Source organism: Agelaius phoeniceus, chromosome 1 (assembly GCF_051311805.1).
Source record: "Agelaius phoeniceus isolate bAgePho1 chromosome 1, bAgePho1.hap1, whole genome shotgun sequence".
Taxonomy (NCBI): Eukaryota; Metazoa; Chordata; class Aves; order Passeriformes; family Icteridae; genus Agelaius; species Agelaius phoeniceus.
The window spans coordinates 137,540,479-137,684,657 of NC_135265.1; the positions used below are offsets into that span (position 1 = coordinate 137,540,479).

Consider the following 144,179-nt stretch of genomic DNA (forward strand, 5'->3'; position numbering starts at 1 on the left):
CACTATAGTAATGGTGGCCAACCCCCTGATCTTGAATTACAAATGCTGCATCTACAACCCAGGTCATGTCACAGCTTGGACCAACAGCTTCTTGCTGGCACAGTAGATGGTGGGTAGTCAAAATTCCTGACTGTGCTTCAAAGGCTGATCTTGGTGTATCACCTGCAAATCCATGTGTATTTTCAACCCCTACCCTGCAGTGGGACCCTTGGAAGTCATCGGTCTGTAAGCCTTGTTCTCTAGGGTAAGCCTCTGTTCTCTAGGGTATATTGACTGTGTTTGTTGCTTATGTTTGTTGGCTACTGTCACCTATGGATTAGTGTTAACATCTGGGAGTGTGTAATCATCATATTATTTTTTATTTAATCTTCATAACCCTCATTCCTAATGCAGCATCTCTTGTCAGGCCTTTATAGTCAGGTTTCAACACTGGATTTTCTGTAGCAGGTAAGAGCAGCCTTGAAATTTATCGTGTTCCCTTCTCTATGGATTTTACTAACTTGGTCCCTAGTTACAATTTGTGAGTTACTGTTTGATTTAAGAAATTTGTACATCTTGTTCAGGACGTAGACTTTGACTTCACTTGTATGTATTGTGCAAGACTAGGAACTTCAAAATAAGGTGGAGTTGTAATTGTGTTAGATTAAAGAGATGTTGTTTGGGATAGGGCATAAGGGATTGTCTTTGGAACAAGAAAATCAGTAGAAGAGAGGGATTGAAAGGTGTAGAGAGCAATGTCTTAGTGATAAGACAGGTAGATAAGGAGCCATGGTGTCAGCCCTCAAGCCAGGGAACAGGATCTTGGCTGATGCTGCTAATGCTCTGTTCTTCCCTGTGGCTCTTTGCTGGCCTTATCCAGGGCTTGGAGTGCCCTGCATGATGGCCAAAGTGATAAAGCTGTGAGCTATCTCAGCTAGTTCTAGCTCGCTCTCTCAGAGGAGAGCTGCAGCCCATGCAGAGTCTTCTCATGTTGATCAGGGAGAACTAAGCCTTAGTTTACAATCTTTATGATTCTTCACACATCCAAACTTTTTCTCCTCATATACATTTATCCCTGGCTACAGTTTATGGCCATTTCTTTTCCATTCTAAATCCCCATGGCAGACACCCTCACAGAGGTGGATCCTGCTGGTGCAGGTTTGTAAAGCTGTGATATTTTATAACTGCTTGTGGCCTGGTATACTGTGGTTAACAGAGCCCAGGACAAGAGGATTAATATTTTGACAGATAATTTTTAGAAGCTCTGGGTCTGATGACTTTTCAGAGGGAAGACATGTTTTTGTTTTAACTGAGGATAAAGGATACTGTAACATCCCCACTGTGGGCAAAGTCTACTGGAAATAAAAAACATTTAATGGCAGGAGAAACATTGTTTAACAGAAGTGGTAAAGCTTTGGAGTTTGAACAAAGCTTTTATGTAGCTGTAATACTGCAAATGAAGGGTTAAGAACAAGAAAATATGCCAAAGCAAAGTCAGAGATACAAGACCACATAATCCATTCAGATTGCAGATGGAGTAACTCCAGCCATGCCTAGAAGGTAACTGGACAAAGTATGTTTTTTCCATTAGCTCAGCTCACACTATTATGCTGGTACAGGATTACATATTTCTGCACAGTTCTGGCCACATAAGCTATTTCTTCATGCTCAGATCTGCTTGCTGGAGGTGAAACTGAGCCGGGTCATTGGAGCTGCAGAGAAACTCATAATGAAACAAAATCGCATGAGGTTGTGCTTTGCAGGGGGTGGATGGCTGGATTAGGCAGCACACTAAGTAGTCCCCCGGGATATTTTTCAACTGCAACGCAAGCTCAGTGATCAAATATGGAACAGATTAACAGGAGGAGGGGTTGTATATTTCTTGTAAGTCACAATCTTCTTTTATTCATGGCTATCTGCAGTGCAATTTTTTTGAAGCACTGGTTTTTATGGTTGATTTTAGTGCTGTAATACCCATGGCATATCAAGCTGCCAATATAATTTTCTGATGAATTTATTTGCATTAATACTGTTTAAAATGAGTGCAGTAAGTGCAGAGATTAAAAGAAGTTATGTTTAAAAGGTCTTTGTTTCTGTCTGGCTTATCTGTAAACACAGCTTTTAAAAATAGGATCTTAATGTTAGCTCCATATATATCCATATATAGTTGCTCAATGTGTGGCCTGATTTAATTATATTGCTACTCCCTCTGATTGCATGAGATCAAGAGATGTTCAGATTTCTGATTCTGAGGAGAACAGCTGCTTTAAAGCTGAGCTTGCACAATCTTTTCTCCTATGTGTTCTGAATATTGAAAAATAATTAATATTTTTTATCCATTTCATTAAACCTTAGCTACACATGAAAGCATGAGCCTATGCCCCTTATAGTGAGTACTCTCCTCAATGCATTTGTTGTAAAATCAAATTCCTGAATACTGATATCCGAACCCAGTGTACCGGGGAAGTTACCACTTCTGTTTTCATTACTTTAGATGTTTTGCATGATCAAAATAGGACCTTGGTGTCTGAAATGTTTTACTTGTAGCTATACCTGTGCAAGTGCAGCCCTGCCCTGATCTAAGCAACTTGTGCCTTGCTGCTGCCTAAAGCCGAGTCCAGAAAGCAGATCCAATGTCTCTGATCACAGCTCACTGAGGGTATGCTGCAGGGAGAGGCTCTTTGATATTATCACAAGGGCATGTAGTGATAGGGCAAGGAGAAATGGCTTCAAACTGAAAGAGGGCAGGTGCAGATTGGATATTAGGAAGGAATTTCTCATTAGGTGAGTTTTAAAGTCCCTTCTGACCTAAACCATTCTATGATTCTGTGAAAATGAAGTGATGGCCACAGCCTGTAAAAGAGTGGTAGTGGCACTGCACAGGTCACCTTTTAGGGATGCTAAATAACTCCTTATACATACACATTTCAAAATTATGTGGGTTTGGGTAGAAATCCATTCCCAAAGCCTTTCAGGACAGGCAATGGCTTCCGCTTCCATCAGTGTGTGTCCCTCTGCCCCAGGTCACTGCTCCTGCTTGAACTGAGGTAGTTAATTCTGAGGAAGCAGAACCTAAAGCAATACCCACTGCTCCCCATGACACTGAGGGACAGCAGCATCTGTTTTGCTAAATAGCCTGAATGTGTTTATACAGAGTGAGAGTTGCCTAAGATTTATTTTAATTGAGTATGACTCAAAAGTGAGTAGCTGTATGACCGAGAATGTTGTGGTGTTAAACTGATGTCAAGATTGACCAAAATATTTTTAGAGTGCAATGAATATATTGGGAAATGCTAAATCTTGCCAGTTCCTGCAAGCCATGCTGAATTGAGACTAATTGTGCTTGTCTCCAAATACAGGTATATATTAACTCTGTCAATGTGGAGAAATAATTTAGTTTATAATGTAGACATGTCTTTATTCAACAGAACACTTGTAACAGTAAGTTTAAGCCCCTCTGCTGTAGATTCGTTTTCATGGTGTAACAAATAATGAAAAGTGATAAGCTAAAATCAAAGAAAAAAAAGGAAAATTAGATTTAAGTGACATGGGGTTAAAAGGCTGTCAATGGCATGGCAGGCTGCACATTAGCTTCTAAGGCAAGTGAGATGCATCTTTTTTCCCATGGAATTCAAGCAAGTATAGGGAGCACAGTGTTGGGAACAGCCTGCTATGTATGAGGCGGAGATCTGTGTATTTGCTAGTTTGTTTCTTCTTCTCTGGTACTTTTTTGCTCCCTTTGCTCAGATATTTTGTGTTTAGATATTGCAGAATATATGTATATGTTAATTTCCTTGCATTCATTACTTGTAGTACTCTAACTGGATTTGTATCTAAAATTCTTTGAAATTTTAATATTCCTCAAAAACTTGAAATCTGTCTGTTTCTGTGTTCTCTGTGCATTATCAGGTGCTCTGTGCTGTCTTTCCAACAGACACCCTGTTTCATTTATGACAGGACCTATGCAATAGCTCCTCAAAGCTTTGATTTTTATCCTCCTTCTCAATGTTCCCTCTCTTGAAAGACTTATTTTGAAGGAAGGGGCTGTAGGGAACAGGGAGGATAGTTGGGGAGAATTCACAGTGGGGTTTGGGGTTTTTTGAGGGGTGGGCTGAGATTTATTTCAGCACAAGAAATTTGCTTTCCCAGCATGCTCAACACCACACTTTTTATGGGAGAGAGGCAGGCTGTGTGTGCAACTGTGCTGAGGGAGTGGTGTATGAAAGACAGCCATGACCACACTCCTGGACCTGGCTGGGACTGTGAGCACCTTTTAAAACTCCTTTCCTTTGAAATAAACCTGCTGTTTTAATTCACAAATTTTATTGTGACCCATGGTAAGTGAGGGCCTCAAAGTCACCCAGAGAAGATGCTCCCCAGAGAGCTCAACCATTGAGTGTGAGCAAGTTGCACACAGTGCTCAGCATACACATAAATCTCTTAAAGATCTGTAACTTGACAAAATTTGTATGGAATTTGGTAGCAATGAATGAATGTATTCATTTGACAAAGGCCATTCTTCCCTGGTCCCCAAAATCTGGTCTGTTGCTCCAGGGTATGTAAGCTTGAGATCTGTTTATGGACAGAGCAGATAATTTTGGTTAACATTTGTATAGAAAAGAACACATGCTTTGTTTTAATCTCAAAAATGTTCAGTGTATTTTGCTGCAAACTAAAAATAGATTAAAAACTCCCAACTCCTTTCAGCACAAAATATCAGTGCAAATATAAATTTGTCAGAGCAATAAACAGCAAAAATCAAGGTCCTATAAAGGAAAATTTGGCTAACGTGAGAGTCACACTGCTATTAACTTTCCCTGTAACCTGATAAATAATCACTCTGAGGGCCCATCACTTCACCTGCAGCATTCACTGCCATATCCCAAGATAAAGGTGATAAATTCTGTCTTCACGCCTACACCTCCAGCCCAGCTGGCACGATATTTGGACTTCATGCATACTGTGTATTGACAGCCACTATTTCATACCCATTCAAGTAAGAAGCCTTCAAAATACTTAAAAATCATATTAAATTAAACAATTTAAAAATACATTTATTCATAATAAATTTATTTAATAAAATTTAATAAATTTGATTTAATAAAAGCCACTCCAATACATTAAAAACCCAAGGCCCTGCTGTTGTTATCTGGATGCACAAATTTAAAATTATATGTACTCTAGCAAAGGCGGCCTGAGCTTGGATGTCTTTGGAAGTGCTAGTCAGTGGAGGCTGGCTCAAGGCATGGGATTGGAAATTGGGGTGCTCTGCTTTTGGGGTGCCTGTAGTTAAATTTCTAAAAGCAGAAAAGGAGCTCCAGATAGCAGATCCTGGTGAAGGACTTTGCAAAGTGAAGAAAGGAATCTTATCCATTGCTGAATAGCTCTATTAAATGATGAGAAAAAGCTCAGCACCACCTTGTTATCTGCACATGACCTCTTCTGAGGCATCTGTGGCACAAAATAAAATAGGAAAAAAGAAGGACAGATTAAGCAAGAGCCCGAGAGTTCTGCATTTGAAAGCAGAGCTTCAGGACAGGGACACTTTCCAAAGAACCATTTCAGGCAAAGGTCACATGTACGCATATAAAATCATTCCTGAAAGCAGCGCCTTTGTCCCCCAGCTATCTCCCAATGGAGCCATTGTCCTGCCGGGGCAGCTGGCACCCTGACTTCAGCCCCGCCGCAGCGGGGCCGGGCCGCGGGGCACCCCCGGAGCCGGCCCGGCCCGGGGCAGCCGCGACCTCCCCGGGACGCTCCCGGCCCCGCGCGTCTGCCGGAGCCGCTGCGGAGCCAGCGCCGAGCGCAGCTTCCACGCCGAGCTTCTGACATGGAGAGAAAAGACCCGCTGGTACGGTAGGAGCATCTGCACTCCCCTTCTGCCCTGCGTGTTTTCCTGGCTTGCCAAAGTAGCCTTAAATAAATATCATTACAAGCAAAGTCAGCTAATGAAGTAGCATGAATGTGGTTTTGCAGAATGTAACTCGGATTGGGATTTGGCAAGTAGGAAGTCCTTCCAAAATGCATTCAGGGGTGATGTTGAAAGTCCCCTGGTTCATAACAAAAGAGAAAATATTATTTAATGCCCAGAGAAGAAAATGTATTTTGGAAACCATAGTAGTTCTTGTATAGCTTGTTTTGCCTCCTGAAGAGATCTCCTCTCTTAACATATTTAATATAAACTGCTCTTCATATATATTCTTATATATTCTTACCTTATAGCAATATCAAAATTGGCATCCAGCACAGACATGAGCAAAGTATCTTGTGTTTTGTTTATATTTACCTCCTACAGTATTAATATTATGCAAGTACATAAATATGAGTTTAGAACTCCTACATCACTTGGCTTTTGATTTATATTAAAATTTCCAGTGTCTGGAGCTTCACTGGTAAAGTTCTGGTCTTGAAGGCAATCTTTCTCAACAAAGTTCCTGTTAGGGGTACCTCTCCCTAAGCCTTTTTCTCCAGGGGAGCTATATGGATTCCTTAAAGCAGGGTAGTAACACTTCAGGTGTCTGTATTTTTTTCCCATAACTCCCTATACCACAACTGTAAAGTGCTGATTAGAGACACAAATTGGATAAGGAGCAATGAAACACTGCATGCCTCATAGTTCTTCTACTCATAATGGACTCATGATGATTTTGATTATTCTGATTTTGAAGGATTAGTCTTGGGTCCTTCTTTCAAGGTTATTTGCTTCTGATTTGCTTACATTTTGATTGTGATTTGCTTCTAATTTCTGTTGGTCTATGCAAGCTTCCTGTCAGCATGTGTCAATGCTGTGCACACTGTTCCTTATTCCCACCACATCTGTGATGGAAACTCTGCAAGTGGAATTGGGACACTGACTTGTCCATGAAAAACAAAACAGGGAATTAGGGCATTTCAAGGGTGTCGGTTCTACCTGAAGTTTACAGGAATTCTCCAGCTCCCCACTGGACCTGTGGGGAGCTGGGTAGGAGCTGGCAGAGAGCAGTGGCTGTGCCTGGTGGATAGGGAGAGATACTGGGGGGGTGCCTGTGCCTAAAAAAAAGCCAAGGTGACTGTGCCACTAAGATTGGCTGCCCACAGAAGACCTGTTGTACCTTTTCAGGGACAGATAGAAACATTTGTAGATTAAGAGCTTCTCATGAAGTGCAAGGCGGGGAAATGTTTCCTCCTAGGAGGCTGGCCTGTATAAGATGTTAAGAAAACAAAATAGTGCTCCATTTGTGTAGTAATATTTATTCTACAAAATCTTATTTCAGAGGTTGTAATATGAAGGTTAAACTATAAGTTTAATGTGACTGCGGCAAGGAGGTTTCCAATTATTCATCAAAGATGCCAGCTGAGTTTGAATGCCAGACAGCTGAAGATATGTTAGCTTCATTCTTGGAAGCTGGAGCTGCTCATAGCGGTGCCTGCACTGCAGCCTTTACCAATGGATGCCAAATGAATCCTTTGACATTAGCTGAACTGGAAGTGGAGGTAATGAATATTTGTGAGAGATGAATGAAGTGGTGCATGAGACTGCTCCTGGCAGTGCTGGGGCTAGCAGCAGCTCGTCCAAATGCCCGTGTGCTATTTGTGCTCATTTATGGCACTTCCCCAGATTAATGGACCACTTATGGAAACACATCAAACCTCATATTGCTGACACACCAGTAACACAAACTGTTTTTCAGGTGCTTACAAATCTGACAGCATCCTTGACCTATGCCACATCTTGCTGGATGAGGGGTTTTGAGCCTCCCAGCACAGGTCTCCCCATGCCACCCACACCAGCCCAGCTGGGATGCACCCTCCCCTGTGCTCACCACTGGGAGAGATGACAACTGTGTTTGTAGGGAGCCAGACCAAATGATCTCACAGGCTTTCTTTGTCTCAAAACCCAGGAAACTCTGTGTGCTCCACATAGTTAGAATAAAAGAGAACTGTTGCCTTGGTACACAAAAAACCCCATAAATATAGAAATAAATACATATTGGCTCTATCACTTTTGGTGAAATATTTTCCTATTGTGTACAGTTGTTTAAATTCCATGAGATTCGTGGTAAATGGTCTTTTGTTTTAGAAGGCTTCATGTTTCAAAACACTGAAGTAATGAATTGTTTAGAAGTTCTAGTGGATAGTGCTGTATGTGAAAAATTGGATAAAAAGAGATTAAAAATACAAGATAATAGCAGGTATGCTCAGCTCCTGTCCTCTTGCCCTAAGCCAGACAGAACTTTTCTCCTATTGCAGCTGGATTGCATCCATGACTGGGAGATTGTGTCCAGACACCTGCTCTTCTCCAGCTCTTAGCCAGCCGTTTTCTTTTCATTTCTTTGTGGGGCTTCATGCCCTCCTTCCATACTGTTTTTCTTGTGAAGTAACTCAGAAGTCTTGTCCAAAAGCTTTCCCCTTTGTTTATCTAACTTTGTCATTTCTTGTAGAGTTTTTTTACTAGGAAGCTGTTTTGGGTTGGCCTTGTCTGGCTGCCAGATGCCCTCTCTCATTCCCCCTCCTCAACAGGGCAGGGGGAGAAAACAGGATGGAAAAGCACATGGACTGAGATAAAGATAGGGAGATCACTTACCCCATTAGTGTCTTGGGCAAAACAGACTCAACTTGGTAAAAATGAATTCAATTTGTTGCCATCTAAAATAGATTTAGGTGGGAAGCAAATTAAAAAATTGAAACAGCACCTTTCTTTCCCCTTTTCCCAGTGCTTCATTCCTGGTTTCTCCACCTCTCCCCACCATCCCAGGCAGCACTGGGGGGATGACCAGTCCACAAGAGCCCCTCTCTGCTGCTCCCTCCTGCTCACACATCTCCCTGCCCCGCTCTGGGGCCTTTCCATGGGCCAGGGTCATCAGGACAAACCTGCTTCTCTAAGGTATTTTCTGGTGGCTGCAGGGGAATCCCTGCTCTGGTCTGGAGCACCTCCTCCCCTCCTTCCTCAGTGACCTTGGTGCCTGCAGAGCTGTTTCTCTTACTTTCCTCTCACTCAGCACTACCTGCACAGCGCTTTTTACCCCCTTCTCTTTTGTTCTTCCCGAGGCGCCGCCATCTTGGCCTCGTGAGGGGCTGGTGAGGGCCTGAGCCCGGCCTGTGGTGGGACAGGCTGTGTCTGCTCCATGGCAGCCCCAGCCTCTCCACATAATGCACTACTGCACATGTTTCTGCATTCTCACCCTCTGTTCTTCTGTTTCCATGTATTTTTTAGGTTAGTTAAAGATTTTAACCTGAAAGCCTTCTAGTTTTGAAGACCTCTCTGGGCTTTGCTGTCACTTGGCTCTTCACCATCCTTGTCCATAACCTAAGTTTTTCTTCCCATGTCATCTGATGTAGAAATCTGCAGAAACACCACTGTTGGGACATGGCCAGGGTTGTTCCTGAAGTCCTCCCTCCCACAGCACCCACCTCCCATCCCCCTCACTGAAATGTCACATTTTATTCCCTTCACAGATTTTTGTTCCCTGCTGCTCGCTGTAAATGGCGTGTTCAGCTGAGGCCCTGCCTCTCATACCTGTGGTGCTCAAAGAACTTGGGATATATGGATTGTCCTGGGTAATAATGCTTTGTTCATGCAGGCTTCTTGATCTATGCCAAGTTTCAAGCTCTATATTGGCACATGTGGCAGTGGAGGTGGCTGCTGGGACATGGCAGGACGAGCTGCTGAGGCTGCCAGGCCACACATGCACTCAGCCAGCACCAGCCCACTGGTTCCCAGACACATCCATCAGGGAATCGCTCCCGGTTTTACAGAGAGCCCTGTGCAAACCTGGGACAGGATTGGAACATTTCCCTCACCTATTTTGCAAACAGCATAACAAAGCAGAGGGTAGGAATACAGCCCAGGGACACCTCATCCCACACCCTGAATTTTCAATTAGTTGACTACAGCAGCTGGGGTCTGCAGAATTGCCCCAGATTGTCTAATTTAGTCCTTGAGGCAGGAGATTTTGGTGCAGCAGGATGCACCAGCACCCATGACAAATAGCAGTAAAAAGGGCAAAGACACTGAAGTGAATTCCAAGATAGGAGTTACTATCCACAGGACATTTGTGGATTTGAACCTATTGCTGTGTATCTTACCCTGCTGAAAAATATTTTAAGTAGCATTAGCTTTATGTCCCTGGTGCTGTTGATGAATGTGACAGCTTGAAAACCTTTTCTGGACAGGAGAAAGGGAGAATGGAGCAAGGGTTTTTGGAGCTGCAACAGGATGGTGGTGAGGAACCTGTGTTGTGGCAGCAGCAAAGGGGGACCAGCCCTGCACCTGCTCCTGTTGGAGCTACCAAAGGGGACAGGGAAACTGATTGCAACTGCAAGGAGTGTAACAGTTGAGTGCCCCTCCAGCTGCACCAGCCCATGGTTTGGTGTGTCAGCCTTGGTCTCAGGTGTGAGTGGGATGGTGGGAACTGGCACTCATCTGTATCAGGACCACTGAAGGATGGTCAGTGCAATACTTAAAGACTTTACAGGCTGTATAAAGAGAAAATATGGTTTGGTTCAGCCATCTTTGGAGAAAGAGGAGTATGAGTTTGTGGCTGCAATCTGGTACCTGCACCAGGTGACACTAGAATTGAGGTACAGCTTCCTCAGTCGTTTCAGGCATTCTTCAAAGGCTCTTTGCACACCCTCAATGAATTTTGGCTGGGACAATCATCAACATCCATAAACATGAACATGAACATAAACATGTCTATAAACTGGATATCCAGGGGATGAAAATATGGTAATTATGGGGTAAGAGAAAATGTACTGATGAAACAATATTTTGTAAATAATTCAGTTGCCATCACCCATAAATTCCTGTTTTTATTTCTTTCCATGCTGAGGCTGAGCAGCTAAAATGGCAGTGAAGACAGTAGGCAAACCCCAGAAAAGGTCACCCCTCCAGCTTGGAGAGAGGGCATGCTGCAAGATGGGGTGAAATTCCCTTGGAGCTGATGACCCTTCATCTGGAAGAAATGTAAGAAGCCCTTAAGTGCTTTTGGGATCTCCAGAATAACAGGATTCCTTTTCCTGCTCAGGGGAACAGTATTTCTTTGTATATTCCTTGTAAATGACAGGATTGTACCAGAGAATCTAAGTCTCTGCTTACAGGAAACAACCTGAAGGGTCCCAGTCTCAGCTGGCTGCAAGTCCAAAAGCACTGGCCCAGGTCATTTGTGCTTGACTACATAAATTCAGTGCACCTAAAGACACTCCACTGCTTTGACATTCTCTAAAATATAATGGACTTGTGCAGAAGAGTACAACTGAAAGAGCATTAGCAACAGGGCAGAGATCACAAGGATTTTTTCCTCCTTCCAATCCTCACAACAGCAGAAACAAGAAGGAGATTCCCTTTTGGAGTCTCCAAAACTCTGTTCTCCTAATATATGTCATCTCCTTTCACCCTCAACACTAAGATGTCTTTTTCTGCCCTCCAACTGCCCTGCCAAGCCAGCCCAGCATTCCCCACAGATGGCAGGAGCTGGCTGTGACAGTGGTGGGTTATTGGGTACCCTTCATTTACTGTGCTGTCCTAGCAGTTGCTGTTGGCAGCATTGAGCCTGGTTTGTGTGTTGAATCTGCCACTTCTCCAAAAGTTTCCTGTGCCTCTCCCCTGTGCCTTCTGTCCTGCAGTCTGACTGTACTTCCACCTGCACTTACACAATGGAGTTTGGAGTTTGCCTTATTTGTTTTACTCATAATGCATCAGAGTAGGAAGCAACAAAACTTTTCCTAGTGTTGCTTTATTTTTACTTCAGTACCTTCCAAAACTATGCTGGGATTATCTGCAGAATCAAGCAGATGCTTCAGCAGGCTTAGACTCCCAGCAAGCAGGAGTATGAACATGAGGTTATAGTCCCACACCCATTTTCAAACCAACTTTTACAGCTTAAGCTACCAGAGAGGCAGTTTGTGCTTCTGTTCTGTATCAGTGCAAGGGGAACTCAGTTAACACAGGGGTAGGGGTGCTCCTCCTCTGATGATTTCAGCTGTCACCTGAACATATTGCTGCTCCTTGCCTCTTTCCATCATCCATCCTGGCTTCTTTGCCCAAAGTGTATTGGGATTTTTTGTTTGTTTGTTTTAAAGGTGATTTAATCATAGTATTCCTCCTCTCCCAAAAGACTGAAATGTTGAGCTTGCACATCTGAGCAGGGACAGCAGGCACTGGAGGCCCTCCCTGCAGCTGGTGAAGGAGATGTCCCTGCTTTCTTCACCACAACAGTAGTTTACTCAAGTCTTTTTTACATGGTTTAGAACACTTTGATGGTGTTGCCATCAAAGTTGTTTGGTTTCAGTGTCTTGGAGAAGGGTTAGCCATGGACAGTGAAAAAATAATAAATTAAATAGTTTTGCAGGCTCTCTGTGGATGCCCAGGAACATCTGTCTCTACCATGGAAATCTTCAACAACTATAATTTTAAGCTGGTTTCAGTCTTGTCTGCTGTGAAAAGGACATTTACCAGGGCAGGGAGCCTTCTCTGAAGGTTGAGCAGAGCAGAGCTGCTGTTGGTCTACAGCAGTCAGCAATCACTAAACCAATGAATTGTGTCTTTCTGAAAGTTTTGTTTTGCTAAATAAAAAGCCAAAATATGAGTTAAACAAAGCTTAACTCAGTAAGATTATTTGCTTTAAAATAATGAAGAAATCTATTAATATTTAAGTGACCTGAGTTTCCCTGCAGTTTATTTGTTTAATCCGTTAGAAAAAATACTTTACTCCTTTCCAAAGTTTTATGCTGAGAAAGTGAAAAAAGTATTTGCCTAAAACCCCCTGATAATCCTTATGCAAACCAATGCAGAGTAGCATATTTTTGATTACTAGCATTTTTCTTCATTATTTTTATATTGCATTCCTGCAGACTTTGAAATTTTTTCAGTTACACATTAGGATATGGGTTTTTAAAACAATCATTCAGCAATGGATCACATTGTTTAGTTGTTGAAATGTTGCCTATACTTTTCTCACCCGTAGAAAACAGGGAGTACTGTTCCAACAGGATGTTTTTCCCTTTGTACTTACATTTGTCATCTTTGCACTCAGCTGAAATCAGAAAAAAAAATGTGACCTTCAACTGAACTTGCGGTGACATGTTTCAACTTAGGAAAATTTGTGATGCTTGGAAAGTGGCCCATCTGTCCGAAATGACCCAAAAGCCAGATGTGATTGTTTTACCCTTTTGTGCTTTGCCATTACAGCGGGCAGCAGCAGATGCCTAGTAAGAAATGCAGGGTGTTTAGTGAATGCTGAGGTGACGGCGCTCCCCTGGGAGCAGAGGGAATGGGGGACAGCAGAGCTCGTCCCTGCCCCCTCCCCACTCCCCTGCCCACGGATGCTCCTCAGTTACCGGCAGCAGTAGCAGCAGTTTGCAGCTCACTGTGCCTCACTGCTGCCAGGGCTGAGGACCAGGGCAGGAGACTCATCCAACTGTCAAAGGAAGGGAGGTTTTAACCTGTTTTGATTTGCAGTGTATCTCTAGAAATGGTTGGGGTGAGAGGATGGAAGAGATAGCAAGGATTTGCCAGTCTGCTAGGCCTGGTGGTAGACATTAGGTATCTGGATTCTATTTGCTGTGTTTATTTCTGTTCTGAAGGAAAAGGCCAGAAAAGCCAGTTATTTCCAAAGTGTGGAAATATCTCACCCCTCTCAACAGATAGGGAAGCTTTAAAAGATGTGTCTTTCAACTATGAGATAAATGAGATAAATAAATGAGTACATCCAAAAAAGGGCTGCAGATGGGATTAAGTTTATTAACATGTTAGCTGTGTCCCCATTTTATGCAATTTTCCATGAACAAAAGCCTGGACAGTTCCTGTTGTATCTTCTGCCACATAAATATTCATGTGGCCAGTGAATCAGATCAGGCTGTTTAGGCAGCATTTAATAATTGTTTTTCTCTTTAAGAGGACACCTCTTCTTCATCAGCTGTCCTAATTTCTTCAGGATTTCCTTCTCTTTATGTTGGACTGATTGCATTTAGTGGTGTAGACCTGCGGTTCTTATGCAAATAAAATAGATTTGCTTGAGTCAGGCTGATGCTCATGTGGAGTAGGTTAAAGCCCCAGAAGGCCCACAGCTTTTTTTTTTTTTTTTTTTTTTTAATTATTATTGTCTTTACTGCAGCACTGCCAAGGTCTGTTCTATGTTCATGCATTTATTTTCCATGCCAAAAAAAAGCTTTAGGTGGAAACACACATCACCATAACAGCAGACAATTCTTCAACCTCAGATGCCTCTTATGCATAGAACCAGGAGGAAAATGTGCCCATCTGAAGGTATGTCTCCATTTGTGTGGGAATCCTCTGTTTCCAGCCTGACCCCACTTTGATCTTTCTGAAGTACTGATGCTGCAAAAAAAGTCTCAGCTGCAAGCAAGTTAAGAACAATATTCCTAGTGACATATCTCTTTAAACTGAAAGCAAATAGGATTCTGCTGTTTTGAAAATATCAGTTTTTTTTTATTAACTAGTAGAAAGCTATTAATTAAAATATTTCTTTTTTGATCCAAGTGCTGAAAACATGAAAAAAAGTATTTCAAACAAACAGAAACTCTTGTTTGCAAAGAAAACAAAGTAAACAGTATTAATTATATCCACATTTTACTTGTAGGGGATAGACTAGCACTTGGAAATTTTTAATCATATCCAAACCTTGACCTTGAAAATGTGCCAAAATGGAGTTTGAGCTGAGGGTAAATGTAATCAGAGTCAGAGAGATATGTTACAGGGTTATTGTAGAAGTCCTCACAAGAAGTTTTATATACCCAGGAGATTCAAAGCTAGTATTCTACTGAGAAAGGTTTGAAAATGGTAAAGGATGTACATAGAAATTAGAAAAAGAAACTGGAAAGATTATTTGAAGTCTAGAAAACCTGCTTTTTACATCTTTAAGTAGCTTTCCCATCCTTGTGGGGGTTTTTTTTGGTCTCTGTTTAGCTTTTTTCACTGTTGTTTGTTTTTGTTTTGGTTGGATTTTTTCCTCATTTAGCTTTAATTCATTATTTTAAAGAGTCTATGGTTTTTGTAGGATGTAATAGGTTGTATCGCTTGTAAAATTCAAATAAATTAACAACAATTGTGTGTGGCATATGCAAGGTACCATGCAAGGCCCTTGAAAGCTCCAGACTGCTGTCCGGGGGGTAGGTGGGTGGATTTCACACCACTGAAATCTACAGCTCTTTGAAAAAGACCGATGTAAAGCTGTTAATGGGCACCTGTGACACCCATAGCAAGCACTGGAAAACAAGAGTGAGGACTTGAATACACAGCTTTTATGGGCTGTGCTAAAAACACATATGGGCCCTGTGGCTCCATGTTTCACTCCTTCATATTCTCCCTGAAGATTTTTCATCACTGAACAGCTTTTATTCTGCAGTTGCTAGAATTTTTATATATGACTGTCATAAGAAATACAATTCTAAGTGCATTTTAGTGAAGTGCTTGAGCTGCTTCATAATAGTGTTATTGTCCAGAAACTGAATTGGGCATATGTTAGTTTCTTTAAAGATGGCACAGATATGGAACTGCTGTTAACGCTGTTACTGTCGTGTGTGGCTCTCAGTGAGAGGTGAAATACCCTGCCTTGGAGTGGGTGGTGTATTAGCTGTGGTACTGCTGGGAGAGAGACAAGCACCCAAAGCTTTCTCAGGTCACTGAAAACTCCTCTTCTCTTTCCAGCTGACCTAGGTCTCCTGCTAAAAGACATAACCTGGCATATAAACCTTGTTCTGCTTGTGCCACCACAAATGGTGATTGTGTGTGGAGGGGGCACTTGGGCTGAGACCTCTCCACAGGCAGCTTCTGGAGCTGCAGTGCTGTCACCAAATCCACAACCCTCACTGAACCACTGAAGCTGTTGTATCTGATCTGGGGTGTGAGAAAATTTATTTCTCTACTGCATTATGTCCTCCTTTTTCTCACCAGCCTGCTCACCAGCGTTTCAGTCATCCCAGTGAGTATAAAAACACTTTACATAAATAAAGCAGAGACAGGGACTTGGGTCCTCCCCTGGCCAGTGGTTCCTCTTCTGTCTCTGGGTAGGCAGAACCCAGATTCAGCCAGGCATGAACTCACTGTCCCTGTGTTTTGAGCAGGACACGTACATGAGGGTGAGGTGAGGTGAGGAGGGGTGCAACGTGCTGTGCTGGTGGTACTCAGTGAGTTTTGGCTGTATCTGAGTGCTCTTCCTCCAGCCCTATGAACCCTGCAGGCATTATATAAAATGCTCAGAAATGCTGATGGGCCTATATGTGCCTAAGGCACTTGGTGCTTCAGGGGCTGGGCTGCAGCAAACTGCAATTTTGAAGACTTTAATTTGTCCATGATTGTCCCTGAGGGTCTGGCACTGCTTTATGGGTCTTTTTGGCCAAGAAAGTCATCCTCAGCACAGCCCTCCAGGGCACCAGGCACTATGATTTGCATACCATTCCCCTCGGGGCAGTGATGAGCAGACAGATAATTGAAGACTGGTGGTGTTTTGAGAAACTGCGGTGAGGAGGGTGTACTTTCATGTGAGCACAGCCTGGTTTGTGGGTCTCCCCAGGCTCATGGGGTAGCAGAGGGCATAGCTCCTCAGCAGTCAGTCCTGTGCCTTCCGAAGTTCCATCTGAATGTGAGGAAGAACTTATTTACTGTGAGAGTGACTGGAGCAAGCTGGAACAAGCTGCCCAGAGAGGCTGTGGAGTCTCCTTCTCTGGATATATTCACCATTGTTAGAAGTCTGCCCTAGGGAATCCTGTTTGATTAGGGAGGTTGGACTAGATGACCTCCAGTGGTCCCTTCCAACTTTAACCATTCTCTGAGTCTGTAATTAAAACGTGGTTTAAAGTTCTTTATACACAGAAATCAGCTCTATTTGATATGTTGTGCCTCTCTGACTTTGTTAAGACTCAGGGTGTCTTCAGCAAGGTACTCAACTCTTCCCATGGTCACTCTGACTGTTGGAAGTTCATTTGGTTTCCCAGCGCTTATACCTGAGTACGACTGATGTGGATACAACTTGAATTTCTATGGTTTGTCCAAAGGTTTTGTTCCTTGAAATTGCTATTTTGTGCAGTCAACTGACTGTTTTTCTTGGCCACAACTATATGTGGATGCTGTGTTTAGGTGGATGAGAGTTCTGAGGCTATAAAGAAGTCCTTCACCTTTCTGTCTTTCATGTTGCTGTCAACCCTACTGGAGGCTTTCACCTGGTCCCCCAGTCACCCCATACATCCAGCATCCAGTGCAAAGTTGACACGAGTAGCTAAAAAGGCTCATTTTATTGCAGTCCACTCCATCCCCAACCTCTGACTCAGCCAGCATACTTGATTTCTCTGCATTCCTTTTCTCATTAGAAAAACTGCAAAAGAAAAATGAGTTTATGTAAGACTGTAAGTACTGCTTTGCTTATATTAACTCTATGGAATAGCCTTTGATACCACTTCCCATAGCATTCTTCTGGAGAAATTGGTTATTCATGAGCTGGATGGGTGCCCTCTTCACTGGATTAAAAAACTGCCTGGATGGCCGGGCCCAGAGAGTGGTGATAGAGTTAAATCCAGTTGGTGTCCAGTCTCCAAGGCTCAGTAGTGGGGTCAGTAATGTTTAATATCTTTAATGATGACCTGGACAAGGGGGTTGAGGGCACCCTCAGTCAGTTTGTTGCCCAGCAGAAAAGGAGCTGGGAGAGCTCATCAGCAGTGGCTGAACATGAGCCAGTGTGTGCCCAGGTGGCCAAGGCAGCCAACAGCATCCTGGTCTGGATCAGAAACAGTGTGGCCAGCAGGGCAGTGACCTGGCACTGGGGAGGCTGCACCTTGAATCCTGGGTTCACCTTGGAGCCCCTCACTTTAAAAAGGACATTGAGGAGCTGGAGCATGTCCAGAGGAGGGAAACAGAGCTGGAGGAGGGTTTGGAGCCCATGATGAGGAGAAACTGAGGGAGTTGGAGCTGTTTAGCCTGAAGAAAAGGAGTCTCAGGGAAGACCTTATCACTATTTACAGCTGCCTGAGAGGAGGCTGCAGCCAGGTGGAGTTTGTTCTCTTCTTCCAAGCAAACGTAACAGGATGAGACAAAATGGCCTCAGGTTGTAGCAAGGGAGGTTTAGACTGGATATTAGGAAAAAATTCTTCACAGAAATTGTTGTCAAACTGCCTAGGGAAGCTGGTGGAGTCACTATCCCTGGAGGTATTTAAAAGACGTTTTGGTGTGGCACTTAAGGACGTGGTTTAGTGGTGGACATGGGTTTGGACTCTGTGATCTTAATGCTTTTTTCCAACCTAAATGTTTCTGCGACTCTGTGAATGTTTGTAACTGGAAATGGAACAGCACGAACCTCTCCTGTGAGGCGCCATCTGGTGCCTCCTTGTAAGCTTTGCAACCCGTGTTAAACAATCAGGCTTGTAATCATACAAGCCTGAAAAGCCAAAGGACAATTTTTATACACAAAAAGTGAGGAAGAGGCATTACATATTCTGATGATCTTGTTAAAATTCCTTTTTAACGTGTTTCATTTAAGCCTTAAAACTTCCACTGAATTGCTGAATTTGTGGGCCAGGAATACATTATTTCAGCTTTAGTCCTTTCTTTTCTGATTAGTAAAATGGCAATTAGTTGCTGAAAAATTAGTTGCCAGTAATCCAACAGTGAAATTTTTCCTGAACAAAATCATTAGACCTTGTTTATGCTAATAAGTTCCTTTTGAATCTGTGGGATAGCTTCAGGCACAATCCTTGTGACAAAAAGAACATTGTGCATCTGACTGTGTTCAGTTCAGAGCTACTAGAAAATGTCTTACATAACACAGATGAGAAAGATTAGCCATTTCAGAGTCATCATCTATAGTTCTAAAGGACATTACAAATGAGCTTAATTAATTTAATATACTTGTAGCATGGACTAGGAAACATAAAATAAGCTCTTCCATTTATGTCACATTGTGAAGTTTACAAGCTCCAGAGATGTTACATGAATGGAAGAATGAAATATGTATGTTTAAATTGGTATAAGTCATTCATAAAGCTGTATTTTTTGGTTTTCTTTGTTAAGGGTTTTTTTTCTGAATGACCATTTTTAACATATGTAGGAGCTCTCCAAAAAAACTGAGGACCTGTGTGTTAGGAAGATATGCAGGAACGGCAAAGGCTGTGAAATTGAGGGCATCTCAGAGACTTCATGTATTGGTTTGAGCACACAAAATTGGCCACCTGATTTGAAAAGTCCGTTGTGTTTTGCCTGAGTCCCTTGGTGATCCGAAGGTCCTAGCCTGGAGGAGAGCTTGGAGCTGCTGATTCCCGTATTTTGCTCTGAAACCATGAGCTCCATTAGTTAAGATACATAGGCAACACTGTTAGCAGTTTCATTTGGGACACTTCAGGTTTCCCTTCTGCTGTGCACACACTGCTGCACTTAACCTAGTGTTTGGGCATGAAGTTGTTTGACCACAGGATATACCAGAGGCTAAGGGCAAAGAATTTTATAGTAAAGCCTTTGATGATTACTTTTCTTTAGACCTCAACACAACAGCTTTTTGCTAGAAAAGTAGTGCCTATTGCAACTTTTTTCTTTTTTTTTTCAGCCCAGATAGTGATAAAGTGAACATTAGAAGATGGGTCTTGAATACATAGTCTCAGTTTGTGCAAGGAAAACGAATACAATGTCCTTGTGTAGGAATTTTCAAGCTAATTACATTGCCTTGAGCCTTGCAATGCAAAGTTGCAGCTGCACAATGGAGCCACTTTTGGTTAAGAGACTGCATAAAAAAGGATCAGGTCCTAGCAAAGGCTGGCAGGCTGACACTTGGGCAGCAAAGAGAAGGGATTTTTAGACTCTGTCTTGTAAAGCTACACGGTGGGGGAGTTATTTCAGCAGGTAAAAGTTGCCTCTAAACAAAGTTCAAAATTGTATGTGTTTAATACTGCAAAATATTTTAAAGAAAACTGTACTGTGTCTTTCAATGCCAGTATAGAATATGGGACAGGTCCCAAGGGAAGCTCAGTCCACCCGAGGGCTTACAAACCTTGACTCTGTCCCTTTAAATGTAATTGTTAGTAAACACTTTCATGAAAGAAGCTTTCATCAGAGAAAAAAAAGTGGCAAACTACAGTGGTAAATAATTTGCCTTGGCAAATAACATTTAATCCACTGATTTGAACTGTAATTCTGTTCAGCATTATCATTTGCTTTGTAAATAAAAGTGCTTATCCAAACAGCCAAGTTTTCTGTTGTTGATGAAAATGGGGAAATGTGGGGCAGAGGGAACGTGTCACTTCCCTTCCTTTCTGGAAGTCTGGGGTTTCCAGCTATTCAGATGAAACTGCTTGTGTTTCCATCGATACGAGCCTTGCCCTGCCACAGCAGCCCGGGCGAACACGGTTGAAAAATGCCCCCCTGCCCCCGCTCTGAAGGTGTCTCCAGTTTCGAGAGGCCCCTGCTCGGCAGCGCAGTGCGGAACTCGGGGGGCAGCCGCGGAGAGCGAGCCCCAAACCCGCCCGGCCGTGCCAGGGCAGCGGGGCGGGCGCGCCCCGGGTCGAGCCCCTGGGGCTGCCACACCTGACACCGGCCGGGCCACTTTTGGGGGTGGCAGCGGCAGATCTGCAGTGCGCAGCCCCCAGCCAGCTTCCCCCCTCTTCTTCTCAGAGCCAGATGGAGCCGCATTTGGTTTCTCTTTTAAGCATGTTACTTTTGTGAGGAGAATAAAACGAGCAGGAACAGCTCTTGGCCGCAGCGGCACAAGCGAGCCCTGCTCTGCCAGAGGAAACCACATAAAAGCGCGCGGGTGTGCGTTTGGGGGGAGGGCGTAGCGAGCGATGATGCCTGGAGCTTCTTGCACTCGGAGCTGCGATTTGTGAGTGAAACATGATGAAATCACCCCCTGGACAAATCACACGAGCCTGTCAACCTCACCAGGTGGGATTACTCGTAGCTAATAGCCTCAACTCCCCGAGCAAACAGAGCTCTGCGCTCACTATAAAAAAAGGCGACAGTGCGGCGGCGCAGGCTTTTCAAGAATTCCCTGGTATGGCTAAGCAGGGCTGCGTCCACTCGCACCAGGTAGGAGAGGAGAGGAGCGGAGCGTGTTTGCTTTTAGAGGAGGAGTAGCCCGTCTCTCATTCCGAATAAGTTCCTACAAAAAGGAGCGTTTCAGCTCCAGAAAGAGATGTTTTATTCATAAACCCCTTCTGGTCTGTGTTACTCTCCAACGGTGACGCTGTCAGCTGCTGCTCCAGTGATGGGAACTGCAGTGCTAGGGAGCTCCAATGTACTGAGGACCATCTCCGCCCTTTATGCATAATGCTCTTAGTGCAAAAGTCCTGCTTCTTGCACGGTTTGCTTACTTTGCTGTTTTACTTTTGCAGGTTATATCCTTATTTGCTTTTGCCTTTGGAGTAAATGTCTGCATGGGATTTACAGCAAATCGATTTAGGAGATCTGAAGAATGGGATGAGGGCCCGGTCTCAGGTACAGTAACAGACATAAATTGTACATCCCCATATACCCTTATGTTATAGACTGCGGTTAGAAACCATTCCTACTCTGTAACAGTAGTTTGCTTGTTCCTTTTCCCTGTAGGATATAGAGAAGAATAAATAACTCACTGAGCCCGAGTCAGTTGACCTTTGGGACTCACCTATAGGTCTCCTATTTACTTAAACTTTTGCTCTGTGTGCATGTGACTATGGAAAATTTAGCTTATTTTAGGACTAAGCACTGTCAGTCTCACAGAGACTGGTCTCCTCAGCTCGTGAAGTGTTTGCTGTGTTTTGTACTCTGCACAGCTTCTTTCTAGCGCTAAGAGAAACTCCCTGATGGCTTTAAGGGTGGTGGATTTATTTTGGTAGCACTGAAGCGGTTTCTAGAAACTTGATTAGTGCTTTCAAGAGGCACTGGTGAGAAAAGCTTTTGGGATTTCTGTGGCTCCTGAGGTCATGCTGGTTTGTGAACAGTAGACGGCAGACATCTGACGGCGGAGAGGGCTGGGAGAGGAGAGCAGGTGTTCGTGCAGATGTGCTGTCACCGAGTCCTCTGCTTTTCTTACGCCTGCTACTTTTACTCTTCGGAAGACAGCAAGAACATGCTGCAGGAGGAGCTGTTATTTGTGTTGTGGGGCAGTATAGGGTTCTGTGAGCTCAAGCATAGTCCAAATGGAAAAATGTATAAACCAGACAACTAGTCTTTTTTTATTCAAGAAAAAGCAGGCTTGAGTTGTGTCTCTGTTCCTTTGGCAGGAGAAGGGAAACTCGCGGTCATTGACTTAGAGCTGGTTAATGTAACTGAAGTGAAAGGGTTTCATTTGCAGTGCCTGTCTGTAATGATAGCGTGTGAAGTTTAATTATAAAATTGCTTGCTGTGGCCAGAGTTTCTTGTGTTCCTGGTAATGTATCTGTGTCCTCCTGTCCTCCCTCTTTGAGGAATTGGTGTCTAATCACAGCCACTGTCAGGGCTGCTGGTCACTGAGTAGAGGCATTTTAGGTAATCAAGAAGATAGTGGCTGTTGCTTTTGATCTTTTTAGCAGTAAAAGAAAAATTGCTTGAAAAATAATTTCTAAAAATCTTCTAGGATGTTAACTGTAGAACAGATGTGTAGTGTCTGTAATAGGGATGGGAAGGATTTGCATTTCAAGTGCTCAATACCTGAGTGGCAGTTGCTTTGCTTTCACTGGTGACTGTCTAGGGTAGAGCTCAGCTGGTTTTTTCCTAAAGACCCAGAGGTCTGATATTGGGGTCCCATGGCAGCTGATCAGTGCCAACCCTGCTGAGCCAGCCAGCAGTGTTCAACACCTCCAGGGCTGGGAACAGTCGCTGTGTGCTCCTTCCAATAGCAGGAGGATTAGCTCAGCATTCCAGAAAAGTAGGAAGAAACACAGGATCTCTTGAAAAGGGCGGGAGATTGGGTACTTTTGGAAATATATTGAAAATTTGTTTACAGGTGGGACTGACCCAGCACCTGACATTGAAGTCGTCCAGTCAAGGGTGCAATAATGAGAGACAAAGTAATGGAGGATTTTGTCCATTCTGTGTTTATATAGCTTGGTTACTTTTATTGCAGGAGAAATAAATTATAGCAAAACATAAAGGTGTAGAGTCACAGTAAAATATAAACAGTAAAAAGTTACACTGGAGATGTACAGGGTTTTAGCAAACTGAAAGCACTGTGATCAAAGAACCTTAGTCACTCTTAACTGCATGAGTTCCAATTATACTTATTAGAAGAGAAGTCCAGTGAAATATCCAGAAAAAATGAGTATAAATTCTTTTTCAACATCACTATTCTTTAGCTAATTTGCTCCCAAGTGTCTTGACGTTGAGAATTAATTATTTTATGTTGGCAAAACACTTTCTTTACCAAATATTATTGTAGAAATCAGTTTGTTATTTCTCCAGAGGTATGCCATGATTGTAAGCAAATTTTCATTTTTATCTAGCATGGAACTCTGCTGTGAGCCAAAATTTTCATGGTTTTTTCCTAGTCCCTTGCAAATTCACTCCAAAGTACCACCACAGTGGCTAAACCACGCCTTCTTGTTCTCTTTTTAGAGTGTGCAGATGTATGTCTTTATACACTTAACATGTTGAATATTTGTACCCAACAAATTATTTAATTTTAATTAAATTTTTTACTCAAAATAAATTTTTTACTCAAAATTTTAAGATACAGTAAAGAACCAAAGCTCACACCTTTCCTTAACTTTGTCTTTGTAAGTTACTTGCTTTATGAATTTTCTTAGCCATCTTTTAAAGCAATTCAGGAAAAATGGCCTTAGTAATCTCTTGAAGAATGGAAAATGGCCTTAGTAATCTCTTGAAGCATGGTTCTTGATCACAGTAGGATAACTTAATGCTTTAGCAGGAGAAACATTGTGGATTTTCTCTCTTCTCACTGTAGTTTTAAGCATGCAATTAAGAATGGAGTAATGCTTTTCTTCTGTTGGAACACTTGTATTTTTCCCTTACCTGACTTCCCTTACAACCATGGTACAGTTGGATTTAACTCATTGTAAAGATGAAAAGCAAGTTCATAATAGGCGTATTATCTAGCAGAACTAGCACTCCAGATGTTTTGTTAAGTATTTGGTTGTTCCATATGGGATCCAAAATGGCAAGTTTTTACTAGGTAGTCTCCTTTTTATAATGACTCTGTAAGCATGTCTATATTGTGTAATCATGTTTTAAACACTACTGCAAATAAATTGATTTCATTATTTTTAAACCTTTTAATCAGAATCAAAAGAAATAGTTCGATATGGCACTTTCTAAGATAATATAACACCTTTAAAATGGAAATGTAACAGCTTTCTTGAACTGAATCACAAAGGCACTATTGCCCTATTCAGCTTTGCTCTCTAACCTATGACATAGAAGACAATTAGATGGCTGTTTTGAACTTAGTGGCAATAAAAGGAATGGATGGAAAACAGTGTGAGAATCTTTATGTATGAAATACTGAAGGAAGGGTCTTCAGGCTGAGGTCCCAGTGCCTGCTGCACTGTCTGGCTGCAGGAGCTGTGGAGGGATGCAGGAATTTTGAAAAGGATTTTTAAACTGTCTAAGTTTGTTCTATACAAGGGTTTTTGTTAGTTTGAAAGTGCTCACCAGGGAGAGAGCTCCTGATGACATATTTTCAAACTATTCTGCATGCAGCAGTACCTGTGCCATGGCTTTGTGCACGACCTGAAAATCATGGTCTGCCTGCAAAGGCAAGGTCAAGCATGAGAAACAAAGGAGTGATCTTAATGTATTTGGAGAAATTCAGCAAGTTCTCTTTCATGCTGCCATATGGAAAGTGTCCTACATTGACTTAGGACGTGTGACTTGAATTTGGGAAGTGATTTGGGATAATTTGCTACATCACTAATGAGGTGGTTGTCAAGAGATGTGAAAAAATTAGACAAGGTAGGTAGGCTAAACCTTTCTTACATTATATGGAAACCCTTCTTGCAGTAGGAGATGGAGCTAGAAGGGATTCTGAACAGCCGTGTAGACCTCCATATCCCAAGACCTGGTCAGTTGTTACAGAAGTACTTCTGACAGATCTTCTAGATCCCTAGCTCTTCTTCAAAATCTTCAAGCTCTGAGATTGCACAGCTTCTCTGTGGGTGGTTTTTGGTGCAAATGAGCTGTTCTTTACAACAGGTAGGCATTCCTAGAATGCAGTTAATTGTCTCTTACATAATCTGCAGTCAGATTTACACCTTCTCTTTCCTAAACACATGTTGATGTGTTGGTTTTGGGGGTTTTTTTGGCCCTTTGAAAAGGTCTCCCTCTCTGCCCTTTGAAATTAAAAGGATAATGTCCAGGTAAAGGTTTGGTTTATATGCTGGTATGTAGTACCTTCAAGTTTCTAATACCTTTGATTTGCAGCTTACTGGATCTGTGATTAGATATTACCTTCCAAAAAAGAAAGTAGCGGAAGAGATTCAATAACATGAAAATATTTTTTGATAGTAGATTTTCAGAAGCATTTGATAGGAAAGAGCTGTCATCAAAAATAAGGACCACAGCTTCATAACTCTGGAAATTTGAGTGTTAACATGATTTGAAACAATTCTCATGTGATTGATTTCTAGCATAGATTTGTCACCTACTTATGTAAGCAAAGAAAATACTGATCTGTGTATTGCCAGCATAGATGCACACTCTATCTCCTTGGAATTTCAGATGGCCAGAATCCTAATGGCTCACTAAGAGCATGCCTGCAGGGTATGTACCTGTAGAGTGAAACTTCACTGTGTGTATGATGTTTCTCACCCTGAGCACTGCTGACCTGATTGAAATAAAACCCCACAAAACCAGAAAGATGGAATTGTCTGCTACTACCTTTTCCAGCAGTTATAGGGGTGTGCCTTGAACCTGCTATGAGCCACAACTGCAACCATGGTACATTTGGGTTTCTTACCTATGATCTTGCTGCAGCACTGATTTTCTGACAGGTTTACTCCCTGAGGTGGTTTGTGCTAATGTCCAGTCAGTGCCACTCCAAGGCAAATGGTGGAGCAGTAGTGCATGGGATGAGAGCTGGTGACACATCAGCTGCTACAGTGTCACCTCCAAACTCCCCCTTCATCATCTTTTCCATCCATTTCCACAGTGTTCACTTAATGCCATCTTATTTGGGAAGAGATTTCCCTTCAGTTTATGTGGAAACTAAACTCTCAGCTATGTAAAAGTGTAGGGGGAAAAATACATAAGAAAATATCAGAGCAAGTATTTCCCAAAAGTGCCATTGCGTCAGTCCTCTAAAAGTCATACTCCTAATCATGGTGAGGTTTGCCAAACCCAAAACCAAACTATGGCCTAAAAGAAAACAAAACAGAAGACAATTTCAAATACTTAATTTTAATAGGTCTCTCAAGGAACAAAAGGCATTGTGAAATTTTCCTTGGAACACCTCTATATTTAAAGGAAAACATACATTCCTTACTTTATTTCATAAAATACAATTAAGCCTAGAGAACAGCACACAATTTTCCTGCTTCATATAAGCTGTTATGTAGGATTCTCCTACAAGAAAAACTTTTAAAATATATGAAGTGTATAAAATAGTAAGTTTTGAGAAAAGAGCTGACATATATCAGCTTTGACATTAAGGACCCTTACTAATAAATAGATTATTGAAGTCTAATACATTATTCATGATTTGCAGACTGGCAGCCCTCCATTTACTTATATATGTAATAGTTATTGATTTCTTAAATACTTCTGTATTTTTAAAAGTTTTTATAATTTAGTGCTTTGCAAAAGCCCATCAAGAAGTCTTACTTTATTTCTCCATTAATTTATAAAGCATTTTAAAGTTTTCTTTCACACTTCACATTGATTTGACACCTTCCAGTGTAGCAGACCAAGTCCTGCTGTCTGCATGTAGATTAATTGGAGTCCTTTCCTATGTAAACTGTCCAGCCAGCCATGAAAATGTCACTTGGTTTCTGAAAACAAAGGCTTGCTTCTGTGGAATAGCTACAGCTCCTGGAATGGGGCCTTGGAGACTTCAATACATTTCTGCTAATGATCTCTTGATTGTTACAGAGGTAAAGCCAGGGCTGTTTCTTTGCAGGATGTTATCACAGCATGCTGCTTCCTCTTATTTTCCCCAAAAGAACAACTTTTTTTGAATTTGTTCTTTTTTTGTTTCGTTTCTTTGAGCAATTCTTCTGCATTCCCTTCCCTTTCCCAGAGCAAGCATCCGAGGTCTTGCTCATTGGAGTGGCTCAGGGCTGAGCTGCCTGTCCCATCGCTTGCCAGCCTGACAGATGTTGCCCTGTTTCTTGTTCCGCACAGTCCTGTCAGATTCCCCCTGGATCAATACCTCTGGCTCCTGCAAAAACAGATGCTTTGAACTTCAAGAGGCAGAGCCTCCTGGCTGCCGCTGTGACAACCTGTGCAAGAGCTACAACAGCTGCTGCTTCGACTTTGATGAGCTGTGCTTAAAGACAGGTATGATGGGTCTCCTTCCCTGCACTGCTAGGCCCTGCTGACACCTGGGTTCTGCCAGTGGTCAGGACCTGCTTGATAAACCAGCACTCCTTGGCATAACCTGCATCTCTTCCTCACCTTGCTTTGGCTGGGCAGGTTCAGCTCAGCCCAAAATGCAGCCCAGGTTTCCTTGCAAGGAGCAGCAGGACTGTGCACCTATTGCTCCTTACTGTGAGGAGCAGAAAAAGCATGGTACTCTTCATACCACACTGAAAAGCAGATCTTCTGACACAAAATTAAAAGCAATAATCAGTGTTCAGGCACCCATCTGACCTCTAGTTTACAATCAAAAGCCATGGTAAAAACTGGATATTGGTCATTTTGTGTCAGCCATCCTTTTTCATCCCGGAAGCTAACTTAATAGTGGAGCAATTCCAGCTCACTTGAGAGAGTGCCTTGGAAGCTGGGGTCGTTAAGGGGTACGGGTCCTCTTGGAGCAGGGGACAGTCAGGTTTTGCTACCCATGCCCCAGATCCTGATTTCCAGGTGTTAGGATGCATATTACTGCGCTGGTGGAATCATTTGACTTCAATTCGTTGGACCCTGGGGGATGGAAATATAGCAATAGGTTCATTTTCTGGTTTGGGCTTTTTTTTTTTTTTTTTCCATGAGTCATAGGCAAGGAAAACTTCAAAGAGGGACATGAGTTGTATTTTACTTCTTAGCATGGTGCATTTAAATTATTAGTTGTATCCATCTCCTTCAGTGTTTGCACAGTGGTCAGAGTTGACACAGGTGCCTTTTATTTTTGCCATTGAACTTGTTCTTGCTTTATTGAAGTAATATACTTAATAAGCAGCCAGAAGAAAAGTGTAATGATTAAAAATATCAGTGCCCATGGATGGGCCATGCTTGAAAGTCCTGACTTCCTCAGTTCTGTTTATGATTATATAATTTTCATAGATTGGTACCAAGAAAGAGTGAGCTAATCTAGTATGAAAACCAATTTTGGTTCCAGGCCAAAAATTTCTGAATTTTAGGCTGATGCTCTTCTGCCCCTGCTGTAAATGGCTGCAGAATAAGAGGCTCTTTTTGAGGACTTTCAGCACGATGTCTGCTACCAAAGGGCACAATTTCAGTTCCTTACCCTCCTGTCCACAGCAGACACATATGTTCATATATGCACATGGATACTGTATAGCCCCTGGGGCTGTTGTGCTAGCGATCATATATTCCCACAGGCAATTAGTTATTCCGGCAATTATCACATGTGTGATCTGTAAATATTACACACTTATAGGAAAAAGCCCCAAATGAAGCAGAAAAGGGGATAAAAGACGTTACTCTGATGTGTGTTACTGGGTGCATGTTGTCTAAAGTGATTTTTATAGTTTCTTGTGTAGGCCTTATTGTGGAAAACCATATGTTTAAAACCATAGGCCCTGTTCCAAAGCAATGTACTACCCTTGAGAGAGCATCTATTTTACACAGGCCAGATCTTAAATTCATTTGCAAAAGAAGAGAAGATGGAGTTCTCACAGCAGCCATGCCATGCTTTTCCTTGAAGAACAGCTCTTGCTTTTTCATATCCTTGAAGTTGGTGCTGGATCTGCCCTATGGGTGAGGAACTGATGGTGGGAGTAAGGCATCACTTTGCATCGATGTAGTCTCTTTTCTACTTTCTTATTTCCTAGGGATTGAACAGAGGACTGTAGTAATTGTGAGGAAAAGCAAACGTTACCCAAGAAACACCGGAATTCTTAGTTTGTGCTTTAGGTTCCACCATTTATCTGTGAAGATCCTTTTTTGTCTTTTCTTTTCCACATTTTTTCTGGCATTCAGATTGTACAAAGCCTGGAGTACAACACCTGAGGGTAGCAGAAATACTCACACACGTGTTTGTGGAGGAGCCCTCCTGCACTTGCAAGTGATGAGGGTGCTTTTATTTCTGGCTGACAGTACCTACTTTAACGACTAGAGCGTTTTCCTTATAGCGTGAATGAATACTTTTTGTTTTGATTGCAATCTCTCATTCTTGCTTACACTGAATATTTTAGCTCGGGGCTGGGAGTGTACCAAAGATCGCTGTGGAGAAACCAGGAATGATGACAATGCTTGTCACTGCTCTGAAGACTGCTTAAGTAGAGGAGATTGTTGTACTAATTACCAAGTCGTTTGCAAAGGTAGGTCTTTGGTCTTTCTATCTCTTATCTTTCCAAGCCCAATAGAAGGCAGGGTAAAGAGTTTTCATCTAAAAGAGGAACTCTCCTTGTTTTGCTTTGATTTTTTCTTTTTTTTTTTTTTTTTTTTTTTTTTTTAGGAGGTGGGGGAAGTGGGGAATCGCATTTGTAAATTTCTGGGCACTAGCAGAGGTAAATAATAGGTTGAAGGATGTTATCTTTGCCTGTAGAGGTAATGGTAGGAAGAGAAGAGGTGGAGGTGGGTGAAGAAGAGTTTAAAGCAAAGCTCTAAAGTGTTCAGATGCGTTTTTCTGCATCACAGGGAGTGCAGGGGTATCTAATGATCCGAGAAGGAACGGAGCATTCCTAGATATGTTATCTCTGTCCCAAAGACCTCTCTCCGCCCCCACCACAAAAGCTCCTGCTCAAACCACTTGGCCTAATATCTGCAGGCTCTGTTTCTTGTGGAAGAGGAGTTGCAAGGGCTATTGCTGGGCTTCAGGTGACCATGACACACCATGGCTGCAGAACAGCTGCAGAACAGCCCGCATTGCCTGGTGGGTGGATGGGCTTTGAGGACTTTATTTCCATCCACTGCTCTGCTCTTTTAGAGCGTGGATGCCTGTCTATTGTGTCTGCCATGGACAGCAGGCCTTCTGGTCCTTGGTAATGAGTTCTACTGGTTTTTGCTTTTGTATTTTACCTAGTTCTTAGGTTTTTTCATTCATTAACTTTGCAGGGGCAAGGGTTACAGTTTGAAATTGTTTCACCATTTTTGGACAAATGCATGTGTTCACAAAATTGTAATTGTCCAGATCCATCCATACACTGAAAATGGGTCTTTTTGTTTACTTGGGTTTTGCTGTTGGGAATCCAAATGGAGTGTGTAATTTTCAACAAATCCCTGTAGATTGTCCTTCCCTTTCCCAAATAAACCAGAAGCTGAGACCACTTAAATACTGGTATAGATTTAGGTATAGATTGTAGGTATAAATTGGTATACATATAGGCAGTTTAAATTGGTATAGATATAGGTATAAATTGGTATAGATATAGGCAGTTCCTGCCTTTTTCGTGAGCTTCCTCTCACAGGGGTCAAAACAGAGCTTTAATGTACATAATCTTCATTTAATTGGGTAATAACAAACTATCTCATCAACCCTGGAACTCTGACATGACTAAGCTTTATGTGAGAGCAGTGTTTCCTCTTTATTTGTGCCTTTGCCCATCTGAGGATAGTGTGTTGGGTTTTTTTTCCCCTTGGAAATTGTCCATCCACCTCCTGTCATGGTCAGTTGGAATTACTGCAGCACACGTTTCCAGCATGTCTTTTCTATGATGTTTTTTGTTTCATTCTTTTAATTGAATTGCAGTTCCTATAATAGTGCGAGGTTCAGAAAGTAGGGTTGTTAGTTAATAATTTGTTTTTTTTCAACTGATCTGTAAAAATGCAAGTCATGACCCACTCTATAGACAGCATTCATCAGTGAAAACCTTAAGAAAATAGTTGATTACACAAAGTAATTTTAACTAATGTAGCTCTGAAAGAGTATTTAATGCTTTTTTTAGCTTGAGTCTCACCTGATCCATGAGCTGATCCCCTCTCTAAGCCAGCTGGAAACTATTTAGAGTTGTTTTTCTTCCACAGAATGAATTTTGTTCTATGCCTTTAGCCAGCTGAATCAGCTCATGAAGCCATGAGAACTGATGGTAGGAGGGTGGGAATTCACAGACAGAAGCAGCACTACCTGTTTTTGACGGATCAAAAATAAAAAAAATTAAATAGATGACCACTGTGCCTAAAGCATTACCACTGTCTCCTGCGGTCAAAAGGACACTTTTAACTCCAGTTTTAAGAGCTTCTTGTAGAAGTGCTAGTTTGGATATTTTTGTTGAATAGAATATAACCAGGTCACTTGTTCAGCTTTGTGAAAAGACATTCTCATTACTCATGGGAAGTATGACAAGTCAGTCCATTAACTGGAGCTAGACTTTATTTTTTTACATATATTTTCTGTGAAACCTGTAGCTGTATCCACAAATTTTGTATTTTTTTGTTTTTGAAACTCCAATGTGACTTTTCTGGTAGGAGAAACCCACTGGGTGGATGATGACTGTGAAGAGATAAAGGCTCCTGAATGTCCAGCAGGGTAAGTGCTTGTTTTGCTTGCATCTGGAAAGGCAAATGCAGCAAAGCCAGTGGTCCCCAGCTCTGCCTTGGACCTCTGCCCATCACATTTCTGCACTGGCTCTGTCATGCAGGCTGAATAACTGTGGGTTGGATGCTTTCCTGGGCTTCACTATTTCTAAAGTTAGGCTCATAATACTGTAATGTATTTGCCTTTATTTAAGCTCATAATATTGTCATGCATTTCCCTTTGTGCTGCTGGATGAGTAGTGGTGGATGATATTGAACTCTTGGTCTTCAATCACCTGCTGCTGGGTTTGCCTGCCTCACTTACATGCAGAGGGAAGGTAGCCAGACTCCTCTGAAGTCAGTGGAAAGGCCCAGGCTGTTCTGCTTTCAGTAAAATTCAGGTTAAGCCATACGTGAGCACAGTTCATGCTGTTCTTTTTTTTTTTTTTTTTTAAGTATAATTTTGTACTTTTAGCATTATGCTCTTAAATGAAAGGATTTCTAAACTGCAGTGGGGTACAGACTTAGTGAGGAACTTGAGCATATGAGTAATATGGAGAAAGTAAGTAACTTTTGAAACCATTTGTCTCACTATTATCCCCAAAGGAAAGCATCTGCTCTGGTGCTGTGTTGGGTTGCAGCTCAGCCTGTGCTGTTGGGAGGGTAGTTTGGAGATGCTTCTCCTAGTGACAGTGACAGCTGCTAATCCCTGCAGCAGATGACATTAGAAGTCCAGGTGTGTCCATCCATGGCGTGTATCTGCCTGCTTGGACTTGACTTTCAGTGGCAGTAGTAAATTCAAAAAGTAATAAAGTGATAAGAAATACTGTCATCTCTAGTATGTTAGAATGAACTGTGCCTCACAGAGCATGCTCCAAATGCCCCATGGACTTCTGTTTGAGAAAGAAGACCAACAATCATGAGACGTGGTTTTTAACTAGAGATTGTGTGCTGGACTCAGTACTTGTGCATGGTAAATTTCCTTCTCCATCACCTTCTATAAGCATTTGCCTTTATGGGTTATATCTTTTCAGCTCAGGGAAGATGTCTTTTATGTTGGATATCAGCCCTTTCACTGGCTGTGAGTGAGCACTGGCTGTTACTAAGTGTGAGGATTATCAGTTTCTCATGATCTGTTAAGTGTGTAAAAGACTGTAGGTATATAGTTTATACAATAACTGAACTTCTGGATTTCCTAGAGGCTCAGTGAGCAAGTGGAAATTAAAAAAACTAAAATTTTGAAATGCTGCTTTATATTCCTGCTGTTTTTGTCTTTAGCTTTGTTCGTCCTCCTTTGATCATCTTTTCTGTGGATGGTTTCCGTGCATCATATATGAAGAAGGGGAACAAGGTCATGCCCAATATTGAAAAACTGAGTGAGTACCTGTATTTTCTGTCAATAAATGAAAGACAGTCTCCTGCAGCTCAATTGCTTTCTTTGTTTGTTGAGCAACAGAAGGTTCAGCGTGGAGATGAAATGGCAGAAGTCCCCTTTAAATTAGGTGGTATCTACTGGTGACTTGAAAGCACCCTGAATAATGCAGCACATTATCCCCAGCTGCTGCTTTGGGAAAGGCTGCTCAGAATCAGCGACCTTTATGTGGTTCTGTCAGCAAAGAAGTTCATCTTTAGTACATGATACATATACATGCTTACAGGCTAGTTGGTAGGTGCCCACAAAATTTTCCACTTGGTTCAGAAATGTCAGAAGTATGGATAAGTGGCTGCAGAAGCTGTACTTGGATGCCTGGTAACTGGCTGAAAACATGTCCTGCACTCATCCTCCTGGCAATGGGCATCCCCTTGGGTTTGTGGAGGACTGGGTGCACTGAATATTTGAGCCTCTCTGTACAGCATGGTGGTTTGTGTGTGCCTGTACCCTTGAAATGTGTTTGGTTTTTTTCCCCTGTGTAGCCAACTATGGTTGGTTCAATGATCTTGAAAGTCTTTTCCAGCCTAAATGATTCTATGATGGGGGGCGGTGCTGAGGCCACAAAGCCCAGTGTGAAACTGCAGCTTTGGTGTATTTATTACTTAAAATAAACCTGTGTTTTCTCATGTTGTTTTACTTAAAAAGACACTTCCAATGACTCCAGATGGAGACTAGCTCAGGAAAAAAAACAATCTATGGGAATATAGCTGGTTCTGTAGTCATCTGGAGGCATTATTTCAGTTGTCAGTTGTGAAGTACAAAGAGTGCATGAATAGATTTACTACTGCCCTTACTGCTGACTGCTGTTAAGCAGCAGAAAGTTCATTCAAATTAGTTAAAATTTAACTAGTTTCTGCATCATTTTGAGTCACAGAAATTACTTTCTCTTGTTTGGTTTTCCATGTCTAAGAGCTTTGCTTCCTCACATTTGCATTTGATTTTTCAGGATCTTGTGGTACACATTCTCCTTATATGCGACCTGTTTACCCTACAAAAACATTCCCCAACTTGTACACCCTTGCTACTGTAAGTCCCTGGGAAGGATTTTTTTATGATAAAATGTTGCACTGTAGTAGAAATATGTGTTATGGGAAGCAAGGTTTAAAAAAAAAAAAAACATATATATATATATTGTGTGTAACTGTTACATTGTCCATGCTTTTTGGTATTTATTTATGTTAAGTATTTTCTTCATTTTGAAGAAAAAGTATTTAAGTATTTTCTTTTATTTTGAAGTGGTGAAATGGATTGTATCTCCCCACTATACACTGTCAACTCACAGCTTTCCTATGCTTTCTTATGCCTGCTTTTGCAGTTATTTGTACTGCTGCATAATTACAGGTCAAAGTTTTCCTAGGGGGAAAAACCCACCCCTGCAATGCTGCCCTGAACACAACCAGCAGTTGTTTCTCTGCTGGAGCAGTCGGAGTCAGGGGGGCAGTGTGCAGCTGCTGAGTGTGTCTGGCCCTGCAGAGAGAGGAGCCTTCGCTGTGCTGTGGTGGCAGGGCTGGCAGCCAGGCTGTCCCCACACCTGTGTGACACTGATAGTGCTCCAAAAGCTGCCATAGGGGACTCTCCACCTGCAGCTGAAATTTTTTTCCTTTTTTTTTTTTTTTTTTTTTTTTTTTTTTTTTTTTTTTTTTTTTGTGCAGCCACTGCACAAATGTTTAAATGGATGAGACAGGAGCATATGGAGAAAGAATAGGTTGGGAGGGGAGAGGGCCCAGAGAAAGGAATTTTCTGCTCTTCTCTCTGAATTGCTTTTACTGTGGGACAAATTATAGTATAAAGCCATGGCTTTGGGTGATCTACCTCAATTTTTTTTCTTGGAAATAATTTATCTAACAGAAGCAGTCATGAAGATAAAAATAGTATAAAATGGAAATGCTAAGTGTTACTCTTGCAACCAAAGAATGAATTACTGTGTTCAGAAAGGGCATTCATAAGGAAGAACTGAAAGTACAAATAGATCTTGTTTTTATACATATCTACTTTTTCTTTGATGACCTCAAACTAACTTTTAAACAGTGTGAAAAACTTGAAAGTATTGAGTAACAGGAGTTTTTTATTTTTTTTAGCACAATTCAATCATCTCTTACTGCTTTCATTACTACAGCCAGATTTAAATCTACTTATCTGAAAGTAAAAATATTTTCCATTATGTAGTTACAAAGATACTTATTTTAAAATAATTTAGTGGTACTTTCAGATAGCTAGGAAGCACTGCACTTGTGTGCATTAGAGTTTTACTAATTAATCTACTTCTGCACAAAGGGACTCTATCCTGAATCACATGGGATTGTTGGCAATTCGATGTATGACCCAGTGTTTGATGCCAGCTTCAGTCTTCGAGGGCGAGAGAAATTCAATCACAGATGGTGGGGAGGTCAACCAGTAAGTTTCAAATTCCCTCCTACTTTTTTCTTCCTCCCTTTTCTCCCCTCCCCCTGTGCTGTGGAACATAGCCAATAATAATAATTAAAAAAAACATATGTGAACAATTTGTACCTAATCCCTACCCCCTCCCCCCTGGCTCGGCCCTCTGTCTATGAGTTTAATGTAATGTTTTGAGTTGGCTTTTGCTTTTCAGAATAATAAATCCATTGACTATGGAAAGGTCCTTGCACTGATAAGTATAAATTAGACATAGCTAGGACAAAACCCTCACTTGAGGCAGCAGTGTAACACTGTGATTTTGTTACTATGGCAAAAGGTTTCCTTTTCGTTATGGGTTTCCTAGGTTTTTGTCCTAGTAATGTTCTTGAGAAGTTTTAGTGTAAATATTTTGTCAGCATAGCATGGCATAATTTCATAATTATTATTAAAGTCCACAAGTAATCACTGTTACCTGATTCCTGTTGCACTGTTCCAGAGGCTGTGGAAACTTGAGAATTAATTTCTGCCTTGAGCACAGCAGCAGAGGCTGGTCCAGTCTCTTAGATTAGTGTTGGACTTGGTTTGTCTAGGTCTGAACCCTTATTCTAGGCAAGGAGATGGAGTCCTTCCAAGTATTCTGTGTTACTACAGCAAAGACAGCCCCTTTGCCTCTGCTGCACTTTCCCCATTGGTGCATGCTGTGTGGCTTGCTTTGTAAGTAAACAAACCAGTAAGTTTTAAGTGCAGGAAGCCAAGGTGCATGCACATTTCATTGCACTGATTGCTTAGGGAACTATGGTTCAAAATGCTCTCTGATGAATTAACCTCACAAAAGAATGAGATGGTAAAGGTGAGGAAATCAGAAGGGGTTTGGGAGCACCATAATCTGTCATTTCTGTTTGCTGAATTGATCGATATCATCCCTCAAATCTCTTAAAACAGAAATATCCCAAGAGGCTAAAGGGAGTTATTCTGACAGTTGTAGGCTTAGCAAGTGTCTGTGTTGTCTGCAAGTCATTTGGTCCTCAACAAATGTGAGACAAGGCAATTTAGAGCGACAGGCAGATGTGTCTGGCTGTAGCTGAGGCAGAATGAGGTATTTGTGCTGTTGTAAAGCCTGCCAGTGAGTGTGGGCACTCCCTTGGCTAGCTATGACCTGGGTTAGCTTTTGGCATGGGTGGTGAGGAGCAGACAGGGTGAGGAACATAGCTATTACCTTTCCAGATGGAAGCAAGGAATCAGGATCAAAACTAGGAGCAGCAAAAGAGCAGCAGTGTGTAACCTCTTTATCTCAGCTACAGCCAGAGCCACACTGTTAAAATCTGCTCCAGTCTGGAGTTGAGCTCATGGATAATCCTGTGGCTCAACTGCTGTGTGACAACTCATTAAGCAGTTGGAATTTAATTTTGCATTGCAAATTTAATTCTGCATCTTACCTTAATCATGGTTAGGTAGGAGTTAGTGGAGAACTAATTGTTGGGGCTTGTACAAATGTGTGTACTTTTAAAATACGATATTTTAGAAGTACAATATAAGTCTATGAAGACTTCATCACCTCCTGTGTTGTGTGGGGAGCATTGTTAATTCCACACCTATGCTACTCCAGGGAATAAAAGATTTTCTGGATGAAAAATTTCATCTGAGAAGAGTTCAAGAAAGTTATGCAATAGTGGGTGACCTTATGCTGGATGAAATCCTCAGAGGATGGGGTGTGTGTGTGTGTGGGGGTGTTGCATGCCCAAGGAGGGATAATAAAATAAACCAGTTGTTCTGAAAAATTGTTAAAAAGGAAACACACAAATCATGTAATAAACTGGACATGTCTTAGGAAAATTGGAAGCAAATGCACAGAGGAAGGACTATAATTCAATCCCCATACACAATAATATGAGGGAAACACATAAATTGGGCAAATCTGATAGAGTGGCCACAATAGCTGGATAAGGAGGTGATACATCTCTTGCAGAAATATGGTATAAATTATACTCTCTCTGCATGTGCAAGAATTGCACATTTGATAAGAGAACTGCAGATTTTTATAAGAGAGGAAGTTATCTCTGTCTATATATTGGTTAGATACAGTCAGCTTCTAACACCTTTTTATAATTTTCTTTAAATATGACATTGACATAGACTGCCCAAAATAGCTGAGTATTGAATGATGAGACAGTTCAATTCAGGGGGTAGAAAGGGATGCCTGGTCTATGTATCAAAGGAATCCTGTCTGTCATATCACACATTCAGCTGGCTCTTTTTATGTCCTGGGTTTCAAACTGAAGTATTCAAAACCTGCAGAGTGGAATATGGTTTGCACAGGATTGGAAATTACTATTTTTCTGTGCAAGAAGGCAGAAAAAGTGTCTGAGATTCCCAGCTTTGTATTATGGCTAAAATGCCTAGAAGAGAATGTAATTTAACGTTGATAATTTCTGAAATATTTTCTTGCTCCTGGAAACTGGCCTACTGTATATCGTTCTATGAAAATGTAGAGGGGTTTGGTGGTCTTTCCTTCTTTCTTTCTTTAGTTGTTCTAATACTCAGTCTTTTGCTGAAAAACAGCCAGATTACCCCAGACATCAGTGGGATTTGGCAGATGAATATCTGGATGCTTTTACTTCATGAATTATGAGAAATTAATAGCATTAGGAAAGGGAGAAGGGGGAGAAAGTAGCTTGGAAGTGTTTCAGGGTACTCTAACTGGTTTTGGGACTTCCTGATTTAGTATACAATGTTGATTTATTATATAAGCTTAAAACAACCTTGTTTTCAAAACAAAAGTGTTTCATAGGAAACAGCCATAAAACCACTCCTCATACTGCAACAGCATCTCACAGAAATGGTGAGCATCAGGGCCCATGGGGGAAACTAAGTTTACTGCTCATTTTTCATGACACTGACATTCTTGTTTTCATCCCAAGTAACTTCAGGAACTAAATTTAGGCCCCAGCTGTCTTTGGCTTCTGTTAAGCACTAGTTTTCCATGTCTTGGTTTGATGTAGTGAGTTTAAACTTACACTACACATATTGGGGTTTTTTAAAGTGATCTTTCATGATCTTTAGAAATAACCCATTAGCCTCTCCGAGGTCAGAAGAGGCAAGGTATACAACTGCTGGTTAACAGGGACAGAGAGGCTCCTTCACAAGGTAACTAGGCTTGCATTTGAATTTGGGTCCAAAAGATGTCCTTCACTTCAGAAATATCATCATTATAAAAGTATTGATGGATGTTTAGGGTGCCTTGTATGTAGCTTTAAATTCACTATCAACCTTTTAAAGACTACAACCTCAAAAAAGGCCTATCTTGAGATGTTAATCCTTAAACATGGCCATGACATTCCTAGGTATCAGACAGCATGTTGTGAAACTATCTTGGTAGTTTTCAAGGTATGCCTGTGGACATTAGCTATCATCACCCTGCATCTTAACTTGATATTCCTGATTCATCCAAATTTATATATCAGTATTTAGAATAAAACCATTATTGGAATTTTGTTGATTTTGTCTGTCTAATAATTACAGACAGAGCTTCAGAATGCTGTCATGTGCCTTTCCATCCTGAACAGGTCTTGCAATCACTTTGTTGATTGGTAGAGGAAGCAGAAGGAGAGATGTCTGTAATTCTGTTTTATAGGTACTTCTTTTTATCCAGCTTGAGCCATGAACAAGCAACAGGACTCTGTCTATTTAATAGACTTCTTGTACCAAAAATCTTCTGTCTGGGCAAGAAGGCAATGCTTAGTTGCCAAGTCTGGGAGAACATTTCTGTCACGTAAGAAGTGTGGAAGGGGCTACTCCATATTTTACATTGTTGGCAGAACAAATTGCAAATGATGCAGGAATGTTATTAATTCTACATGCTTGTACCAGTCTTGTACACATTTCTTTACTAGGAAATGCTGTGATTTCCTCCTTCCCACCTCTGCCTAGATCTGGGAGGGATTTCTCATTGCTATATCAGCCTTTGATTCATCTGACACATCAAATATGTGTCAGCCTTTGTGAAGTTGTGGGCTCTTGTTTACTCATGGAAGATTAAAACCAGGGAGGTGTCCTACTTTCGGTGCAGGTTTTCAAAGAAAATTCCACAGCTATCTTGAATAACTCTGGATTAAATGCTTGCACACCTGTGTGCAAGTGTGTCTAGCAGTAAGAAGAAGGGAAAACCTGGGACTTCCATGTTCCATATGACATCTGACTTATTGCTTAGCCTTGTCTACTTTCATCCATAAGTAATGGAGAAGAATTGTAGTCATTCAACACAAAGGATATAAAAATAAAAGTAATTCAACTTACAGGATATGTTTAATATATATCTAGGAAAGCATGTATACTACTTTTTGGGACACATGCCAGTGTACTAGGTTTGAATTTGTGATTGCATATTTTAATAGATCTTTCTATATTGGAAAAGCTGGATATTGTTGGTTTGATGGTAGGAAGGTAGAGTGGTTGATCTCATTATTTTTCAAATATTTATTCCCCGTCTCTCTGCTTAAGCAAATTAATTCAGAAATATGTCCTTTATGAAGTTTGCAATACAATTAAGCTTTTCCCTTCTGCAAGCCAGAAGAGGACATTTGATGTGGTTAAACAGCTGACTATAAAATTCTAACATATTAACAGTTAAACCCAACAAAATTATGTATGGCAAATGAATTGCATAAGCTCACAAATGGTACTGACCTTGCAGAACAATAACCCGTATTTACTTCCTAATTTCAGATGGTTTGAATGGACAAGGTAGAGAGGCCATCTGGCAACCTTTTTCTATCCCACCCTCCTGCATAACTTGTAGACTGCCTTGAAAGACAATGAATTTAACTTAGACAGTGAGAGGTGTTCACTGGTGGTAATACTACAGTAAGAGTTTGCTGCCAACAATTCTACTGAAGTTATTATCCTGTAACCAAAGTACTAAATAAACTTGTGTGCTCCCATCAGTTGCTCCAGTCCGTTGCCTAATTTTGCCTATCCACTAAGGGGTCTGAGTAACAAAGGTATCTCTAGTAGAAACAGCTACTGCTAGATGCATCAGCAGTGTCTCAACTCCAAAACATGATGAGTATTTTATTTAGAGCTTGATCAATGCAAATAGAAACTCTTCCACCTCGATATGGCTGCTTCTCTGCATGCTGAAGGACATCCACAAACATATTGCTGAGTAGCAGTTTTAGGTACTGTGGTGCTAGTGTTGAATTTTCTTAATCTGGATTTAAATAAATCAAGGGCTGGCTGGTTTGGTTTTTGGTTTTTTTTGGGGGGGTTTTTTTTTTTTTTTTTGCTTTTTGTTTTGGGTTTTTTTTTGGTTTTTTTTTTTGTTTGTTTGTTTGTTTTTCCCCTTTCTCTTAAAAAACAAAGGAGAGCAGAGGTCCAGTAGTGATTTGATGTAAGCTTGAGTTGAATCAGGATCTGCCTGCCAAAGTCAGGATGGTGTCTGTTGAGACTCACTCAGATGTTGTAGACAGATAGGGGCCCTTTGATTTGCTGATCTTTGACTTCAACAGATCCTTGTCTTAGCTATTCATCTTATTTCAAGTGCAGCAGACACATGTACTCATCTAAACTGCTAATGCCAATGTAAATGGCTGCATTCCTGAGGTGAAATACTGGCAGGTGCAGCTCTTCCCTCTCTGAAGCCTTTAGGCTGAATGCCTTTAGGCTGCACTTACTGCTTTTAGAACTGCACAACTGGGAGCATCTCCATTTATGTGCATTACCCCAGTGCATGCTGTTTTCAGGTGATGTTCATGAAGAACACTCTATGCTCAATGAGAATAAAAATATAGCAACCTTTCTCACAGATGTGCTGGCTACTTGGCGAGATACCAACGATCCAGTTATTCATCTGTCAGCATGACAAGTGTTTTACTTGCCTGGCTGGAGAGTGTCTTTTGGCACGTGTTTAAAATCTCTGCCTAAAACACACAGGGTCAGAGGGGAATTCAGCTGTGTAAGGAGCAGCACAGGATGTCTTCAGCTGCTGAGGGTTGAAATTGGCTGGTCTCATTTAGACAGCCAGGCAGACTGGACAGATTGGGCCTGTGTGGACCAAAGTACTAGGAATTCAAACTAGAGTTTGCAGATGGTAAAATCCAAACACAGAATTCTCTGGACTTAGCTTGTTGGTACCTTCCCAAAGATATCTGCAAAATTATTTAGAATATGCAAAATTATTTAGAATATTTAGAATATGCAAAATTATTTAGAATATGCAGGAACACAAACATTTTCAAAGAAAAATCTGTTGTGGGGAAAATGGTTCTCCAAGTAGAGCAAGACAGAGCATAACAACAGTAGGAGCTGGCACACATTTCATGCTGAATGTGTCTTTGACCACCTTTCTCTGCCAGGACTGGGCTTTTCTCTATGAATAAATCTGCAATGCAAAGGAAATTGCTTTAAGTGTGGGCCCTTTTTCACCTGTGAATACCATGAATCACTAATGAATATGGAATGAATAACTGCCTTTAATTAGACAGTATCTAGGCTGGTTATATACCCTGATGTGCTGACTTATGTGGCACAAACAAGCATCCTTGCATTGCAATCATACTTCTGACTGCAGTGTGTGGGCTGAGTGACATGGCCACTGGGTTGTAGGCACGCTTCCTTTCCTGCTCCCTTGCATCCTTCTGTCCCATCCCATCAGAGCTAGTATCCTGTGATATTCAAACTTCAGTATCCTGAGATACTGAAAACAATATTCAACTATAACCCCCAAATTCCAACATAAATTCAAAACATTTTTTTTTGGTAGTTACTGTGCAGCCACATCATTTTGTGATCGTTGTCACTATGCAACATGTGCTGCTGGCGCAAGGCTGGGGCTGCAGAGGCTGGGGGAGATGTTTTGGGGACTCGCTGTTTGGTGGCAGCTTTTGAGTGTTTGTAAATATGAACCGAGCCTGAAGTCAGATCCTTCAGGAGAAGCACCTGAAAACAAAGAGTGGGCTCCAAACCTGTGGCCATTCTGCTTCTGATCTTGTTGCACATATTTAGTAAAACATCCTTTCTATAGTGTTACTCTGGATGTAGTTTTCACTGGAAAAGAGGTTTCTAGCATTACTAAAAAGTTAGAACAAAATGAAAACAAATGACCTTTTATAGATGTAATCTTAATTTAATTGGACTAAGTCCAGTCAGATTTGATGGAGTAGAAGATGAGAGGTAAAGGTTGTGTCCAGGGCAATGGAAATGCAAATATGACCAATTTTCCCATAAATAACAGTACAATATCCAAATGTAATTGCTTTTAACTGTAGCCTCATTGTGCAAATGATCTTTCATTACTGTGTCAAATCAATTTCAATTAAGACTGATTTGTGAATAATTCAAGCATGACATTTGAATGATGCATGTCCAGATGACAGTTTATAACTGCCTCTTTGAGCAAGGTACAGGGACTTTATATTTTCAGAGTTAATTTAAAGTAAACAAAAACTGCAATTATTACATAAGTGAGCTACATTTTGTCTTAAAGCTTCATTAAGTGTATACATTGCAGTATGCATAAGTAATGGGAGGAAATAATCTAGCTCTATACACACTGCCACTTTTGAAATTAGTTTTGAGATAATTTGGATAGTTCCTTGCAAGAGAAATTTAGTTCTGTAGAGCTATAAACCATGTTTGCTTTCCTTGATTGTGAACTTTTCTGATTTTGTAACATTCTCATTCCCCTGCCTTGTGTAGAGTCATAGGATAGAAGAGAGAAAGAGGGTGGTAAGGATAACTAGGAGTATGTGGTATAGCTTTCATTAGAGAAAGATCAAACAAACCTGTGTTTAAAAAGGAATGAATAGAGGGGAATATCATGAATGTTGTATAGAAGTGGAAGACAAAAGATTAATTACCTGTTTTGGAGTATGAGAATGGTACCCTAACCCCACTGAAAACCAGCAGGTTTTAAACCAAGCAAAATTAAAAATGCACTCACGGAGTGTGTGACTACATTGAAGAACTTTCTACTGCAAACTGATTTATAGCTAGAAAAATGCAAGGGACTTGAAGGATTGGAAAAAGGGTTTGAAAATTTCATGGAGATTTTTTGGCCATTCCTAGCAATCACCCCATCGGGTGAGCTCAAGAAGTTCTTCAACATCTGCGTAGGAAGGTGTCCCTCCCTGCAGTCTTAACACCTCTGTGTCACTCTCTGTGGCCTTTTTTGTGTGCTCTCTTCTAACACGTCTTCTGCTGATGGTTACTGATTGTAGGATACTGAGAAGAGGGACATTTATGCAGACGCTGATTAGTGTTAAGGTATGTTCCTTTCTGAGTATCCTCCAAAACCTGAATGCTAAAAGGGTCAGAGGAGTAGTGCTGGGTTTTGAAAACAAAATTAAATACTGGAGGAATTCCTGACCATGAAACTTAGTGCTTTTAATTAGAGCAACATAGAGATTTAGGGGTGAAAGTCCACAGCACAGCAGCTAACCCACTGCTGCAGAGTTTGCATAGGTTTGTCACTCCTCGTTTTCAAATTAGGGCTGAGCTGAAAACTGCAATTTTCACTTCTAGGCTCAGGGTAGAAGAATGTGTCCTGAAAACATTTTCTTTTGATTTCAGAAAGTCATTAGAGATCTGAACACATTCTAATCCTCTTATATTTTCCTCATTAGATTTGGATTACTGCAGCCAAGCAAGGGGTGAAAGCTGGCACGTTCTTCTGGTCTATGTAAGTACCTTCTGTTTTCTGGAGGTTTTAAACTAATAATTCAGAATTAATTCAATATAAGTATTTATTAAGTTGTTTTCCTTTCTCTAATAATTTGGTAGGTTGGAGACTTTATTTGTAACCCTCTATTTGTGCAATGTTTCTGATAACCAAAGCTGATGCTACGGTTTGCTGCTTTAGATTCATGCACTGACTTTTAAGAGTTGCATAAAGAAAAGATGTGTGCCTATGTGAAAAATTGCTGTCTTTCATTTCAAAGTGTGGTTTTTTGCTTCCTCAGTATTGCTAGCAATGTTTCTTAGTCCTCTGAGTGTGGAAGACTCTTGTTGTCCTCTTATGTTTTTGACATCACCAGTCTAATTTATTTAAAGGTCTGATTCATTCATTTTACAATACAGTCTGGTCCTTTGAGCAAGATACCCAATTTCCCTTTCCTAAGAGGCAGCCTTAAGGATCTCTGCTGTTTGTTCTCTTGTTCAATGATGTCAACTTATTTTCCCTTATTCCCACTAAAATGTAGCTTTACAACCAAAAATGAATGAATTTTGATAATTTTTGAGGAATTCATGTAGATCAGCTATTACAGCTTCTGGCAGGATTGCAGGAGCAAAGACAATGTTTAAGCTACAAGACTGAAGTAATAAGGGGATTTGACTATTTTTCCTTTGTGATTCCTTTAGAAATAATATGGTTTACTGTTCTAAATATCATAAAGCATGTGGAGGGAATAATAAAACACACCACAAGCTGATGATAGGTTTAGGCTTGCAAGATGAAATCTGACAGAGTTCCACTCTGGTGCTCTACAAACTAAACTATAGCTAAATAGTCTACATAAACACACTGGCTAATGCATGCTTGGGATACAAAATGTAAAAAAGGTGGCTAAGGATAGGTTGTATGAATGGTACTAGGAAGGGAGTGAGGCAGCCAATTTATGTGTGATTGAAATATATATGTCTTAAAGCTGTATTATTTCATTTGGTGCACAGAATATTTTTGGGAGAATTTTCAGGCAGACTTTTTCAGGAAAACAGAATTTTCAATATATTTTAGTCAGAAATTAGTTAATCGAACTAATGGATTTTCTTTTTTTCATATTGCACAAGTAATAAGAACATAAAAGTTGGACAGTATCCAAAATCATTATTCCAGTTTAAGATTTTGCCTTATTTGCAAATTTTAGAACAAATTCTTATTTTTATGGTTTTTTATAACCTGAAGTTCTCCATGTAGCTGGAGACTGAGGACTACTGTTTGTCTACATGGCATTAAAAATGAAGGCATTTGCAAATGGCTGCTGCCATCTCTATTTCTCTTGCCAGAGGTTTCCAAAGAGTGCTGAATTCAGTTCATTATGGTGACTGATGGTGGTGTCTGATTCCTGCCTTGGGATTCTGCTCCTCAGCTAAGGGATTCTGGACTGACTGTGCCATTGTATTAAAATGACTGTGTGGTCACTGACCTGCAGAGCTTTCCTAAGATGAGATATTTGGAACTTTAACAGTTTCTAGGGTTAGTCATTCTCATAGCATGAACTTGGCCTCAGCAGCCAAGTGAGAATGGCAAGCACTGTACAAACAGTAAAGTGAGATGGGTCTGTTCTGCAGAGTGAGGAGCTGTCAGGGTCCAAGTCCCTGTGCTGCTGGCCTGGTGTTTCAGATGGCTCTGTTCTGATTCACACCAGCCTAGCCCTCAGTGGCTACTGTTAAGGCAATGAAATTTTTCCAGTGTCTGTAAACAGGAAAAAGGAATACTACCAGAGCAGGGTGGTTTTTTAAACCTGTACTGATGTGAGCAATATAGTAGATTTTACCCATGCCAGCTATCCAATGGAAGCATACATAAAGGTTCATCTGGGTTAAAGCCACCAGAGTGGATCTTTTATTCACTCCTGCTTAGAAGAGGTAGATTTACTGCTTTGAGTTCTGACTTCATTTGAAAACTTTTATTCATCTTCTTTTGGAGTATGCAAACATTCAGGAGATCTGAAGTGATTCTGCTTGCAAATTAAGAATCAGTATTAAGCAACAAAGAAGCAAATTATGCTGTTATGATACATTATATTAATATTAAATTCAGTTCATAGCAAGCATTTTGTTGATGCTTTTTGTATTCTATGATAACAAGGTATATCTTTGTATTTTGTGGTCCAGTGTCATCCCCCATGAGCGCAGAATATTAACAATACTTCAGTGGTTAACCCTTCCAGACAATGAAAGGTAATTCACTTGTTATCTGCTGTTGGATAACTGCTAGTTTGCCTTCTCTTTATAAGTAACTGGAAGAGCAAGCAAAAATTTAATTCTGAAATTTATGTTTGTCTGTTACAAGCCATCACTGATCTAAGGATTTGTTTGGCTTTTGTGTTTAGTGTGAGTTCTTTGGGATTTGGGGTTTTTTTGTTTGTTGGTTTGGGTTTTTTGGGGTTTTTTCATAGCAGCTTTTAACCATCAGCAGTTTGATTCTTCCAAATAAATGTATGATATGAATTTATTTCTTATCAAGAAGCATGTAATTACATGGATTAACTTGCATTGTTCTTATCCTACTGAGCCTAATATGGTTTTAAAACCTTACAGGCAATGGCAGTTGTAGAACTGGACACCAAGCTCTAGGAAAATGTTAAGATTTTAATTATGAGTGGGTTTTACTGCACAAGTTCCCACATGCTGCTGCAAGGCTTAGGCAAGCTGCTGTTGGGATTTCTCCTCCAAGATTTAGAATGAGCATGTGTCCTCAGATGGTACCCCATGTGCCTCCTTGCATGTGTTCTTGGGTTTAACAAAGCTGCAAAACAACTAATCATGCCATGGAAACAGAAAACTGCTAAATAATTGTAGGATTCTGTGATTGAGAAACAGTTCCTTTTCCATAGAGCTAAGTCTCATTGGAAAGCTGACTCGGTTTGACTTGACCTGGCTAGCCTGTGTTTTTGTGGTGTTGTCAAAGGAAAGCTAACCTGAACAAGACCTTTCTTTCTTTCAGGCCTTATGTTTATGCTTTCTACTCTGAGCAACCAGATGCTGCTGGCCACAGATATGGTCCTTTCAACTCAGAGGTTAGCACAGATTTTTTTTCTACAGAAAAAGCAGGTGTCTCTAATACTTTTTTTCCCCTCCCAAAATATTGATGCTGCTCAGGAGTAACATTTTTAGTGAGTTTGTTTTCACCTGTTTCTGCAGTATGCTTCCCCTCTGCCAGAGAAAACAAAGTTGTCTTCTAAAGGATTTATCATGTAAAATTCACTTCTGGGAGAAGGAACTGCCTCTGCCTTTCAGGAGGATATTTCTTGATGTGATACAATAATGCAAATGGAAAGATTTATTTGGTGAAGACAGGAGTATATTTGTGTGCAACAACATAATTTAACTTTCCTCTAACAGTTTATCCTTCTGAAAAGTAATTAAAATATAATACAGAAAATATTGAGATAAAATGTAGAGAAGAAAAAAGCTTTCTTTAAAGCTGACAGCCAGCAGTAGCCAAAGTAATAATTCCAGTCTGTCAGGAAATATAAAAAGCTGCTAGTTCCAGTTTCATATAGGCCCCACAGGGGTTCAGAAAGCTTTTCCAATAATGTTCCCTCAGGACCATACTGTTGAGTTTGGAAAAACTTTTAAAGCACCATAAGGCATTTTAATGAAAAGTTATGTGCAACATTCTGCAGTAGTTTAACCTCTTCTTTGACTTTGTGTAGCTGGCTGGGACTGATGGGCATTGTTTCCCCTGACAACACTGTCCAGGTGACAAGGACTTGGAGATAATGTACTTGTCTGGAATATGTAGGGAGGGAAAGTAAATGCTCTACCCAAATATCCTGCTTTGAGTGGCTGGGATCTGGCATTTCCAATGATGTCTGACATCTTGCAAAGGTCCCCTGGTTTCAGTGCAAATGCATGCCTGCAGATACCCATCACAAGACTGCAGGAGTTTATATGTAAGATTTTCAAAGGGTAAACAAATGTGTGCCATCTTCAAAAAGTGAGGAGTGTATCAGATGCCTACCCTCTGGAAGGCAATGCCAATCTCCTTGAGCAGCCAGGTACCCAGCAGTAGTTTCTTATTTGTTTGGCAACATCTGCTGGCTGTTCTTGACAGTAGAAGAGAGCAAAGAGAAGCATCATTAATATTTTGTAGTATAGTTATTTGGGCTGTTTAAACAGTTTGCAGAGGTTATGAAGTTGCTGTGAGTAGCAGCCCTGTTGGAGCAGTTGGAGCCATGGTGCTAAAGCAGTGGGTGTGAGGAATTATTCCAAATCAGCACTGGAGCACCATGTTGGATAGACAGAAGCAGTCCTTTTTCTGGATAAGCAGGGGTTAAGATCTACCCACACTTTCTAAATTGACAGACATGGATATGTGTCCATGTTGTCCTTTGGCTCAGGAGTTGTGTTTGATTCAGTCAGGCAAGGTACTGGTAATGAGAGCTCTCTGATTTAATGATGTAGTTCTTAATAATGCTTTATAGTTCCTCTTAGTGAAATGTTACAATTACTATATGTGCCTTATGATTGAAAACTAATTTTATTTATCTGGATACAGCCACTTCGAACAGAATGATGGAGCTTTTTCCATGGACTTAAAAGGGGAATATTAAGATGATGGCATTGTAAATGTTCTTTCAATTGGTGGTGTTTAACAAATCTGCTTAGCATCCAATGTGGCAATCTAGTTTCAGGTTAATTATAAGAGTCTAAAAAGTGAAGTGTAGCAAAGCGTTCATCAAAGGAAAAGTCATTATAAAAGCAAAAAGCCGCCAAAGGCTCTTCCTGTAGGGGGGCTCTTGTGGATGGTTATCTGAGGGTTGATCTCTAATTGCAAGGCAAAGCTTCAGCTCTTGATAAGTGTGAATTAATAGCTTATGAAAGTTCTGCAAATAGATAGTTTCATGTCATTTGTATTAAACACAAGAAGACCATGAAATTGATTTTTAGCAAATTGAGAACAGATGAGTTAGCAGAAGAGCATGTATGGGTTTGCAGTTCAAACAGTGGACCAAACTTTGTGAATGGAAACTTGAGTAAATGAATACAGCTGTGTAAGTACACAGATGCTGAGCTTTGCTAGGGGCCTGGTTTTGGGATAGAAGAGCTAGAGGAAGCATTTTATATTGTTTCTCTTAACACTGGTTTCAGTATTTAGAAGCTATGAAATTTACATCATCTGGAAGAAAGTCCTCAAAAGGATCCCCTCTAGCTAATTCCTTGATACCAAGAGCATGACTTCCCTGTGAAATCGTTTTTTTCTCGTACATGACTGGCAGCAGTTAGACATTTGGAGCATTACTGACCATTTTTTTCTTCATGCAAAGGCAGATCAACCAAACAATAAAGTTTGAAAACAAGCTTGTAACAACTCTGTGTTATATTTACAATGGGCTTCTTAATTCTTCTTTTGAAGAGTGAATACTTCATGCTGATTTTTCTTACTGCAATTAGTAGTTTGAGGAATAGTTATTTAGTTATTTACCTTGAAAACCTCCAAATCTTTATTAGAATGAAGGGAATTTTTATTTGAGCTTATTATACCAAATAATGTTCCAAATTTATTTTAAATAAATTTAAATCTTTAATGGCAAAGGTTTAATGGCATCCAGATGGCTCTTAGATCTTCCCAGCACATGCACAGCAGCCTATGTGCAGAGTGTCTTAAAGCAAGAAGCAAAGGGACTTAGATACACTTAAAATTTATTGGTGAATTGCCAGTGTTTTTTATATAAATGGAATTGATATTATAACCAGTCTCCACAAGTGTAACTTTGCATATCCACTAACATGAATTTCAGTGTAAATGGGTTGGTTGTCTGGGTTTTGGGGTTTGGTGGAGTTTTTTTTGTTTTGTTTTGGTTTTTTTGCTTTGGGGTGGGAGCATTTTACAGGTTTTTTTCTTTAAAAATAATTTAGGGGGTATTTCAGTGGGTTCTATTACATTTTCAGGAGCAGTTGTGGGAGTTATAAAATAATATGCTTGCTTTTGATTTACTTCTGCCTTTTTTTTTTCTTTCCCTCTGTGCTTCTGCAGTTGAACTCTGGTAGGTTGGTCCATCCAGGTCAAGAAGCAAAGCTTTGGCTGGCTGGTTACCCTTGTGATGTTACAGTTTCCTTCTGTAAGCGGGGAGGGATTCAGTTCCCTCCTCCATAACTCTGTTCTGACTCTTCTCAAGCAAGACTAAGAATTGGCTGGTTAATAAGAACTTGGCTTTTTTTATTTTTTTCCTAGCTAATTTTTTTTTTTTACATAAAATATTCTGGAAATATACTACCATAAGAGCTCTGAAATACATCAAAATCTGGCAGTGCTAAGCCATTTCTGCTGCTCCTCTAACATGCTGTCTTGAGACAGTCACCTCAGTGTTGAGACCGCGGTCTCCCGCGCTCGCGTGTTTCTGGCATTGTGGAGCTCTCTCTGAGCCAATTCAGAGACAGTGAAATGAGAGTCCTTTCTTTCCCTGCCGCTCCTCTCATCAGGACTGCACAAAGCTTGAAGTGTTTTAGAAACAGAAAACTCTGGTGCTGCTTTATTAAAATGCCTTTCTGGAGAAAGACGAATGAGACTGGACTAGAATCTCCTTTCCAGCTGCTTGCGTTGGAAGCACTGAAACAGCATGGCAGATGGTAACATCCCCTTCTTCCCCTTCCCTGTTTATGGAGCTCTGTAACCCAACAACTGGGAGAAGCTGCCTAAGTGCATAGAACTTAAATAGCATCATAAATCTCCAACTCTCCCCAGCCCACTCAGCATGCTCCATTGCAGATTGTGGTTTATCTCCTTGTAGGTGTCACCTGTCAGCTCTTCTCACACCATCTCGAGCAGTGCCAAGAGCCTGCGAGTTGTGTCAGCAAGAGTGGGACAGTTTAAGATTACAAGCAAGTTGATTAATGGGAGAGTAGTTTATTCTAGCTAGATCTTAGTTTTTTCCTTCTATGTTTTTTATTTTTCCTCCCATAAGTCTGTCCTAGGTAATTGTGCATTTAGGAATAATACCATTACCCAATCAGATGCCACTCTGAAACAGCTAGGAAATTAAATTCTCAAAATGCGCATAAAGCTGGTAATAAGGGAGGTAGCAGCACACATTTCTCATGCACTGCCACTAATCTGCCCCACCCAGCTAATTTGAAGCTCCATGTTAATTGAGTCTCACCTGCATAGTTCTGATTTGCAGACCCCAAATAGCGGCAAATGGGGTTCTGGTGACTTCAGTGAGGTGCAGGGCGTGGCACACAGTAGTGGTATCTGCTAGTGCTATAGATGAAGAGTACTTGATTTCACTAATTCAGCCAAAACATTGGTGTGGGAAACCTTGCAGAAGTCATTGAGACTGGACAGCCTCTAATACTCACACCTGAACTGTTGTTCAAGTGAAATGTTGCATTTCCATCAGTACTCAACCCTGGACACTCATTAAGTTTTGTGCAGTGAATTTTGCTGTAATTGAAATTAACTTAAATCTCAGTAATGGATTAATATTTGATAACTAATACCCCCTATGTCTTTTCAAACACAGAAGCCCCACCTATCTTTAGAAACATCAATTTAATTTGCTTTTATGCTGTCTGCTCTTGTAACTGCTGTTCTGCTTTCAGTACAATTTGGTGAATTCCTCCTTAAAAAGGGGTAGATCCTAAATTGTCCAAAAGCCTAAATATTTGATAAGGCTGTAGCATTTATGCTTCGGGATTACCTGGCACAGGTAGCTTTACTATCTGATGTGAGTTGAGACAGGCTTTTTTTCTGAGTCCAGACATCTCTCCCTGCCAGTACAGGAGAGTAGTTATGGCTCCCCTCTTACTCCGCCTAAGAGACCTAAGAGAAAGCTTCCTCCTAAGAGGAGACAGGAAAGACCAGTTGCAGCTCCAAAGAAAAGAAGAAAAGTACATAGAGTGGATCAATATTCTACGGAAACTCGTCGGAAGAAAGTAAGTTCCAAAAATTTATGATGGAAGTGCCTCTTTTTAGGCACTAAGCTGTCTTTATTTTTTTCAATTTGGGAGTTTTCTCCATGCTTCAGGTTGGGATTTTGCAGCCAAAACTTTTATAATTTCACTGAAGGACCCAAAGGAGAGCAGCCAAACCAGACCAAGCCTTCTGGGAGCTGTGTTTTTCTTGTTTCAGACTGTTTGCATTAGGGAAAGTTATCTTTATAATCTTTATTTTTTAAAACCCAGCCTTCAGCTGGAGGCAATGTCAGAAAAATCTGGGAAGACACTACTACTGCTGCTAAACTTTCTGAACTATTATGAGTTCTGCAATATGTTGTAGCCTCCCTAACTCCCAGCTCTTGGGAGCCTGGTGATTATTTGAGGTTTTGTGTCTAGTTATGTTTCCACAACATCATGGTTGTGGAAATATCCTGAAAATGTGACTAATAAAAGCTGAAAGGAAAAGAACATTTGTTTTAAAAATACACATTTTAAAGTCATTTTGTGACTTCGGAGGGTAGGGAATTTTTCTTGCAGGATTTCTGAATGGTGTATTTGCAAGAGGTGGTGTGTAAGTCTGTTTTCACAAGGAAAACATCAAATAGAAATTGCTTTATTAGGAAAAAGTGCAAGTGGATGAAAAGAGTATTCCTTAGTGTACTGTCTTTATCCACCTGGCACTAACAATCTACATATTTCTCCTTTAAGCTAGAAACAAAAGCCTTTACACTCCACAGTATCCTACAAGAGGCTATAAACATTCTTCTCAAGAGATTTTTTGTGGGAATGTTTTTTGACTTGTTGCACAATTTATCTTTAAAGAGTTATTTTGAGACACATTATTTAGGTGTAAAAACATGGCAGACAGGGACATGCAAAAAAAAATCACATAGAACCCCAGGAATTTTCCAGAGAACTTTTAAAATTTTAAGGTTTATTTGAGAGGAGAACTAATAACTACTATGGATGATGTTGCTATTACTCACTAATTTGCCATTCCAAGTGATACCCTTCTGACATGAAATAGAGTAGAAATAATATTCCTAGTGACGTGAACATATGTTGCTCTTTTTTTGCCTTTCTTTCTCTGAATGGAAAGGTCATCCAAACTTACCCCTTTTTCTTAAGAACTTTTTCTTAAGAACTTTTTCTTAAGAACTTTTTCTTAAAAGTCAGCTGTGAAAATTTGACACCATTTGACACCATTTCAGAAAAAAACTCCCTACTATTATGTAGTAGTGGCCATCATATCTACAAGTTAATCTTTTGATGCTGTTTGACAGCAATGAAATGCCATACAGAATGGATCCTATCAATTATTTAAAAAAATTAAAAGTAAGATTCTTTCTTTCTTTCTTCCTTCTGATCAGACTTTCGCTATGGGGAAACTTGTGAGAATCCAGCTGGATTTTTTATGTTTCAGGTACCACACCCAGCACTTTCACAATGCTACAAAACTCTTTACTGTAGCACCATCCTAGAAATCCATGTATCTTTAAAGATAAAATGGTTCTGTACAGTCTTCCAAAGTCTTGATAATAGGTGAAGAAAGATTTATGCAACAGCTTTGTTAGCCAGTAAATCTTTGAAATCTACATCTGGGAGGAGCTCTAAGAGGAGTTCAGATTGCTGAAGGAAGAGGGTAGCTAAACAGAACTATGACTTGAAATCTTTGAATTATTGTTGCTGTTTATCATCATTATTAATTTTGAAAAGAAGACTCAAGCTTGTTGACAAAAGAAAACATTACTGGGAAATCTATCTGGATTTCCAGCTTTCTTGAGTACATTTTGGATTCTGAGTAAAAGTTGTATTTCTTTATATGATTGACACAATATAAATAGACTTTCATAAAAATGGAATTTCCATTTGTAGAAGAAACTCCTTGTATTGGAGAGTGAAAGAATGCTGAAACAGAAAATTTTCTTTTTTTCTGAACTTGAAGGTTTCAAAGTTTTAACTTTAATGACTACTTAGGCTTTTCTGAATTAAAATATTTCAAAATTTCACCCCTTGTCTGAACCACTTCCATATGTTGCAGAAATTGTTCCTCCTGTTCCCCACTGTGATTCCTTCTCCTGTAAGTCCCTTCTCTGTATTTATAGTGCCACATGGGAGTTGATGTTTCCTGTCTCGTAACCTAGCAGACTCATTTAACATCTCTCCCTTAATGATTCACGCTGAGGGAGAATTTCTGAACCATCTCTTTCTGGGTCACACTAACATGGTGTTTATTTTAGAAAATTCTGCTGAAATCTAATTTTTTTCTCATCCAGAATTTATCATTCTCTTTGTCATTGGAAGGATTTTTTATTGTGAATACTTGTGAATACTTGTGAATACAGCCAAATCAAACAGACAAGTCAGGAAGAAGTTGCCATATAGTGACAACAAATGTTTTGTTCTCAAAATCAAAACAAAATGAGTCTTCTGCCTAAAATCTTACTTTTCCCCTCTCTGTCATGTGGTAAAAAATTTTTCATTTTCTTAAGGCTGAAAACATAGTCCTGTGTCTTGCTTTTTTCAGTTTTTTGGGGGGCTTTGGGTTGGTTTTTTTTTGTTTGTTTGTTTTGTTTCTTTTTTTTTTAATATAAAAAAGAAACTTTTAATGAAGAAATCACAGTTCAGTATCTGTCCTCTGGGGCCTGCTGACAATTTTGCCAGGACTGTCATTTGAGCTGTTGGAAACTCTTGGCTTTGAAGCTGAAGAACACTCACTCTGAGCCCCATGTGCTACTCAAGTGACATGCATCTTGTCATCCTGGTGTCAGATGTCCTTTGAAGTGAACTTCATTAAGTGCCTTGGCATGTGAATCCCAAGTCTAAAGCTTCATTTCATGCTCATTTTTTGACTAAACTATTCACATGAAATACTGTTTTCTTTTAAAAGCACTGCTTTCTATCTACAAGAAACGAACTGAACCCCAAAGTCACATGTGTTTTTCTGCTGTCTACACATTGTTTTACCAACTGTACACATGTTCATGGGAGGCCTAGGATCAGCCATAAAGACCCTTTGCTGTCTTGTCAGCATCTCAGCAAGGCTTTCTCACAATGAAATCTTGGTGTGGATATACAAAAGGAAATGGTACAATAATTGTAGGAGTAACAGCTCAGCCAAGGCTTTGCCTCTTGACCTGGATGATTTTCCCATCAGAGTTTTGCCAAAGGAGCCCCATTTGTAGAAGTAGAAATATTACAATGACAGAATTAATTTTTTTTCCATCTGAATATTTATACAGATGATGGTGAATCCCCTGAGAGACATTGACAAGACAGTAGGACAGCTAATGGATGGACTGAAACAGTTGAAACTACATCGATGTGTCAATGTCATATTTGTTGGTGATCATGGTAAATTTTAAACCATAATATTTATGAGAAGATAAATGCTTAAGCAATGTAGCTGTAAATATAATAGGTAACCTAATTCAAAGTTCCATTTAAGATATTTTTGCGCTGATATTGTTTTCTGCTAGGTTAACTCTCCCCAAAAAAGCCAGTTGGTGTGGATGGGCCACTCGGCTCACCTGTTAATTGTCATCGAGAGACACTTGTCTTTCATAACAGTGATCTGGGTATTTACTTCTTTACTCAGAGCTTTTCAAATCTTGGTGTTTCTGATATCACATCCAAATGTAGCTCCTCATGCATGTATTGGAAGGCTATAATTTGCCTAGAGTAATCTTCTTGTCAGTTTTTATGGAATGAAAAATTTAATAGCCTTGTTCTCCTGTACATGATAAGAATAGGACTTTAGATTGGGGTACTTCCATGGCAATTAGTAGGTCAAATTATCCTATTAGAAGAAAGACTGGAATATCTTTCTTATATCTGTGGAATATAAGACTGTGCCCCACTTAGATTGAAAAGTAATCAAAATAATGGAGGAAGGAGGTAAAAAGATATTTCATGGTCAGATGTCATCACGTAAAAGCACAGATGCTATTTGGTTGGTCTTATTCCTTCAAACATTAGAATAGACTTTGCAATATATGAAATAGTAAATATTAGCAAAGATAAAAAGAAAGTTTTATTAAAGGAAAACCTGGGTTTGCATAACTTTTTTAGTGATGCCACCAAAGGTCCTCTTCTTTTTAGGTCTTTATTCCTGACAGTCTCACATGAACTGCTACATCAACAATAAAATGGCATATGCCTCGTCTCTGGATGTGGGTAGAGGAGGGTAAGGGTCAGGAAGGATTTCCAGGGGTGGCAGTTCTGTGCTGAGAACCTCCTGTGGCTGGCAGTACATTCCTCCCCACCACAAATATCTGCAAGAGAAAATTGTTTATCTGCGGCTGCCTCAGAACAGACCACCAACAGACAATACCTTTTGTGTGCTATGCCTCTTAAAATCATTTGTTTAAAAAGAAATAATCCCCAAAGCAGAACATTAAACTAGAAACAGACTTTGATTTTTCCATGAGTTTAGTTTGGAGTTGAGTCAGTGCACACATGTTGTATGTTCCTACAATGCCTAGGCTGGTATTTCTCTTGCATAGGCACTCCTAGTTGGAGTCCCACCAGTGTATTATGTTGCAATTAGATGGCTGTAAAGAACAAGTTTAGTCATCCAGAAGGAAATAATACATAGGGTGTTTGGGGTCTCCTTTTTTTGCTGTTCTGGAAAATGTGTTTATTTTCAGGGTGGATTAATTTTGCATTTCCTTTCTGCAGGGATGGAAGACACAACTTGTGAAAGAACTGAATTTTTAAGCAACTATCTGACTAATGTGGATGATATAATTTTGCTGCCTGGATCTTTAGGGCGAATTCGCCCTAGGTCTAGCAATAACCTAAAGTGTAAGTTAGTTTAATTGTCCCTTTTACATCCTGAGAACTAGACTCTATTCCTTCCTTGAAATGATGCTGTCCACAGAGTATAAATTTGTAGGATGTTGGCAGGAAGTTCAGAGGGAATCCCACTGAAGACAGCAGCTCGCTCCCTTTCCATTTTGTACTTCACAGACCCCACAGTGGTAGAACTGTTCCAGGGAGTGCTTAAAAGTTTTGGGTTAAACACCACTCTTTTATATCATGGAGGAATGGGAGCTCCAAGCCAGTTTCACATGCCAGCTTACGTGTCATTGTGAGTTTATTCATGCACTTTTCTCCTCCTTTTTTCCTCCAACTAAAGCTGTATTTGGGTGATCTCAGCACTGCACAGCTTGGATGTAAAAAAAGAAAAGCATCTGGTACATTTTATGAGCTAATAGGAAATAAATGACTTGTTAATTTTGAATTCAGTAGTTTTATCATACTTTTGGCATAGATGAGGATCATGTGGGTTTCTAAACAGCAACAGACTGGAGATGTTGAAGGATATAAAGAAGATTAGCACATGCATCCAGGGCCAATGTTGTCAGTAAAACTTGTTGTTATTTTGAACCATGCTTTTAGAAGTTTACCCTGACTTAGTGTTTGAGATGAACTCATCTTTGACAATAGGCTCAGGGCTCAGGCAGGAGTCCTCTGGTGAAACTAACTCTGTAATTTCAAGCATTTCAGACCAGCTGCCCTCCTTTTGCCTCCAGGGCAGCAGTACTAGGACAGGGCTTTGTGCCAGCACCCTGACTACTCTGGTTCAGCGTACAAGGGCAAACCTGGCTTTGCCAGCAGTTTACCATGCTACCTAGCTACCAGGCAAACTGTGTAACTCATAAATAACCCATAAGTACCTGTGTTTTTTGCACCATATATTTCCAAGAGTGACAACTTTTGATAGAGGGGAAGATCTGACATCTGGGATAGCCAAATTTTCCCTCACAACACTTCAAATATGCTCTGGGTGAGGACAAATTTCATAGAAAGATCCATCTTTGAAGATTAAATACTTCCAGAATAATAGCAAAAATCTTAAGAATGTGGTAAAACATCCATAATACTGTTTTTTTTCCTTTTTTTTACTATAAATTTTTTGCCAGGTAAAAATAAGTTTATAGCAAAATAAATGCATATACAAATCAATATTTGGGTATTTCTGCTCAAGGAATATATGATGAGTGTGTAAAGATTTGTTGAAAATAGTGCACATGTTATTCAAATTTTGTAGACTAGCATGAGACTGAATTCCTACATTACACAGTCTACTGAGAACAAATTTCAGTTCTGAGAAGTCTTTTTTTTTTTTAAAGATCTTTCAATCCTTGTCTTTCCAAATTGCTGAGAAAAATAAGTTTTCCTTAGAGAATGAATGGCAATATGTTTCAAAAAGATCAGCTTGTCTGTGTGACCTCTGAGTCATACCACTGGTTTTCCCACAATAACATTTTCCTCTTTTGGCCTCTGTGTGCAGCTTCCTAGTTTGAATATTTGCAATTGCTTATAAATCAGCAGTTTGAATGTTTGAATGTAGAACAAAGAAGCATGTTTCCTACCTTTAGAACTGGGGTTTATCTCCTTAAATGGCAAATTACCAAATTCTTTATTCTTTATTGTTCCATAATACTGTCTCAATACTGCAAACACACCTTTGCAATGCAAAAACGTGCAGCTTGTGTTTTGAGATGCAATAGAGCCCATTTCAAGCTCAGCAAGATCATGCCTTAAGCAACCAAAATGATAGCATTTGAACAAGAGATTTTCACTTCCCAAAATGTTGTTCTAGCCTATTTTTCCTCTCATAACTGAAAAATGTTTCCCCCAACCCCCAGAAGAGCACAGTTAGTATGGACTGTTACTGGGTTGGGGCTTTCTACCTCTTGCATGTCCCTTTAATAACTCAAAATCAAATGCAGAATATTTTACTGTTTCTTTTCACTTTCTCAGCAGTAGCCTGTGAAACTGGTCAAATGTTAAAAGTGATCAAAAAATGCTATATATTTATCTTACTCCTTCTAACAGACTGCACTGTTGCATTCAAGTATGCTTTCAAAATTTTTTGAAGGAAAGTCATTGTGTTTGGGGATATTTTTTTATTCTAAAGTAAATTAAAACAGACAAAAATTTTGAAAGTATGTGTTTGCAGAAAACAAAATAAGTATTATCTAAGGCCCAGATTATAAAACAGTGAGAACACTACCTAAGCAAGTACATGTCAGCAAGCCATCACACATCACATGCAGGACAGCCAGGGAATCAGGCCCATCCAGCATGGGTTTAGGAAAATCAGGTCCTGCTTGACCAACATGGTCTCCTATGGCAAGGTGACCTGCTTCTGTGGATAATGTTTATCTAGAGTTTTGTAGAGTCTTTGATATTGTCTCCTACATCATTCTCTTTTTGAAACTGTGGCTTGGACTGTTGCACCCTTCAGTGGGTAAAAACTCTCTAGATGGCTGGGCCCAGTATTCCCCAGGGCTCTGTATCAGGGCCAGTTGTGTTTAGTAACTTTATTGATGTTCTGAATGAGAGGATCAAGGACACCCTGAATCAGTTTGCAGACAACACCAAGCTGGGCATGAGTGTTGATCTGCTGGAGGGTAGGAGAGCTCTGCAGAAGGATCTGGACAGGCTGGATCAGCAGCCCAAAGCCAGTGCTGTGAGATTCAACAAGGCCAAGTGCTGGGTCTTGCACTTGAGTCACAGCAACCCCCTGCAGCCCTGCAGGCTGGGGAACAGTGGCTGGAAAGCTGCCCTTGGGAAAGCACCTGGGGGTGCTGGTCAGCAGTGACTGAACATGAGCCAGTGTGGGCCCAGGTGGCCAAGAGGGTCAATGGCATCCTGGCCTGGATCAGAAACAGTGTGGCCAGCAGGACCAGGGCAGTGACTGTCCTGGTCCTGTAATTGTCTGTATTTGTCACTGGTGAGGCTGCACCTCAAATCTTGGGTTCATGTTTGGGCCCCTCACTCAAAAAAGGACATTGAGGGGGTGGGGTTTGTCCAGAGAAGGGCAATGGAGCTGGGGAAGGGTCTGGAGCACAAGTCTGAGAGGAACAGGTGAGGGAGCTGGGGGTGTTTGTCTCCTCAAGAAAAGGAGGCTCAGGGGAGACCCTGTCACTCTCTCCAGCTCCCTGAAAGGAGGCTGTAGCCAGGTGGGGGTCGGTGTCTTCCCCCAGGTAACAAAAGACAGGACAAGAGGAAAAGTCCTTGCACCAGGAGAAGTTCAGATTGGATATTAGGAAAAGTTTCTTTATGAAAAAGATGGTCAAGCACTGGAATAGGCCACCCAGGGAAGCGTTTAATAGGCCATCCCTGGAGGTGTTTAAAAGATGGAGCACTTGTCAACATGGTTTAGTGATAGACTTGGCAGTGATGGATTAAGGGTTGGACTTGATCTTAAAGGTCTTTTCCAACCCAAATCATTCTGTGATTCTATGATAAATAGAAAGCACTTTTAGTAAAGGTCAGGGAAATATTAGGAAGTATGCTTACGTAAACCTTGTGTTTTCTTTCGGAAATTTTTAATATTTTCTATTTTTTTTACCTTTGTTTGCAGATGATCCTAAAATGATTGTTGCCAACCTTACAGTAAGTATTTAGGACTGGGAGGTATCTATCTACTTCACTGTTCACTTCTTGATTTGTGGTATTATTCAGAATAGGTTTTTTTTCTCACTCTTTGAGAGAAAAATCAACCAACCATTATTAAAAATAAAGAATGTTAAATGCTGCCCTTCATGAGCACAGATTAATATTAGTCATGTTTTCCACTGTTTGCTGCTCTAGTAGCTTTTATAACCTTTCTGGGCAGTACAGAGACAGAATCTCCTGGACTGTCTTTACTGCCTGAATTGAGTCTATTTATTCATTGCTTCAGAATTGGAAAGTAATCTTTTAGGGTAAACATTTTACTAGCACTTTGAAGATGGTGAAAAAGTGCTTTTGATAGCCTTCAACTCTAATCTTGCCATTAATGGAAGAAAAATTGAAAATGTTTAAAATTAAAAAACCAAAAAACAGAATCCCCCAAGTTTTGTAACCAGATGGCTTTAAATATATCTGCAGATGAGGTGTATTTTTGAGCATTCAGGTTTCCGCTGGAACTTAAACTTCGGTCCAGTTCTAATAAAATTATTCATCTGTGAATTAAGTACGTGTAATATTTTGTTTGATAGTTTCATAAAGACTGTCACGAGAATGAAACTTTCCAAATATATATTCAAATGGCTCCCTGGGCCTTGGCTGCATGTAAATACTGCACAGAAATGACTGGACTAAATACTCTAGGTATACTCTTTGTTTTCCAGACACCATCAGTGATGACCTTAACAGCTTGATTTCTGTAGTCAAAGCTTTTGTGTGCATCTTAAGCTAACTGACAGCGTGCTATTTGTAACCATTTATTTTTCAGTGTAGAAAGCCTGACCAGCACTTCAAGCCTTACCTGAAACAGCACCTGCCTAAACGCTTGCACTATGCTAACAACCGAAGAATTGAGGATGTCCATTTACTGGTGGATCGCAAATGGCACGTGGCAAGGTAAACCCTTGCGTTTGCTGCCATCCTGAGTTCCAGTCTTTTCTTCTGAGGAAATGGGACACTTAGGATTGCCCTGTCTGATAACATCCTGCTCCTCTACCCTGTGAGAAAGAGGAGTTTTGGGAACACAAAATATTTTTAAGTGTGGGAAAAGCAGTTGATGGATAAAAAGTAGAAACCCAGACTGATTTGCTCAAGCAGCTTGGTGGCTTTGACTGATTAGCTCAAATGTGGAAGCTGATAAATTTTTCTAATGAGGTGCAAGCTTAGTCCAACAGAGCAGGGAATATGGGAGGAAGGGGTAGGCTTATGTGGTGAAGGAATGTTAGGGAACAAGAGTTTGAGTGGATGCAGTAGGTGAATGGAAAGAAAACGGAGATATTGGCAGAGTGGGTGAATGTCTGAGAACATGTGGAAGGATGTCACAGGGTGGCCATCAAAGTGCTGTGCTGGCAGTGTATTGCATTTAAAAAGAAATCCACAGAAATCCAGGATGGTTTAGCTCAGGCAAAAACTCTGGTTTGGGTTGCTCTTAGCCACGACTCTGAATTTTTGGTTATAGAATATGGGCAGTGTTTATTAGTTAGCTAAAAATTGAATGAGGAAAAACCAGTTGGCACATACACATATAGAGTGAACAGGAGAGGAGTAGTCTTTGTTTATGGGTGGTGCACAGCTTTCTGTTTGAATATGCTTTGCCATGTGTTGTGTGTTACAGTATAAGAATGGTGGGCACTTTTTGCATGAATCTGACTCAGTGCTTCTTGGAAGATGACACAGCTTTTGGCTCATGGTAGACTGTTAGGAGCTTTAGATTATGGTAGGATTCTTTGCCCATATAGCTGCCAGGCAAACACAAAGTGTGTTATAAATGCCTTTTGACATCTGTGCTTATCTTTCCATGAATTATGCAAGGATCACTCTGCCGAAGCAGTGAATGAGAAACCCCGTTTTCTTTCTTGCGTAACTCCACTGGCTGCTGGCAGGCTGCCCCGTGGTTGGGGTTGTGTGTATTTCAAAGAATCAGACACTGAATTTTAGGTCTATAAAAGCTTAAGTGTTAAGAATTGTACTGGAATGGATGGGATCAACTGCCCAGGTTGATTTAGATTTAGTAATTTCTTATTAATTACATCAGTCTTTCTTTGGCTTATTTATTAATTTTCAGAGATCTCATTCACCAGTAATTCATTCATTAGTGTAACTATAATTGGTAGTTACAGGAAAGTGGTAGTTACAGCCTTAATTGCTGCAACTCTAGTAATTTATAAGGCCAAAATCAAACTTTGACTGAGCATTATTTTGTTTCAGATGAAGAAATTAATTTGTAGAATAATGTGGTCCTCTGCATGTATTGTCTGCACGTGGCTCTATAAAACTGTATAGAGGTACTCTGGAATAAGCTGGTGATTATAATTCCTGTGACACAATACTTATTTTCCCACATATTTTGTAAAAAACCCCATCTCAATAACGAGCTGATAATTAGCATTCCTGTGGTATAGGACTTATTATCCCAGCTATTTGTCTTCATGAAGATCTTTCTTTTTTCTGCTTTTTTCTGCTACCCATTTTTGTTTATTGGGCTGAAGGCAAACAGGTGAACAGGTGAAACAGGTGAAAGCACTTTTTATCATTGTATGACATTTGCAGCATTGTAACATCACAGAAGTGCTTTCTGAGCAGCCTCTGTGCAGGAGATTATGTGATATGAGGAAATCTGAGAAAATAATAGATACTGACATTTTATCAATAATAAGAGTTGTTTCTTAGAGGGAGAGTAGAGGGAGAAACCCTGGGGATGCTGTATAAGCCTACAAGTCCCTACTACTGCTGCTCATGAAAGATATTACAATGCATTGCCCTGTAACCTTATCCTACCTGCCCAGAAGAATATTGTCACATCAGCCACCTTTGATGAAAATTTCTAATACTTTTTCAATTTAGGAAAGCCATGGATGTTTACAAGAAACCAACAGGAAAATGTTTCTTTCATGGAGACCATGGCTATGACAACAAGATAAACAGCATGCAGGTATGAGCAATGTCTGGGAGAGTCATTGAAGGTCTCTGAAATGTAAACAGTCAGTGAAAACCCCCTAAATTTTAATGCTCTTCTTTCAAATTCTTTCTTTCTTTTTTTTTAAGACTGTCTTTATAGGTTATGGCCCTACCTTCAAGTACAAGACCAAAGTGCCTCCTTTTGAAAACATTGAACTTTACAACGTCATGTGTGGTAAGCTGCCTGCTTGAGAAATTGCAAAAGCAGTAATTTATTTTAATAGGGCTTCATTTAGGCACCCATGAGCTCATTCCCTGACTTCTTCTCAGTGTTTTTTTTTTCCTAGTCCCCCTTTCCCAAGCACTTCTCAGGGGTCTCAGTTTGCTCTGGAGCTAGCTGGTCAATAAAGGGGGTTACTATAGTTTTGATCTTTGCAGCTTGTCAGAGATCAAATGGACACCTCTACAATGTGTGGTGTCCACATCTCAGCTGTCTAGGAAGGAGATTTCTGTTCAGAGACTGCTTCTGCATCTGCAGGTCTCATGCAGCAGTTCAGGTTGATCACTTAGTTTTCTATGGCATTTCCTTGTATGATTATGTTTCCTGAATTTGTACTGAAGCTGTGAAAAAGAATCTGATGATGTAGACAGATGTTCATTAGGGTCTTTTCTTTAGTATTGATTTTCTAGAACAGTGAAACTTTCAAGGTGTAATTCACAATAAAACTTTAAAATTTTTCAAAGATGTAATTCACCTTTTTTCCCCAAACATGAGAAGTTTAACTAGCTAAGGGGTAGTTAGCCCTTATTTAGAAATCACTGTGTTGCAATGTTTAGAACAAGGTCAGCATGTGGACTGTAGGCTTGCACTGGAAGCTGAAGGAGTAGTTATAATAAAATAGTATATAATAACTTTTTACAGTTTAAACTTTTCCAGTGTCTTGATGCAAATTAACATTTTGTCATAAAGTCAAAGATACTATTAGTGCGACATTTACAATTTTATGATTTGGACAAAAAAAATCAGTGTTTTTATTACATTTAAAGCTTTCACTAACATGCTGTGGGATGTAAACAGTATTACTAAGAAACGTGTTGGCTCAATAGAGTTGCTGCTTGAATATATGTTTGTAGTGTAACCACCATTCATTGTTCCTTGGTATTTTCATAGATCTGCTTGGATTAAAGCCTGCTCCCAATAATGGCACCCACGGAAGTTTAAATCACCTGCTGAGAGCCAATGTTTATAAACCAACTGTGCCAGATGAAGTTGCTAAACCACTGTATCCTGTGGCTATACCTTCTGCATCAGATTTCGATATAGGATGTACATGTGATGATAAGGTAGGTGTGTAGGATCTGTGGAAGCCTCCACTATTAGTGGTAGTTTTGGTAAAGTTGTAGCCACTTTATTTATTTTGAGAGGGTTTGATCTGTAAGAATTTCCCAGGTCCCCCTGTGAAATCTTTATGCCCCCTTGGAAAAATTACTGTTTTTTGTAAAAGCAGAGACAGGAAAATCCTCACTGTCTTATAGCACTAGTTTTGTTTTGTTAGATGCTAGTAAAACAAGATGTTGGAGTGCTCCAGTGGTCCTAATCTGATTCCTTTTTTTCTGTTCTTGAGAAGAACAAGCTGGATGAGCTCAACAAGCGCTTTCATATCAAGGGAACAGAAGGTAAGAGCCTGGTGCCTCAGTTAATGAAAGCTGATTTAATTTTCTTTTGTAAATTACTTTGCATCATTAATACCAGAGCACCTCCTGATGTGGTTTAGGTAATGTGTAGTAAACTCTCTTTTCAAGTACTTGCCAAGGTAGCCACAGACACACGTGAGATTTGTGGGCAAGGTGAAGTGCTGCTCCCTTGAGAAGGTACACAGTAGCTTTTGCTGAACCAGGGCTGAAGTTTTGTTCAAAGCAATGCAAGTTTCCATTCCATCACCTCGAGAAGTTTTACGCCCATATGTGAAGGCAGAGACAAGAGGAAAGGAGAGGGTGCATGAGGCAGTACTCTGTTCAGCTACAGGCTGTAAATGGGGAAGAAACCAGACTGTGTTTGTGGGCTGGGTTTTACCATAGTTATCCAGGCTTAGGTTTCACCTAGAAAGGATGCTACAGCTGCTTTGACTATCCCTGAGTGAGTCTTATTGCTTGGCTCTTAGGATGCAGGTTACACAGTGAAAGAAGTGCTCTGCTAGTTCAGGCTGCTCAGTGCCATTCTGTTCCTCTTCAGTGTTCAAGTCAATGTTACTCCCAGGAGAAAGCATTCCCAGTTCTCCTGGCCACTAGTTCCTGCTCTGTGCCAGCACTGACTTCTGTGGCTGCACTCTCAGCTGCATCAGGGCTGTGGTCCAGGTTTAAGTGGGGCAAGAGGAGCAGAGGAAAGGGGATGGGAGCTGCTTTTCTGAGCAACTCTACTGACTGAAAGGCTCCCCAAAGCTGAGTTTTCCTTCTCACAGTGGTGGTCGAGTACAGCATAACAATTCACAGCATTTCTCTTACCATACCAATTGTCCAAATTAGCAAATTCTGAAGCTTTCAGTTTAGGCATAGATTTTTTGAGGTTCCTCAAATGACATTGTTAAGATGATAAGGAGATTTGTTTTAATTCCCTTATGAAGGTATTTTCAATTTCTCTGTTGTAAAAGGGCAATGCAGCCTTCCTTTAGTTTCAAAAGGTGACCGTAGTCTTTTTGTTTGTGAGTTAAATTGCCTTTCTGCTGCTTTCATCTTGTAATACTGATTTTCCCAATTAATGAAGAGCTACTGCTCACTGTGGCAATTTATGGCATCAGGAAAAAACACCCTCACTGTTGTAATTCGAATCTCAACATCTTTATTTTAGTTTCTGGTTTTCATCCTTCTTCACTGCAGTAATATAAAAATAGTATTTTTGGTCTATTTTAAGATGTAAGCATTTAAACCAGTTGCATTTGCTCATTTGTCAATTCTCTGTTAAATGGCATGATGTGTCCTTATTTAAACAAGCAGTTCTGCTTCATGCAAGTTTTGTTTTCCTTCATGGTGCACTTTACATCATGGTGCACCATGTTGATATTCACAGGCAGAAGAAAAAGATGACTTCAGCTTCTCTTGAATAAAGCAAGTTTATCATCTTTGTCCTTAGACTAGGCATTTCCTACTTTTTTCCTTGTGCCCTATAAAAACATCTTCTGTTTGTACTCAAGCACTAATAAAACATGCCCTTTTCTTTCAGGTTAAATGCCTATCTGGGAACTGTGTTAGGCCACTTTCCTTGTTTCTATGTTTTACTTTCCAAAAGCATGCCAAGTGTGTTTGCCAAAAGGTTATCAAATTCAATGGACTGTACAGGACAATGCAAGATTATCCAGGAAATTTATTTTTCTTCTATCCCTTTCAATTTTTTTTTCTTTTTGTAGGCAAGCTTGTCAGAGTTATCTAAGGACATTTAACCATAATATATTACCAAGAAAGAAGGGCTGTTTTTACAGAGCTGAAGGTGTCTTTTTGTAGCCAAAGTTAGAAACAGGTTTTTTTTTAGTTTGTTTCTTTGATATTATGGACAAAAAATAGCACATCAGTCTTCAGAACAAATCTGTATCAGCCAAGTGGGAAAAACTACTCTTTGAGTGAGTGACCACTTTTGCCCCACTTTTGAGACCAAAAAAAAAAAAAAATCAAACATAGGAAGGAGAGAAAGTCCACTGAAGAGTGGCAGGACTGATAGGCTGGGACTGATTTAAAGTGATGAAAAGAAAGTCCTTATCACCTCATGTGTGACTGGCAGGTGGGCACAAAGATCGTTAAAGAGTCTCCAGTTTTTGGAAAAAACATCCTCTCTCCACCCTGTGACACAAACAAGCTTTGAAGTGTAGAAGGGATTTTTAATCCCTAAGGGTGTTTGTGAACCTGGAGTGGGGTTCACCAGAACAGCTTAAAACTTTTTGTTCTCTCTCTGCCAAAAGATTTCCTTAGTAGTTACTTGGGGTCAGTATCCCATTAATGATCACTGAAAAATTCAACATCTGATGGAAAGCCACCCCCCCCCTTTTTTTTTAATCCTTAAGATTTTCAGTAATAAACATAAATGTAATTTCTTTTGATTTTTAGAGAAGCATCTTTTATATGGACGCCCTGCCGTACTGTACCGCACAAAATACAATATCTTGCATCACCACGACTTTGAAAGTGGCTACAGTGAAACATTCCTGATGCCTCTGTGGACATCCTACACTATTTCCAAACAGGTTAGTGTTCTCTCTACTCTTGAAATGTGCTTTAAAAATCTTGGAAAAAATTTCTTTGGTATCTTTGTTCTTGAAGTCCTAAAATTTCCCTTCCCCAGGAAATTTTTCTGATGGGAAATCTTCCTACCAGAAATTACATCAAAGTACCATTGTAAACCATGCCCAAATTCTTTTATTTCCTTAATGAGAGAACAGTTTTAAGGGGAAGGGTTGTGTATTTCTTCTCCTGTTTTATTTTTAAGTTTTGTTCAATGGGGGTTTGTTTTTTTATGAGCGACTTCATTTGAATTTTCTCCTGTGGGGATTTCTGCTCCCTGAAGAAGGGGCTGTGCAGCAATGCAGGAGCAGGATTGGGTGGTACAGCCAAGTGCTTTATTTTACAGCATGCAAGGCCTTCTGTGTAGTCTGTCAGCAGTATGACCTAGTTTCCTTTTATCTGTAAAAGCTGAAAGTACATTTTTTGTTGTCTCCATGTTCCTCCATGCAGGCAGAGGTGTCAGGTGTCCCAGAGCACCTGGCCAGCTGTGTGAGGCCTGACCTCCGCATTTCTCCAGGAAACAGCCAGAGCTGCGCCGCCTACAGAGGCGACAAACAGCTCTCCTATGGATTCCTTTTTCCTCCTCGTAAGTTTACATAGATTTTTAGTACCTAGGGATTTTGTAGTTTTCTTGTTTTGTAGGGAAAACCTTTGGTGTGAACATAACTTCAGGCAAACCCCACCAGATATAAACAGACTAATTTTGATTTCAAACACCAGTAAATAAACGTATTTTTAATTTATAAATCCGAATTAGTCTCTTGCATACTGTAAAAGTTTCTACTATCCTATAGAAACAGTGATAGTAGAAAACCTGTGTAAAACAAGCATTCTCAATTCTCCTGATGTGCTTGCTTTGCTTCAGTATTGGATCCATGATCTTCTGGAATTAGTAAATGTTGAAGGGGCACAACTGTCTCACAGTTTTGAACTTCATTGCTCCATCTTCCTCACTCAGTGGCTGTAATATTTTATGCTTGATTTCTGAAATGGAATTACAGGTGCAGAGGCTTGCTCAGAACTAGAAGATAATCCCACACTCCTCTACCAAGAAATTCTTGGCATCTTTTATAAAAGACTGCAGAGCTCTCTGCATTTTAAGATAGCAAAAATAGATAAGCTATATGAAAATATTTTGAACTGATTGACAGTTGAAGTAAAGATAAAATTCTTTCTTTCCATGTACAGCTGTCACATTAAAGACAAATTTTGTGTATGTAGTGTGCACTTCTGAATATAACACTCAGATTGCTGTTTAGATTATGGTATTTCCTTTGGTTAATATCTGAAGCCATTTTCAAAAGATTTCTATATTCTCTGAAATCCTTATCTTTCATCTTATTAATATTTTTCTGTTTCCCTGTTTTCAGAATTAAGTTCCTCTGCAGAAGCAAAATACGACGCTTTTCTAATAACAAATATCATTCCAATGTATCCTGCCTTCAAAAGTAAGTGCTCTTTCCAAGACTATACTTCTCTTTACCAGCAAGCTTTTTTTTCTAACTTTGTGTTGGATTATGGAATGAATTGATAGGACAAGTTTAGTACATTAAATTCAGTTACCTGTAGCCAGCAGCTAGTACCTGTGGACACCTGTACAGTGCTTGATATGGGCAGGCAAAATGCCACAAGAAAGACTTAAGTTTTAAGAAAGGTTTATTTTCCTTGGTGCTGGGTTAAAGTAAGGGCACATCCATGCTGTAGGTCTGCAGCTGTGCTTTGTGCCACAGTAATTCACTTCCTGTAAGACAATTCAGATTTTCTTGTCTGTAGCCCAAGCTAGTGCAGAACATACTTAGGCAACAACTGGAGCCTGAGAGTGTGCACAAGCCTGGGAGTGTGCCCTTGGTATTTTGTAGTTCAGGGACAAGTGGTTACATTTCATTTTTCTATCCATACCCTTGGAGGGAGACTGAACATATTTATTACCTATTAAAAAAAAAAAAAAAAGAAGAGAAAACCAATTTATGGAAAATAAGGGATGATTTAAACCTGTCTGAGACTTTCAGTGCTGCAGGGTTATATTACTAACATTTCTTTTGTCTGCACATCCCTTTTCTCTCTAGTCTTGCCAAGAGGTAGGAAAACCATCAGGCTATTCTGGTGGCATTTTTGGCTTGGCAGGGATTGACAAGCCTTGGAAGAATCTCAAGAGCCTGTTGTGAGATTTCCAATTCAGATTTTAGGCAAGAGAGGTTTGGATAAACATCAAAGCCTATGGAGACTTCTCCTTTTTAACCAGAAAAGAGTGTTTTTAACTGAAAAACCTCTGTGTAGGACCAAGTGGTGATGTTTGCTGGAAATCTGAGCAAAAGCACTTGACTGATTAAAGAGTGAAAAATTATTGGGGATTTCCCACTCCTGAATCACTTCATAAAAATGCTCTTAATGTTAATGTTAATCTAAGTATTTGGTTGAAATGCTAATCACAGGAGAACAGCCCACCTCTAGCAGCTCATTTTATCTAGCGGCCTTCTTCCTCACATGTGGGTCACAGATTCCTTACAGAAAAATTCTGGTACTAATGTCATTGCTGGGAAATTACAAACCACTCCATGTGTACAGGTTGCAGTGCTGAGAGCCAAGTATAAGCTCATTATATGGATCTTTTTCCATGACAGGTCAAATAGGATGTGGCAGTGCTATGCTGTGCTGGCTATGGTGGTAGTGCTGCCTGCAGAGGCCACCTCCTCTGCTTCGTGTTTATAATTCACTGTCCCGTCCCATTCCCACTGGCAATAATTCTGTGTCCACTTTTTCCATAATGAGACTGGCTTAAGCAGTTCCTGCTTTGTTGGAGCTCCAAAAATGATACCCCTGGGCTGCCCCCTCATTGCCCTGGCATTGCTCTCTATGTGGTTGCAGTGGGAAGTGGAGCTGCCATCTTATTTAGATACAAAACTCGAGGCAGTTGGACAAGGGAGATTCTTTTGTTTTTGGACTGTTTTTCTTGATAAAGCACATGCAAAGGAGGAGTGAGCAGCTGCAGGAGTGGTATTGCCAAGTGATTAGGCTGAGGTTCTTGTTAGACAAGTACAGGTGGGGCCTTGGGCATCAGCCCCAGCTGGAACTGCATGTGGCACTGAGCAGTGTTAGAACAAGGTGTTCAGGGGGGCTTTCTAAGGCTGTCATTGCCACCAGCTCCAGGGAACCATGGACTTAATGGTCTGAGCTGGCAAGACAAGAGTTAAACTCTTGCAAGTGTGAGAAGTTTTGTTTACCCACTCTTCTGTTAGTTAAAATAAAAAGGAAGAGAAGAAAAGAATGATATCACTGGAGGTTCCAGTGTGTTTCCCATCTCTGCAAGAATCTTAACTTTTTGAGGAGGACATGGTGGGAGAAAGTGTATCATGCTCTTCCCAAATGTTGCTGCAAGGACATGACTTTGGTCACCCTTGATGGGACCTAGTTTAAAAGTTAAACATTTTGTATCAAAGGAATATTTTACTGAATGAATTTGTATTTCTCTCTCTTTTAAAATGTTTGGTTTTAGCTTTTAATTACGGTACTGTATCCTTTTTAAGATTAATAAAAACACCCTAAACAAACCACCCCAGCAGTGTTCCCTGTAAGCAGATAACAAAGGCAAAGGCAGTGTTTAAAGAGATATCAAAAACCTGTGAATAGCTGTTTCTGCAGCTTGGTGAAGGAGCAGCAGAATCTCTGTGCAAGGCCTATGGCAATGCTGTCCTGGGAGTGGTAGCATGTATTTCCTTCATCACTGGTTGGGGGAAAAGATAACAGAGAACAAAGTCTGAATAGACTTTATTGGCAAAACTGAATGAAGCTGCAGTAACTCTGTAATGCTTAGTCTTTCATTTCCCCTACTGTCATGTGAATAATATCCTTTAGATTTTTCTCTTGAGGAAGAAAAAACTTTATAATCTTACCATATTTTGACTTATCCAAATGTTGGTGTGTTGTGGGGTTTTTGTTTGGTTGGGTTTTTTTCTGTTTGTTTTGGGTTTTGGGGTTTTTTAATTTATTTTGATTGATTGGTTGGTTTGGGTTGTTTTTTTCCCCACAGAGGTATGGAACTATTTCCAAAGGGTTTTGGTGAAGAGATATGCCACTGAACGAAATGGAGTCAATGTTATAAGTGGACCAATCTTTGACTATGACTATGATGGTTTACATGACACACCTGACAAAATAAAACAGTAAGTGTTTGTCTTTGAATTGCTTTGCTGTTGCTTCTCTTAATGATGGCTTTATCTTAAACAATTAATTAACTGCACATTATTTAATTTTTTGTGAGGAGACATAATTTTCTAGCTCTTTCTAAAGTTATTGGGACTGAATCCCCATGTAGGTAGGACAGTGGTTAAAACAAGCAAATGACAATTCAGCACTTAACTATTCACCTTGACTTTGAAATTGTTTTCATCCTCCAGATGAAGTTCAGTTTGGTTCCACATAGTCTATTGTCTCTAAAATTCTCCTTATTTAAGGACCACTTAAGAGCTGTGCTATTGAGTTACATACTCAAGTCTTTGTTAATTCAGCAATGCATTCTCTCTGTGTCTCTGAACTGAAGAAGCCTTTCAGCACTGCATGAGGTATGTCAGTAGCACAGTGTGAGCTAATTGGATGCTCACCTTCAATAGTGTTATGGAATCAAATAGTGTTCAGGAATCAAACAGTGTTCAGGAATCAAACACATTTCAACAACGTATGAGTGTCCTCACACGTAGGAGAGGAAAGACCATGTTGTTTGTGTAACCTTCTTCCAAACAAGTTCATCATTTGTGGATAAATATTTGCTTTATTCCTCCAGGTTTGTGGAAGGCAGTGCAATCCCTGTTCCAACGCATTACTATGCCATCATAACCAGCTGCTTAGATTTCACTCAGCCAGCTGACAAGTGTGATGGACCACTCTCTGTTCTCTCATACATCCTTCCCCATCGGCCTGACAACGACGAGAGCTGCAATGTAAGTTCAGCTGCACTGCTGCAGCCCTGTGGTAAATGTGTCCCTGAGACATGTGAAAGCCCATTACTATTAGAAGCAAGTGTTCACTAATGTCTTGGATGAGAGAACAGTTGTGCCTCTGTTGAAGTGTCATTAGCTCATTAGACAAGAGCACTCCTCCATGATAGCAGCGAAAGTAAGGAACTATTACTGCACCTAAAATTGTCTGGAAGAACTGACATACAGAAGGTTGGCAGTATTGCTTTTGTCTGTAGGATTCTATATTTTGTCAGTGTAACTTCAGAGCAGACTTGGGGGAGGCTGTATGCATAAACATACTGTGCTGGCACCCAGCCTGATGTTTTTACAGAGGTCAGTTTCCATTTGCAGATACAGTGCAATCTGTCTGCTATAGCAGTCTGGGTGCATCAGTCAGCATGATTACATCCAACCCAGACAGTGTTAAAAGTATATGCTGTAACCTGCCAAGGGTAGAGTGCCAATTCTTGCTGCTTCCAGAACACCTTAATTCAAGAGAAAAGTTTGGCTTCTTATTACAAAGATGGCCAAATACCCTCCTGGTTTCTCTTCTATCTTCCATTAGGATGCAAGATTCTTTACTGTAAGAATCTTGATGAAGGCTTTGGTCTGGCCAGCACTGCAGAAAGTGCACACTTGGCATCTGATTGTGTGGCAGGAGGGTGTTGGGTCCCCCGTGGGCTCTGGCACCCCGTGAGGACAGCAGAGCTCCCAGGCAGCTGTATTTAGCCTTGTCCTTCCGCCTGAACTCGTTCTCCCATTACACAGCTGGGTGGATTCCTGCACACAGACACTTCACTATGGGCTGCCAGGAGACTGTTTCCTGAATGAACGCATTAATGTTATGAATTTTGTATTGGCAAAAAAGTTAAGACTCCTATTCCAGCTACAGGCAGAAATAGTCATTTCAACTCTGTACACAATTCACCTGGAACACTGTTTCTTTCTCACTCATCAAACAACCATTTCCTGAATGAATGCATTAATGCTATAAATTTTGTATTGGCAAAAAAAGCTAAGACTCCTATTCCAGCTACAAGCAGAAATAGTCATTCCAACTCTGAACACAATTGACCTTGAACACTGTTTCTTTTTCATTCATCAAACATTGCTTGCTTTCAGGGCCCATGCTTTTGGAGCAATATCCCTCTCTCTTGAGCAGGTCTGGCCCTATTTGGATCTCAACTGTTTTGGGCAGAGATGTCTTTCACCAGAAGTCTCTGGAAGTCCTACATATATTGCATTGTGGCTTTTCCCTGGACTGCTTTTCTCTGAATCAAGATCCAGTTAGTGATCTGGAAATTACTATTTTGGTAGTTATTAGTGTCTCTGCCCTGTAACTCTGCCAATATATAATTTTATGACAAAGTAACTTATTTTTTCCTCCTTATATTGTGTGTCATAGCTCTCTTAAACTGCTGAAATCTTTTTAATGAGCTCTTTACAATAATGGTCTCTTTTAATCCTTGATTTCTTACATTTCAAACCAGGCTTCTTTTCTCTGTAGATCATGCTACTTGTAAATGCATATGGTGTATGTATTTACAGTTTGAAAGAATCTTCAGTGCTTCTGCAAGGTCATTAGCAGACATTGGTCCATGCCTTTTATATAGCAAAGAACGACTCCAAAATATTTAAATGTTGCTCTTGAATGAAAATACAGTTAGGCAAATTTTTGCCACTGAAATCCATCATTGATTGGATTCAGCCTTACTTTTGCACACTTATTTATTCAAAGAAGTGATTGCATAAAACCTCACCATACTTCATGGATGAAATGCATGGGATAATGTAGGAATTTTGCCTTAACCTCTCCACCGTTTTCTTTCAAGATTTGAAGAAATATTAGCTTTCCCTCTGCTCTGCTCTAGCTGTACACACATTCTCTTCACACAGCTGTTGAAGAACACCACCACTCTTCTCATCTGAATTTGTTCCTTTTCTAAACTGTGTTTATTCATGGTGAGGTTATGCCCATTTATTCTTGTGTCAACATTTTTCTACGTCTTAAATAGCCTTCTCTGGGTTTTACCCTTGAGATGATTTATGATGATTCTCAAGGCAAATAACTTCTCTCTATTCATGGATGACCCAGGATCTTTTTTGCTCTTTTAAGAGAGGATGAGACTGTTGATAGAATAGACTTCCAATGCATCCTATCCAGTCCAATCTTTTTTTTCACCTGGATCATGAATGAGATTAAGTACTGCAGCTTAGATCTCAAAATGGAAATGTTTTTCTTTCCACTGGACACAACTCCTCTGATACTGCCTATAATTTGCTTTTTCCATAGCTGTGTTATAATGGTAGTTCACACCCATGCACAGCTCAGGTCCTTCTCTTCTGCCTGTCACTTTGGATAACCCAATTTCATTCTGTCCTGGGAGCTCCTGCATCTGCATCCTCCACTGTGCTATTCCACCTTCCTCTGCACTGACAGGAGTTCTCAACTGTTGGGGGTTTTGCTAGCAACTGATGACCTTGGCACAAGAAGCGAGTGTGAAAACATTACAAAAAATCCTTTCTAAGACCAAAGCTGAAGGAACCCTAAAGACTACTAGAAAATTCCTCCAGGTCACTGTTTTCTCTTTCAGCAAAACATTTAAATTACTTTTCTTAAGTCAGTTCCTCACCCACCTGTCTATATGCATCATGTTCAGCTTTCCAATTGATATCCAGAGAGATTCTTCTGCAGAATATCTGGTATTTTTTACACTGGGTTTTGTGCTAGCCTCCTAATCAATCACCTCTTCCTATTTATCTCCATGTTTTCAATTGTTACTTTTTCCTTCTAAAATTTTCCTTATTTTTGAGGTGGAACTAAGCACTAAAGCTGGAGAAAACCGTCATTTTAAATGTATACACTTCATTCATTGTTACATGGTAATACTGTATTAGTTGATCACTATTTAAAATCCTTACTGCTGGGCCTGAGGCTTCATGGGCCAGTTGTGGACTGGAAAAAATAAAACATAGATCAGTTGATTGATTTTCTGGAGTCATGCAAATGCTGTCTTGCTGGACTAGGTTAAACAAGCCTCCCCATCCTGTGATTTATGCATGTTGCAGATCTTTTGCAAACTGCTTGTATTCAAGAAAAGTGAGCTTTGTAGCTCGCTCATAACTTCCTTTTGAGCTCTGCAGATTTCCTGCTCAGAAGAAAGGTTTGAAGAAAGCAAAAATGTCACAGTGGCTGCCTTTGCACTGGCAGCCCTGCTGAGGCCTGTTTGCAGACCCCTGGTTGTGGCTGAAGGCTGAGCAGGGGCTTCTGCGGCCACGTGCTGCCAGGAGCATCCCTGGAGCACGGCACTGCAGGCAAAGGGGAGTTAGCAGGACACACTCCCTCCTCTTCCCTCTTAATTTGCATCTCTCTTTTCTTGTTCCAGACCTGATTTTGGTCCTCAGGTTGTTAGTGGTAGGACAGGAAAGCTGTTTTGGGGCTGAGAGCTTTGAACCAAACAGGTGTTGACTGGGTCATGGACGTTTGCTTTAGAGCAGCCAGCTGTGATCTGTCTGGGACTTCGTGTCCTCCCTGTGCAAACGATCACCTCACCCTCCTGCCTCTTGTTGGGTGACCCACTTCCTAGTCTGTGGCTCAGCTACTGCACTGGATAGGTCCTGGCATTGTTGGAGTTTAGTCTTGATCCATGAGAGGATCATTTGGTAGGAGGACATTGCTGACTGAGGCAGTCAGGAAAGGGTTCATTTCCAGGAACAGCCACACACATGAAGTCTAAATACCTGAGATATAACCCACTTCCCTAGCAGCGGTGTACAGGTACCAGCCAGAGGGGCCAAAGGGGGAAAAGTCCTGTTTGCTTTGTCCTTTTCCCATGTCTGGGCCCCGTTGTGCTGTCCCTAGGCCTGGGTGCAATGCTCGTGGCACATGTTGCTGGGCTGGTTAAGGCACACAAACAGCAGTGTTTTGCAGGGCTGATTTTCTAATGTGTTTGTGAGTTACCTTAGTTTGTGGATGACTCCAACATGTGCTGGTGCTGGCACAAGGCATGAGGTAGCAGCTATCTCCTAAGAGAACACAACCTGACCTCAAACACTCTGGCAGCATAACCTTCCTGATTATTTTTTTTCTTTGTATCAGGAAATGCTTGGTTAAATCTTTTTTCTATCAGTGAATAATATGCATGTTCCAATCACAAGAGTTTTTTTTTTTAGATACCTACATAAACCATTGTCCCAACTGTGTAATGAATTGTAAAGGTCCCCTAAAAACTAAAATGGAAATATTAAAATATTACTGTGTTAGATGATGTGATGGTCAATTGAGAATAATGTGTAGGTGTAGAATTCAAAGCCAAACAGCCTAGAGTTTGGCCTTTGGTAAATCAAAAGCGATTAATATGGAGTTCTTTCTGTGAGATAGAAAAATATGGAGTGATCAGTGGATCTTCCAAAAACCTACAGCTGTTCTGAAACACTTGTAGCTTGAGGCTAGCTTTTTCTGGATGATTATAGTCATTGTGTCAACCCCATCATAAAATGGGTACTGAAATAAAACTGCAGGATTCATCTTACATCTTAAGTGTCAAATTTATTTTCTTGGAATTCATTTATCTTATTCATTCTTGAATAAAGCACAGAGATTCTTCTTCAAATCTGGAACAAATATGTAGACAAGTTGCATTTGCTTTTGGAGATGATTTTTGACAAGACTTGTGATAAAAATATATATATGTTTTTTTCCCCCCAGAGCTCAGAGGATGAGTCAAAGTGGGTTGAAGATCTTCTTAAGATGCACACTGCGCGTGTCCGTGACATCGAGCAGCTCACTAGCTTGGACTTCTTCCGAAAGACCAGTCGCTCCTACACAGAAATCCTCTCCCTAAAGACATACCTGCATACGTTTGAAAGTGAAATTTAGCTTTCTAACCTTACTCAGTGCATCCTTTTATCAACTGGTGTATATTTTTATATTGTTTTTATATTTATTAATTTGAAGCCAGGACATTAAAAATATTAGTATTTTAATCCTGTATCAAATCTTAAACATTAAACCTTTGTGTCATTTGTTTTGTTTCTCTAATGTTTAATATAGGTATGTCTCTTGGTTGATTTAGTAGTGCTTGTAATACTGCATTTTGAGTCCTTACTCTGAGCTTTTAAGTGGTGCTGCAAGGTTTGATGCGTGCATCAAGGAAATATTAATTTCTCATGCTCCTTTACCACACTTGTAGTCCTGTACTGTGTATCAAAATACTGAACATGTAAAATTACACTCATTTACTGATAACTGTGTGACAGAGATATTTAAACACTATAGACAAATAGCATCTTAAATATAATAAACCACACATTCAGTTTTTTTAATGTGTTTTGATTTCCTTTCATAGGGATGTTCAGAGGGGCTTGTGGATAGCTGAGTGCTGACAGATCTCTTACTGGGTAGAGCCCTGCTCAAGAGCTTAGGTTTGCTGGTAAGAGGACTGCCAGGGGCCCAGATGCCCTGCCCTCATACTCAGCAATGAAACCAAAAAATAGACACCCAGAGCAGTCATTACTGGTTAGGTTTTGCCATAGGGTGAGAGCTGGGATGGGAGAATGCTTGCTGTCATGAGCTAGCAGGGATACCCCATGCCTGATGACACTTGGCCCTGCTCCAGAACTGTGGAAAGGATTTTTTTAAGGAAAACATGTTATGGAGCATAAGTGTTAGTGTACCTAGATGATGGAAAAGAGGAATTATTGTTTTGAGTGCCTTTGACCCTGAACCCACTAATGACACTATTGTAAAGCCTTTATTTGGGCTTACACATTTCCCTCTCTCTATGAAAGTTGTGTCTATTTTCTCCTTGAGGACTGCAACTGCTGAAGGGAAGAGGGAAGGGCTGGAAAGCATCTCAGCCATGTACACAGATGAGTAGCCAGGGTCTCCTAAGTAAAATTATTCTAGTACAACATCAACTTGCATCCCTGTAGTATATCCATCTAAGAGAAAATAGTAAATTGGAATTAATCATGTTAACATAGATAATAAAGCTCTCATGACCAGACAAAAATTTATTATTCTGTCTGCCTAATTCTGTTTAATTTAGTAAAGCACAAAGCTTGAATACTTTATAATAACTCCAAAATATTAGGATGGAAATTCTAATAACTGCACAAAGCTATGGGAAACATCCTATTCTTGCAACTTAAAAATTTTCTCTTGTGGTTGTCTGGTAGCACAGAAATATTTTCCTGTAAGCTTTTAGCAGGGCTTCTTGCCATGATAAACTTAATGTTCTTACATGTACTACAAAGGGTATTTCCTTTGGATTTAAAAGAACTTTCTCTTAAGACCTAATTCCTTCAACATGAACTTTAGTGATGATTTAATGTGGCGGTTCATAAACTAAAGACCATTACTGTTTTGCTGTTTTGCTTTGACATTAATCTGTTGCTCTGTTTGTTAGGGTTTTTAATCAAATTGAACAAATTCTGTAATTCTTTTATTTTCTCCCAAAATAACATGAAATTTATACCAAAGGAACATTTAAGCTCTGAAAAATAATATTGTGTTCAAAGAAGTTTGCTTCTGTAATGTCATTAGTGATTGAAAATGGTTGGGAGAGACAATTTAACTCTTGCTTTCATTAAACAGTGGTGATTAGTGTACAGGGAAACAAATTTTTTGACTAAGTTTGTTACTGTGACAGTAAATACTAGTAATTTACTTCTGTCCTACCTACTTCTCTTCAGCCTTTGATTCCACTTTCCTGCATGGTATTGCTGTTTTATTTTACTGCAGTAGCAGAAATAACTCTGCTGAGAAATATTTGTGGTGTGGTGACTTCTGCACATGGCATGGAGTACTTTTCCCATTGAAAGATGCCTTATCAACACAAAAGCTCTAATGCAAAGCTAAGGCCCTGTAAATCCCTCTGAGCAACATGAGCTCTGCAGGAACAACAGGTATTTTAAAGGAAACTTGTAATTTGCCTCCAGTAGTCTTCAGGGTGAATGTTAGCTTAGGGCAGAGGGAAGGAACCCTTCTGCCTTCCAATCCTGTCAGACCATTTTGAAAGGATTAAATACCTCTTGTTTCTGTTACATATTGCCTTTTCTTGATATTTCTCTGGCTTCAGCAAGAGGTCCATTGAGGAGAACAAGCACTGAATTTTTCTGTGGAGCAAACGCTATTTTTGAGGATTTGGGTAATAATTGTTTGCACTTGGTGATGTAAATTTGAGGCATGTTCAATGGGTTAGAGGCAGTTCAGTTGAGCAACTGCCACAATGACAAAAGCTGTGGTGTCCTGCACACCTGGCAAAGTCCTTTTGCTCTGGGAAAAATCCTTCAGATGTAGTTGTGCAACTAGAATAACCCTGCTACAGGAAACTGTTACGTTTTTTAACCCCTTTTTTCACAGTCACATATCCTTAACAGATAAGCACTGGAAGCAGGTCAAGTAACCTGACCAACAGAATGGTCATGATGGAGAAATTATAGCAAAAGTCCCCATCCTGTTCTGACAGTACCAGAGTACTTAATGACTTCTGATTATGTTCTGTCCTGGTCAGCTAACAGCTTGATTAGAGACTTTCTGCTTGCTGTTTCCCTCTTCTCCATGTCCAGCCTTTAGCCTCTTTTATGGAGTTAGGTACAATATTCAACAGTTTCTGCACTTTTTTGAATGTTGGTTCTGGTTTGCTAACAGCACATCAGTTTGCATTGTGTTATAAATCAATTTCATCTCTAGATGAGCAAGAAAATGAAAATATTTAATTGTCAGGTCTGTGCCATCTTGTGAAGGATTTTCCAGAATTCACATGGATTTAGTGTGAGTAATAACCATGTGTAATTAGGCCAATCTTGCTGTGTCCCTGGAGGCTGCTCCATAGCAGCCCTGCCATGATCCCTTGCTGCTCAGTGCTTTGTGTGCAAACAGTTGGTCAGCTGAACATGTGAAGATTCTGAGACTTCACAAAATAAAATACACACACATGGCGGGTTTATGAAGTCCCTATTTCCCTTGCATTTGGTTTCCTCCTATCCATCACTCTGTCAGGTACAAGAGGTGAAATAGCTTTCTAATTCCTGCACACAGCCAGGAAGCAAAAACCTTTTCTAGAAAGCTGAAGGAGGTTCCCTCTGAAGGTGTTGCTAGTTGTAGGAGAGAACAGGAACTCGGGCAGTGTCCGTCTTGGAGAGTGAGGACAGAGTGCAGGACCTGACTGAAGGAAAAAAATTTGTACCAGCAGGAACTGATGTTCCAGCAATCCTTCCCTTCAGTCTCACATCCACATCAAACATCTTTAACTACCTTTACATTTGTATGACACTTCTGTGCAGATTACCTTGGCTCCTTTCTGCAGGAGACAGAGGAGATACTCCTTGCAGTGCAATCGAGAAAATTCCCCCTTAATATATTATTTTTTAGAAAACCTGCAAGGCCTTACCAACAGAGGGGCAAATTCACTTGTTCTGCCTTGTGAGAGAGGGATACAGCTGGGCTTTCCCAGAGCAGGAGAGGGTGTGGGTGTTGCAGAGCTGCCGCTTCCTCTCTGCTCCAGTATGGTGCTCTTCCAATGAGTTTGACACTTATTCTGCTGGTTTGGCACAGAGAGACAAATGAAACTTCAAAACACATCTGGGAGGCTGCTGTTACCACAGGCATGGATGAAACTGTGGCATGGAGAAGTTGGATAGTCTGTTTAAGAGCATGCATATAGTATGGCCTGTAAACCTGGTCACAGCACTCCTCTACAGGGCTAGTATGTGATATTTTGAAATAATTTTTGGTAGTGCTATCACTGACAGGAGAGCACAAGGTATGTTTTGTAAACCAAAAGCTTCAGAATCATGTGGCTGAAATAAAATTTGAATACAGGGCAAGAGAAGGAAAACTCCCTTTCTTTGAGGGCAATAAATAATGCTGAATTGGTTTTCTATCAATCCTATGCATCAAAATGCTTTTGGAGGCCTGGTTCCTTACCAGAGTCCTTCTGTATCCCAGAGAGATGCCACAGTACTTGTCTGTCCATCCTGTATATGGTCCTAGTCGAGGTCAGTTTTTGACTGGTTTCAATTTCCCTTACTGCAGTCTCAGACCACTGTTGCACTTGACCTAAGAGAAGTGGTACAGTCATGAAAATATAAGTTTGGCCTGACCAGGATAGACCTGCCAGTAAATGATTAATACCACGTTAACTGTACATCTTCCAAATGAAGGAAATGTGTTTGAAATGTTTAAAGTTCAGCCCTTGTTCAAGAGAGGAGAAAAAAGGTTTTTTAAACATTGTGGAAAAATACCTAATCTCGTTTCTTTGCACTTGTTGTGTAAATACAAGATAAGAGCAGTATTCCCAAGGTTACTGCAAACAGCCTGTCACTACAGAGTACAAACTAACATTTACTAAAATGTATGTTGACATAAAAAGCAGCATTGCTTTAACAGTCAGCTGCAGTAAAAAAACCCACCAGTTTCTTTCCCTTTACAAATCAAAAGTTTGGGACGTAATTTATCCAGATCTGCCCTCCCAAAGGAAAATCCCTGCCCTGCTTACAGCATCCCTGGTATGTGCACAGTTGTTGTGGAGCCTTACCTTACTGCATTACCTTATCTGTTGTTTTCTAAACACAGGAGGGAAAGGCAGAGGGAGGTCACCCAGGCTTCATCTGCAGGTTTCACCATGGAGACACCAGCAGGCAAAGAAGTTAGTAACTGTGGATTAGCACAGCTGTAACTGATTGACCCTAAAACTGGAATTTACTAGAAAAGAGGTGGGATTATTTGACATCATAAACCCTCAACAGAAAAGGATTAAATCCTTTTCAGGGGATATTTTCATCAATGTTTTTTTTTTCCTGGCTGAGTGCAGTAAATAGGGAATTATTTCTTCTTTTCTACAGGGAGGACTGATATATCAGAAGAGGCTGGATAAGAGAGAACAGGAACTTTGCACACCCCCCCAAATAAATCTCCAGCCCCAATCCCCTTCTGACAGCATCTCCTGGACCTTCAACATGTTCAACCTCTTCTGTCTCCTGAAATGGGAAACTTCTCTTATCTCCTTACACAGCAATTTTTTTTCTGCTGACCTCCCTGTTTTATTTTAGCTTTGATCTGTTAATCATCTGCAAATAGCTTTAGTGTTAGCCTACCAGCTTTTAGCTCTGTCAAGTTTTACACACTTAATCTGAAGAGGATGTGGAAGAGCCTGGTATATTCCCATTTTCTTTTCCAGTGCAGTTAAAACCCAGGGCCAGTTTTTCAGATAAAAACCCTCTTCAGAGTATTTAATCTGGTGGCCTTTACCCAGGTAGGTGTCTTTGTCTGAAGGCATTTAATGTCCCTGAGGGTAGAATGCCAAAGCTCTGATGAATCAACCAGAACTTCTCCTCACAGGCCATGACCAGCTAGACTATTGCTAACAACAGAGAAAATTAGCTGTTCCTAATGTCAGTGTTTCATTTCTGGGGCTAGAAAGTTCAGACCCAATCCAGATGAGCCAGAGTTCAGGTTCTATTGACTGTGACAGATCACCTCTGTTCACTGGCCTGTTTTCACCCAACACTTCTCTAGGACATTGCTGATGGCTGTGGTTTCACCTGCTCTCTGCTGGATGCACGTTGTCATTTGTACTTGCAGTCTTTTCCATGTTTCTAGTTGGCTTTTGGGATGTGTTTTGGGTGCATGGTCACGGTCTTCTGGGTTGACTGACAGTAACTACATCCTCCTCTTCCTCCTCCATTGTAGTGCCACATGGACAGTTGTCCCTGGTTCCCCATGGCCACAGGCCCCTTGCTGTACTCAGGATTGTAGTACACTTAGTGCATACCTCTGCAGAGTCTAGAGGCAAAGACAGTAGGAAGCAGGTCACAGATGCTGTGATACCTTCTCCTGCTTCTCCTGGGCTGTATCTAACCTGTGTGGCTGCAGAGCTGGGGCAGATCTAATCAGTCTTTTCCCATGTGATAAACACTGAATCCCCAAACATTTTTGTTTGGGGAAAAAAAATAAATTCTAAGATTCTCCTTATTGGTAACACCAGAATAAACACTGATGTTTGAGGATCTAACAACTGACATCATTATGATGATCCTCTTAAAGCAATAGAGAAAAAAGAAGTCTGCAGAAAAATTGTTCTTTTTGTTTCTCTCCCTTGTTTAAAAAAACCCCACATTATATGCAGCATGCTCAGCTGGGCTTGTAGACCTCCACATGGAACTAAGAGTGCACCTCCATGGCTTTCACTTTCTGTGCCACATCTAGTTCTAGCCTTTCTCAAAAGGCTTCCATATGCATTCATGAAACCTTGGAGCCCTCCTGTGGTCAAAATCACGAGCTATTCTTCCAGTTGTAACCCAAAATCTGATGCAGTCAATTCCATTTTAAACTTTATCTTTGGAATATTCCTTAAGAAAGCTTCAATCAGTTAAGGAAGAAAAAAGTTAAGATAGTTTCCTGAGCTTTTGCGTGGGTCAATCTCATTCCATCTCACTCCCCTTGGCCATTATCTGATGCTGTCCACATCTCTTTTCCAAGGTTGAGGTATTGCCTGACAATCTGCCCATTACTTCATCTTTCTTCCCTCCATATTCCTTCTCCCTGTTTGCTGTCCTTTGTGGGCTTCTCCATTTCTGGTTTGATCTAATCAGGCTCTCATCATCAGTCTGTCTCAGAACCCTCCAACTGTCCATTAAATAATGTCATCAACACAAATTTCAAGTTTACTGTCTTCCTTGCTGGAGAAGTATGTGATTCTGAGGGCTTTGGTGTGCTCATTTTTAACGTTGAGCTGAAGTTGTAGAAAAGGTTTTACATTTCCTTCATTTTTTGGCCTTTGTAGAGCCCCTCAGGAAAATTCTGTTTCCACGTGGGAAATTGCTTCTTTTTCAACAGCATTTCATTGTGCATGAGAAGAAAAGGTGTCAGCAATCTTGAACAGGTTTATGAGGGAGTAGGAAAGGGTGAGGTAAAAATGAGGAAGGGAAGGAGGAGGAATGGCCCCTTTGCTTTTGTCTGTATGGGGCAAACGCTGAGTGTTTCTTTCCTGCTGTGTAACTAAAGGGGAGCACCCCAGCTGTGCTATCTCACACCATTCACCGTGGCTGCTCCTGGGCTGCATTGCAGATCCCAGCGTGGTCCACTGGAGATGCTGGATTTGCTACCCAGAGTGGCTGACAGAGAAGGGCTGAGAGCCTCAGCTCTTCCCTCTCTGGCCAGGAATTTGTAAAGGCAGTTGGATATTCATGAGGGTAAATACTTAAAGGCTTGTCATTTGTAAGATAACACAGCACATACCACAGGGGCTTGAAAAGGATTTGAAGTTTCTAGGCTGCACTACTGTTACAACATTTGAAGATACAGATGTTCATGGAAAATCCCACCCAAAATTTCAGCATCAAGTATGCACTGTGTAATTCACCCAAGGGATGGGGCTTTTTGAGCTTTGTTTTTATCATAATAATTACCTGACAGAAAAATAAGTATCCTAAACTCCATACTCTTAGAGGTTGCATTTGTGAATTTCACTCAAAAGAGTAGTGAGTTTTTGAGATCACAGCAGGTCTAGGAAACCTCCAGTAAGAACTGCAATAAGCAGTTGGGGTTAAGCTGTTGACCTCTCTGCTCCAAGTGAAAGCTAAATCCAGAACTGTAATGATAAAAAATGGCAAGTCTTAATGTGTTCATGGTCAGATTATATCTTCTTATCCTTCTTATCCCTTTTGTGTCAACATCATTCTTATCCTAACAAGCTTGCCTTCCTCACTGGTATTTAAATAATCCACCCACTCCTTTCCAAAATATTTTTTTTAGTTGGTTGGGGTTTTTTTGATTTTTGGGTTGTTTTGGTTTTTTTCTTTAACCTGCAAGCACTTTTCTTCTGAATAAGAAAAGAAGCTGTTGCAACTGATTCCTGAAAAAGAGGCTCAATTAATATATGTATTTATCTTACAGATTTATATTTATGTGAGCAAATGCCTACATTTATGTCTTGCTTAATTCTAGTTTCATAATATGGATGCCATAGAGAGGACTGTATTTTCCACTCTCATAATTAAACCTACACTACATATTGTGCAAATAAAGTGTGCACAAAGATAATAATTCTTCAGCAGCTACTGAGTCAATCCCCACATAATTTAGTGTTAGTTTTTGCCTAAGGATACAGTCCTAGAGTGGTTTAACAAGCCACCATCTCCAGCCCAAGGTTCAATTTCTTGGTGTGGCAGAGGCAGATCGTGTGACATTCCTGGGCTTTGGACACAGGCTCTCAGCTGCACTGAGCTGGCTGAAGAAGGCATTGTCTCCTCTCCTGGCAAGGGTTATTGTTTCCTCAGTGCCCACAGAATGGCTTCCCTCTAATCCATTCCAGGAGGAGGAGGAGCAGTTTATTTCACTAAAGGGTTAAAAAGCTAGAGTTCTATTCTTGTGGCTCATTTACTTGGAAATGGGTTAGGAAGTAACACAGAATATGCCTGGTTAGAAAACAAAAAAGAGGGGCAATTAGTGATAGAGTGACTGAGATGATCTAGTGGGGACTAAAGATATTTTCATTTGAGACAGATGGAATTAGTTGAGGTGATCCTTCACAGACTTTAACTGTTAAGTCACAAAGAAGCCTGATTGTTTTAGATTACCTTTACTAATGCTTCAAAGGAATTCAGTCACCCATATTGGTGCAGACTTGCCCTGTGGTGCTATGTGGCAGCTGAGTCTATTAAAGGATTCTATGATTCTATGATTCTAAGTCTTGCTTAAGAGAGCTTCAGTCCAAAGCAAGAGGACTTTGCATGTGTTGAAATAATAATTTTAAGGCAGTGGCCTAAATACCTAATTGCTCAATTAACAACATGACTGGATTTTTAATGGTGCTGACTGTTTCTCTGACTCCAATAAAATTCCTTACTTGCTTGTAGGCCTGAAAGTAATGTCCTGACACTGCACAGCTCTATTCAGCAAAGCATTTCAGCAGCTCCTTAAATCCAGATATTTGTTTAATGCAACTGCTGGCAATGCTCTGTGTGTGAAAAATACACTCTTCTCAGGAATGACAGATATTCCTGACCCAATGATGTGATTGTGTAATTTGTTTGATCTCCTACCTTCAACAACCTTTGTCTCCATAGACTTATTTCAACTCATATAATCATTGGGTAAAAATCTGGGCCCAACTGGTGCAATAAATAGAAGTGATGTTCTGCCCAGTGTTCTCTTTTGGAGGGGACTTGCACAGAGGCATCAATCGACCTGCTGGTCAGGAGAAAGCAGAAGATGCAAATGGTGGGTGTATATATTGACATCTCTAAGTTTTTGTAAGTCCTATATGTGCCACTTCTGTGAAAGGAAACAACCACCAGCCTTGAGGAGATGTGGGCCTAATAGAAATGCAGTTTCTGCGTCTTCCATCACATGAGACACTATTAAGGGAAAATCCTTGTTAGATGATCTTATTCTTGCCTTTGCAAATGTCCCCAATTCTCACTTCCCTTTGAGCCAAGAGCTGGTTTAACCACTTCTCTGACAGTTTGTTCCCCTTTCCCAAAGGCCTCCTTCTTGGAACTTTGTTTCTGCATCAAACATTTTCTTTGCTACTTCACACCTCGCTTCCAGCTGAAGAGCCTCTCATTGAATCCTCACAAGCCCATTTTGGTCAATGCCATTTTTTCTGTTCATTTTTTTTGCTTTTTCAGTGGGTATATATTCAAGGCTGAAAGAACAGAAGAAGCTATTTTTGCAGCACTTCACTGCAAGTGTCAGTGAATGCAGGATATCTTCTTCAAAATGTTTTTAACATTTGAATGAAAAGGCTCCTGCTATTATCTGATTCATCTGTGTTTTCTTTGATGCCCTCTATTTGCAATGTAAAATGTGGTATTTCCCTCTGAAAGGTGCTTAATCTCTTCCTGCCTTTCATCCTGGTCTTATGCTGAATCATCTCTAGATCATGACTTTCCACTGTGACTTATTTTTTTTGTCCTTCCTGTCTAGGTAGAATATTGTCAAGCCATTTATGAACAAATGTATTGAGGGGAAAAGATTAGTTTTACACTGGGTCCTACTTGTGGTTTAAACTTGGCATTGTCCTGGTTACCCAAGCTGTACAAATTAGTACATTTATAAGTGTAAAACAGTCCCAAGAAGTTCCTTTCAAACCAAAAGGAATTTCAGTGCTCCAGACCTTTCTAGGAAAGATGAGTATTTAATGTCACAGTATAATTTTTTTGCAAGGATACATGATCTCTGACTGTGACAGCAAAACAGATGGAATCATATTAAATAACAGTTTGTTCTTTCTGGCCTGGCCAGTTAGTCAAACTCTAAAGCCTCCAAGGCTGGTTGAATAAAGAAGAACCAGTAATGTTATTCATCTGATACTTCCAATTTCCAGGAAAGTCTCCTGGAATGAGCCTGGCGTTTGAGAAGATGGGTGCAGTGGGACACAGACTGGCTGTGGCACACCCGGTGACTCTGAACAGCCGAACCACCCGGGACATGCCAGGTCAGGGGATGAGCACGGCACATCTGCCACCTGCTGGGACCCAGAGCCTCTGAAAGACAGGGCTGAGGGGCAGCAGAGAACCAGTCTGTAGTATGGAAGCTTTCTGGACAAATTTCTCAGCTGAAAATAGAGGAAACATGACCTTAAGTAGTTCTAATTATAGTGAAATTAAAAAGTGTTTTTCTAGATAAAGCCGGATGCTAGAAAAGGAGAAAGGCCTTCTCATCATCTCTGCTCTTTCCTAAATCTTTTTTATAGACATGTAACCCTTCACAGAACTAGTCCTTGGCAAAATACTGGGGTATTGCACAATGGATATGTTGTACCAACAGCCTTGGCTTTCAACATGTTCCAGTAATTGGAATGTAGGTTCAATCAGTCATATCAAATTTGTGTGTGTGTGTTATCCAACAGGATACTTAAATATGTGTTTAGCTCACATCTCTATACTTAAATCCCTTTGATTTTTGAGGGCACTTGATCATGTGTTAAAATGTGCAAAGTATTTTCCAACATTGGGTTTTCCTTTGGGGGAGAAATGTACTGGGGTGTAGGAAAAAGTATTTACAAACTGTGAATCCTTTCATATCTTTTGGGCTGCCTGCTGTGTCCTACCACAGCTTCACAGTAGGTCCCAGACCTGACTGAAGTCTAAGATAATTCCTGTTACTCTGGTAATAGGAGGCTTTGTATTAAAATCTGTTTGATCTCTTACACCATGGATTATAAAACTGAACTCTTCTGCACAGCGACACCGGCTGTGACTATAAACTACATGTTCCCTTTGGAAAGAAATCACTGCTTCCCATTTTCCAAGTCTGTCTAACCATGTCCTTGGCAAATCACTTAATCATTACTCCAGTTCCTAACCTGTGCTAAAAATAATGTAGATTGATTTTCCAGGAATGGTAATATATAGTTGAAAATAACCTTGATCTTTGTACTTAAGTATTATGTCTGTCATCTATGAATTATACGTATAAAGGTACTTGCTCATTGCATTTCTGTGTAACTTCTGCTTGCTGGAATAGTAATTCTTTGCTCCATTAACTTATTTCAAAATGCATGAGTTTGGGGGTTTCTTGTTTGTTTATTTTGTTCTTTAAGTATGCTCACCTGCAATACATGATTATCCAAAACAGCATATAAAAGGAAATGAGAAAACAAAGATGGATCTCTAGGAGTGCCTGCAAAGTAGTAGGGACTAATATTCAGTGAACTCAGTAGTTCAGGATCTACCAGGTAGTAGGCTTTCAGTAAGAAACAAACAAAGTAAGCAATCTTTGTCTCTTGATGGGATCCTTGGTATTACAAATTATTGAACAATATAAAAATGGACTTTTATTTTGGTTAGATAAACTGCTTTGGTCTGAGGTCCCAGAGTTTGAAAAAAATGTTTCTGCAAGATAAGGAGGGAGAGTCAAAAGGGGCAAAATAGATTTTGGCATTTTAATTCTTATCTTCATATGGGACATTGACTGTCCTGTAGTGTTTTTGCTGGCACTGGTTTAACTCACAAATTTCAAAGAACCTCTTTATCTCTTCTAAACCCACACACTTTACTGGCAAGTGCTTTACAAAATATGGTTTTACCCTGTATTTTAAGTGGTACCTTCATCTCAACTGATTTCTTAGTATAAATGAAACTTTACATGTTGAACCTTGGAAGATTTTTAAGCACTTAACACTTAAAACAGTTCTTAAATAATCTTTAAATGTTGAATTAAAATCTCTCTTTTCAATGAGGTAAAAGTTAAAATACATATATAAGAGGTATTAAAGTTGTAAAATGTTAAGTAGCATCTAGGCCAAAGATATAAATATTAAACTGACATCCTTTCATATACCTGTTAATTTGTTTTGCATGTACAGCTCAGCCTATTTTTGTCCTGTTGTGTTCAAGAGTACCAGTAAACAGAATGTGTTGGGAAAACAAGATGACCTCACAATATGAAAAATCAAGCAACAGCTCATGGGATTTTTTTTCTTAATGCAGAGGCTCAAATCAAGTCATTTTGTTTCTCACCTTAGAAAATTAATTGAGGACATTAAAATCCATATTTTTTTCTAAAATTTTTAGTAGAAAAAGTCTTACAGCTAAAATTTTATTAAGCAATGCAAGGTATATTTTAAAGTACTAAGTTTTCATAAGTACTGTTCCTTGAAATAATTCTCAGAGTGAGAAGTAACTGTCGGCCTAGATAGAATTTAAACCTGGAAGTGTGTCTGAACACCCACATATCTTTGTCTTTCTCAGGGAAATGTTGTTGCAGCCACCTTAGCAGACCACAAGGCTGAGATGAGAGAGCTCACAAGAGACCAGTCCTAAGAAGGGAAGAAAATCCCAAGAGGCCAGGGAAGCCCCTGCAGTGGAGCCCACCAGAAGCGTGACTCCTTCAGCAACACAGTGGCTGCAAATAAAAGCTCAGTGAGCTTGCTCTCCAGTCTCCATTTCTGTGTAGAAATTTATAAAAATAGGTCTGTATACCCAGACCCTCTTGTTTGCAGGGCTTGCACACCCCTCTGAGACCTTTGCCCGACTGCTTTCCAAGGGTGGCAGCAGCAGGAGCAGCCCCTGGGCCAGAGGGGCAGAAAGGCAGGGAGGAGTTGGGTACATGTTTGCCAATTGTCTCTACAGATGCTCTACCAAAATTTGGGAAACCCATCTTGTAGACAAAAGGTAAAAAGGACCTTGCACCCAGCCTGTACGAAATCCACAGTTCCAGGCCGCTGTTGGCTGAGGGAGTGAAGGGCCAGGGAAAGGGCCTCAGCCAGATACAGCCTCAGCTTTGTGGGGTCATACAGTCAATGAATTATTTAGGTTGGAAAAGACCTTTAAAGTCAGTGTGTCAAACACAATGGTCATTTCCCACTATTTCCCCTCTGGGCTGTCCTTTAAGTGTGGCAGAAACAGGCAGCAAAACCCTGATTTGCAGAAATGCTTCTATGGTTGCATTTCTTCCTTTTCTAGCCAGCACCTATCTTAATGTCCTTTGGTGGTTAATTTTTGGGGGGTTTTTTGATCCTGAGGAGGATGTGCCAGAAAAATACTATTTTAAGGCTTCTCACAGATGGAATTTCTTTGTTTCTTTATCTATGAGTAGTATTCAATGCAAAAAAAACTTATCTGGAGAGGGTGGAATTGTAGCAATGGGTGAAAAGGCCTTGGTCTGGTTTTTTGAGCCTTGTCTTGAGGTGATGTTGGCTGTCAGAAGAGTGGATTATATAGAGTGCTCTTGGAAGATCTGTGCTTTTTTCTGAAAATAAGTGCATCCAGATGCCAGAGGAGCTTGTGAACTCCATGGCCAGGCTTTACTGGAAGATAAATCATGACAAGAAAGTTTCAAGGAAATTTCAGATTAAATTTAAAAAGTCTGTAAACAAATCTCACTCCTGCTCATTGTGTCCTTATGGATAGGTCCTTTCCTTCAAGCCTAGGCTTAATCCTGCCATGCTGTACCAGCTTCTCCAGGTGCATCCAGCCTTGCCAGTCTGCTCTTGGCACCTGGAGGAAGCACCTGGCTGCATGCTCCTCCTTCTGCTCTGTTGAAGGGCTCCTGCTCTGCCAGAGGAGGATGTTCCCTTTGCTCACCATATACCTGCCTACAGGTTTTTCCCTTTCTCAGGATTTTCAGGGAAAATCTCACCTGCCCTCTGCCGTCCCCACAAATGGCTCTGCCTGATCCACAGCACAGCAGAGGTGTTTGCCAGGACCAGGCTGACTGGTAGCATTTCTCCCAGTTGTTCAGCCAAATCCTTTCAAATGGATGTAACATATTCACATTCAACCTGCTGTGAGCCAAGCTCATAGCATCTGTCCCAGCAATTGAAACCACTGCTCTCATGGCCTGACTTCTTGGAAATCATCATAAATGCATTGATCAAGTTACCATAGAAGTCTGGGCTTTGGAGTCATTTTAAAGATGCCTCTTGTAGGGCAGCAGCACTGTTGGCAATAGTCTGTCAAGGGTGGGGTATCAGGCTGCACTAGAGGCAAAATGAACTGGCAGAAAGCCTGCAAAACCCAAGGGTGTCTGTGTAAGGTCCCAGGTCCTGCCAAGTTGGGGAGATAGACATGAAGGGTGAAAGGCACTTCATGGTGGCCCCATGTATGCTGTCCACCTCTGCCTGATCCACTGCTACCCAGGCACTGGCTTGCAGTCCAGAGGCCTGTGCTCATTGGTCAACACATATGGCCCTCCTTAGGTCATACTTGTGTTGATTTTTGGGCTCCTGAGGTGCCCAGGGGTGCTTTGTAACTAAGTCTGTGCTGCTGTGTGTATGGTGCATAGAGGCTGGCAAATCTGTGACATGGGACAGGGATCTCCTACAGAGCATCTCCACCACCTTGCACAGCTGGCAATGTGGCCCTTTCCTCCCCACATGTGTGCTCTGAGACCCTGGGAGCACTCTGTGTCTGACTTGGGGTCTGTGCTTTGGACAGGGCTGTGCATGCAGCCAGGAAAGGTCCAGTTTAGGCCTTCCCTGACCTGCCCTGTCCCCTGGGCCCTGCTGCCTGCCTCAGAGGCACTGCAGTGTTCCTTTGGGTCAGCATTTCTAAACATGTTTCATGTACAACACATTGAATTTCTATTGTTGCATTACTTTTCCCCCGTTCTCCAGTTCTAAATCAAAATGTCCTTATAGAAATTTAAGAACACAGTGAAAATATTCTGACCTTTATCAAAACCAAAACTTCCTAGAACTATGATTCGTCCGTTTTTTACCATCCGACAGTGAATAATTACAACTCTTGGGAGGCCTTTTTCTTCTGATATGCTTAGGAAAAAAATTATCCTCCCTGCTATCATTTCAATGGCCAACCCCCTCCCTCCCCCTCCTTTTGTGTTCCATTGTTTCCTTTCATCTGCCTTTGCTGGTATCTGATACACAGTTGTTATCAGCAGTTCCTTCCTTATTAATGATGATATATGTGGGGTTTGTTTGTTTAATATTTTGTTGCTGGGTGAATTGTGAAGGGGGATTGTTTGTGGAGTTTTTCACAAAAGCTGATTTAATTTCCTCTCAAAGCCAGCTTGTGCTTTTGTTTTGTTTTGCTTTGCTTTTGTTTTTAACTCCATTTGACCTCTTTTGTGCAATGTGAGAATGTTCCTTTTGGGGCACTTAGTAAATTGTGTTTAAATAGTTCCCAATTATCACTCACATTTTTCCTGTTTAAATTCTTTCCCTGCAATAATTTGGCTCATAATTGTTTTCAGCTTTGTGTAATTTGACTTCTTGAAAGCACTAAGTACATAGACTTGCTGGTGTGGATTTCATCCTGTCTGCATGCAATTAAAGCAAACCAGCTTCTCCAATTCCTTCCTTTGTAACTGTCAGGACAACCCCAGTGCTGGTACTGCCTCCAGCTGGGTCTGTATTTTTATGTAAGAGTTTCTGCAGGTGTTGTTCCATGTCTGTTCCTGTAGGAGCTGGGTGCTCTCTACTCCTCCATGTTGTATTTTCCTTCTTGTCTGGGGGGATTCCCTTCCTTGCTTCTCAAGCTGAAGGTGTTCCTTGATGCTCCCTACCATAATTGAGTGGCCTGCCTTTTTTCCATTACTAGTAAAGAGTATTGAGAGAAGAGTGGAAGATCTATGTTGAAAGCCAAATTAATATTTGTCATGGTTTATGGCAAATTTGGGAACAAACTTCCAAAGGGGTCCCTCTAGAAAGCAGATTCAAGAGGCTCCTCCCCCTACTGGTTAGGGAAAAGATTTTCTTGCAGAAAAGTGCTAACAAACTGTTTATTTAACGAGCAAAGTATTCACAGGTATTAAAAAGAGAATAATATTAAACAATAAAAGCTCTTGCTGTTGGAAGAGATGGCAAACTCAGAAAGTCCTTTTCATGGGATGTAGCTCAGCTCACTCAGTCTCTTACCAATCCCTCCTGTGCTGGAAATGCCATGGCCTGGGCCTCAGTGGGCCACAGGTGTGAGCTCCCAGTGGTTTTTGTGTTTTCAGTCCAGAGCAAGGCCAATCAGCTCCAAGAAAAAGAAAAGCTACAGTCTGGGGAACTGCTCTGTCTCATCTAGCTAAAAAAAAAAACCTAAATAAAAAGGAAAGGAGAGCTCTCTCCTGCAGACAACACAGTTTGGGAGGAGGATGCAGGGGAGCAAGTGAAGTTTCTGAAAACAAACTCTGAGCTTCTTCTCCTCCCTTTGCTCTCAGAACCAGTCTTAAAAGTGTAGAACTTAACATCCAACATAAACAGAGCAGATGACTGGGATACAAGCATCACAAAGTCAATGTTTCTCCTTGCCTAATTGTGGACAAAGTAGAGGAAAAACTGTGAAACTGTGACTTGTTGCTTTTCAAAAGAGAGCTCCAGCTTTTCTCAGCCTTTTGGTGCAGGAGAGCAGGACCTGCCATGAGACTCACCAAGGTGATTATTATCACTGTGCTTTAATGCATTAACTTGGTTTGATTTTGATTTTCTTCCTACCCCCTCTTGATCACGAAGAAGAACCAGAGGATGTGTGGTCTGGAAGGACAGACCCAGCAGGAGGCAGGAAAGGGGTCAGTATGGGAGCCTGTCCCTGTGAGCTGGGGGTGGAGATAGCTGTAGATGTCAAAAAGACCCACATTCGGTTCACTCTTCCATTTGAGGAGGTCTGCTATTCCTCTGTGCCTCTCTCCAGGCACATCCAACACCTCTCATGGTATGAGCAGACCAGTCTGGAACATCTCCTGTACTCCTGATGATGTTGGTACCCTCTGCAGGAATCCTATGGGAATCCTACAGGATTCCTACAGTGACAGGAAGCAATAAGCATTCCACAGCTTAGTAGTTGTGTCTACGTGTCTTGGGTTCCAGATGTAGTGAATGCTTCAGTAAAATAAATTGACATGTTTTTAAAGAAGAAACCCCAATCTAGAGCTCCATGTGGTTTCCTCTGAGTTAGAAGAGAATTTAAATTTGCTCTCCTGGGTCTGTTGTGAGCTTATGCCTGTGATATTCCTGAAAGCTAGCACAACATAACATTTATCCAGCTACAAAGTATCTATTTGCTTTTTCTTTTTGCCAAGGGACTTGGTTGTTTCTTGTGTGCTTTCAGACTTCTTTCCTCAGTCATATTTCACTGTCAAGCATCCAGGATTTTAATTAATTAATCTTAATTTGATCCATAAAATCTGCATGTTTCATGGGAGAAAAGTTTTATTCCAGAAGAGTTACTAATGAACGTTTCTAACAGCCTTGCACAATGAAAGGAGGCACGTGGGCAAAAAGCCCCTTTACAACCTTATCAGGATGTTTCCTTCTGTTTGGCTTAAGGCTCTACTGTATGGTGTCTCTAGTTCTACACTCTCTAATTTTCCCTCCTCTGGGAAGGCATTGATCAGTATTGTTACCTGGGTCACAATTTTGGATCTCAAGCACTGCTGCTGTTTACTCCTTCCCCAGAATGCTCACTTTGGTTTATTTACACTTTATCAGTAATCCCTGAGGTTTGTCTATTTTTTCCAAAGAGTATGATGAAAGTAATTTTCACTCATCTTGCAGTACGAAGTCTACAATATCTTCAAAAGCACAGCTGCTGAAACTATGTATCCTACATTTCCAAATATTATTTTGTATGGTTTAAACATCATTGCACAGCAAGGGCAATTGTTGTTAGAGTTGCAAGCTGATCTCTCTTGAAGTTTGTTCTTGAATCCAAATTTCTGAACGCAGCTCCCTATGACAAATTTAACAAAATCATTTGTGCGTATGATAGAGAAACCTTCAGTGCTTGCTACACACTGGTATAAGCGGCAGTAGCTTCTTAGAAAGTGGGGTAAAAAAAACCCAACTAAACAACTAAAATGAACCACAACAAACTGTGAAAAAAATCAGTCTTGGTTATGACTCTCTCTGTTTCAGGAAAAACCCTTGGTCCCCAGGTGTCCCCACATCCTGATAGGGTTGGTGCAGGTAGGCAAAATTGGCTCTGAACTATGAATTTCTTTTGCCCATTTGCTCTGGTTTCAGGCAGGGTGAACTGAGCCAATGAAACCCACGATTTCAAGCACATTTTCCTGTGTAAGTAAGAAGATGGTTTAACCACAGCAGCTGCAGGGGTTGAATTGTGGCTCTTGAGTCCCCGACTGCTGACCAAGCCACCTTGGCAGTATCAATGCTGCTGAACTTTTCTCCTGGCATGGAGAGGCAGGCCACCACTGCTATTTCTGGGAAAGATGTGGAATGCTGGGTCAAGGTCCTCCCTGCTGCCTTGGACTGCCTCACACTCGAGGGGAGGACAAGCACGAGGGATGGGGTGGATCCAGTGCCCTGGGGCTGCTGCCCACAGCTTTGTTTGGTGGGCTCAGCCCCAGAGATGTTGGCTCCCTGAGGTGGTCCTTCAGTTGCAGCACCTCTTGGGGTTCAAGGTTATTTATGCAGTTTAAGACACAGGAGGAGCTCAGTGTAAGCATGGTAATACCTCAGCAAAGTGTTTTAACCTCCCAGAGTCAGGGACAGGAGATGTATCTGAAGATCCTGCCTACATTGATGTGGACAGTAAGTCCCTCAGAAGCACTTTAAAATAAGAATTCCCTTTAAGGTCTCTGGTGGAGTGAAAACTAAATGGAGCTTGGGAGTTCATTCCATTGCTTCTATTGTAAAAATTTGTGGCAGGCCTCAGAGGAACTGTTTGTGGGGGAGAAAGTGTGGGGAGATCCCACCAAATACCAAATCAGCTGCTGGGACAAGTTGGAAGAAAGAAACATGCACCCAAAACCTGCCCTGAAACAGCACAAAAACTAGTTTGTAAGTCTGCTTATCTGGGGGGTCATGATGGGCATAGTCAGAGATGGAAGGAGGTTGGGAGGAGTAAATAAGGAGAAGAATGCAAGGGGATAGAGGTGAACTAAATATGAGCCACTTAGGGTCCTAGAGACTGATTTATGTAGCTCAATGAGTCCTAAGATACCTGAGGAAATATCATCAGTAAACAGTGCAGTTGACAAATGTGTTTAGGGGCAACCCAAATAAAGCTGGATTTCTTTGCTTCCATGTTTTTCTCTTTTCTTTCTCTATTTTTGGTTTTTCACAGGCTCTCTGAATTTCTCAAGAGCTTCCAAGATGAAATAAAATTAGGTTAGGTCCGGTCTTCTTTCTGTACTTCCTCCAAGCAGGACCTGAGGTATCATGAGTGAAACAGACTTCATACAAAAGCTCCCAGATTCCAAAACCAATCTGTGAAAAAGATTTTTTTAAAAACATATAAATGCTTGTGCACACACACAGCCCTGTCAAGAACATAAAAGCTGGCTCTTTCCTCTCAGAGAGCTGCAAGGCTGCAGAAGGACACGGAGCCATTGCCTCCTGATGTGCCAGCCCAGCTGTGGGAGCTGCTGTGAGCAGTGAGGAACACACTCCTGTGCCCATTGAGGTGAGCAGTGAGGAACACACTCCTGTGCCCATTGAGGTGAGCAGTGAGGAACACACTCCTGTGCTCATTGAGGTGAGCAGTGAGGAACACACTCCTGTGCCAGGGGAGGTGTGCAGTGAGGAACACACTCCTGTGCCCATTGAGGTGAGCAGTGAGGAACACACTCCTGTGCCAGGGGAGGTGTGCAGTGAGGAACACACTCCTGTGCCCATTGAGGAACACACTCCTGTGCCCCTTGAGGTGTGCAGTGAGGAACACACTCCTGTGCCAGGGGAGGTGTGCAGTGAGGAACACACTCCTGTGCCCCTTGAGGTGTGCAGTGAGGAACACACTCCTGTGCCCATTGAGGAACACACTCCTGTGCATGCCATGTGTGTAAGGGAGCTCAGTGTCTGCCCTGCAGCTTCCTGCAGGCTGGCCCTGAGCATGGGAGGGGGCTGTGAGTGCCTCTGGCATCACTGGGCTCACATGTGCTTTGAAGCACTGGAAGCAAAAGAAGAGAGTTGAGAGTTGTTTTTTTTTTCTTTTCCCCTGGAGGGCCTTATGTAGGAAAGACATTCTGTGCTGTTCTTGTGAGCCAGCAAAGGCCTCCTGAAGATAAAGGAAAACCCTGTATCTCTCCTGAGGAAGACACCAAGGTTGTCACCATGGAGACGTGATGAAGGAGATAAAGTTAAGAGATACAGACTCTAGAGATAGAGATCCTTATCTAGAGATAAGGACTCTAGCTGGCTCACAGAAGGATGTGGCTCCTTGGTCACCCACTGAGAACTTTGTTTCTCTCTTACAACCAATGGGCAGTGAATGTGTATGTTGAGTGAATGTAAATATCTTGAAAAAGTATAACAGCAACATGTGGCTATAGTAAATCTCTCTTGCACCCTTCTGATGGAGTCGTGGTGCTTTGTGCTGTGTCGAGCTCTATAACAACAGACTTAGGGCTGTTTAATCAGATGTCCCATTCATTTCTCACAGAGACTGAGCAGTGTTGGAACAGCACATTGTGGGGAGTGCCATGGGCAAGCATTAGCATCAGCTTAGTGTTTGTGTAAACCAAGAATATCTACATGATCTTCCTTGAATAAAACACATCCATGGCTCTTCTATTTCATGAAGCCATGTGCTACTGGTATATTTTTCTTACCAGAGTACAGCTTTGCTCAGGTCTATTTTTTTTCCCAATAAAAGGTCAAAGATAAGAATAAGAAAAAATTATGCTACAATACAGCAAATTTGCGTTGGTTTATTGGCTCAAATCCATTCTTGAAATAACTTAGTCTTTTCACTTCACTAATGTTGCACAAGAGATACATTTGTCTCCACAGGCTTGGCCTGGGAGTACTGCTGCTGTTTCCATGTGTCAGTTTTTTAGGGGTGGTATGCAACATCTTCTTCTCTGCAATCTCTTTTCCAAAGTTTTTAATCTTACTCTTCCTTGCTCCCTCCCTCTCTGCGTTTGCCTAAGTGAGCTGCCTTTTGCAGCACTGGGATGGAGGCGTAGGGTCAAGGGAACAGAACATGTAATCATCACTCCTTGCCTTGGTTTTTGGCCCTGCCACTGATTTTCTGTGCAATTTAGAGCAACTGACCCAACCTTTCTGTATCCAAACAATAACATGCTGTTTGCTTCCCAAGCAGCTACAAATGCTGTCCAAAGGGCCTTTCCAAATTGGAAAGTGCCAAAGATTAATTTCACATGCAATTTCTTCTGAACTTTTAAATGCATTTGCAAGGGTTCACCTTAGGGATGGTCAAGAAGTCCCAAAGTGGCCCACTTACTCCTTCTGGCAGCTAGGATCCTGCTTTCTTGCCTCTTTGATCTTTACATGTTCTAAGCCTGTTGCCGCCTTGAGGACTCTCCTGGCATTTATTTGCCTGTCCACTAGAGAGTAAGGACAGAATGAGAATTTTCCTTTGCAAGGGCACCAAGGAAACCTGAAGTGTGTTAGTACTAAAGAATATGTCACTTACAATATGCCTACACTACTTCATGGGGTCATGGCTACACTATTTGTACTAACTGAGTAAACTTGTTTAGAGACAACTTGGGCTTCTCTACCTTGTGGTATCCACCTACACCTTGAACGAAAATGTTGGCTTTTAAGGTGCACTGGGCTTCTGAGCATAGCTCTGTGCAGTGCTTTGTAGCCCTCAGCAAGGTCATCTATAGATAGTTAAGGCATTTCTGCACAGCACCTCACTGTGTCCTGCAGATAAACCCTCTGTGTATGTGAGGACGTGTGTGTACATGTATTACAGCAGGTTAAACAAGTATCTGCTATTCAGTGTGTAATTAGAGTTTGGATGAACCTGGAAACATAAACCAAGAATTCAAGGATGCCCAAAACATATAAGAAAACTGTATTTGGGCAAGACTCGGAGTAGTCATTTGTGGCTAGAGATCTCTGGTTTGCACTGCTCCACCTCCTGTCAGTGAGGACGAGAACCAGGACTTTAAATACAGACTCAAAAGACTCAGACACTTTAAAAAAACCAGCCTGGCCCATAACTAGTTAAATAATGAAGCAAACAAGAAGGGGAGCAATTAAACCTTTTTATGAGTAGCAGCAGAACCATTGATTGCGAAATTTACTGGTAGCCAAGTTCTCCTCCCTTCCCTACCACTTATAATTATGCCTTAATTGTAGCTACTGGCTGTGGCACAAAGCTCATACATATAAACAAATCCCAGGATATCCTGCAAAAAATACACTGTATGGGAGACATTAGCAAGAAGACAATCAGGAACTGGAAGAGTGTTCCCACATGGAAAGCTGCGGGTGGTATAAAGAGTTCTGCATCCATATGGTTACTTATGCATAATATCTTTGTAATGACATTAGTACCTCTCCATTGCTTTTTCTGGCACATGCCTGGTCTTGAGTCAGTTGGACTGATAATTACAAAATTGTGGTTTGCAGACCACTGGTGGTCCACAATCTTATGGTAAGTGGTCCACAGATGGGCCGCAGAACCAAGCTGAACAGCTTTCAGTTGTGTTTTCAATTAAAAGTTTGATGATGCAGGGTACATGGTGGTCCACAAAAGGGTCTTAGCATTAATGGTGGTCCCATTACTCTGAAAGTTGGAAAACACTGACTTAAACAATTATGAAGATCAACAGTCCATTTGTGTTATGTTGTTTGAAGTTAAATGTTACAGCATGTCCCTTCCTTTCATGTGTTGGGGGCTGTGTTGCCTGCTATGCTTGTCAGTTTTAAAAATAAGAGTATTATGAAGTATTACAAATGTTTCTTCGTGGTCTTGTCTTCCCAGTTTATGATTTATTTAGCTCATCATTTCATATGCACTACTGTATTCACATATCAGAAGTTTTTGTCCAAAACCCTGTAGCATTTTGGGAGGAAAAGAAGAGGGATATTTTTCACATTTTGTTCGGTTAAGTGGGAGTTGGGCAGATGCAGGGTATAGGGCTGGCTCTCTCCCCATACCTTCGTGATTACAACAGCATCTGTCATTCTGTCATTCAAAACCATGGCTCCCCTCAAACTGCAGCTTTTTAGGGACCAGCTCTAGACTGCTCTGGACTGTGCAAACTGCATTGTTCTTGGGAAAACTGCAGGAAAACTGCAGCATTCCTTGCAGGAGAGGAAGAACACAAACAGTGTTCTTTCAGTTCAGGGCAGAGGGCATCTAGCTGGCAAGAAGTGGCCTGGACTCTCCTCTTTACTTTCAAAGCTGTCCTCATATTTCATCCAATGCCTGGTAACATGACAGAGCAGGGACAGGAGCAGGAGCAGCAGGGATGGTTCCATCTGTCCAGAGACTTCTGACCTCCTCTTGCTTTACTTATTCCCCACTGAACATGGAACAGGGTGAGTTCCCAACAGGTGCTGATATAGTGCTCCCCAGACAAATGTTTTTGTTGCTAAGATAAAACACATGAGAGAGCAGCACCCCAACCCTTGTCCCCTGAAGGAAAGCAGAATTGTTACTGTGTGTAGAGGTGTCAGAATGGCCTGTCTGGTGGTCCCACACCAAAATTGGCACCTCTGAAATAGTTTAGGAGGTGCAAATCCCAGTTTTGGCATCCCAGTTAATTTTGGGTATCAGTGAAGTCTCCAGCTGCTTCCTTTGATAAGACTGTGCACAGCCAGGACACTCCAATGCCTAGGTCTGTAAAGTAACCCAACTTTAAATTCAATTTAAATGCTGTGCAACTTGGCACTGCAGTAAAACAGAAGGTTCAGAGGTCTTTAACAAGCACTGTCCTAGAAACAAGTTTGGTTTGGCGCTTTTCCCCTTCCTACTGGAATATACTGCTTTCTCCATTAGGAACTCTTTTGTAAACTTTCAGCCTAAACTTCATTGCCAGCCTGTGCCCACATGCTCTTGAATGAGCTTTTCTACCTCTTTGTGTTTATAGAGAGTAATCATAGCTTTTTCTCCATGAGTGTTTTCTCCAGGCTGACAGATGCTTCTCATATTGTCTTGTAAGGCAGGCATTCCTGTTGCCTGTTTCCTTCTTAGCTCCTCTAGCTGTAAAGTCATCCTTAATGAAAATGGATTTGTAAGAAAAAACGCATATAAAATCATGGTCCTCCAAACAAAAATCCTTTACCAGTACTGATTAAAACCTGGAATATCAGTTTTATTTTGTACCCACAGAAATGTTTATCCTTCTGTATTCCACATGTATGCCTGGCTGACTCACTGTAGCTGCAATATATGGCAGTCGTTTTCCTCTTCTGGTGTTCTCAAATCACAATATCATGTTTCTGTCATATACCCTTGATCCCCAAGATGCATAGCTTTGCATCACAGACCATAAAGTTTCAGCCTGTTTCTCCAGTGCCCAGGCAACCCAAGTCTCCCTTGGTTCTGCTTTGCTCTCCCTGTGGGCTGATCAGGACTGGTGTGTCTGAGGCTCCCCCTGTGCTATGCAAGGGCCAGGCTCACTGAGCATCTGCACTTCCTGCAAGAAAAACAGTGGCATGTCCTAGCATTTAGGGACAGTAAAGCAAGGCTGTATGAACACACTTTGTATGGACTCCCCATGCAAACCAAGACCTTGTTTTAATTTGCCCCAAAACAGAATGCTCTTTGGTTCACCCAAACACAGTGGTTTTCTTGCTGAATCTGAATGGCTTTGCAACTCCCAACCTCTGGGACACTGGGCAGTCTCAGCTGCTGTTTGCTAGGCAGGAGTGCTATTCCAGTTACAAGAGAGCTGGGTGTTTGTGTGGAGGCTAATTCCACACTGGATCTATTATTATTATATTTCATCACAATCTATATTGCACCAGAGCTGTAAGTGCAAGCACCATCCTGCTAAGCACATGCAATCAGGTTGCTTTCCAAGTGGTGATAAAAGTATTTTATAAACACCTGGAAAAAGTTTATGCTGAGATTTTTACCTTTCTCTCAGTCAGAAACCATTTGCTCTAAGCCTTACAATTTCTGTTTTAGGTAAGCACCTGTTTTGTGTGTGCCACCTGATACTTCTTGACTCTCTACCTGAAACAGTAAAATTCAGAACTGAAACAGAATAACTTAGAGCCAAAATTGTTCAAACTTCAGAAGTGTCTGCAACATGGTCTTGTTAGGGGCAATTTTCTTCTGGTGGCAATGTCATTGCAGCCTGTGAGATGCTGTGCAACTTTTTTTGGCTATGTATTACAGGTATAATTTAAGAGAACACAGATTTTTTTTTTCATGCTATTGTCTTTATCACAATTAAAATAGTGAGATTTTCACTTTTTTTTTTTTTTTTTTTTTTGTAAAATTGGCTTTTATTCAGAGCTCTCAAGACCTACAGGAAGCAGATCAAAAGCACAAAAGCAGTACCACTCTGCAGAGAGATTGTAAGAGGCAGTGACAGGACTGTGCTCAGATTGGCTCACTGCCACAGTACAGTGAGGGCATCAGGAATCAGGTTTTACATTTCCTTCTGATGTAGGTCAGGCTGAACAACACAGTCTTTTGAGCCTTGGCCTGGGCTGCATCACAGTGGAGGTGATTTCACAATCCTGATTCCTATTTGTGTATTCAGTACAATTCTGGGACTTGGGAGGTGGACAGAAGGACTGCCTGGAAAAATAAGGTCCATTAAAACACATCTTGATACAATTATCCTGTAATGATTTTCTGGATGCAAATTTGAAACAACTTCAAAACCTTCAAACAGTGGAACAGAGACCTGCAAATGACAGAAAACAGAGAAAACCCTGGAGGCTGGAGGACTGGTCCTTACTGCCTGTATGTCAGCTGCCAAAGTCATTTATGAGAATTGTCCCCTGTGCAGAGCTCCATTATGCATACAGAACAATTTATGAAGATTTCCATGATATTTGACATCTTTTCTGCTGTGTCATGACACAGATAACTTACTAATAAATTTCTATCACTTCTGGCTTCCCGGTCTCCTAATCTTGTATTATTGCATTTCTATTGTCTTATTGTATTATCTTGTCTTATTGTACTCTGATACTTGTTTTTTTTCCTAGAAGTGAAGTGTAAATGAAATTTTTATCTGAAATATAGAAACAGCTAAAAATGACTTTGTGAAAGCAAAGGCTCCAGGCAGCTTCTATGACAGCTCATGTCTAAAACAAGAGAGTAAAAAGAGGGTCTGAGGGATCATAGAAGCTAATACATGGCTGATGTTACAAAAAAAAGAAAGCAGTTCCTGTGACACAAGTTGGTGGATTGCAGTTCACATAACCACTGCCTATTTTAATGATTATTAATCATTGAAAGTAATTTTGGCTATTTAAATGCAAGTAAACTGCCTGAAGTTACTTCACTCATTCATTTTTTTTCCCAAAGGGACAAATTCAAGCCCTAATTTATACTCCCATGAGAGGACACAAGTCTCAAAGCTGTATAAACTAGAAGTGCTTTGAACCAGGTAAGGTCTGAGTTCAAGGATGTTGTGTTGAGGATAATGAAAAGAACTTTGTAAATGAGTTAGTTACTCACTGGCTTCTTTTAGCCTTTCCTCCAAGGGTTAATAGGAAATCAAGACACTGGAGGTGCAAACTGTGGATCTGGCAGAGAGAAATGCCTAGAGGTTGGTGTTCCTGTGATGCTCCAAGGCAGCTGTAGCACCCACTGACTTTTCCATATGTGGTCTGAAGTCAAGAAGCAAATCTCCACTAGAGCAATTCCACTCCTGCCTGGCTGATTTCATCTTATTTCAGAGTAAGCATAGATTGTTTGGCTCATACATTTTAGTTCCCTGTCTGTCTGCAAGGGGAAATCAGCTCCCATTGCCTTGGCCCTGTCATTTTTGTTTGCCATCGTGGAGCCTCCTCCAACTGCTGTACCCAGTGCACCCATCCTCTTCAGAGGTGGGCTCTTGGGTTACACAGCACTTGCTTTGACCACAGATCCCAGGTAAGATGTGATGTCCTGGTTACTTTCTTCTGTGGGGATTGGAACAACGAGGTTAATAATATAATTCATAATTCATGATATCAAGACACCTTCTAATGGAAGGTTGTTAGAGCCAGATGATCTTTAAGAGCAAACACAAACCTTTTTATGATGATAATGATTCAACTCTTAAGCAGATAAACAGTGAGTCTGATAAGGGAATATGTTTGAATCACACCTCACACAGACAGCTTAATTGGTGACATTTCTAGGCTGGGAAGGATTGAATTTGCAAAAATGTTAAATTTTCTCTTTTAAATGGATTTAGTTTTTAATTCAGATATTTCCTTTCGTGGCAGTCATTTTTGCAGGCTGGTTGCCTGATCTCCTGGCATTGGAGAGGCTCTGTTGACTTTCTTCCCTGTGTAGTGAATGTGCATTGGGCTAAATCCCAGTGTTGTGCCAGGATCTAGCTCACTGTTATCCCATGTTCCCAAATGCCAAGTGCATTCCCATTACCTTAGGCTACAGCTCTCTTTTCCCACAGGCTTCCTGCAAATTCCCCTCTCTGTGGTCAGGTACACCTCCATCAGAACCCAGGGTGGATGCAGAAGGGTTGTTTCATGGTAACATGGGAGATGACTGTGCATGATGGGATGAGACCTTGCAAGCAGCACTAGAGATCTGCACCAGGGTCTCAGAATTTCTCCCAAGGTTTATTTTCTATGAAATTGAGTTTGCCCCAGGCCATAAGACACCATGTGTAAACTGCAGGGATCACAGGAGGCCAAAAATGTGCATTGTCTGGGGCTGGCTCTGCTGCAGATGGTGTCCTGTGACCATGGGGATGAGGACACCTTTTCAGTGCTGGCATTTTACAAAGGTTGCACAGTTGTTCTCTATCATCACTGCCAGATGAAATGGTCCCAGTTCTCTGTGGCTCAGCAGAGTGCTCCTACAGCTACATCTTGAGCAACTCATGGTCACTAATATCTGGAAAAGCAGAGGGCAGCAGCTCAGCAGGGTTCTGAGGGATCACAGCCCCTCTCCAGCCCTGTTAGTGCTGTGCTGTGCAATGTGGCCTCGGGCTCCTGGGACATGGCACTGCTGTGTGGTCTCCCCTCACCACATCTGGGCACACTGACCTCCTGCAATTAAGAAATGCCACATCTTCTAGCAATCACTTAATCCACTGTCCATAGACAGAGGCTGGGCTGAAAGTCATCCTTCCTTGCCAGGAATCCTAGCAACTCAAAAATATGTGATGCTGAACATCTAGAAACTAGCATTTTGACAGTGGTTACCCCCCTTGACATGGTGGTATGTGAGCAGCCCTGCTCTGGGCTTTGCAGCATTGCTCTGTGCAGCAGCCCTGTTGCAATCCTTGGCTCTTTCTGCCATGGAAACTGAGGCAAACAAAGGCTGAGTAAGTAGAGCAGTGCTACACAGCAAGCCTGTGGCAGAGCTGGGAACCAAACACAGACTTTCTGACTCCCAGTCCTGGACTTCAGCAACCCACTGAGCTCTGACGTGCGACGAAGTGAATCTCACTAGAGACATCAGATAACCACAGTTTAATTTGGTTTCTCTGTGCTCTGTACCCTGGGGAGATAGCAGACCTCTGGCCACAAAAGGCAAGTTATTGAGAGATTTGCTGTTAATTCCCCCTTATGAGGTCCATCTTGTTATGTTTGGAGTTGCCATAGCTTTCTGTTTGTTTTGCCTGGTTTTTTGCATGTGGGGCTTGTGTATTTTATTAAGCCCTTGGCTAGTATCTTGTGCATGTTTAAGATTTTATAAGGGCTTCTTTCGAGGTTATTCATTATAGCTTTCAAAGGTGGCCTATTCTGAAGGCTTGCTATTGAATACCAATCTTTGATAGATTCATGACTCACACAGGGGAAAAGACCCATTTCTCACAGGCTCATAATTAGTGTTCCCAAAGGGTTCCCCAGCTGCTTTTCATAGCTCTTGGCTCATGTTGACCTTGGACATCAAATTCTTCATGGCTGTTGAAGTACAGTCATCAGAGAAAATGAGGGAGAAACCTCCTTTTATTTTCATCACTTCAACAAGAAAAGTCATCCAAGAGACACATTACTAGTCCCTTGTATTTCAGATCTGCCACTGATCTGCTGGAGACCTGACCTTTCTGTGCCTCATCTGGCTTTCTTCTCTGGCTTGTCTGGTCATGCTGTGTGCAGTGGAAGGCTTTTTGATGACCTTAGTTATCACTTAAAGATTTTTCATGTTCTTAGCTTTTGATAGATATGTCCTTAAAAACCCTGTTTAAAACACACAGGAAATTAATTAGTTTGAGGAAAGGATTTGGAGTGTGTTGAATATTCTATTAGAAAGAGAAAACAGCTTCTTTTTCAGCACAAGTATGAATTGTGTAATTCAATGTGAAGTGTAAGATGTGAAATTTAGAAAGATTTTTGTATCTACTTCATATAAATCATGCAGTATGTGTTTGTGGGATCATTTAAGTTCTGGAGAAGTAATTTCTATTCTTTCACTTTCTATATAAAAGCAAAAGCATCATTTCCATTTGCACATATCGTTCCTCTGGGAAATGCTGAATTTTATCTTAACTGCAGTTAATAAGATTTTAAAAACCCACTTTACTTAGAAGTATATGAATTGATAATAGACATTAAAAAGTTAATATTTTCCTTAAGGTTGAAAACAGATTTGCTTGCACTCTTTTTGTGGATGTCCCAGTTTTTTTCATTAAAAAATGAGTTCTAAGAACAGATGACTCATAATTTTTCAGCTGCCTCCCCCTCGTGGTAAATCTGGAAAACCTCTAGAAAACTTCTTTTCATGGAAATGGCAAAAAGCTGGGTAAAGTTCAGCACTTGCATTTCAAGAGATGTTTCTTCTTTTTTAGTTGGGGAGAGGATTTAAAATGCTGAACAAATGTGAATTAAAGCAAGAACATACTAGTTCTTTCCATGAACCAAAAGCACAAATAAGCTTAAATAGAAGAACACAGATAACCTCAAAGAACTTTGTGTAACAGCGGCACAGCTGCCTTGAGGCTTTTCCTGCTTCTCCAAACAATTTCTGCCCCTTCCCTCTCCCTTTCCACCTTTCCACTTCTGACAGGCCTGAAGGTTACAGCAGAAACCTTTTTCTTTTTCTTTTTCTTTTTCTTTTTCTTTTTCTTTTTCTTTTTCTTTTTCTTTTTCTTTTTCTTTTTCGTTTTTTTGTGTGTGCCAAGGGCCTGGGAGGCAGGGCATGGACTCACTGCCAAGCCCTGGGGCTCCTGGTCTTCCTTGTCTCTTGATGGAGTTGGAATACTGTCATTCTGCATGGGCTGCAAACACTGATCCCTTTGTGCTTTTTTTTCACTCTGATATGGAAAATAAAATGTTCACTACAGCTTGAAAGAGGAAAGATTTGGCAGTGACACTGAATAATGGTTAGTGCAGGTGAAGGATGAGATGCAAAGCCATGTTCTACCAGGCATTCCATAACCCAAACCAAGGTGGTTTGTAATCAACTGAAGCAGGACTCTCCTAAGTACATCTGCATCATACACAGAGAGCAAATTCTTCTCTGTGAGCAAATAATCATCATTCCTGAGACCATCACTTCCCTGGGCTCATTGTCCTTCTATTTTCTAAAAGCCTCTCTTTTGTGGGGCCTGAGACCCCTCCCATTCTCTGAAAAGCATTTTTCTCCATTTCCTCTGAAGGGAGTGGACTTGAAAGGGTGAAGCTGAGAGGAGCATGAGGAGGAGCAGGAGGAGAGCCTTTGTGGTTCAGGTTGTAGAGGGTGACTTAAGAGAAATTTTGGCTCATTTCCTGGGCTTACCACAAATTGTGTGTGGTGGAGAGGAAGCTGCTCATACAGTCTGAGCTTTTAGTGCCTTGTGTGCTGACCAGAGAAAACGGCCTCCCTTCATCCTTTGTGTCTTTCCCACTTCACTGGAAAGCCTGGGATGAGAAACTTTCAAATCTACTCAAGCAGAGAAGATCCTGGAGGAGGCTGGGCTCCGCCGTTATGCTAACAAAAATTTAGATACATTTAAAAATTGGGCTTCTGGCCTCCCCCGCTGTTGTTGACTCCCTAACCAGTGGCAGTTTTCATCAGCAGCACCAGCTGGCCTCATCCCTGGGGATGCCTCCCAGCTTTCAGCAGCTCACCCGAGGGCTGTCCTTGATAAATCCAAAAGAGCCGCAGCCACAAGGTGTCCCCCTTCTCCAGGGTTTGCAGGAGAACTGAGCCAGGCCGCTGAAACACATCTTTCATTGAAAATTTGAAGAGAAATACTGCTTGTAATCCTGGCCCCAGGTGATGGGCTCTTGGACCTTTCCTCTAAGCAATGCAGAGGTGGCCAAGGCAGCCCTTAGCATGGTCCTGTTATGAGAATGACAGAGTTTCATGTACAATTGCAAACTCACAGCCCACAGAGAAGGAACATAAGCTGCAGAAAGCTAAATACTTTATGCAGAATACTTTCATTGTCTTAAAATTCGGATCCTTTTCCCAAAAGAGGTGCATTTTATTGCTGAGGTAGGCAGCACAACATGTTACAGGCTGAAAATACAGTGTTTGCAAGGTGGTGAGGGTCCAACTTTCCAAGCATTTCAATGATTTTACTTGTATATAAAGGCAATTCAAAGAACTTAATTCTGTCTCAATCTGTGTAAAGATTTCTGGGATTTGCCTCTTTGCACAAACTCCCAACTTCATATTAAAGTGCAATTCTTTAATTAAAAACAGAGAAGGAAAAAAAGCCAAAATAACCCAAATAAGGACTAACCTCCCACAGGGTCTAACATTATTACTCTTCTGTCCTGGGTATGTGTAGCCTCCAGCCTCTGTTTGGCCTAATGGATGGATTCTTTCTGAATTTCTGTGAATCAAGCAACATGAAGTGCTGAGTCTGGGTCTTAACTGAGCCAGACCCAGAGGCATAGGAGAGCAAATCTCCCTCAGTTAACACACTTTATTCTCTTTAGAAAATAATTTATTATATCCTTCTAAATATCCTTTATATTTTACCAGCAGAAAAAAAAATATTTACATGCTTAAGCTCTAATTAGCTCCAAGCAAATGGGCTGCAATGGACACAGCGTGTCCTGAAGGGTCAAGTCTCATGGAGAAAGAGAGAAGGCAGGATGGGTGGGTGGGGAGCATAGGGAAGGCCTCTGGCAATGGGATGTGCATGCTTCATTTACCACTTGAGGGCACAGTGAAGTGAAAAATAAGGAGTGGGATAAGGAAAGCAAAGAAAAAACATGGAAGAAGGTGGAAAACAGTCTCAGCACAAGGTGACAGCATGAGAGGCTACAGAAGAGGAGAAACAACGTGAAACCAGAGATCCAAGTGTCCCTGTATGAACTGAAATGCAGTACTTCAGAGGAAATACTTTATTCTGACACAGAGAATAACAGCAACCAAACTAAAATCCATGGACATGGAGGAGTTTTAGGTCAGTGGGGTACTTTTCTTCATTACTTTAGTGTGATCATTTGCATGTCCAAGGCAGAATAAATCTACATCTTGGGATAAAAATAGGGGTTTCTTTGCCTGTTTGCTAACCTACAATCATTCAACTAGTCAATTGACCAGCAATGGCTACTCAGTACTGTTTCTCTGAGTGGAGAGGCTCAGTGTGAGATGAATTTTGTGGTCTCTAGCAAGCTCACTGGCAAGCAATCTGCTGGGCTCCCTCCACAGTCCATGGAGAACATGAGATTTTAAATACATGTTTACTGATAAAGAAACAGACCTAGCTCTAACCTTACACATTTAAAGAAATAAAAATATTAACATCAGGGATTTAAAATAATATTAAAAATATTTACTAGATATTTGCAACTCAACTCTTCCTGTTGCAGTTGTGTGGTAAGTCTCTTGACTGATATCAGTGTAGTATCTCTGGTCATAGAACAGGTGTAATGCACAAACTGGGATTGATAAAGGGAAAATCAGAGCACAATTTTCCCTCAAGTCACATTAAATTTCGTGCCTTCAATAGACAGCTCATATTACAAAATCTAGCATGGTGGATATAACTAGAATGATTTCTTGAAACAAGAGTCAATACAGAAAGCTTTGGTACAAAATAATTATTTTATTATTAAAAAAAAAGGTAAAATAAATTCCAGTGCAGCAAGTTCTCAGAGGAGAGAAATAAAATGTTATTTCATGAAGTTCACATTTGTCATAATATGTAAATAGTAGGACTAGAAACAATAAATAAATATTTTTCATCCACCTTCCCATCCCCATCCACTGAGAAATTATTAAAAATAGGGTGAAGGAACAGCAAAGCTTGGACTAGAAAGAAAACAAATAGCAATATTCTATTTTTCCTGAAGATTTTATTATGCATTTTCCTACTCCTGGAGCTATACTGGAAAACAGAAAGGCCATGATCTTAGTGAAATCAGTTGTAGAATTCTACTCATTTTGAGGTTTTCACTCCAATGCCAGGCGTCAGTGAGCAGACTGCCAGCTGGTCTCCTTACATAGTCCATGAAGACAAAAAAAAGATATATTTTCAATGTCTTGACTGCTGCACTAGAGAAATTCAAAGCCGATTAAATGCAAGAAGAATGCTGCTTTGGTGAAGTCCTAGAGATGAAAGAGTCCTGGGAGTGGCTATAAACATCTCAGGGTACATGTGCTGTGGGTGTAACACTGGGTATCATCAACATTTGTTATTGAAGCTGTACTTAGCCTACCAGCAAAAACTGTGAAGTGACTTATTTTTGGGGCAGTCCTTCACTGGCAGTAGCAAAGGAAAGACACATTTGTTCAGAGGACTTGGGATGAACAAGCTGACCAGATATTTTGTGCTTGTTTCATCAACACATACTCAGTACACATTGCTGTATGGGCCCATCCTTGGAACTCTGAGTGATGTTCCCTGAAATGCTCAGATATGAATCCTTGGAGATATGAGAATAAACTGCTTTGATTTTTCTCAATCTGAGTAATTTAACTTTCCTTCTTTAGGAAGATCACAGTTCTACACCAGAAATGTTCAGGCTTTTATCATTGGAGTTTCCTTATATCAATTTCACAGGTTTGACACACCACTGTTGTGTCTTAATTAACTCAGTGTTAAAGGCTTCTTCAGGAACAGGCTGAAATTAGCCCAGAGATTGAGGTTGTAACTGTCCATACTAAAGTAAAACAAATCTAAATATGTATAACCAAACTGAGAGCAGATGAAAAGCTGTATCAATTAAGCTGGGGTAAAATAGCCACTGAATTGGTATTGTATTTGTATATGGTCTAAAAGAGACTAAAACTGGATCAGATCTTTGGCTCCTTTTATCCAAAGGAAACATTTGTGGTTCCTTCTAAAAGATAATTGCTGTTGTTCTGGTGTTTATAAAGATGTCTAACAAGGATTTGAACACCATAGCACTTCTCTTTTGTGGAGGTTGCAGTGCTCATAACAATGCAATTGCCTTTTCACAAAATGGGTTAAAGACATAGAAAGGTTAAAGAAAGGTTCTGGGGGCATTTTGGTACTGGTTTACTGAAGTACAGACTGCAGTTTAAAGTGCTGGGAAAACAGTATAGGCAAAAGGAGTTGCTCAAGTTGCTCTTGAACTCATACACCATAGTGCACACATTCCCTTTCCAAAGGAAGGGATGGACCATCCACAAGAGGAGTCCCAGCAGGAAGCTGCATTTATGTCACTTCAAAAATATCAGAAATAAAACTCTTGTCTTTGTAGTGGGAAAAACCCACAAACTTAAGAGTAGTGGATGACCTTAATGTACAAAGGGTGGTGGGTTCATATCCCAGATGAGCGTTTTAACTTGCCTGCAAAGTGGAAACTGCTTATTGAACTGCTTCTGCCTGGTGCCTGGGCTTTGTTTGTATGATCCAGTAAAAGTAAAACTTAAGGAATGACATAAAAATCTGGATAACATTAAGAGAAAACAGAAGGATAGAAGAGAAGCAATGCAGCAGTGATGAGTTGATGCTCAAGTATAAATAACTTTGGGTGTGGATGGAATAGAGGAACTGTCAAAATGAAGTGAGTGAACAATTTTATTTCAATCCAAAAATTGTTTAAATTTGTCCAGACATTATTGCTGCATTGCTCAGTAGTTGATGCATCTCTTGCAAACCAAGGTGCCTGCAATTTGCAAGATGACCCTGAGAAATACTTGATAGCTTGCATTATATTAGAGAAGCATTTTACAAACCAGCCTGATTTTTGGGGTGGAGGGGGGAAGTGGGAGGAGATGTGGAGTGAAAGTGGTTTTAAAAAACCCTTTTTCCATCTCTCCTAGATTCTGATCTACTCCTTAATCACTTCTCAGTTGCTTTGAGGAGTCCTGGCCATGTCCTGTCTAGGTCCTGGCATTTCCTAGCACAGAAGGTGTTACATTAGAAGATATGGACCTTTTGGACGAGGTCCAGAGGAGAGCCACAAAACTGGTCAGAAGGATGGAGTACCTCTCCTCTGAGGAAAGGCTGAGAGAGAGGAGTTTTAAGCTAAAAGAGATAGATTTAAACTAGATATAAGGAAGAAATTTTGTATAATGGGGGTAGTGAGACACTGGAACAGGTTGCCCAGGGAAGTGGAGATCCCTATCCCTGGAAACATTCAGTGTCAGTTTACAGGACTCTGAGCAACCTGAAGCACTGGAAGATGTCCCTGCTCACTTTGAGAGGGTTTGGACCAGATGATCCTTAAAGGTCCCCTCCAACCCAAACTATTCCATGATTCTATGATTAGGAATCAAATTGTGCAAGGGCAGGGAGTGTTGTATGTATGCACAAACACAGTCTTGTTCCAGCTGCTTGGAATGCATAAGGCAGGCAGGAATGTGTTGATAACAATAGCAATGACTACAGAGAAATTAATCATTGGTGCAGTTAGTGGAGAAAGACATCAAAGACCCCATGTGAGGACCTGATGTATCTAAAGCTTAACTAAATCAGCACCAGGGCCTCCTAATTTCAAGGATAACTTAAAAGTTACTAAAAACCTACCAGCTGTTGATGCTTGCCCATAGTTATCTTTACCTTAGGCTTCACTGGCTAAAATGAGGACTCTTAACCTTCAACTGAATTCCACCCTGTGTCTCAGGAATTACCAAACCAGAGTTTGGTAGCTCCTTTAGAGGAGTAGAACACTAGGCCAAAATACCTTAAGAATTGGCTTTCAGCCTTTTTTTCTCAAGACAGAGTTGTTTCCTACCACGTGGTTATAGAACAGTTGTGGCATAAGTACAACTCTGCTGTCACTGACAGACACATACTGGGCTAAACTGGGTCTCACAGTCAAAGCAGCTGAATGTCTCCACAATTGTACTTATGACCTATTGGCACAATCCTGCTACATACATGATTTAACATGCATGAGACTGCCACCCTCAGGCTCTTACTTCTTGAGGGTATTGCCATAGAGTACCTAACACAAGCATGGTCACAGGCTGATTTTGTGAGGCTGAAGTGCTGCATCACCCAATGAAATACTTTGCTGGTCGTTCAGACCCAAATGTGAACTCTGAATCATGTAATTATTCCTCACCACCACCACTATACTTCAGGACACACAAACCTTAGTTACATCATCCTATCTCCCAGACTAACTTAGTCTGAAAAAAACCTCCTTTCTAATATGTACCCCACAAATGATTCATCCTTCCCTGTAGCAAGGCGCTGCATGACTTTTAAGGCAGTGATTAGAATGAGGTACATGAACACAAGAAATCATCTTTTGTTTTTAGGAGTCTGCAGACCCTTTTTTCTTCCCATTCCTTTTAGCTGTTAAAGGCTGGTAGTTTAAAAAAGACAACTTTAGGAAAAAAATATTTTGAATCACATAAAGTTTATTTACTTAGTAAAGTTATATTACAGTATGTACAGTTTCTATTTACATATACACCTTTCTAAGAAATGAAGCACCAAATGATACAGTTAGTATTTTAGAGGAATTTACAGATATATTATTTTTGCATCCAGATAGTTATATCTACAGACACACATGGATTAGAATCAAATTCTTATCCATCACTGACTTCAGCTGGTTTTGGATTAGACTGCTAGTGAAGTTACCAAAGAAAAATTTAATTGCTGTCAGCTATCAACCTGCTGTGCTTCAGGATAAGAGATCTTACCCTATGTCATTTCCAGGGCTATGTGCAATCTTAATCCTCAGAGCCAGAGGTATTGACAGAAGGTACTTTATAAGCCACAAGAATGTAACACTTCCATCAGTAAGATTTTTACTGTCATCAAAAAACAGAGTTTCATTAAAAAGAAAAAAGAACACTGCTGGAGTGTTTATATGCAGTATGGAAAGTAAAGTTAAGAGCCTGGAAGCTTATGTGATGCCGTATCACGTATTCCTCAAGGAATACATTTGCTCTCAAGAAGTCCAGTCTTACACCCACTGAAACTTGCATGATCCCCTTAACTCAAGGGGAAAATCTAGCTGTTGGCTTTGTAATCTTTATGCCACCATCAAGATAAAAAGAGGGCTCTGTCCAAGGTACAAAATTTCCTTCAAGTGAATAAAAGACATTTGGATTGGGAAAATGGAAAATGAGGTATTTAATAAACTATGGGGGGGGAAAAAAAGCACCTAGTTTGAAAGACCATTCTGAAAAATATTTTAGAAGTTTCATATATGCAATTGTTACATTCACCTGATTGTGGGTCACGTCTTGTATAAGCTGCTTATACTTTCTGTGCTATCTAATTCATGCTTTTCATAATTTTGCTTCACCAGACGTGGGGTCGGATGGCTGGAAGAAGACCATGTTACCCTGAGGACAGTTGCTGTGACAGACACAGGTGTTGATGAGCATCACTGGCTTTTTGAGGAGGGCGCCCTGGGGGCAGCGGAAGTGGACGTGGATGGTTTTGGTGCTGTGCGGGGTGCAGCAGCGCCCGTCGCCGCAGAGCCCGCAGAAGCGCGGCCGGTACGTCTGCACGCTCGAGCAGTTCCGGTACTCGTAGCGAAGGGCTCTCGCGGCCTTCCTCGTCCGGACACACCTCTTCCCTTTCTGGGAGAAAGATGGAGACAGCAGATATGTCATTGCATAGGACAGACAGCATTTAACAACTGATGTGAGAGATACAGGCCGACTCTGACAATTTAAACTTGCTGTCTTTATTCATTCCACAGCAAGATGACTCTGAAACTGCTTCAGTAGTGTCATTGTTAGGTCAGATGTGATGTACACACATGATTAGGGTTTAAGAAGAAAACAGGTTTTTTCCTGCGTGTTTTCTAGCTTATATATTTTTAACAAAGTGTGATTTTAGGTCATTAACTACATCACAATAACTTATTATATTCATTGATGCAAAGCAATTAGTGGCAAATGTTTAACAGAAATTTAAAAAGACACATATACACATCTACTTATGCACCTAGTCTAGCTTACAAAAATTTTCATGTATCTTTTCTAATCTGTTTTTATGCTGATGACCTCGTCTTCTTCCTTGCTATAGATACACTCGAAAATCATCAATTGTTATTTCTTCTATTAACTCAGCTTTGCTTGCAGGCCAGCTGTCAAGCCCCTCCATACAGTAGTTACCTACAGGTGAAACCTGCGAGATCTGTTCTTCGACATCAGCATGATACTGGACCAAATAATTAAAATCCACTCTTGTCATCCGAGAAAAGCCCAGTCTACATTCATTAAAAAACTTTACTGAAAAACTTCTCAGCCTAGTGTAGTTCCATCAGAGAATCAGCAAGTCAAATGAGCAAGTTACAGGACTAGGTTCAGGGGGAAAAAAGGGGGCAAAATAAACTGCAAAAGTCATCACCCATTTCTGTGACTCAAGGCACAAACAGCTCTAGACATTATATTTTAACAAATGATTGACTAACTTGTCTTCAGAAGTTTTCAATGACAGAGATTCCACATCTGCCCAGACAACCCCAAGAGTTCATTATTCTTACTGCCTAATACATTTTCACTCATGTCTTAATTTTATGCAGTCTAAACTCTCCATTTCTTGTTATATCCTCCATGCACTCAAAACAGGCCGCAATATCTGAATATGATTATGAGAAAAAATCTCTCTCTTCCCTTGCATTCAGAAGAAGTCCAGTTCTATCTGATTTTCCCTAAATGAGCATGTTTTCCAGACTTCTGATCATTCTTGTTAATCTTCTCAACTCCTCCCACATGTTTCATCTCCTTTACAAAACATGGTATTTAAAACTGCAGACTCTTCAGCAAAGGCCTTAGAAACAGCAAAGGCCTTAGAAATGCTTTCCAACACTCAGAACATTACATAAATTGATGGACCTCTTACCTAGGTACATGTTATTCTCCCTGATAGAAACACTTGCACAGTGTGTAGAAGTATAAAACTATTTTCTCTTATTTACAAAATTTTTCACATCAGAAATGTCAGTATTGGGAAAAAAAATGTCAGCTTTGGGGAAAAAAAAAACATCATAAAGATTGAGATAACGTTTAATTTATCAAGCAGACATTTCACACACTTCTGTGCAGTTCCAGATGCTCAACACACTAGAAATCTGATATATCCATTCTGTATCACTGAAGCAACTCTGATGCACATGGTACAGGTAGTACAGTTGCATTTGTGGGAGAAGTTAGACTGTCAACTGTCAAGCTGCACATGCAATACATGTGACCCATTTGGGGTGACTTAAATTATCATAGAATCATAGACCAGTTTGTGTTGAAAGGACCTTTAAAGGTTTTCCCATCCAACCCCCCTGCAAGGAGCAGGGGCATCTTCCACTAGATCAGGTTGTTGAGAGCACTGTCCAGTCTGACCTTGAACATATTTGGGAATACAGCACTGACCACCTCCTTGGGCAACCTATTACAGTGTCTCACCACCCTCATGGTACAAAATTTCTTCCTTATATCTAGTCTGAATCTACCTGTTTTAGTCCCTGTCCTACCACAACAGGCCCCACTAGAAGTCTGTTCCCACCCTTCTCATAGGCCCCCTTTAAGCACTGCAAGGGGCTGTAGGGTCTCCCCAAAGCCTCCTCTCCTCCAAATTAAACAATTCCAACTCTCTCAGCTTTACCTCACAGGGGAGGTGCTCCAGTCCTTGGTGGCCCTCCTCTGGATTAACTCCAGTAAGTCCATGTCTTTCCTGAGGGCCCCAGAGCTGGACACAGTGCTCTGGGGGGATGTCACCAGAGTGGAGCAGAGGGGCACGATCACCTCCCTTGGCCCACTGGAGGTGCAGCACAAAGCTACTGAGCAAACACAGCAAGTCTAATGCTTTACCAAACCCACTCAGCTTGCTGCACTCATGCTAAAAGCTGTATTTATGTACAGCTGCATCTGGACCATTGTAGACCCTAATATTGCAACCTTGGAATTAGAGCTGAAGAGCTGCCTTGCCTCCCTCTCTGCAGATTACCTTATCAGATGACTCTTCATTTTCACAAGGTCTTATCATGCAAAGCCGTGTCTGCTTCACCATCTCACACTGTTGATTCCTGTTGGTAACACGGGTGGAAAAGCCCATTCCACAGCTCGTGGAACAAGCACTCCATTCTGTTGTCTGCTCAATACAATTGGCACTTGAATCTGACACAATCCCGAGTGTGGCCTCTTGCCTGTAGGCTGGAGACAAAACCCCACAGAGCTTTATTACAAGAGAAACTCACATGAAACCTCACTATCTAATTGAGCTCTGTCATATCTGGGAAGGAACATGTGAGAAAAAACAAGGTTCAAAATCCATGCTTTTGATAGGATTTCGAAATTTTAAAAGCTGTCTTTTTAGGAATCCTGAGTAGCAACTTCCTACATCTTTAAAAAAGCCTCAAACCAGAAAAATGCATATCAATGTAATCAGCAAAGAATTTAGATTCTGTTCACTCAAATCCACAGCTGGAAGAATTACTGCCAACTTTTAAACCAGTTTAGAACCCTAACAGATTTTTATTCTTCATTCTTTCTAATGGAAATATGTCACAAATCTGTTCTAAACTATGTCATAAAAATATTTATATTAGGTATGACTTGAGAGAGGCTGAATTTTTTATCTAAACTAATAAACAGCATGGAATGAAAGTCCTTTTACTCCTGAGAGTCATAAAGTCACCCCATCTTGTCAATAATTGACAGCCTGCAGCCAGGGTGATGGTGAGGAGGCAGGAGGGAAGCCATTTCCAGGAGCTATCACAGGCACTTGAAGCCATGGTCAGGTCTGACCACCATCCTGCCCTCCTGGCACTATGCAAGTGTTGCTGAATAGTTTGGTTGGCTGATTAGCACAGGAGCAAACAGGAGGAGACAATACAACCAAGCTGTCAGTCACAGCTCTTGCTGTTAAGCTCCTCTACAACAGCCTTCCTGCCTTTGGAATGGCAAAGATCCAAAAAAGGTGGCCTCCAAGAGGGATGGCCATTGCTGAAAGAATGCAGACAATTCATCTGTAGGCATCTTACAGATTAGCCTGTCACCATCAGACAAATCAAAGAAAAGGAAAGGTAATAGAAAAGTGTCAAACTTTTTGTTTACACCTTATGTGCTTTACAATTAACACTTCATAGCACACTGAAAAGCTACTCCAGCTTTTCTTCCTCAATCCTTTCTCACTTGTTTTTAAAATGGATTAGCTGAGTTTTGGCATAACTCACTGCCCAAGATCACAAAGAGCAGTGACTGGAAGAGAATGCAGTGCCCTCCACTCTCAGAAGAAAGTTATGAAAATCCATGTTGAATTTAGAGTATAATTAAAAGGGGATGGAGACATAATTCAGTACAAAAAAATGAAAATAGGGAAAAGCTGAAAAAGGGGAAAATTTTACCTAGCTTTTTTTAAAGCCTGAGTTCTGCACTTTGGAATGGGTTGGGTTTTCTTACAAATCCATTCACCATATTTATAACCACTGCCTCTACAAGTACTCTGTAATGTTTTTAATGCTGTGAGCACTCTATCACAGACAGGCTGGAATCCACTGGCATTGTAGCTACCATGCTGACCACTTGTAAGAGCTGCAGAATTCAGTGGGAAGAAAGTCTCTTGCAGACTAAACTGTCATAGTGTACATGTGATAAATTGTAACAATATAAGTTGTAACATATTCTTGCAAAGCAACTAGCAAGAACTGCAGCTTTATTTTGTTGGGGTTTTTTTCCCTTGGTATGGGAATGTTTGGAGGATTAGGACCTTGTCCTTGTTTTCTTCTGGTCACAGAACTAATGTGTACCAGATAAACAGGAATTTAAAAATTGGCAACTACATTAATTAACTTTTAAAACTGCCATGCATATTCATCCTCTGAATCTTTCTACTACCTGATGAGCTCTGCCTTTACTCATAACCACTGCTATGCTGGTCATTTTATGTTAGAAAAAACCCCGACCATACAAGCAATGTGCCTTTGATCTGGCAATCCTGTGGATATTTTCACAATGATATCACCTCCTGCTCACAATGACTATAATAACTAATTTTAGTTTCCTCACCAGCCATAGCAAAACCTCCCAAAATCACTTCATCATCAGGGTCGCAGACCCACTTCTCACAGCACTCTCCAGGGACTTCGACTTTCCTGGGGAAGGGGCAGTCGGGGCCGGGGAGCAGCAGGTCCAGGTTGCAGCGTGGCAGGCAGCCGATCTGGCCGTCGCGGCAGGTGCACTGGTACTTGCAGCTGGGCTGGAACGTCTCCCCATTGCGATAAATCATCCCATCAAACACGCAGTTGTCCCCCTCCAGCACTAGTGGGAAAAGGGGAGGCATTTCGCAGAGGCAGAGGGCGCTGGAGCAGTCCCCGGCCCTCCCAGCCCCTGGGCGGCCGCACGGGCGCCTCCCGCAGCATCGGGGCAGCGCCGGCGGTGCTGAGGATCGGCCGCTTCGCCGGAGGGCGGCCGGGAGGACAGAACCGCGGGGCAGCGACACCCGCGGCGGGCCGGGCCCGGGGAGGTGTCCCGGGGAGGGTGTCCCGGCCACAGACGGGGACGTCCCGGCTCCGCCGCCACCTACCCATGCAGATGCCGGCGGCCGCGCCGTCCTCGGGGCCGCGGTCGCAGTAGAGGCCGCTGCTCTCGTCGCAGGGCAGCAGCGCGGAGCATGGCTCGCCGCGCTGCCGGGCGCACACCAGGCAGCAGGAGCAGCCGTCCAGCACGGCGGGCACGCCCGGGGCGCAGCGCGGCGGCTCGGCCGGGCAGCGCCCGCACGGACGGGGACACGCCGGCTCCCGGCCGCTCACCTGCGGGGATACAGCGGCCCCGGGGGCCGGGTCACGGGGCCGGACCGGCCGCCCGTTCCCCCCGGCCGCGGGCCCCGCCGGGCGCCCCGCACTTGCCTCGCACGGCCGGAGCAGCAGCAGCAGCAGCAGCAGCAGCAGCAGCGGCAGCACCAGGACGGGCAGGTGCTGCCCGCCGCCCGTCGCCATGGTCCCAGCCGCCGCCTGCCCGCCGCCCGCTCGGCTCTGCCGGCAGAGCCATCGCAGCCGCTTTTATAGAGGCGGTCGGGGACCCCCCTCCGCCACCACCCCCGCACGGCGGGCACCGCGGGCCGGAGGCGGGGAGCTGGAGCCCGGCCGGGCCCTCCGCTCCCCCCGCTCCCTCCGCCACCTGCCCCGGCGGCGCCGAGCCGCTGCCCTGCCCTGCCCGGCGCCGGGCGCGACCCCTGTGCCGGGGGCGGTGCACGGAGCGGGGAGCGGAGCCGGCCCCTGCCCGGGGGTAGGGCTGGCCCAGTGCTACCCCCGGGGGGGCTGCCGCCCTCAGCCGGTCCCTACGGGCCCCTTCTCGTCCCGTGTGCCCGCAGTGTCCATCCCCGGGCCGCACGTCGCGGGCTCGGTGCTGCCTCGCAGCTCCGCGGTCTCTGGCACCGCCAGCCTGGCCGGGCAGTGCTTGGCGCTGGGGACCAGCCACCCCAAAGCCAAACGCCTCTCGGGGCTATTCTGCTCCTGGCCCCGGCCTTGAAGTGATTTGAGCTTGGTGGGCATTGAACTCTCCAGTTTTGTGTCGCGGGCACTGCTCTTTACTGGAGAGGCGCAGGTGGATCAGCTGATGGGAAACAGACGCTGCATAGGGAGTCCTCCCTGCTCTGTGCAGCTCGTGCGTGTGAGTGGTCACAGACTATTCAGTGCCTACACGGTGTATGCAACCGCAGGGGATACAGAGCCAACAGGCCTGGCCTCAGGAATGCTTTGTAGAAGTAGCTCCAGTGCTCTGCGCTGTTATTTTAGCATGTGCAGGACAGATTTAAGGCCAAGTGTAAGGGAGACTAAATCTGTTAATGGGTTTTACTCATCAGGAATTGCCTTCTGCCTAAGGCAGGCCCTCTTGGGCCTTGCTAGGATACAGAAATTCTTTATCCTTAGTTGTCGGAGACAGATAATATACACTGGATTCTGTTATGGCTTGTTAAAGAGAAAATATTTGAAAAGTAAACAAAACTTGTCGACACACTAGTGAAAACAAGATGTCTTTTAAGTTTAAGACATGACACAAGTGCTACTCATGAATTTACAAGGCTACCGTAGCTCTATACCGTAGCAAAGCACAACACCAGAAATGGCAAGACACAAGTTTTGGTTTGGATGAAAGTGACCATTGCTTTCTTGATGCTGAGTGGCAACAGCAGGGTTTCTGGGAAAGCCTGGCATTCTGGGGAAAGCAGACTTCTCTGGTGCAGGAACACGTGATCTCTGGACGTGTACTGGCCCATCATTTGCTCAGGGACAAACAGCATGACCAGCCAAGGGGAAAATTGGATTGTTCAAACATTATTAGCAGCTTGGGTATGAGTTTGAAGTTATTTAAGTCATCCACTGCCTAACGGGCCATTTTGCCTTCCTTGTGTCATTTTTTCCCCCCTTGATTCTTTTCTTCATCTCTGACTTAGGCAGTCACTTTTTACAGCACCTTGCTTGTGAACAGAATAGCCAGTGCTCTTGGCCAGGCATGAAGATTTGCTGGAAAGAAGCAGGGCTGTTTCTGTAGCTTTCGCAGAAGCAAGCCTGTAAGCCAGAGGGCACATACAAGACTTGGTTTTGCCCATTTCACTGTGTGTGAACCTGCAGAGGTTTTCAGTACCTGTAATCATTACAGTCACTGAAAGTGTCCTTAGCTTTCAATGAAATCACTTCATACCACTCTTGAATATCTTCTGGTGCCTAAAAAAATGTTTCACCACATAAGGTTTCACCACTGCAGAAAAAGTCAAAGAAATGAAAAAAATATGTGCCAGCATACTTAATTTGGAAAAAACCCTCCTCTTTTACATGTGCTTAATAGATTTATTAAAGCTGTATTTGTTTTTGAACACTCTATTTGTTTATGAAATACCAGTTATGAAAACAAGATTATGCTACATTTTAGTACAATAGGACCAAATATATTTTCCTGGATATTTAACTTCCTCCATGCATAATTTGGAGTCCATTGAACTACCAGTTCTCAGATGCTGGTTTATTTTCCTAACTGTGAATCTTTTTGTTTGTACTTGTCTTATAACTTTTAAAGTGTGCCATACAGTCCTTATCATATGAAAGTAGCCTTTGTTACTTCTCATAGAGCAAAATAATGATCAGTGGAGGGGTTTCATGCTGGCTCAGCTGGCAATGAATAGCATTTATTCATGATACAAAATTAATAAGTTCAAATAAATATTTTAGTTTCTCTGTATTTGCTTTTTTAAAAGAATTGCACTTAAGTAAGTTAATATTTGGGTTGCCACCTTGGCTGTAGCTGTTGCAAAGAGTAATCCCTCTTAAGATGTAAAGAAATTAAACTCTGTTCTTTGCTCTGTGGGGAAACACAGCTGGAGAACACTGTTGAGAGGTGTAAATTCAGGAACAGAGCCCAGCAGCAGAATCCCAGGATTAAGAATATACTTAAAGGTTTTTTTGCACTGGCAAAATGCTGGAAAAAGCTGCATCTAAAAGACTGGAAACAGAGTTACAAATAAAACTGGTTCAAATATTAGAGGGTTTCTGGTGGTTGATCCTATAACTGTCCATAGGTGTCAGGATATATATCAAGCATTACAAAATTTCAAGCATTCATAGTGCCATCCCTCTTTTTAAAGTCAGCTGCCTGTGAAAGTCACTGCTTCACAACATGTAGCTCCACAAAATTATCTTCCATTCTTTGTGTATGGCAGGCAATGCTATTTTTAGAGTAAAATTGTCATAAACATCATATTATTTTCTTTCTCCTCTGTCCTACCATGTTTTACTGATACAAACATAAGGTGGATAATTCAGCACTTGTCTTGCATTGTTTCATAAATAATGCTCTCTCTGGTAGTCTACCTCATAAATGGCAGTATTTTTCTAGAAAATATTGCAGGTTTTGATTTTTAGCAATCCCTTTCCAGCCGCAGCTGACAGCTGCAAATTCCTAACATCTGTTGGCATTATTAATATTGCACATGAGCTACATGTGGAAATGTCCTTGTCACTGAGCAAGTAACAAGTTTTATCACAGTGTGGGTGTGACTAAGTTGCTTATTCCACAGCACCCATCCTGGTGCGGGTGTGGATTTGGCCGGAGAAGACAGGGATAAGCACAGGAGGTTCTCCACCTGGCCGGGGCTGTGGATTTGGCAGGAGAAGGCAGGGATAAGCAGGGAGGTTCTCGTCCTGGCCGGCCCTCCCTGGGAAGGTGTCGGGCTCAGCCCTCTCCACCCCGCTCCCCGTTGGCCCCGGGCTGCGCTGCCGCTGCTGGTGCTGAAGGACAGCAGCGATGGGCCCGGGCACGGCTCGGGACAGCAGCGATGGGCCCGGGCAGGCTCGGGACAGCAGCGATGGGCCCGGGCACGGCTCGGGACAGCAGCGATGGGCCCGGGCACGGCTCGGGACAGCAGAGCCGAGCCCTGGTGATCCAGTCCTGGGAGCTGTGACAGGGACACTAAAAGTCCTGCTGGCACTGGGACCCCTACGGGCGGGGATGTCCTCACTGAATAAACCAGGCCGGTGAATTTTCCCCATAGGGCATGCACTGCACCCAGCGTCTTCCCTCTTCAAAAGACATCCTGCTTCACCTGAGACATCTATTCCAGGAAAGCAGCTGGTTTATTCGGTGATTACTTCTGCTAACCCTGACATTATTTAAAGTAGGATTAAGTTCTAATTATTTTTAATGTCATTATCAGAATTATTCCAACAGACTTAGTCATGGTTGTGCTTTTGAGATGAGATTAAATATGTATTATCCTTTTGCCAATGGAAGAATTCTACTAGGTTTTTTTGGGGTTTTTTTTGGTTTTTTTTTGGTTTTTTTTTCCCAGTATTTTGTGTCATGGTCTACAATTCTGCTGAAGTTATGCTATGATACTGTGAGTTTTGCAATAGTAAGAATTGTGCAAATGACAGTGACTTGGATTTTACATTTTTGAGATATGCCTTCTGTGTCATCCATAAAAGAAAGAACAGCTTTAGCAAATAAGAAATCTGAGGGAAAATGTTGAAAGTAAAATAGTCTAGAGCATTATTTTTAAATATCTTACATACAATTGAAGAAAATTTTGGAATGAAATAACGTTGCATTAAAAATCAAAACATTATTTTGAAAATACCAGAGTACTTATGTGGGGATGGGGAGTTGCATCACTGAGTCAGTCAGTTCTATGTGCTCAAAAGAAATTCAGTAGAAAAGTTCCAGTTTCTTCTTAAATGCATGTTCCACCAAAAAAGTTTCTTTCCTCTGAGGCTATTTCAGTTATAAAGCCTGCTGGGAGTACTTCCAGCACAATCAGCAGGTGAAGTTCTTACATGTGGCTTTGTTACTTTGGGGAATATAGGAGGAAACATAGATGTTTTTAAAAAGCTATGATTATTTGCTCATTTATAATTGCTCCTAATGTCAAAATGCTTTAGTGCATGGCAAGAAATTTTCTCGTTTTTAGTCAGAAGATGGCAGGTGCTGTGATTTTGTGCAGGCTACGATTTTTAGAAGAAAGACAAGAAGCCAAAACATGGTATCTGTCCTGTTAGAGATAGCACAAATAGTGTGAACAGTAGGTAGGAATGGCTCATGTCCCCAGTGGTTAGAGCTGTCCTTCTTTAGAGCAGATACCCTGCACACACTAACTAGCTTTTGATTTTTATGCCCCTGGAATTCTCTGTCCCCTTATGGCCATAAAGCATTATTATTTGGGTGATAGTGGGATGACTGAACAAAGTGCTTGAAGTCACTTAAGGGCTATGGTGCAGCCCTCCAAAATGGTGTTTTTATACAAGGAACCTGAGGCTAGGTGCTGTTTTGGTATGAAGGCCTGCTCCTGTTCAGCATGGCAGTAGGTGTTTATATTCAGGAACAGGTACCCCCTTTCTGTAGTGACAATTTCTACTCTGTGGGAAACCAAAGGGATGACATTTGTGCCAGGAAAAGGTCATTAATAGTTATTTACAAAAGAAATGAAATAGTCTATATTTGTTTATTTATATAGATTTTAAATTTTCTTAACCCAAAATATATAATTATGTTTTGATCTGAAATTACCAGATTAACATTACTGAGGATCTAAGATGGGCCCATTTTACCAGGTGAGATCATAATGGATAAATAGAATCAGGGAAGTTTTCCTTTCTTTATTCACTGAGTGAAACCAATTTCAGAGGGCCAACAAGGTCCTTGAGGAATGTGTCACCTAATTTCTCCTTCATGAGCTTCAGTAAAAGATACATGTGGAACATGTGGGGTTTCCTGGATGAAACAGCTATTAAAGAGTTCCCTCAAGGACTGCTTTTGAGAATAAGACTTATCTGTGTGAGCACAGGCAGGAAAAAATGCTGACAGACTGAAGAACCTAATGGTACTAAAATGGGTGTTCTGCAATCAGAAAATTAGTTCAGCTGAGTGGGATTTCCTTCACTAAAGAATAGCCATTTTTCAGAGCATGTGTGACATAAAGGGATATGGCTGATGAGATCCTAATTCAGCTAATTGAGAGTTCCAAACATTTTCAAGTAATTATTGTTACCAAATTTAGGGCTGTTCTTTGTGCCTGTTTCCCATATCCTCATTGGTCTCTGCCAAATGCTAAATAATCTGACCATAAGTACTGAGAACATATTTTATAGTTTTCATTTTATTTCCCAGTATGCTTTAGTCATGTTTTCTTTGGTCATAACTGAATAAGAAAGAACTTGTCCTGGGAATGAGCAGCTCCAGAGGCTTTTGAACTAGGAGAGCTCTGAATTAGAAACTCTAAACTTCTGAGAATGTGAGGTGAGGGAAATAAATGAAATACAAAATAAACCTGACCCTCTTAGACTGAGCAGTTTTTATAGTCTCTGTTGTTCCTTTGCACTGTGGGTATAAAGGCAGTCTCAGAAGCAATTCCTATAATTTCAGTTTTTAAGGTTAAAACTAGCTTCTGCTCATAGAGCAAGTGAGTAGCCAGAAAAGACAGAGAAGTGCAAGATCAATACATTCCCTGCAGAGGCAGAGGGATCCCTGCAGACTGTGAGGGATCTGGAGAGTGTCTGACAGCCCCCCTGTCTCAGACTGAGAAGGGCAGGGATGCTGAGTACACACAAAGAGGGTTGCATCAGGGACATGCCTGGCAGAAGGTGTTCCTTCTTTTAGCTGGAATAATTTTGAAGACTATACATTTCAGTTCAGATATATGATTTTGAGGATCCATCATTTTTCTCAGTCAGTAACACATTTGCACATTCTCCATCATCTGCTCTGAGTTCCTGTATTGCTGTAACTCATTTTGGGCTGGCAAGCTAGATGCCCTTCCAGGGAACTGTTCCCTTCCATAGTTCCTGGACCAGTTGTCTGATCTTCCCAAAATCTCCTTGATGTTTTTGCAACTTGGGGCTTAAAAATACTTGTAGGGAAATACTGCACTGTTGGCCCTGTGATAGCCAAGCCTTTATTGCTGGCACTCCAGAGAGGTTTTTTCTCCCTCAGACAGCCATGTGATAGCAGCACAGCATAACATCTAACTGCACACACTGAGTCCTGCCAAAGGAAACACTGCACTGGGTTTCACCCACAGGAGCCACAGAGTCCCAGCACTTTATCAGCCATCCAGCAAAGAAATCGAAGACATGAGAGATGGAAGGAATGATTGGTCATTTAATCTCTTTTCTGTTTTTGCTGCTCTGGTTGCCAGGGAGATACTGTATTAAAAGGAGTGGTCCACATATTAGCTTCACCTCATCGTGAAAACAGCATTTAAAAATAAAGTTTAAAAATGCTTGTGAACTGAAAATATTATTGTGTCATTCTTTAGCCAAGCTCAAATAATTTAATACTTTCAATATTTCTTGTCAATTATCTCTAGGCCCTTTTCTGTGTTTCTCTAAATTCTATCCAGGCTTTCTTACTGATATCCCTATAGGAGAAAAAGTCTATTTAGATCAGCATACCGTTTTTTCTAAATCAAATTCAGGGGCATGCTCATGGAGAGTGCTTTAACACAGTTCATGCCCTCTTCCCATGTTTCTGTTTTGGTCCTAAAAGGCTTCCAGGGCAGACTCCCTCTGTTTTCTCTTTAGTGGAAATGAAACGTGAATATGAATTCTACTATATTTTCCCCCTCTCATTCTTTTTCCTTGTTAACATATGATGCATGTACTTCTAAGTTGAAAATAAACTCAGTGCAGCTATTCACTGAAGTTAGCATGGCACTTGTTGGCTCTGTGAAAGTTACCAGGAACGAAAAGAAGGTAGAGAAATCTGTGGGTAAAATTTGAGATGAGTTTTTAGCCTTCTTTCAAAGAAGAGATTTAGGAGGGATGCAGGATGTCCTGGAATAAAGTGGCCCTGCCCCATTGGGAAGGGAAGCAGCTGTTCTGGGCAGGGCTCAAGCTGACAGTGTGTACCATACAGCACTGCAGCTTGTTCAGCTGGGGAGCAAAGAGGGTGGTGTGGCTACCAGGGAAAAATACAACCCAGCTGCTTCTTTTGTTAGTTCAGTTGTAGAGGTGGTGTGATAAGAACAGGGCAATGTTTCTAACCTCAAATTGCTGCTTCTGACAAAGCTGGAGAGAGCACTGGAGGAATTTACCAAAGTGAAAGGACTGGAGAGGTGATAGCCCCCTGAGCTGGTACATAATGCTGGGTCTGTGAAATTAAACTACTTCTTCTAGCCTTGAAAGAAACTGATATCCCAACAGACTGACAATCTCACTTGGAACAACACAACCTCAACATTTCTGCAGAGGAACGTGCAGTACGATTCTTCTGAATTTAGGCATCATCCCATTTGTTTAATGAGTTAGTTAGCACAAAGAGGTAAATTAAAGCAAATAGTAAGCAAATATGAATGTTAAGTTTTCTATATTATTAGTGGATATAAACTTTGTAATGTTCAGGAAGTGTGATCAGCCATTATCTTCTGAGTCCATACAGCTGAGGAAGTAGATTGAAAGTATTCCTGATTGTGTAGCAAATGACTTCATTACTGACATTAATATTACCTCCTGCTTCTGGAGCACCCTGCATTAGTATTCATATACATCTGTACTCATGGGCATTTGCAATATAATTGTATCCTTCTGCCACATTGTGGAGGTGTCTTGACTAGTCCTGCAAAATACAAAAATCTAAAACCTCTGTGGTGATGTGTGAACAATGCTTCAAAACCTGCAGAACAAGGGTCTCACTGTGAATTTCAGTGACTGGCTGTTTAGTGCCTAGATTGTCATGAAATCTAATATGAAAGCCAAAGAAAGGAGGAAATCTCCAAATAAATATTAGCAGGACAGTAATTTGACATCTTCATACATCTCTAATAGGCAGGATTGGGTTGAAGATCTTTGATCATGACAAGTACTGTACTGGACATCCTGTGGCAGTTTTGTTGGAAAAAATTAGGAATTCTAAAGTGTAGATGGGGGTCAAAAAAATCTAAAAATGGAAAATCATACCCTATATATCAAATCAGATTGTCAGGGACTGCTTTTCTTACCACTGCAGTGTCACAATGAAATAGTAATTCATTACTCAATCCATAGGGATGCAGCCATCCACCTGGATGTAGATTTCTTTTACAGAAATGTGGAACTTCAGATCCACTAATGGATGGTGTGAAGCAACTGCAGCTCCTACTGCTGGGTGATCCTGTGGTGTAGCACCAGCATGCTGGGAAGGAAGGAAGGAAGGAAGGAAGGAAGGAAGGAAGGAAGGAAGGAAGGAAGGAAGGAAGGAAGGAAGGAAGGAAGGAAGGAAGGAAGGAAGGAAGGAAGGAAGGAAGGAAGGAAGGAAGGAAGGAAGGAAGGAAGGAAGGAAGGAAGGAAGGAAGGAAGGAAGGAAGGAAGGAAGGGATGGCCATTCAGTGGTTTGTTTAATGAGAGGGAAAGCATTTTCTTTCAGGCTGCTTTCCCTCTGTTCCACAGTCATATAAAAAAGGGTGGATAGTAAAGCAAAGCAGAGCTGTGCTCTGATCTGGTTCTTTTTGCCTGATTGCTCTGCTCCTGAACCTCTGCAGTGGCTCATACAGGTGTTAACAGGGCTGGCAGAGGTTTGTTGGTGTGTCCTGCCTGCTGACACCCATTCATCCTTCAGTACCAGTGCCAGGCAATTAGAAATGGCTGTAAAGTTCTTTTAGTTCATAAAAATTTCCAGAAATATTTCCTTCAGTGTAGTTTTTCAGTTGAAATGCGGTGCAGACAGAGGGTAGGTATGTGAAATCCATGGCTACAGAGTATGATTTAAAGTCTCCAGGCCACAAGTTTGTTCCACTTGCCAAGAAGAGAGGAAAAATTTATAAACTGGAAAAAGAAATGAAAGGAGGTCAGGAACAAACCAGAAAAAATAAAAAGGAAAAGAAAAGCTAGAGAAATACAAGAAGAAAAAGAGACATGTACTATATTAATAATGCAACTTTTTAATTAGTTGCTATGGAATTCTAACCTTATCTCCAGAAACAGCAATGATGAAACTGGAGGTTAAAGCAAGGATCTTAATAAGTTCAATAAAGCTGATTTTAAACCTTAGTCCTTGACAGAAGTAATTCAATGATATGGTATATATAAAAATTATTAACTAATAATTATATGTTTTGTAATAGATAATATTGTAGCTTCCTAGAATACTATGTGGTAGGCACAATACAGATACAGAAAAAGATACAATCTCTGATCCTGATATCTTTGACTTAAATAAAATTAAGAAGTTTATTTCATCATATTAGTGGAAGATGAAACAGAAGTTCATCATGCTAAACACCTTTGACAAGGCATTTTTAAATGTTCTGTTCATCACTCTGGGTTTCACAGCATAAGATTAAAAAATGTGTTTACTTCATCATCCAAATACTGTTCATCCAAACATTGTCTCAGCAATATCACCTTCTTATAAACAAATTGAGTTCTTTGTTGAGTAGATGATCTATTTTCTTTTCCTTTTTTTGACAAAATATGCTCTCTTCCCTGCATAATATGTTTTCCTGCTTTTCTACTCTGATTCAATTTTTATGAATTAAAATGTTTTCATTTGAGTAATTTAATTACATCTTCTGTTAGCATAATTCAGGATATTTAACATATATGTAAGAGTGACAGTTTAAAATGCAAAATCAAATTAAACCTACAAAACCTTTCTTGTGAACAGAAGAAACTGGTAGCATTATAAGACAATTATTTTTGTTAAAAACATCCAAACTGGTAAAAAATGGTCAACTAAACTCTAAAACATTTACTGCAGAGATAGCACTAATTCCAGTAAATCAGTGGAAAGATGCTAGGTTGTTTAAAAATTGGTAGCCTCAATGATGTAAATTTTATATTTAAAAAGTAACAAGCAAATTAATAACTAAAATGTCTTCTTAGTAAATAAGGATTGTATTGGCAATTAAATGGATAACTTGTAAAAAGGCTTAATGGAGCAACAATTTATAAGGAAAATGTGTAGTTATTTTTATGCTCTTAATGCTTGAGACAAAAATATACACATTAACTTTTTAATGTATGATTAGCAAATGTGAATCAAGACTAAATTTTGGTTGTTTGGTGGTCTATCTGAGTTGATAATAATTATTACAAGGAAATACATTATTTTATGAAATAGAAAAATCTTCATCATCCATGGAACAAGAGATCACAATATCACAGGCTCTGTTACAATAAATGGTGTTGTGAGCAGCAGTGGCAGAGATGGATCAGAGGAGCAGGAGGCAGCTGACAGCTGAGGCTGAGCAGCAGGGCAAGTTCTGTGCTGCTTTGATACAGTGATTTTTCAGGATCATTCCAATTATTACTTATAATTAAGGAAGGTGGAGAAGCTCATCTCATGGGTTCTCTGCATACTCTTTTTATTAAAATCTTTGGAAACAAGGTGTCAAAGCACTTATGAACATGTTAAATATGAATGGAGAAACATGCTATCAATCAGTAAGGAGTCTGTCTAGCAGAAGGAATGGAAAACAGCTTCCCTGAGAGGTTAAGAAGGTATGTGAGTGTTCAACTGTGTATTTTCATAGTGAGTAAGCTCAATGCCATTTCATCCAGATATTTCTGCACTGTGGTCTGGGTGAAAAGTTGACAAGGCTCACAGGCTTCAAAGATCCACAGTTTAATTGAGCAACCCACTAGCAGGAGTGTTAATCTGCTATAATACCTGTTGATCAATTTAGGGAGATTTTTCTTACTGTCAGATTTTGCCAATTATAGCCCTTCTTGGTTCATCTTGGTCTGCAGTACCTAGAAAGGAAGCTTTGAATATGTCAAAGAAACAATTAGAGGAGACAAAACTGTCAGGGAAGAAAGCAGTGCAGGCAAAACCTGAAATACCTGTCTGGATTTCAACAGTTCACTCTACTGGAAAGATGCCTTTTGTTTAGTGAACATGCCATGTTTCATCACTGAACAAGACAAACTTGCCCTTGGAGACAAAGAGAAGACACTGGAGAATATACATTTCTAGTCCTAGAACACACACTCAATGTAACAATATAAGGTTTGTGGGTAAGGTTCATTTGATTTACTGAATCAAAGCCCTCCCTACATTGAGATAAGTGTCACAATTCTACTTCAAAGTGTACTCATATCTCTTGTGCTTTAGATAATTTCTCTGCATTTAAATGTCATATAAAAAACCCACATCATATTTTGCTTGTCTTTGTTATAATATGATGGAATATGAGGCCCAGAGTGGCAAATCTGGGCTAGGTTTGAGGGCAGAAACATTGGTCACCTGCCTGCATCTCCCCAGATCTACAAGAATGGGTTAAGTCACCAATGCTGTGTGGAATTGTTTACACATACACAATGATCCAGAACAAGATCCACCTGAGCATTTCCATTGCCCCAGAGGGGAGGGTGCCCTGGCTGCCCAGCTGCCTAGGAATCCCAGGAACAAGAGAAATGATTTCCCATAAATGTTCTTTTGTTGAAGGGATTTTTAAATTATAATGTTGTGCACTTTGATCATTGGCTTGGTTTTATTCTCTCAGCTCAGTTTTGATTCTGCACTGAGCAGAGCCCAAAACCATTGTGGTTTGGGGTTTTTTTCTGCAAGCAAAAATATGCTTTTTTCTCACACAAAGCATGTGATGGCTTGAATATTTGGTGGCTTTTAAAAATGCCAATGCTTGATTTCATACAAGAGAAATTTTTTCTGTGAAATTAAAGAACCTGCATTTCAAGTAGCATGACCTTGATGAAGCTGTTGTAGTAGGATTGGAAATAGATGATTTTTAAGATCCCTTCCAACCCAAACCATTATGTGATTCTACGATATTATTCTATGACTTAAAATTGAATTAGCTTCAAAGTATCCCATTTTATAACAGCTGCTAATTTTTAACAGTTCCAACAGCAAAACCATGATTAACATTGTTTCAGTAATATGCTGAGATTGGGAAAAATATTTTATTTTCAATAATATTAATTTCCATTTTTTTCCCATATGATTTCAAAAACCCAGAACAGTCTGCTTTAAAGACCAGTGTTTCAAGCTGCAGGTTGCAAGGTTTTCAAGCAAAATTTTTCACAACCTATTTTGTTCTTTGTCCTTTTAAGATTTTAACTTTACCCAAGCTGACATTTTTCTCAGAGTACTTCCACTCAAGTAATCTGGGGGGGAGGATGGAATGGATAAAGTATTTTTATATCTTACTGTGAATGTTTTGGTTATCCAAACCTCATTTTAAGTTTCAAAGTAACTGGAAAATTTTAGATATGGAAATCCTCTATAGCTGTCCCTAGGATTTAATGCTTCCCCCAGTGAAGTCAGTACTGATCCTGTTCCCAGCTTCAGTGTGAGTGCCTCAGCCAATACATCCAGAATTACCCCGGCCTGTGGAACTTAACTGATCACCCACATTAACAAGGAGATCTCTGCACTTGAGGGAGAGAAAAGCCTTTTTGAAAACAAAAGAATGAAACACTCGAGCCTAGAGGAAGGCAAAGGAGGAAAGTAAGGAGCTTAAAAATAAGGGAGGACAAAATGAAGGGTAGTGAGGGGAATTAACCTAGTTCATCAGTTGTTTTACTTGTGGGTGCAGTTGGGAAATCCTTTCTTAGAGTCAGCATGAAAACCAACTCCAGCTCAGGGCTCCATCGAGCATATCCTTGGCTGACTTGCTTCCATGTGAGCCAAACCACTGAAGTGTAGATGAGGGAAAGAGATGGAGATGCCAAATATTGGGATGCAGCTGTCTGAGTTTTCCATATAAAAGTCAGCAAAATAGAGACCTACATATTTTGCAAAACTCAATCCATTTTCCGTAGGAAGGTCATAGAATTAATACAAAAACATCCCAAAACATTTATAAATAATGACTGGACTGGGCTTTGATGCTCATTCTTACCTGACAGATGGCAAGCCCAGTTCATCTATTCATCTGGGGAAAATCAGCCTCTCCTCCCAGCAACCATGGAGAGTTCATAGTCTGTAGCTATATTTCTTAATGAAATCATTTAAGGCAATTAGGACATTAGGACTATATGTCTCTTCATCAGTTTTTTTACTTCTCAGAAGTCAGTAATTTTGTAATTATTTGATTAACTTCAGGACATTTCTTCATGTTTCTTTTCCTTTTCCTTTTCTGCTCTCTTTCTTAACTAATATTTCCTATATTTCATATTTCATTCAAAAATAGTGCATTCCCAAATTCTTTAACTTTCTGCTTTTTCTGCCTCATAGCAGTCCTGTCTCCACACCCACTCTGAGTCTTATCCAGTACCCAGTGATGTTAATAGAGAAAAATTCCATCAAAATCAGCAGATTTGGGGCAGGCTTCTTCTCTAGGGTATTAAATAACAGCAGGTAGGAGGCACGTGTACAAAGCACAACTATTGAACCAAGGGGAAAACCCTGACTTTTCCAGACTTCTTTTTAAGCAAATCACTTAAAAACTTGGCATTCTGAGGTCCTACAATTCTCATACTAATGATGATACTCACCAAAATAAAGCAATTAGGATCTTACAGATAAAAAGGTATAAAACTTGTCGACAATATTGTTCCTCCTGAGGACAGTCCCATAATATGGTGCAAGAAACTGGAAATTTGCTGCTCCCCATTGCTTTTCAGATTAGTCATTATACAATTCTTGGTCCAAGTTGGTGGCCTTCCAAAGGTGTCTGGTGTCAGTGAAGGAAAGGGAGAGAGGGGTAAAGCTGGCAGATGTCCCAGGGTTATATGAAATAGCAAATTAAGCAAAACATGAAGATGATGGTTGCTGGTGGAGAAGTTACTCAGTAAGCTCAGGTAGGAAATCAAGCAGTTACTCTTTTCCCTGTGGAGGGGGGTGGTGGTACAGAGGTATGTGACATCACAGCTTACAGGGCTGCACAGACCTGTGCCTCTCCAAGGGAGCTCTGGAGCTTCAAGGATCTGAGCTCTGGATCATTTCAATCTGCTGGGACTTCCATATTAACCTGGTGCCAATTCCATGTTTTCCCTAGCAGAATGACCTCAATTAAATGAGAAAGCCCTTCACAGACCTCTCTGTGTCCAAAGGTTCTGAGCATGGGATCTTTCTATTGTGGCATTAGCAGAAGGTGGCAAAAGAAAAAAAAAACAGGGCTCTGACAAGAAATATCAAAATCTATTTTCTGCTTGTGATGACATTGAAGTCCAGGTATCCATTGCAATGCTCTTCCAACAGGAGGCCTGGTCCGGGGAAAAATAGGTAAAGTAACTCTCAGCAGGGCAGTAAAGTTTCTTTTTTCTTTTCCTTTTTTTTCTTCTGAATGATTTCTTTCTGTAAGAATGCAAAGTAAAGCCAAAAGTCTCCAAGGTATCTTTTCAACAGACTTCCAATCTGTAATGATTGTTCCAATTGCCAAAATGTTTTAAAGGCCTGTGAAAGTCAAACACTGTGGAAATAAAACTGTTTCTCATGCCTGAAGAACTAGATTATACAATTTTAATGGAAGTCTTTAAAATAGGACCATAGCAAAGGTCTGACATTTTAGTATACAATGTGGAGTGTATAGATAACCAGACTAGACATTCCCTCTAATAGTCCTATAGAAAAGAGTTAAAAGAGAAAAGTTATGATATCCAGAGTTAACAACTGTTTCAAAAAATAGGTTCTTATGACAGAAAGTATCTAAGTATTTGCTTAAATACTGAATTAAATAAAATAAATGAATTAATTTAATAGGAGATGCTGTTCTTGTTTTGATTGTAATCAAAAAGGGAGGAGCTGGTTATGACTGTGAAGGAGAAAGGCAACAAGTGTGGCAAGGAGCTGGTGCCTTCCCTGTGCTAAGGAAAAGGAGAGGCTTCCTGAGAGCAGGAATCAGTAAACTCAGGGTTTGTAGGTAAGACTTCATAAATATGTAATCCAAAGTAAAGGGACTTAAGGACATAAAAGAAGTCTGGAAAGAAAATACTCCAAAGGAACAAGCATAATCGGTCCAAGAGTGGTGAAAGGGTAAGAAGTTTAAAGGAGTTCTGGTCACATGTTTAGCATTACACTGGCATTTAACTCTAGAAGGAAGCACATAGAAAATCAGATAGAAATTGGATTGGCTGAAAATTAATTGTAAATCAATAGCACTTGGCTAGGGACAGCAGAGTAATTAGCTGATATTCTCTTTCTTCTAAGTTAATATTATTAAAGTTCCATTATTCTTTTATTAATTATTACTGCTTTTATTAACTCATTGATATTAACTTAGATATGTATGCACTAACAGGGAGCACAATGACATTTCCAGAGTGCCGTTCCCTGGGGAGGAGAGCCAGCAAAAGATGTTACCCAGAAGATACAAGTGTTTTCTGCATCCACAATAATTTAAAAGTAATTAGTTGGCAACCAATCCAATACTAGGTAAGGTCTTAATCTAGAACAAAAGTAAAATAAATTAGAGCACCCTTAGGTGAGCTGGGTGTTTTAAATAATTTGAACTTGAGAAAAGTCATCCATAAGTGCCTAAAGAACTTGATGAAGAAAGCTCAGAAAATATTAAATACTCTCTGAGAATTTGTAGAGCTCAAGTTTGATGCTGGGTGTATGAAAACAGCAAATACAGCACTTACCTTGGAAAGTAAAGAGCTGGGAAATTCTAGTTAAGCTAAAGTGTTCTAGACCAAAGCAATAATTAAAGAAACCATCTGTAGGCATTGGAAGATAACACGAGTATGGGCAATGTGTTTTTCCAAGGAAGGTTCATATCAAGCTCATCAAATTTCCTTGTACAATGAAAAACTCATTCTAGATGAGTGAAGCAAAAGATAACATAGGCTAACTTTGAGACAATTTGAATTGGATTAATGACAAGCAAGCTAGGAAGATGTAATCTTGCTGAAACTGTTATGCCCACATATAGGACAGCACTGGAAGCCAAAGAGAAGGTATCAATATGTTGAGTGAAATCTTTAATACCAGAATAATTACACTGATAAAGCAGAGAACCATAGTATTAAGCTTGCCATAGATAAGCAGCTGGAAGAGACTTCAGGAAAAAAAAGGCTTCAGGTAAAGATTCAAAGAAATTGTGAAAGATGGGAGAAATCATCCAAGTGATTGTTCAAAGTTGTACTGTAAACAGTACCAGGAACAACTGATTGTCTGAATCTAGGATAGGAAAAACTGGATTGGAGGCTGATGTTAAAAAAAGAAAAAAAAAGAATAGAGATGAAAAAAGAACATGACCCAAAAGTGCCACAATACTGGGAGAAGGCAACTTCAACTAAGATGTACAAATAAGAGTGTGGCCTCCAAGATCCAACTATCCAGGTACTCTGTTCACAAGGGGCAGACAGTGTCTGGAGATGGCTTTGTGTCTGGTCTGGCCTTTGCAGCAATGTATGGGGAACTGGAAGAAGTTTACAGGAGCAAGGATTTATCAGAGGACTACAAACAAAGATGTATGGGGATAGGAGAACTTCTTGGGATTCATTAACTGGAGACAGACAAGGCTGAGCATGGAGGCAGGATAACAGCCTTCCATGTAAGAGTATGTAAGAGTTCCATATATATATTTAAGTAGTTCCAAAGTGTAAGGTAGAATCTGTAGTAAATAGAGCAAGAAATGATCAGCCTAAATCAGCATGAAAGGTTCTGGCTTAACATTGACACAAACTTTTTAGCAGGAATGTTGGTGAAGTATTTGGGCAGATTGCCTGAGTAAACAGTGAAACTGCAGTCTGTGGTGGTGTTTGGAAACAAGTCATAACAGGTATTTTTCTCCTCTTTTCATTCGTGTGCCCAGACCGACCCTGCCTTCCAGCTTGATCATTTTTTTAAGTTGTAACCACAGAAAGAAATTCTCTGCAATAAATTCTGTAACAGTTGTGGCTGGTTAGATGCAGAAATACAAGAGAAAGTGGGGAAATACAGAGAAACCAAATGAGGATAAAAATTAGGTTGTTGCATATTTTTCTAACACTTTTAATGCCCAAAGGCCAAAGTAGAGAGGATCTGTAACATCACTGCAATGAGAGTCCAAGAAAATAGAAGTTGAGAGATATTTATTTTTCTTAGGACTGAGGTGTAAACAACTGATATTTGCTGCAAATATGCTCTGTGGCAGAGAGACTTTAAAACATAAGATGAAATTATTAAATATTGTACTTCCTGCTTATTCTCAAGAGGACATGACACTGCCCCCAGTACTGAGCCTCCAGCTGTCACACCTGCAGTTGCCATGGCTGCCTCTCCCTCAGGACTCAAGCCCTTGCTCTCAGCTTCTGCAGCCTCTGCTTCTCTCCCTAGTCTTGGCCAAAGTTGAATAACTTTGTTGTTGCCTGTTGAATAACTTCCTCCTCAATGCCGTAAATGCTGTAAATCTTAATCAGTGTTGGATGAAAGCAAAGATCAAACCCCAAATTCTTTTGAAGAATTTCATGCTAGGCTTGTCTGCACTCAGTATTGTGACAGATGACAGAGCCAATGCCCATCTGAGGGCATACTTATGAGAATTCTCACCACATCAACAGGCTCTTTGAATCCAAAGGATGTTTCTGCTCACTGCTTCCTATGATCCATCCACAAGCAGAAGTGATCAGGACAGGGACTATTTTGTTGTGTTTGTACAACTCAGAGAGTGCATAGATTGTATATTATACATTACTAAGAACTTGGAAAGCCTAATACCTCAGCTTGATCTCTGAGACAGAGTTTTCTCACTTGTTTTATATATTATGTATTAAAACCTGTCTTGTAATATAACTAACAGATAAATCTTGTACCCATTTCTGTTCTGTCTGTCAGACACCTCTCTAGTAAGAGCTGTACTTACAGGTGTGCAGGAATATTATTTGTAGCAGATGTTGTTTTCCTGAAAAACCTGTTTCTGGAAAGGTGCTGCCTTCAGTGCACAGTAACTTCTGCAAAAGTTTCATTCCATTTTGGTTATAGGATGATGACAAAGAAATCCTGGCAGTGAAATAAACATCTTAGTGTTGTAGATAAGTGAAATCAAAGATGCTAAGGATGCATATTTGTGGCTACTTCCATATCACAACTTAGTAAATATCAGACTTAATCTTGTTCTTGGGATTAGCTTTTAATTTATTATAATTTGTCATTTTTAGCCAGTCCTAATGAAAAACCCGGTGCTAAACAACATTATATCAATAATTTAATAAAATCATTCCCTACTACATGCTTATATTTTAGTTCTGGTATTTAATATCTAGATATGTTTAATCTGTAAAGAGACTGGGACACGGTACATGCAATTTAAGGCCAATGCATGTGAGGTGCTTCTGGTGGGGCCTGGAAACAGCAGGTAATGCACAGGATGTAAACTCAATTGCAAAGCACTGAAACCAAACTTTGCTTTACCAACTTTCTCTTGACAAGCTGTACAAGGCATAGAAATAATAACTACAAATATTTTCTTTTATCTATGTGACTACTCTTGGTTGGTTTAGACTTGACATCCCTGCTTTTTATTTCAAAGAAGGATCAGAAGATTTAAAGAAAAAAGGACTAAGTCTTGAATTAATATAAAACAATAGTGATTTATACTGTCCTGTGAATATTTTTTTTCCCAGCTCTGATTTTAACATTTTTTCCTGATGTTCTGACTAGCAAAATGCCACTACCAGTTTGAAGAGAGACAAACTCATTCCATTATGACACAGCAGCTATGACAACCTCTTTTATTGTTGCTTAATGGTATGTTCAAGAATGTCAAAACAGCTTCCAAATATTTCTGGTTTTGCTGTCTCAGGGACATGGAAACAGCAGCTTCACTTATTCTGAAATATTATTCAGAACAGCTTAATACTTTGAGAGCATTTCTTGGCATCAGTGTGCTTGCCCATATTTCTAGTCATAAATTGTCCACTGGTCTTTAAAAAGTTAGACTCTTTGAGACAGACAAGTAAGATATACTCAATAAAAGAGAAAAACAGGAGTGTTGATTAATTGCATATGAAGACAAAATTCTTGGTGGTGACTATTTAAATCTCCATTTCTCATTCACAAAAAATCAGAGAATTGTCCAGTTCATCATGACCAGTGGTTTCCATTTGAAATGACTGTGTATGATTGCCTGCTTTGATATAAAATGACTTCTGAATGGTTTTTGGGAAAGAGGTGCCAAATCATAAAAAATCACCATAGTAAATGACATGCTTATCAGCAAAGTTCACAGTCAGAGGAAGGAATTTGCTGGGCACATTAGATGAAATAGAGTTAAAAAAGATTAGGCAAAATTATTATATGCTTTCTTATATGTACAGTTTGGGAAAAATATAATAAATCATTGGATCACAGAAAAGCTCCTGTTGGAAGGGAATTTAGGATGTCTCTGTGCCAATCTCCTGCTCAAAGCAGGAGGGTTGGGCCAGATTGCTGCAGGCTTTGAGCAAGCCAGGTTGGGGTTGACTCCCCACCCCCAGGATGGAGTCCCACAGCCTCTGGGTCACCTGCTCCAGTGCCTGACTGTCCTCAGGGGAAATCCCAGAGGGAAATTCTGAACCTCTCCTCCTTCAGCCTCTGCCCAGAGTCTCTCATCCACCCACGGGGCACAGCAGTGCAGAACCTGGCTCCCTATCCCTTCTCCAGACTGAGCCACCCCAGCTCCCTCAGCCCCTCCTGCATTTACCATCTCTAAATTCAGCTGCACTCACTCCAGAGTGCCAACCTCTTGTGTTGGGGCTGCCAAAATATACAATACATCTCAAACTCATAAAATTATTTCTGTCTCCATCTTCCCCACTGTAGAAGAGCAGCTCATGGGGTGACAATCTGAAACTCTCAAAAGACAAATCAGGTCCCAGGTGGAATACCACAGGTTTTGATTCTTGGTCTAACGATTTTCCCTTTTTTGCTACTGATGTTTCTTTTCCAGTTTGATATTCACACTGTTTCCCATTCCTCAGACCTGTATGACAAACCAGTTCAGATGGCTGTCTACCAGAAGTGCAAATGTGAATTTTCATTTTTCTTTTCTTTAACCCACACTTCTGTTTGCTGATCCAAATAGAAGTCTTGCTCTGCATCAACTAACCTAGAGAATGGCAAATACAGCAATGGCCAAACCACACTGCTTTGCTTCCAGATGATCTGAGGGCTAACAGAACATTTATCCTGCTGCCACAACTCACTGTGCAGTATCCTAGTGCTGGCCTGACTTTTGCTGCCTTTGTAAGTGGTGGAGGGTAAAGGAAAGAAAATTAATTTGATCAAAATGTATTTAATCAGAACCACTGGAGGATGTTAAGAAAAAATCAGTAGCTGTAACACTATCATGACAGTTTCAACATAAGAGCAATTCAAGTTTTTTCACTTCTTAGGTGCAGTGCCTCCAAAATGTGCTGACTTCAGAGCACATTCTTTACTTCTTGGTGTCTCAAAGTCAGGAAAAATCCCCCAAACAAGTGCAAAGCTGCTGATTGCATTGGCTGCTCTATGCAATGAAGAGCACACTGAGTTTCTGTAGCTGTCCAGGCCAAGCCTGACCCTGACCTGCTGAAGCTGCTGGGCACATGCTGCCCAGACTTGCATTCCACAGCCCATGGGAAAGGAGGACCTGCCTCAAAATCCCAGCCTTGCATCAGGAAAGGGCAAGCAGATTGTGATGTGCACTGTGGGAATGGCTGCCAGGGAAATCTCTGACATCAATGGGACTTGAGGGAAGCCAAGGTTTCACCCGTGGGGGAAGGGGCTGGGTACACACAAGGCTCTGTCACAGCACTGACACCTCCAGGCCATTTCTTAATTTGGCCCTCTGGATTACAAAGACCCTCAAGAAAGGTTGGCTTTGGCAAGTGGAGATAAGGGCAATACAGTGTAGTCCACTGATTTCATTGTGGTCTTTTTAAGCTGCACAGGGCCATTATTTTCTACTGATCTTATGTCCCAAATAGCCACGTGGAGGGAAAGCTGACTGAGCACTGTGTGGTGCTGGTCTGAGGGGTGAGAGCTGACCACTCTTTGGCAAGCTGAACCTGAACCTTTTCACATTCCTCTATGGCCACCATGATTAATAATTTATAACTTGCTTTTTTTCAAAGCACACAGCAATATCATGGCTGCATGGAAAGCTCAGTGCATGCCCCACAGCTGACTGAAGTGGCTGCAAGCCCACTGTCCTTAGCTCTAAGGTAAAGAAGTTTCTTTTCTTGGCCCCCACAAAGAGTAGCTTAATCTGCAAGGTTTTCCTGGTTGGGATGCATTTATAGTCATAGAAGTGGAAAATAAACTCTTTTAAAAGAGAAAGGAGAGTATTATTTCATACTGAGGTGCAAATTATAAAAAGCCTTTTATCCCTGCTAATATTTAGTGATGATAATTGTGGCTTGAGCTAGGGAAATGGTTCTTTCTTTTAAAGAGCTGTGGAAGAACAACTTTCTGCATATGCCAGCAGTTTACAGCTGATATATTTTTATTAGCATACTGGTGTAAGTGCATTTCCTCCCCACCCCAAAATTGTCTGTGACAAGAGATTTAAATCTGAACTTTCTTTCATTCACACAGAGTTTTTCAGAGGATCCAGGGCTTGCACTCCCACACAAATCCCATTTTTATCTGCTGCTGCTCTGAGATGAAAATTGTGCTGTGAAGAGGAGATTCAGGACTGCCATTCCCTGGGTTTAAATTAAGGATAATCATGATCCACACACCACCAACCATGTAAGTGGCTTTTGTACTCTCACTAGAAAATATTCTGTGCCTTCTTATATTTGTGGTTTTATATTCACATTTTCACTTGACCATGCCGCTTAGCAAATGATCCATGAACCCAGCCGTCCCCAAAGCTGTGGCTTGAAGAAAAGGAGCAAGAGGGGGAGATCAGTGACAAAACTGTGTTTGCCTGCAGCTCTGGGGTGAGGCTGCTCTGGACTCCTGGTGTGGGCATTTTGGTTTCCACATCCTACAAGAGAGGCAGAGCTAAGGGTGTGTACCCAGCCTCATCCTGGCACAGAGCAGTCATGGCCAGGTTGAACACAAGGCTTCACATGTGAGTTGAAGTCCTGAGAATCTGAGAGCAGGAACCCTTGCCACCTGAGCTGAGATGATGTCTGGGGCTAGGAAATAAAGGGTATGTGATGGTCTGCAGTAAAATAATTTTCAGGTTCTGTTTTGGGTGCATGCTCATCTCAGCTCTCAGTGAGGCATTGGAAGAGCAAGAGCATATCCTGAGCCTAGGAGATGGATGGATCTTTGCCTAAATCTAATCCAGAGTCAGATCACAACACTGCACCCTTGGCCCTGCTTCAGGCACCTGGCTTTGGTGAGTATGGTTCTCAAGTGAGAAAATGAAAGAACTGTGGAAGAAATGTCAGCATTCCTTGGGGAATACATGCCTAATTGTATATAAGAAGTTGGTGTTATCTGAATTTCAACTGTCCTTGATGGAATTCCCTTTGTTAGGTTAAGGAGTGAATACAGGTATTTCCCAGTTCCCTTTACCTGATTCAGGTGCCTTGTGGGTTATATAAAATATCAGGAGTGCTGTGTCCCAGGTCAGTTAAATCCTGCTCTGGTTCTAGTCATATTCTTCCATATTCTATCAGCAGGAAAATGTATCCCAGAAGAGAACAAACAGAAACATGACAGAAAAAAACTTACTTACTGTCTG

The 144,179-nt window shown here is 41.0% G+C and overlaps 2 protein-coding genes across 6 annotated transcripts; one reads left to right on the top strand and one right to left on the bottom strand.

Moving 5' to 3' along the window:
- The first annotated feature begins 5,637 nt into the window (after nucleotides 1–5,637).
- On the top strand, nucleotides 5,638–77,971 carry ENPP2 (ectonucleotide pyrophosphatase/phosphodiesterase 2). Of its 5 annotated transcripts, none has more exons than XM_077188376.1 (25): nucleotides 5,638–5,830; nucleotides 21,286–21,388; nucleotides 27,206–27,361; nucleotides 29,398–29,523; nucleotides 31,610–31,670; nucleotides 32,936–33,033; nucleotides 34,036–34,115; nucleotides 35,364–35,483; nucleotides 44,084–44,139; nucleotides 46,296–46,361; nucleotides 47,128–47,200; nucleotides 55,307–55,418; nucleotides 56,745–56,870; nucleotides 60,445–60,476; nucleotides 61,300–61,427; nucleotides 63,375–63,462; nucleotides 63,576–63,663; nucleotides 64,600–64,772; nucleotides 65,054–65,105; nucleotides 67,521–67,657; nucleotides 68,145–68,280; nucleotides 69,065–69,142; nucleotides 71,722–71,854; nucleotides 72,472–72,628; nucleotides 77,355–77,971. In XM_077188376.1, exons 1-25 carry the CDS (start codon nucleotides 5,810–5,812, stop codon nucleotides 77,523–77,525), a joined length of 2,571 nt encoding a protein of 856 aa, XP_077044491.1. In that variant the 5' UTR covers nucleotides 5,638–5,809; the 3' UTR covers nucleotides 77,526–77,971. The 5 variants fall into 5 exon arrangements, with proteins under 5 accessions (XP_077044491.1, XP_077044475.1, XP_077044480.1 ...); XM_077188360.1 differs by lacking the exon at nucleotides 5,638–5,830 and adding an exon at nucleotides 20,680–20,980; XM_077188365.1 differs by lacking the exon at nucleotides 5,638–5,830 and adding an exon at nucleotides 20,683–20,836.
- Nucleotides 77,972–114,611: 36,640 nt separating this feature from the next.
- On the bottom strand, nucleotides 114,612–121,208 carry CCN3 (cellular communication network factor 3). Its single transcript, XM_077188382.1, has 4 exons — nucleotides 120,756–121,208; nucleotides 120,239–120,490; nucleotides 118,179–118,384; nucleotides 114,612–115,810 (listed from the first exon to the last, which is right to left on the bottom strand). Exons 1-4 carry the CDS (start codon nucleotides 121,165–121,167, stop codon nucleotides 115,514–115,516), a joined length of 1,167 nt encoding a protein of 388 aa, XP_077044497.1. The 5' UTR covers nucleotides 121,168–121,208; the 3' UTR covers nucleotides 114,612–115,513.
- Nucleotides 121,209–144,179: the final 22,971 nt, after the last annotated feature.

Coding starts and splice junctions, on each gene's coding strand:
- ENPP2 (XM_077188360.1), top strand. CDS start 20,786: ATGATGAAATCACCCCCTGGACAAATCACACGAGCCTGTCAACCTCAC. Junction 34,116..35,363: donor ACTTGTACACCCTTGCTACT/GTAAGTCCCTGG, acceptor TTCTGCACAAAG/GGACTCTATCCTGAATCACA. Junction 46,362..47,127: donor ACCCTTCCAGACAATGAAAG/GTAATTCACTTG, acceptor TCTTTCTTTCAG/GCCTTATGTTTATGCTTTCT.
- CCN3 (XM_077188382.1), bottom strand. CDS start 121,167: ATGGCGACGGGCGGCGGGCAGCACCTGCCCGTCCTGGTGCTGCCGCTG. Junction 120,491..120,755: donor GGCCGCCGGCATCTGCATGG/GTAGGTGGCGGC, acceptor TTTTCCCACTAG/TGCTGGAGGGGGACAACTGC. Junction 118,385..120,238: donor GGGAGGTTTTGCTATGGCTG/GTGAGGAAACTA, acceptor TTTTGTCTCCAG/CCTACAGGCAAGAGGCCACA.